This window comes from Xenopus tropicalis, chromosome 6 (assembly GCF_000004195.4).
Source record: "Xenopus tropicalis strain Nigerian chromosome 6, UCB_Xtro_10.0, whole genome shotgun sequence".
Taxonomy (NCBI): Eukaryota; Metazoa; Chordata; class Amphibia; order Anura; family Pipidae; genus Xenopus; species Xenopus tropicalis.
Genome location: NC_030682.2, coordinates 53,846,313 through 53,990,491, shown reverse-complemented (window position 1 = coordinate 53,990,491; position 144,179 = coordinate 53,846,313). Strand labels below are relative to the sequence as shown.

General features: G+C 40.7%; 3 protein-coding genes across 6 annotated transcripts in view; 2 read left to right on the top strand and 1 right to left on the bottom strand.

Annotated features, from left to right (window-relative positions):
• LOC116411705 (prolevitide-like) overlaps positions 1-2,511 on the bottom strand; it is an 18,092-nt gene extending 15,581 nt beyond the window's left edge. The window contains exon 1 of the mRNA XM_031904500.1: positions 2,405-2,511. The gene's annotated coding sequence lies outside the window, so the exon portion shown is untranslated. The remainder of the gene's footprint in view (positions 1-2,404) is intronic.
• A 60,175-nt stretch (positions 2,512-62,686) lies between these two features.
• Positions 62,687-93,247, top strand: LOC100489602 (xenopsin peptides-like). Of its 3 annotated transcripts, XR_004223281.1 has the most exons (5): positions 64,150-64,239; positions 67,055-67,120; positions 69,023-69,086; positions 71,636-73,042; positions 74,005-74,100. XR_004223281.1 is itself a non-coding variant. In XM_031904466.1 (4 exons), the coding sequence occupies exons 2-4, from the start codon at positions 64,083-64,085 to the stop codon at positions 93,230-93,232; spliced, it is 303 nt and encodes a 100-aa protein (XP_031760326.1). In that variant the 5' UTR covers positions 62,687-62,794; position 64,082; the 3' UTR covers positions 93,233-93,247. The 3 variants fall into 3 exon arrangements, 2 of the variants coding, with proteins under 2 accessions (XP_031760326.1, XP_031760327.1); XM_031904466.1 differs by lacking the exons at positions 67,055-67,120; positions 69,023-69,086; positions 71,636-73,042; positions 74,005-74,100 and adding exons at positions 62,687-62,794; positions 92,385-92,453; positions 93,156-93,247 and having other exon boundaries at positions 64,082-64,239; XM_031904467.1 differs by lacking the exons at positions 71,636-73,042; positions 74,005-74,100 and adding an exon at positions 62,687-62,794 and having other exon boundaries at positions 64,082-64,239; positions 69,023-69,091.
• A 37,126-nt stretch (positions 93,248-130,373) lies between these two features.
• pgq (preproprotein pGQ) lies at positions 130,374-143,330 on the top strand. Of its 2 annotated transcripts, XM_031903271.1 has the most exons (5): positions 130,374-130,481; positions 137,300-137,457; positions 139,872-139,940; positions 140,636-140,720; positions 143,207-143,330. In XM_031903271.1, the coding sequence occupies exons 2-4, from the start codon at positions 137,301-137,303 to the stop codon at positions 140,698-140,700; spliced, it is 291 nt and encodes a 96-aa protein (XP_031759131.1). In that variant the 5' UTR covers positions 130,374-130,481; position 137,300; the 3' UTR covers positions 140,701-140,720; positions 143,207-143,330.
• Positions 143,331-144,179: the final 849 nt, after the last annotated feature.

Here is a 144,179-nt window from a genome sequence, read left to right as displayed (position 1 = left end):
GAAAAGTCTTTTCGTAGACGTACGAAAATATTGTACTTACGATCCGAAAGTTACAAAATTTTCGTATCAGATTGTAAACGGCGCAAAACCTTTTCTGACTTTGAAACTTCAATGCATGATTTTGGAAGTATAAATAAATTTAAAGCAACTGGACTTGTTTGGTAATCATTGAAGACGTTTCAGTACTCATCCGAGCAGCTTCTTCAGTTCAACTGACTGGTATGGGAAATCCTTAGCATATATACTCCTCCACTAATCCAATCACAATGGCACTTTGTAACTCTTCAGAAAGGTGACATCTGAAACTCACAGGTGTGAATGCTGTGTAGTTACCAAAATGTAATCCTTTCAAAGTAGGATTTCAAAGTAACTCCACAGCATTCACACCTCTGTGAGTTTCAGATGTCACCTTTCTGAAGAGTTACAAAGTGCCATTGTGATTGGATTAGTGGAGGAGTATATATGCTAAGGATTTCCCATACCAGTCAGTTGAACTGAAGAAGCTGCTCGGATGAGTACTGAAACGTCTTCAATGATTACCAAACAAGTCCAGTTGCTTTAAATTTATTTATACTAGATATACCATGACCTGGATGAATGAAAATCTTCATAGACATGATTTTGGAAGCTTTCCATATGACTCAATGCCACTCTGCAGCTCCAACCTGGCCAAAAGAAAGTCACAATACCAAAGCTTGAATGAATTCCGAAACTTTCATAATAGTTGCGACAAATATGATTTTGTCGCACAAATTAATGTAAAGAACGAAAAAGTTGCGTAATTTAACGAAAATATTGTGGAAAATACGCAAGAGTTCTAAACTTTTTTCTTTATTTTTTGTAATCAGACATGTCATGCTTTAATGAATGGGCCCCTACCTCTTGGACCACTCTCACAGCACTTATACTGCAGTGTCACCCGCTATAACTTACAGCACTTATATTTTCCTGTTTGTGTCTGTAAGTTACACTCCCATCTAGACTGTAAGCTCTACAGGGCAGGGATCTCCATCCTCTATTCTTTTAACTTATTGCAACTGTACCTTGTATTTATTTGTATTCATTGTTATACTTTGTATCTATATATTGTTATTTTAATAACCCACTTTTTGTATTAATCTATTCTACTGTACAGCGCTGCATACATAAGTAGTGCTTTATAAATATAGATATACATACATACAAGTGTCACCCCGGGATTCTTTAGAAAGAAGACAGAAGGAAGAGGAACGCACGCTCACATAAACCCCCGGGCTGGTGCAGTTTTCCCTAACAGGGGTATCAGGTATCAAAAACCATATGCAAATGTATACATAGGGTGGTATAAGAAGGGGTCTGAGCATTATGCTAGGAAGGTTAGTAATTAGAGAAAACACTGCATTACAAAATCTTAAAATAGAGAGGGAAAGGGAATAAGCAAATGGCAGAAAGGGAGAAAAGATGAAGATAGGAAAAGGGGCATCAAAGGTAGGTGTGAAGGAAGTGAATAGAAGGTGTAACAGCATTAAGCAGAAACCTGAAGTAGGAAATGGAAAGGTGAAGAAAGAAAGCAAGAAAAAGGGAGAAAGAAAAAGAGAGAGAGAGGGAGACAGTCAGCAAAAGGTAGGAGGAAGTAAAAACAAGTATTGCTGCTCAGGCAGCAGCAGCCCCTGGAGTGACCCTGCACAGGAAAAGTGGAATAATAAATAATTAAAAGAGAATAATACAGGGCAATGCCGACTTTACTTGATACAGCTACATTTATTATCCACAGGTATCCCCTAATCCAATTCCATTAATAGTTTTCTGATTAAGAGTATGGCTTGCATATTTTTTAATCCAAATATACAATCTTACATTTATAAACACTGAATCTAGTCCATTAGCTGCTCAGATTGCCAGTCTGTCCAATGCTCTCTGAAAGGATGATACATCTGGATAACATAATTGTCTGTGTCCTGCAAAGTTTTGTGTCATCTGCAAACATTGTATCTTTCTACCATAGGGGTCTTTCTACCATACTTAAAGGGGCAGAGTTATCAAAATGTAAGTTTAGAGCTCAATAGTGTACATAAAAACTCACCGACATTCTATTCATACATATGGGATTTTTAGAAGCGTAGTGATCAATGGGTAAATGAGTGAGTAAAATGGACTCACTACTTCATAAATACACTTCTTAAAATCCTATAGGAATGAATACAAAGTGGGAAATTTTTAATATTTTAAGCTCTAAACTCACATTTGTGAGAAGTGTGATTAGAGTTTCCCACAAAAAAACTCACCTTTCACCTATTGATTAATAAGCTTCTAAAAATACCATAGGAATGAATAAAACATGGGTGAGTTTTTATGTATTAAGCTCTAAACTCACATTATGATAAATCTGCCCCTTACAGAAGTTAGAAGGAAAAAGAACACTTACCTTTCCAAATGTAGTGTTTTTCAGTAACAGAAGTAGCAAGGTTCTAAATACAGATGACTGCACTGTTTCTTTTTGTTATTCTGACTCTTATATACGACTCCTATTTACTATTATCTATTTGCACAAAAACTGAATAATCAGTAATGCTTAGCTTGGAACTATGAACTCATGACAAAGTAACTTACATTATTACATATCCTCTAGGCTTTCTCTAGTTGTTTTGTTGACTTATGTTTTCAAAAAGTAATTGTGTGTACACAACAAGGCACATGTCCTCCTTCATATGACACAGTGTCTTACACCTACTGCCACAAAATGCTTAGTCTAATTTGATAACTTGGTTTTTGGGCCTACTGGCTGGCCTGGTAGCTGTTGCTTGGGGCTTGCATGCTGCCACTAGGAGGTATACTCTGAAACCTCTGGCCTTTGGGAACAATGCAGTATTTTTTGTTGGGCAGGTCACATAAAAAGTGGTTGTCAAACAAAAAATAAAATAGTATAAGAGTAGATAAGGTAAGAGTAGATAAGGACCCAGAGAGCAGGCAAGAAAATTGATACTGAGTCGCTTCTTAAAGATTACCATTACTGTACTTTTTCTTTGCATAAGGGAAGGTTGCGCTGCAAGTAGCAAATTACCTGGAAAGCAAGAAAGAAAATGCAGTAGGGAAACTAGAATTAAAGGAAATAAAGGGAAAATGTTAAAGAAAGAGGAATGCGGAGAAGACAGCATGAGAAAACAATAGTGAAGGAATATATGAAAGTAATGTGTGAATGAAAGGGCAGAGGGGAAATGCATGGGAAGGAGGTGAAGGGCACAGCAGAATAGAAAGAATAATATAAACTGTAGAAGAGAAGCTGCAATGAGAAGTAAAAGGAAGGGAAAGGGAGTACAAAACTATAAAAATACATGTGTAAGAAAAGGGGTAATTTATTTTCCTTTCTTGGTACCTCTCCATATCAACAGCCCTACCCTCACCTTGCGGAAGAACCTCTCTTGCCAAGTAATTAAATACCATTTAGAAAACCTACCAAAGTCTCATAAGAAGCTTGAACCAGATAGGCACCCAGGGAGAAAATTTGCTGTAATTGAAAGGTTCCAGGAAAGGAAAATTATGGTTAAGTATATAGCAATTTTCCCTATTTCCCTGGCCCTCTCCATACCAACACTCAACAGGATATAGGAGTATAGGGTGGGACAAAAGTACAACACTAAGGATATGCTAGAACATTAAATGCACATACAGTAGAAAGTACATTGCAACCAAAGTTGATGTATTGACCACTTTAGGTTTGAAGGTAATAACAAAATTCAGGATAAATCTATTATAAAGAAAAACACGGCTATCTTCAGTCAAATGTCAAAATCTGAGGAAGAGCAAAGATGTAGCATAAACCCCTCAGCCACTGTTACATAATTAAGTTGGGTTGAAAAAAGACCAAAGTTAAGTCCAACCCTTCCAAGCGAACCCCAGCGCACACACATATAGACCCATTCCGACCTATCTATACATTCTGTGAGCGACATACAGATTGTTTTTTGGCATAAATAAAGTCCATTCATTATGTACAGTTATAGACTCTGTTGTCAGGCAGGAGCATAAACAAAATAAAAGAAAACAAAACCCTTGCCACACTTGGGTTCTAACTCACTCAAACACAAGGCCCCCAGGCCGAATCCATGTAGCCCCAGTCCCAGTGGCACTCCAAGTGTCCACTAACATTCTGCCTATCTATTACCGTATATACTTGAGTATAAGCGGAGTTTTTCAGCACTTAAAATGTGCTGAAAAAATCACCCTCGGCTTATACTCGAATAACACATAAGTCTGACCTGCAGAAGCAGCTGTTCACTTGCCCGCTTCTCTCCTGCGATTCACGCTCCCACAAACCAGGCTACCTATTAGTGCGCTCTTCTGTGTGCCTGGGCGCGAGTGACGTCATGTGCCCCTGTAGGTACGAACATAAGGCTGCAGGCAAGGTAGGGAAGTACCAGCAAGCATATATGGAGGAAGCACAAACACTGATCAGCGCGCAACAGGAACAAATAGTTTGCGCTTGCCGATCAGTGTCTACTGTCACCATAGCAACCAAAGTCAATGTTTGTGAGCGCTCCTGCTCGCAATAGACAAAGCTCACATGCGCCTATTAGTAATGCACATGCTCCTGGTCTTGGATACCGAGGGGCAGATTTACTAATACACGAATTCAAATCCCGAATAGGAAAAATTCGGATTGGAAACTAAAATTTCTGAAGATCGCAAATATCCCGAAAATGCTTACGAAAAAATTGTATCAGTCACGATAATATCGTATTGGCGATCCGAAAGTCACAAAATTTTCGTACCGAACGATTTTTTCGTGCAAGCGTATGAAAAAGTCGTGCTGCGTACGAAAAAGTTGCGCGGCGTCCAAAAAAGTTGTGCGGTGGGTTAAAGGGGTAGCCTCTTGTGCGCTGATCATTTTTAGGGGAAAAAAAAACACCCCCTATCTGTCTATAATCCCCTCTAACATGACAGTCTGACCTCATAGTTTAAATCTTCCAACCCCTGCATAGAACTTGTAGTTTTGCACAATTTAGTATTGTCCCCACCTCCAGGTCATTAATAAACAAGTTAAAAAGCAAAGGACCAAGGACTGACCCCTGCGGTACACTAACCACACTGGTCCAATTAGAAAATGTTCCATTTACCACCACTCTTTGTACTCTATCCTTCAGCCAGTTCTCTATCCAATTACAAATATTATGTTCTAGGCCAATATTCCTCAATTTTATCATTAACTTTCTGTGCGGTACTGTATCAAACGCTTTTGTAAAGTCCAAGAATATGACATACACAGCAGTCCCAGAATCAAGGTTCCTGCTCACCTCCTCATAAAAGGCAATTCAATTAGTCTGGCAAGATTTGTTACACATAAAACCATGCTGGCACAAACTATTGTATTGTATTATGTCTATGAAGATTCTCATTCATCCAGGTCATGATATACAGTATCTAGTAGAATTGAGTCTAAAACAACTGGACTTTTCTGAGTTTTTTCTTCACCAATCCAAGTGGCTTCTTCAGTTCAAATGAATGGTAGGGAATTCCTCAGCATTTTAACCCTTGAGGGTTGTACATTCGCAGGCATCCAATCGCAATGGTTCCATTGAACTTATTCAGTTACAGTAAGTGTTCGCTGAAACTGACAGGTGTAAGAAGGTATGATCCAGTCACAATGGTACCATGATTCTCATTGATGTTGGTGTTAATCCTTCAAAGTACATGACTGGAAGTGTGAACTGTTGTGAAACCGCCGGGGTAAGGATGTCAAAGCAGCATTGTATGTTGATGACAAGCCGTGTCGCAGGCCCCCTCCTCTGTTCAGGGATGGTTTTTCCAGGCTGGCATAAATGGCTCTTTCATACCTCTTTCAAACCATCTGTCCTCTCGGTCCAAAAAAGGAGCTCTTGAAGACTTGTGTGTACCCAGACTGGGCCTTTATCAAAACTAAATCAAAGACAAGCAAAAAGACCAGACCAACAAACAGAAGGGAGGAACATAACAGGCGAAGCAACATAGTCATCCCATATGTTACTGGAACATCATAAAAACTTTTCAACAAACATCTCATTCCTGTGTTTTTCAAACCCAGCAACACTCTGAGACAAAAGCTGGTACACCCTAAAGACCCTACACCAAAGCACATGAAAAGTAATGTGGTCTATGCTGTCCAGTGTAGTGAAGAGTGCTCTGACATTGGGAAGACAAAACAACCTCTCTGTAAGAGAGTGACCCGATATAGGAGGGCGAACTCCTCAGGACAAGACCCAGCAGTCTATCTACACTTCAAGGAAAAAGGACATCCTTTTGAGGACAGTAACGTGCATAGTACAAACCTGACATAGTTATGAATCCTCCTCCATTTGTAATAGTAGCTGGGCTTTCTCTTCACTTATACGGGGTGGTTTGTGGCATACACCAATGATCATTTTCTTTGTAACCTTTAGCCCTGCTGAAATCTCTACCCAAAGGGATTCTGCGCCCTCCCCATTGCTGTCCCTGGTTATTTCTTTAGCACATGGCTTTAATTCTGGCTTTACATACAAATAAACTCGTCTACCCTTTAGTCTCTCCTAAAAAACATTTAAATTCACAGCCCAGCCACATGTTTCATCCCACCTGGTCTCAGTGATACCAATTATAACTAGGGATGTAGCGAACCTCAAAAAAAAAGTTTGCGAACCCGTTTGCGAACTTACGCCAAAAAGTGTGAATATTCGCGAACTTTGCGAACCCCATAGACTTCAATGGGAAGGCAAACTTTAAAACCTAGAAAAGCCATTTCTGGCCAGAAAACTGATTTTAAAGTTGTTTAAAGGGTGCCACGACCTGGACAGTGGCATGTAGGAGGGGGATCAAGGGCAAAAATTTCTCTGAAAAATACTTTGTTGACACAGCGTTGCGTAAAACCGCAAAGGCAGCTGGCAGACCTAGCGGAACTACGCGGCGTTTTTTGCTATTTCGCACTATTAGCACCAGGGAAACGGGATTTGCTGAAAAACGCCATGTGTGGCTTGTGCTGCGTTTTTAGGCCGAAAAAAAACGCAGCGGAAAAACGCCACGCGAACCCAAATTGCGAACATATGCGAAAAGTTCGTGAACTTGCGAACACCCGATGTTCGCGCGAATTAGTTCGCCGGCGAACAGTTCGCTACTGTTCACTACATCTCTAACTTCATTTTTGGCACAAGCAATAAACTCCAGCTCTCCTACTTTACTGACAAGCTCTACTTTTTTCTTGGCTAATCCCACTGCCAGGTCTACACTAGCTTTTCCATAAAACTCCAGCTCACCCCCCTTGACTTGTTTAAACACTCTTCGAGCCTCTTTGCCCTAGCACAGCAGATCCCCTTCCATTGAGGTGCAATGTATCGCAGTTATATAGATTGTACCACAAGGAAAATCAGCCTAGTTAATTAAACTTGATATGACTTTTTTAAACTAACAAAAAGCATGCCAGGTTTAAGCTGACAGAACCATTGAGTCCTATGAAAGGGTTTTAATATTTTAATTTTTAGAGTTTTGTTGTAAAAAAAACATGAAGAAATAAAATAGTCAGTGACAGCCTGTCCTTGACACATTTCAAGGGAAAGTCAAACACATTACTGTTTTCTATTTCACACATTTTAAAGGGGAAGTTAATCACATCATTATTTTCTATTTCACAAATAGAAAGGGCAACTTAAACACATTATTTCACACACTTCTATCTCAAGTGGAACACATTACTGTTTTCCCAGATGCAAGTGAGGAAAATGAGCTCCTTAAATGTTCGCTGGAGGGATGTTTGGGAAAAAGAGGATTTATGGAAATGAACGTCCATTTAAATTTCACTAAATGGCAATATATACTCAAAAATTTTGTAAAACTTTCACCACGTTGAAAACTACGTAGAAAATTTAGCATAAAAATAACACAACATTTAAGAAACATTTGTACGATCAACTTACAAATCATCGTGACTATTAATAAATACATAATTGTTCAAATTTTTTTAATCAAAAATCTCTCATGAGTTTATGTGAGTTTCTAAAAACAAAAAAAAAACAGATTTTTAGTAAATCTGCCCCCAAGACTTTAGCCACCCATTTAGCCCCCTAAGTTCCTGCTTTCTTCCTAAACTTCTGAAAAAATGACATTTTCTTAATCTTAGAGCCTAGAACCCTGAACGTACTCTTTAAGGTCCTCCACCTACGAAATAATTCATATATATTCAATAATGCCATTAGTACCAATATGTACCAAGACATTTGGGCCATGCTCAGCCCCACCCAATAATTTGTCTACGCAATCAACCACATGCCAAACCCTGGCACCAAGAGACAGCAAACTGGTCAGTTGTAGTAATCCTACCCTGTCCACTGTCCTAATAATTGAATTCCCTATAACCACAATCTGTTTAGGCCTAGTTCTGCTCTCTTCCCCACCACTAATAGAGAAATTAGTCTCCTAGTTAAAGAGATAAGTCCCATCTAGAATCACATAGCCCGAGTTTACACTCTTCTTCACAAAATCTGGCAAAACTGTTGGGATGTTTAAACCCTGAAGCAGCCTCCCTTTTTTCCCCATGCTAGATTTTCTAACTGTTACCCAGCTGATTGCCTCCTCATTCTGCTGTTGTTCTCCTACCCCGCTAGCTCCTGCTCAGTGAGCAAGAGTCAATCAGCCACAGTGTTGCAATCTGTTCCTTTAGGAACATTTCTCAGGTTGCCCAACTTACTTAGAAGGCAGGTAGCAAATTGCAGCTGAGGAGACAGAAGACATGCTGGGAGCCAAAAGCACTCCTTATATGCACTTTTCTGCCCCCAGCACCCTTCTGCACTCTCTTTGGAAAAAACAATTACAGTACTCCTGCTTTGGAGGTATTGCAATTGGAGGTAGGGACTGCTTTGTGCCTGGCCATCAGCAGCATTACCAATATCTGTAAAGACTACCAAATGGGCGACCATGAGATACCACTAGAACATCTCCATAGGCTGGGACCCTGCCAGAGCCGCTTCATAACTGCACAACTCGTCACCATCTCAGGAAGACAGAATATCAGAGGCTACCCCTGTTGTACAGCATCCCATACAAGGAAAAGGCCAAGCGGCCAAAAACCTTGGTTCCAATACCGCATTTCTGCAGACCTCTGCTACCCCTAGGGAAAAACAATTACATTTCTTCCAAAAAAGAGTGAAGTGAAGAAAAACCAAAAAAGACACAGGTAGTTTCCTCTGTTTTCTCTGTGTACATTCCCACAGTTTTGTTCAGGCAAGTTTTCCCTTAGTTTGGACACCTAAGAGTGGTCCTGATTGTGTGCTTATGGAAATTAGACTTCCCATCTTAAAACAGAGCTTTCTCTGCAGTTCAGGAATGTCCACTTGGTGGGGGTGTTCTCCAGTATAAAAGGGAATGACCCACATGTCTTTTGCCTGGGACCTCACCTCTCTTGGAGAGGATTACAGGTCAGAGTGCTTTTCAGTTCAAGATACAGAGAGGGTAGCTTAAAAGGAGTCGCTCTATGAGCAAGAGATAAGTTCAGGGAAGGTAGTTGGGCAGTTGATAACCCCACCAAGGAGATTAGAGGGGTAGCACCCTGGGTGGTAAAGGCTGCCAGAATAGGGACACGAGTGTGTGAGCTCAGGGGCAGGAGATTTGCTAGGGAGCAAGACCTCACTGTGGGTGCACTTATTCTGGAGACAGGGACACCGGGCAGGTGTGTGTAACCTACAGTTGTGTTCAAAATTATTCAACCCCCAATGCTGTAAAGGGTTTTAGGGAATTCAGTGTACATTTGTAATTGTGTTCAGAATGAAATCTTACAAGGACTTTTTAAAGAACCAAATGCAACTAAAATGACATCAATTGTTTTTGTAATACAGTATTAAATGTTTTTTTTTTGTGATTTCTTCATTGACACAATTATTCAACCCCTTAAAGACTACCACTCTTAAGAACAGAGGTTCATTCAAGTGCTTTCGATCAGGTATTGAAAACACTCGTGGATGTCAACAAGCAGCAATCAAGCATAATAAGCACAAAATTAGGCAGATTTAAAATGACTGTGATACTCAGCTCCTTCTAGACATTTACTGGTGTGTTTACAAACATGGTGAAGTCAAGAGAATAGTCCAGGAAGACTAGAGAAGAGGTGATTTCTCTTCACAGGAAGGGCAATGGCTATAAGAGGATTGCAAAGATGTTAAATTTACCAAGAGACACCATAGGAAGCATCATTCGCAAATTCAAGGCAAAGGGCACTGTTGAAACGCTACCTGGTCGTGGCAGAAAGAAGATTCTAACTTCGACTGCTGTGCGCTACCTGAAGCGCAAAGTGGAGAAAAGTCCCCGTTTGACTGCTGAGGAACTGAAAAAAGATTTGTCAGATGCGGGTACTGAAGTTTCAGCTCAGACAATAAGGTGCACACTGCGTAATGAAGGCCTCCATGCCAGAACTCCCAGGCGCACCCCCTTGCTGTCTCCAAAGAATAAGAAGAGTCGACTGCAGTATGCCAAAAGTCATGTGATGAAACAAAATTAGAACTGTTTGGGCCCATGGATCAACGCTATGTTTGGAGGAGGCCTATGAAGAAAAGAACACCTTGTCTACTGTGAAGCATGGCGGGGGGCTCAATCATGCTTTGGGGCTGTTTTGCTTCTGCAGGTACAGGGAAGCTTCAGCGTGTGCAAGGTACCATGAATTCTCTTCAGTACCAGGAGATATTGGAAGAAAATGTGATGCAGTCCGTCACAAACCTGAGGCTTGGGAGACGTTGGGCCTTTCAACAGGACAATGATCCCAAGCATACCTCCAAGTCCACTAGAGCATGGTTGCAGATTAAAGGCTGGAACATTTTGGAGTGGCCATCACAGTCACCAGACTTAAATCCAATTGAGAACCTTTGGTGGGACTTAAAGAAAGCAGTTGCAGCGCGCAAGCCTAAGAATGTGACTGAACTGGAGGCTTTTGCCCATGAAGAATGGGCTAAGATACCCGTAGATCGCTGCAAGACACTTGTGTCAAGCTATGCTTCACGTTTAAAAGCTGTTATAACTGATAAAACTGATAATGATGTGAGCACAGAAAAGACACTTGTGGTTATTTCATTATAAATGTTATGTTATATTTGTCTGACTTACAAGTGCCTCTTTGATTTAATTGTAAACAAGATGACTGAAATGATCAAAATCAATGTCAAACTGGTCAAAACACTCAATTTCAGTGGGGGTTGAATAATTTTGAACACAACTGTACAAGAAAGCTGTGTAGACTATACTGGAGTTGTGATCTGACATTTGCTGGGAATTCATATTGTGCTATTACTGCTACTTGAAGAACCATTGGTGGAAGTTAATATATCAGCTTAATCTGTTTGCATCAAAGCCCAATGGTCCTGGCTATTCATTCGAGGTGCTGGACTCCCCAGTGCAGGAGGTTCCCATCTGGAGAATCAAGGTAAACGGGTGGCACAACTACTGGTAGTAACACACAGTGGTTGGGGTCCGAGGCCTACTCAGGATAGCAGCACACAGCCCTCCCCACACACTCTCACCCAGCATAAGCCAACACCCAGGGGGGCGCTACATTTGTTTTTACCCTCAATAAGGCTCATATCTAAATATAAATATTACTTTAAATCCCATAGGAATGAATAGATAGTGGATAATTTTTCTTTGATGAGCTAATTTCACATTTTGCTAAATCTGCTGATTTAGTGCTGAATCAAATTACATAAGAGAAAGAGAATAATAGAATGCACCACTTGTATGGTTAAAGGCCATATCACTAGTATTTTGGGAACCTGCCAATGTCAGTTTGGTGATAATTAATTGGATCCACAATGCATTTTCATGCATTTTAGTTCATTTGGGCTCAAAGTCTTGATTGTATCATGATCTGCCACTGCATCATAGAAGGCAAAAAATCCCCATAATTCTTGTCAACTCTTTCTCTAGAGAATCAAAATCTTCACTTTCTAAGTAAAATAAGTTCCTGGTTTATCTTTCTCCAGTGCATGAATAACCTGTAAACAAAATCCACATACATGCTGTTTAGCATTGTTTAGCATCAGTTTTCCATGGCCTGCATAAAAGGACTTGTTCTTCTTTAAAGTGGTCATGGGACCTCTAATATCCTTTATATCTTATTTTGAAAGAGGGGGTACCTTATTCCATAAATGTACATGTATATACTGTATGTAATAAATAATTTCCCCTAATCATTTCTAGAAAAAATTATTGTTTGGCCTGATGGTGATACAATAAAAATATGTTCATACTATGGTAGGGGGAAATTGAGTTTCACTGAATGGATAACACCATTTTTTCTCAGTTGACTATAATGAAGAGATTTTAAAATGGGTCTGCTGTTAAAGAATTACAAGTACAGACAAAAATTGGAGAGAATTGCTTAAATATGTGATTCAAGTTGCCCTAAAATGGGTTTGCTGTTAAAGAATTCCAAGTACAGGTATGGGATCCCTTATCCAGAAACCCGTTATCCAGAAAGCACCAAATTACAGAAAGCCTGTCTCCCATAGACTCCATTTTAATCAAATAATTCAGAATTTTAAAACTGATTTCCTTTTTCTCTGTAGTAATTAAACAGAACCTTGTAATTGATCCCAACTAAGATATAAATAATGCTTATTGGATGCAATCCTATTAGGTTTAATTAACGTTTTATTTATTTTTTAGTAGACTTAAGTATGGAGATCCAAATTATGGAAAGACCTCTTATCCGGAATACCCTTGGTCCCGAGTATTGTGGATAACGGGTCCTATACCTGTATAGACATTGAAAAATTGGAGAGAATTGCTTAAATATGTGATTCAAGTTGCCCTTAAAAGAGTGAAGCAACTATGTGTGAGATAAAAACCAACTCGGGAGATTTCCTTTTATGACTCTAAGGGGGAAACAGTTGAAGTTGAAGATATTGGAGAAACTGTTTTTTGTTTTTTTTTGTCATAAAGTTGAGCGTTTCACTCAGCTTGAAGCCAGCTTGTAGGCAGAAGCGTAAGAAGATTGCTTCATGGTGCACTGGTCCAGTGAAGATTTTTGCTAACAGGAACACTGACCTGGGGTGTCAGGTAAGTAAATATAATCACTGGGGAGGGGCTAACATTTTGGCACACTCCCTCACTGATTATAAATTGCCTTCTCCTATAACAACATTTTTTCTGAATTTACCTTTAGCTTTTCGTAAAACCTAAGTCTGTCATCAGGTGATTTTAAACTATACACGTGCATTGTATTAATGATTGTGCATTTCAAAGAAGAGATCCCCCCTCTTTTAAAGGCCAATGTGGGAGAACACACACCTTATTACCTAAAAGTTCAATTAATTTCTCATATTTCAGTTGATTAATGCAGAACTACATGAGTTCTTCCAATTAGGTTTTGTCTTGTGTTAAAGGGAATGTAAAAACCAACTGACATTTTTTCTGCCAGTGCAAAAATTCCTCCTCCCCAACCAATGAGTTACATTTATATATAAAATTTTATAAAATACACATTTTCTTCTTGTTTATAAAAATATTATTGAGGCGTTTTACACCTCCATTTCAGAAAATGTTGGTGGGAAATGTCTGTATACAGTCTTTCTTTCACCAAAAAAATGAAAAGTGTCAGTAACGTCAGAATTTTTTGTAAATTTGTGTTTATGAATATGGAGATTATATTAACACTACTCTTACTCCAAAAAAAGCTTTCCTCTCCTTTTGTGAATTCACCCTATCTAACTTAGATAATCAGGTAGGAGTAATAATAACTGGCACATCTGACCTCACTACATGCCAACAGGATTTAGTTAGAATATACAAACTAAATTTGCGGGATGACGCCTGTAGAGCTAATACTTGTCACAAGTTCATGTTCATAGCATCAAGCTAAGCATGAGTGATTCTGATGCTTCATTTTCATTATTTGTGCAAATAGGTGACAGTAAATTGAATTATGTAAGATTAAGTGTCATTTATACTCCAATGGTTTGAATGCACCAATGGACCTATGTTAAAGCTAAGTTGGAACATTTTTCAAATATGGGAAGATTACTATCTAAGGAGGCCTTAAGTAACAGTCTTGGCTAGTTCGACTTTGCCTTAGCAGCACCACTTTCAGCTTGTGCAGTAGGGCAGAGTTGGGCTGCACTGTTTTCTTTCCCTTTTATCACCTCTACTTGGCTGCATGGTTTGTTTGTATAGTGACCTCTCCCGGTGCTTTTCTGTTCATGCCACGTAGACTCCCATTGATGCAATCACAAGCAAGACTGGGACATGAGTGTCCCCCCAAGTGAGCGGCTTAATCACTCACAGGGGTGATCCTGGGACTACTGTCACTTTTATGGGCAGAGTAAAGGCCACATAATTATTGCACTAAAGGAGAAAAAGAAACAAACATTTAGTTTAAGAAAAAAAAGAGAGAGTTTGGCTCTTTAATATTGATGAGCGAATGTTTTTGCCTGGTACGGATTAGGGACAAATACCCTGACATTCTCACCATGATGAGGAGTTTTCTTTTGGCATGGCATGGGACTTGATGCTGTTTTCAGAAGGCCCTGCAACATAAGAAGCTTAAGATCCGAGACAATTACTTTTATGCCTTACCATTCTGGTTAATACTAATTTTTATTATCCTCCTAAAAGGCTGAGGCTCTACACAGTCACTCTTGAAGTTATTTTTATGTATCTTTTTGCATCACACTTTTTGTTTAACCCTTTCATTAATTTGTAGGTAATTTTCATATCCAGGTGTAGTTGTTGTTGATGATTTAGAGCGGGGATTTGTGGGGGTCTGAAAACCCTTGCCTCTTCAGGTCTTTAGGCTGAGGAAGATTTTTGCAGGATGGACTTTTTTTCATGCCATTGACATTTTAATTTAAAGCATGCTTGAACTTAAGTAAAAAATATGACAATTGAATTTCCTGGACTAAATGGGCTAAAAAATAAGTATAATTAAATTGATAATGTATTCATTTTACTTTTTCTTAGTTGAAGGGTTAATTACTGCATTAAGAGACTGATGTATGAGTCCTGCTTGGTATCTCTAACCACTTGTCAGGCAACAGTATGTAGTTAGAATCTACAAAATACATTTGCGGGAAGATGCATGTAGTGCTAATACTTGTCATAAGTTCATAGCATCAAGCTAAGCATGAGTGATTCTGGTTCCTTGTTTTCATTAATTGTGCAAATAGATGACAGTAAAATGGATTATATAAGATTCAGTGTAACTGGGAGAGTAGGTACCAAGCATTTATACTGAGCACCTTGCCGTTTGTGTGACAGAAAAGGATCTACATTTGGAAAGGTAAATCTTTTCTTGTTTATTATTCCTGAAATATACATTACTCCATCCCACTGTCCTTTGAATTCAAGCATTTTAGGCCTTGTTTTGACACTAGCACATTGTCCTTTTGTAGGGAAATTGTCATGTAAACTAACATCGTTTTAAAAAAATGTAAATCTGTTTTATTTTTTATAATAAATTCTGAATCCTTTATATTTGTCAGTTTTTGCTAGATGAACTTTTATATCATGTAAATCAGTTTGTATTTTAGGTGTAACGTTTCATAGTTTTATTTATTTAAATTAAATTTAAAAAAGTTACAGTCAATAGAACAATAGAAGAGGGTTAAACCCATATGAAGGAGTTTAAAGTCTTGACTGTGCATCGTCAATTGAGTCGGCTTTTTAAACCTGAAGGGTTCCAAACTACCTTTTCCCACCCCCAAAAGGCAATACGGACAACCAGGTTGGGATAAAAACAGGCCACAGCTTTATTAACAAATTACTGTTAAGATTTTACAATAACAATCCACACTGTATCAACATTATATCCCCACACTGAATGCTTGCCCACCGGAAGACCACCCCCAACTGGGCTACCTGCCATGCCAGCCGCCTGTCAAAGGAGCAACAGGTGGGCAAGTGGGAGCAGGTAACAATAAACCCACCATCCTTGGACCCTTGTCCGAGGAAACCATATCCACCCTGGCACACTTGCCCATGCCTGACCTTCCTCACCCAGTCAAGGCCCTTTTAACAAGTCTGAGTCCCATTCTGCACAGAGCACCCAGAGTTCACCAGAGAGACATGAAAGCAGAGATACAGTAGAGTCCGCAAACAGGTTTATGACACATTTAGGGTTATGACATTTTCAACAGAATCCCCCACCACTGGGACTATGTCCATGATCTCAAATGGACATAATACTCACAATAAATTATATCTAGGAATAGTTTTGTTAATTTTTTGTTCTGTACCAATTCTAAATCAGTCTATAATATTGCACCCCCAACGTACCTGAACCAGCTTATTGCACATGCTAGATGCTCATTCACATATAATATCCACTGTCTAGCAATGAAAGAGAAAGATCCACAGCATGGCTAGCTATCACTCCCTGTCTCTAGATTTTTGCCACCAGACTCGCATATATATATATATACAGTATATGTGTGAAACATTAGTGGTGGTTAAGTAACAAACAGGCAAAATGTATGAATGCCAACCATTAAAATTAAAATATTGTTATTCCTATTACATTTGTCCTTTGTCACTATGCACTGATGAGTAGTTCTCCAGTAACATCAAAGCCTGTGATTTTGGAAGAGCAGTACTGCATCTACTGAGCCTGAAGACACAGACCTCACAGGCATCATCCTTGTTAAATCCACCTTTAAACTAGCGGACACTTTATAATGATGTCACATTTCTATATATCTATACACATACTTAACTGCCACTATATAAGAATGCCAGGTTTATATGCAAAAGTGTTGGGATGAACCACCCAATACTCAGCGCTTCTTGGTGGTGATCCTTTAAACACGATCTTTCGTGCCATGGAGTAGTGCGATCATGTGCTGCTTCCTCTTAAAGACAACCCTCCTTTGGATGGGCCTCAAGTATGTGCACAATAAAGTTGATGGAAGTGCATAAAAATAAAACAAAAACAGAATCTGGTGCAAAATGTTGCTGAATAAGCCGAACACCAAAAGTGCTTAGTGATGATCTATATTGCCAGGTGTAAAAAGGTGTAAAATCAACTAAAAAAATCCAATATATATGTTCACCAGACATAATTGGAATGAGTCAAATAAATACCCAAATAAGGCATTGATTGTAGTGGGAGCTCGATCCTCAATGTATATAAAACAGAATGGAAAGTGGAGATAGTGTAAAAACGTTTAATAAAACAAATCCCCTGGACAATGCAGGCTACTTACAGTGTACAGAGGTATAAAAACAATGTCCAAAAGCTCAATGTGTTTCACGTGCTGACGGCACGCTTCCTCAGGAGCCAAGGATTGGTCTGTTTTATATACATTATATACACCTGGCAATATAGATCATCACTAAGCACGTTTGGTGTTCAGCTTATTTAGCAACTTGGAGAGCGCTAAAATAATTAATGAAAGCGCAGAGGGACTGTGGAGCTAGCTGGGGCTCAATTTCCTGCCGGAACACGAAGGGTTAAGTTGGTAGCCTTGGGCGGGAAAGTTAGACCCCAAACTCACCCCTCCCCCTGTTGCCTGTCATATCCCAGCGCAGCGTTGCAGCCTTACCTCCCTGCTACACACGGAGCGGCATCTCCCTCCCCCCCCTCCCTGTTTAAGTGCATTTAGCTTGTGACCGGTAGGTCAGTAATTTCGATTAACCTAAATAACTATGTCTTCTTTTCAGGCTCGGTTCATGTTTTACATAAAAAATTTTTTTTAAAAATTCTCAGAAAGCTACATATATTTGTATAAGTTTTGATTGGTCACAGCATATGGCGGGTGATAGTCCTTGGCCATTTAATCTTTGGTTGTTTGATGGTTTCCACATGCCCACTGCTTTCACAGTGGCTGGCATTCGTTATAAAACAGTCTTTAAGATGTTTGGTAAAAGTTGGAAATACATGGCAAGGACTATTCTGATGTTGGATTCTTTAAAGGAACAGTAACACTAAAAAATAAAAATGTTTTAAAATAATTAAAATATAATGTATATTGCCCTGCACTGGTAAAAGTTGTATGTTTGCTTCAGAAAGACTACTATAGTTAAAAGAAATAGCTGCTGTGTAGTCACGGGGGCAGCCATTTAAATTGAAAAAAGGAGAAAAGGCACAGGTTACATAAGAAGATACCAGATAAACTGTGTAGAATACAATGGGAATCTGCTACTTATCTGTTATCTGCTTAGTAACCTGTGCCTTTTCTCCTTTTTTCAATTTAAATGGCTGCCCCCGGGGCTACACAGCAGGGTATTTATATAAACTGCAGTAGTGTTTATGAAGAAAACACACAACTTTTACCAGTGCAGGGCAATAGTATATAATATATTAATTATTTTTATACACTTTCATTTTTTGGTGTTACTGTTCCTTTAATAAAGCTGTGGCCGAACTCCACCCACCAAAACGGTGTCATTGTGTTTTTCTTATGTCAGTTGAGCTCATTGGGGGGAATTAGGTGGAAGGAAGGGAATAAGTCTCCGCAGTCTAACATTTTGCACTAAATTCTGTTTTTGTTTTATTTTTATGCGCTTCCATCAACTTTATCGTGCACAGGTTTATATGCCCATGTTTACAACCAGTATGTAATAACGGTACAGTGTTACCCAATTTTACACCTGCAGCCAGTATACTAAAGTGCAAATATGTAAATCCAAGTTTACATTGCCAGTAGCCAGTGTTATCCTTGCAGCCAGCTTTGTAATATGTAATAATGCCAAAGCTTAGCTTCAGCTTTGCATTCTGCCATCTTAAAATTACAAATGAAGCTGTAAACCAGGGGTCCCCAACCTTTCTTACTCGTGAGCCACAGTCAAATGTAAAAAAAACTTGGAGAGCAACACAAGCACCATAAAAGTTCATTGAGAAGCCAAATAAGGGCTAAGATTGGCTATTAGGCAGCCTCTATGCACAATATCGGCTTACAGGAGGCTTTATTTGGTAGTAAATATTGTTTTTATTCAACCAAAACTTGCCACCAAGTCAGGAATTCAAATATAACTATCTGGTTTGGGGGCACTGAGAGCAACATCCAAGGGGTTGGGGAGCAACATGTTGCACCTGAGCCACTGGTTGGGGATCACTGCTGTAAACCCTTGAGCCCCTGTTGTAATAACATTGTAGCTATGGCCACATTAATTCTTCTTTTGCATACACCACCATTGCAGACAAAGGGGGTATTTGTAGTGAACTGTATATAATAAACTGGAGGTCCATTTGACCTTGCACTCAGTACAGCCTTATTCTGCTTCTCCTGCTGCTCACTTGCAAAACTGAAGGTGACTGTCCCTGTCACTATGACCCTGACTGGCGACGTAGCCCCGATGTGCTGACCCCTTCCTTACTCCTTGGAGCCTTAGCTTGGGCACTTACTATTTCTAGACTTTCTAGAGCGATTTTACTGCCCTAATAATTGACACCTGCTTCCAGAACCCACCACTAGCTCATAGATACCAGTTTTCTCTTATGTTACCCAGTTTTAGGTACAAAGTGCACATGCACAGAGCCCTCCTGCTAAGCCACACCCCCACAATTTTAAATTTTACAAGTTGATGTCTCTGCTACTTAGTGGGTGAAACTTGTAATAACAACAAAACATTTACCCCTTAAACTTTCTACCTGTTAAACAGCAACACCCTCTTTGCTGGCTACAAATACAATTTCTAATTTAAACCTTCTCACACTTGGTTACCTTGCATCAGAGAGGGACAAGTTATACTTCAGTGCCAGTGCCATCTCTTGTTGGCAAATACACCAGATTCTTTTAGTCAGTGTCGGACTGGTCCACAGGGATACCAGGAAAATTCCCGGTGGGCCCAGGTGTCAGTGGGCCCTCCTGCTTCTAGCCTTTTGGCCTAATTCTTGGTGCCCGCATCTATTTTTTATCGCCCGCACCTTTTTTGATGCACCCTTTTTTGACGTGACTGCGCCCAATTTTACGCGCAACAAAAAAATATCCATGCAACAAATTATTCCACAGCAAATTTTCACTGAACTTTCGCAAAGCAATTCGCCAATGGCAAAAAGCGAAGATTCGCTGCGAATCCATGCCTGGCGAAAAAATTCACTCATCACTAGTGATTACTTTTTTTTCTATGGGAATAAAGCAGATAAATATGTAGAACAAAAGATTATAGTATGTAAAGATGAAAAAAATTAGGAAAATATAGAGACTGAGTAAGAAGTGGATGAAAAATAGTTTGGAGACTGGGCCCATGGTGTCCCAGTCCGACATTGCTTTTAGTCCCCTCATCATCATCACCTTACACAGAGTTTTACCATCATTTATTACAAACACAAGGAGAGTGCCAGATGTGCCTTTACATTGGTTTCAACTGGTTTTCCTACAATACACTAAAATTCCAATTAGTCAACCTTTGCTTTTATTATGCTGATTGAAAAAATGCATAGCAACAATTGGTCTAATCTGTATTTCATTTAGCACTCTGCCTTCCTTGTAATCAGCAATTAACATAAATTAATAATCTTGCGCTATTTTTTTTTTTTTTTTTTTAAGTAATTTATGCTTTAAAGTTGATTTAAACTATATTGCAATGCACAGACAAGAATTTATGACTTGGTGCTTTGAATTTTTCTCTCAGAATGTTGAAAGGAATATTCCTCTGTGTATTACTTGCTGTGCTCTCTGCAAACTCAATGGCACAGCCAGTAGGCTCTGCAGACCCAGATGCGATGATTGAACGAGAAATTCGGGGAGTATGGAGTACTGTTCTGGGTGGTTTAAAAAAATTTGCAAAAGGTAAGGTAATACAATATGTATGTTGTAAACTGCTTAAAGAAACAGTAACACCACAAAATAAAGTGTTTTAAAGAAATTAAAATACAATGTATGCTGACCTGCACAGGTAAATCTGGTGTGTTTAAGAAACACTACTATAGTATATCAATAAGCTGCTGTGTAGCAATTGAAATAGGGCTAAATGACACAGGTTAAATAGTAAATAACAGACAAGCTCTGTAGAACATCATTATATCCTACATAGCTTTTGTAGTGATGAGCAAATCTGTCTCGTTTCGCTTAGCCATAAAATTTGCGAAACGGCAAGAAAATTTGTGAAACAGCAAAAAATTCACGAAACGCATTTGTTTGCGATTTTTTTTTGGCGCCACGTTTTTTTCATGCCACCTCGCCCAATTTTCACGTGACCGCTCCTTTTTTTACGCGACCGTGCCAAATTTGACAAGACCACGCCCTTTTTTGACACTACAGCACCCAATTTGCTATGCGACAGAACAAATTCCCCCGCAACAAATTTTTCCACAGCGAATTTTCACTGAAGTTTCGCCAATGGCGAAATGCGAAAATTCGCTGTGAATCCATGCCTGGCAACAAAAATTCACTTATCACTACTTATTTGCTATCTGCTACGTTAGCTAAATGCTTTCTCCTTTGAATGGCTGCCCCCTCTGTCTACACAGCAGCTTGTTTATATAAACTATAGTAGTGTTACTGAAACAAACACACCAGTTTTACCAGTGCAGGGCAAAAGTACTTTAATTACTTTAAAACACTTTTAATTTTTGGTGTTACTGATTCTTAAATAATATTTATGTCAAGGCATAAGGTAACACACTATTGAGATTGTACTTCTGAAAATATCCAAAATGTATCCAAGTGCATATTTACAAAGTAAATGTAAAATGTAAAATCTGACAAATTTTCACTAAAATGAAAAATTAGCAGAACCACCATGTGGGCGCAATGAGAATATAACAGATTGTGAGGGTACAATTATATACGTGAGCAAACTGCAGTTTGAAGTGCAATCACCATGCAATTTTTCCACAAAGCAGGGTTTTTCCCCAGAATTCCAGTGTCATTGCTGTCAGAAGGAATAATGTGCTTGGCACAACTGAGCTGTTCCGGCTGCAGTTATTTCAGATTTGCCAAAATTTATTCAACTACATCCGTGCTTCCTTGCAAATTGGGCACAATTGCTCTGAATATTTTAAAAGTCTGCCTGGAATAATTTTCAGTATTTGCTGGCGTCATTTCCATTGTTTAGTATGCGAGTGTTGTGTGTGCCCCAATTCTTTCAGCAAAACTGAACTGTATGGATTCAAGCAGGACACCGAAGGAACCACAGGACCTACCACCTGTGTCAAGCCAGGCGAGTCCGACGGGATTGCCACCCACAAGCACCTCACACTAGGCTGGAGGCTTAACCTGAGAGTGAGACAGGAAGCGCAGCAGTGGAGAGAGGCTGGAAGGCCAAATAGCAAGGTACCGAGGAGTAAGCGAAGACAGAGTCAAAACAAGTCCGGGTCAAGGCAGGCAGCAAGGTTCACAAGCGGAGAGTCAGGCTGAAGGTCAAAATCACAAAAGTTTCAGTCAGAAGTAAACGCTGGGCACACAAAAGCAATAACCGAGCAAAGTGTATTGTTTACAATGGGTTTTTAAATCTCCCGCCGGCGTAGCGAGCGTCGTGAAGTCATCGCACATGCGCGCGTCAAAATACAAGTGCCGCGGTGGAGGCAGCAGAGGGAAGCTTGGGAAGGGGAATAAAATGAGCCATCTTGGTTAAACGATCCACTATGACAAAAATGGTTGTTTGTCCTGAAGACGGAGGTAAGTCTGACATAAAGTCCATAGAAATGGAGCCCCATGGTCTGGAAGGAACTTGAAGGGGAAGCAGTGAACCCAAAGGCTTAGTACGTGAGTCCTTGGATCTAGCACAAATTTCACAGGACTTGGTATACTTAGTGCAGTCTGAAGTTAATTTTGGCCACCAAAAGAGTCTTTTGGCTAGAATGATAGTCTTGTTAATACCAGGGTGACCTGCCAACTTAGAGTCGTGAATGGTACGAAGGACCTCTAGACGAAGACTTTCCGGTACAAAAATGTTGTCCTTAAAAAAGAATAGTCCATCCTTAGAGGTCAAATCCAAACCAGAGGGAATGGATACTGAGGCTTGCCTAATCTGGTCAACCAAAGAGCATTGAATGAACAAAAAATTTTGAGGTAAGAGGACCATTTCAGGTGAGGTTGGAGCAGTCTCTTGAGTAGAGTGGATTCTGGATAACGCGTCTGCTTTGGAGTTTTTAGAGCCAGGACGGTAGGTAAGATGAAAATTGAACCTCATGAAGAAAAGTGCCCATCGCGCTTGTCGAGGTCTAAGTCTCTTGGCGACACGGAGATACTCCAGATTCTTATGATCGGTATAAATCAAGATGGGGTGAGGGCCACCCTCCAGGAGATGCCGCTATTCTTCTAAAGCAAGTTTGATGGCTAGGAGTTTCCTATCGGCTACATCATAATTTTGTTCAGACTTATTCATCTTCCGCGAGAAATAGGCGACCGGATGAAGTGCTCCAGAAGCGGGAAACCTCTGAGAGAGAATAGCCCCCACTGCAGATTCTGAAGGTCTTGCTGGATCTGGGTGCTGAAGGATAGATGCAGAGGTAAATAAAAGCGGATAATAAAAGTGGATTGAGCCTGTGGTGTCCAGTGGAATTTCGTACTTAAGCTGGTTAACCGCGTAATAGGCAGCATAATTTGTGAGATGCCTTTAATAAACCTCCTGTAGAAGTTCGCAAATCCAATAAAACGTTGGACGTCTTTTCGGGACATAGGAACCGGCCAGTCCAGGAACCCCACATAGAACACAACAACAAAACAAACTGCCCCCTTTAGATTTCACATGAGGCGAAAAGCACAACCAGACCCTTGGCAGAAGTGCTCTGAGCATGAATACTAAGGGATGTACTTCTGCCCAGGTTCTACATAGATTACCCCAACAGCCTGAACTTGTACATTTGATTTACATTATGAGCCAGTTTTTGCAGTTCTGCTTCTCCTTCTTCTAATATCTAAGGAATATATTTTGGACTGTTTAGACTGTTTCTTTTATTCTTTGTTTGTTGTAACTTGTTTATTGTTACTTATTTACATTTTCATTGATTTTGAACAAACCAGTTTTGCCTATAAAATGTCTGCATTTTTTGTAAAATTTGCTTCATAGTTTTGTCTGAATTAATTATTGGATTTTTTTTTTGTTTGTTTTTTTTTTTTAAATTTAGGTGGTCTTGAGGCTATAGTGAATCCAAAACGAGAAGCAATAAGGCCCATCCCTTTTATACCTCGTGGTAATTATCATTCTATTTTCTGTGGTCAGTAATTCTGAACAGAACAATTGTAGCATAGGACTGCTGTTCTATTAATTTAGAATACACAAAGAATATATTACAAGTTTCCTGTGCTGTGATCAAAATAGGCCCCTAACAGCTGCCTTCTACTGAACTACTTCAGTAATTATACAGTTCAGGTATGGGACCTGTTATCCAGAATGCTCTGGACCTAGGGTTTTCCCGGATAAGGGATCTTTCCGTAATTTTGTTCTCCATAACTTAAATCTACTAAAAATTATTTCAATATGAATAAACCCAAAAGGATTGTTTTGCCTCCAATAAGGATTAATTATATCCTACCTGGGACCAAGTACATGATACTGTTTTATTATTACAGAGAAAAAGGAAATTATTTCTAAAAATGAGAATTATTTGCTTATAATAGAGTCTATGGGAGATGGCCTTTCTGTAATTCAGAGGCAATGGGTTTCGAGATAAGGGATCCCATACCTGTATAGGTATTCCATACTAATGGCATTTTACCAAAAAATGCACAAAAAGAGAACAGAGAAATTTAGGTAGCATGCAAATAGATTGGGAACAAATGTTCTAGCTTGGGCAAAATAAAACATGTGCAATTTCAATAAAGATGTGGGAATATGAAAGATTTTTTTACACTTACACCAAACTAAATAGATGTGATTGAAATATATATATACCATTTCAGCTAACTTGTGCACTGATTCAAATGGGTATATACTTAATTCTGGAGCACCCTCTCCTGTTTAAACTTGCCAGATGAGCTCATATGGGATAGACAGAAAAAAAAAATATATATTATATATATGTAACACAGATTACACCCTCTAATGTGCTTCAAATTTTTGACATTAATTAGTGATCACCACACCAAAATTTTACTTTTAAAGTGATAACACAATATAATACATACCCCCCAACTGTCCAGCTTTCCGCGGGACAGTCCCGGTTTTAATAGCGCATCCCACTGTCCCACATAGTTCAATGAATATTCCGCATTTCCGTAATAGATTACGCAAATGCGGAACATTCATTGAAGTATCCGGGACAGTGGGATGCGCTGGCGCTCCTTCTTCTTCAGCGGCTCTTCTCCATATGCGGCTCCTTGCCCTTTTATAAGGTTGCGCCCCGTGCTTATTGACGTCACACTTATGCACAGGACGCAACCTTATAAAAGGGCCTGTTGCTGCCACGCAAGGAGCCGCATACGGAGAGGAGCCGACGAAGAAAATGAAGGAGGCACTGTGTATGGGGGGGCACTCTCTCAATTGGGGGCACTGTGTATAGGGGGTACTGTCTATGGGGGCAATTGGGGACACTTTCTGTTGGGGGTACTTTGTATGGGGGCAGATGGGGCACTGTGTATGGGGGGTACTGTCTATAAGAGGCACTGTGTATGGGGGGTACTATCTATGGGGGCACTTTCTATGGGGGGGATACTGTCTATGGGGGCGCTTTCTATGGGGGGTACTGTCTATGGGGCAATTGGGGGCACTATGTATGGGGGGCACTATGTATGGGGGGCACTGTGTATGGGGGTACTGTGTATGGAGGTCCTGCCTATGGGAGCACTGTGTATGGGGGTACTGTCTATGGGGGCACTGTGTATGGGGGTACTGTCTATGGGGGCACTGTGTATTGGGGTACTGTCTATGAGGGCACTGTGTATGGGGGTACTGTCTATTAGGCCATTGTAGGCACTGTGTATGGGGGGCAAAACTGGTACATAGTTATAACTCACTTATAACTGACTGCCTTCTCTCTATATTTGTATTTTATATGTAGGAGTTGCTATATTGTTTCCCTTAGGTAGTACAGTGTGAGGGTATAGCACATTTGCTATACCCTCACACTGATCCAGCCATTTCAACTATATAAAAGGAGTATTTTTTGAAAAAAAATGGATGGGGTATGTTAATTGGGGCGTGACCACAAAAGTGGGCATGGTCAAAAAAAATTGCCGCCCTGCGTGCGCCAAATCTTTTTGTCCCTCTTTTCATTTTTCAAATGTTGGGAGGTATGATAATATAGTTTTATAGTAACACTCTCCAATGTGTTTAACAACTGTGTCCTTATCCAAATGGGCATCTACCTACAGACCAAACTTTGGTCATGGGGCATTCAGCAAGATCTTTCTGGTAGAACTGTGACTTCCCACTCCTTCGTTTTTACCTATTACTGCTGTAGGACAAATATATAACGGACATGTTTAAAATCCTTGATATTTATTCTAAAATGAGTTTAAAATTACACCCACACTTTTTAAAACATTGGATCCTTACTTGCTTTTGAGCCCCTATCGTGATCTGCAGTCCTCCATTTCTTGGGATTGCAGGTTCCTCGTTATTTGCTCTCTCTTTGGCGTCTCCTTTCACCCTTAGTCTGTGTATAAAAAACTCCCGCACTTCGAAAAGTCCCAAACTTTATTAGATGCACAGTTTCTTCTCTTCACAAAATCTAGCAAGGAGCTGAACCAATATTACATAGTAAGTCCTAAAATTCACATTTAAATATTATAAAAATGCCCTATGGTTAAAATGGATTTAGAGTTTTCAGTTTCTATATCCACCAACCTTGAAAGGGAGGGATGCAAACCTCTCCCTATGGTGGCGCTACAGAGACAATATTATCATTATTTGGAAAGGAAATAAGAAATATTTTGTTTAACAGCTTAATGTAAATGATATGACTCTAATAAACCTTACCTATTTACCTCAAACTCAGACTTTCAGAATCTGAAATTTCCATAACAGGAGGTACCTGCAAGCCTGAGAAAGCAAGTACTGCAGATTGCGATAGGGGCGGATAAACAAGTAACGATCAGATGGGTGCAAATTTTATGGTGTTTGTGAGTGTAACTTTCAAACTTATTTTAGAATAAATCAAGGATTTATTACAATGTCCATTGTATACTGTATTCCCCATTTGTACTGCAGGAGTAATAGGTAAGGAAGAAGAAATGGGGAGTTCTCAATGCTCCATGACCAAAGTTTAGTCTGTAAATAGATGCACATATGGATAAGCACACAGTCATTAAATACATTGAAGGGTGTTAATTCATTATATTATGTTATCACTTTTAATGTAAAAAAAAAAAAAAAGCTACTAAGAAATGCCCTTCCCTTTAAGCAAAACAGGGACTGTTTGTCCATATACTGCAATATACTTCAAGCTGGCCAACTACGTCAAAGTCATCCCTTCTGGCCAGTCCTACACTGACTTATCATTAAGAATTCTACTGCTTCAATATACATTTAGCCAAGGCACTAAGTATAGGGACTAATGTATATTGAAGCAGTAGAATTCTTAATGAATCGCATAAGTCAGTGTAGGACTGGCCAGAAGGGATGACTTTGACGCAGTTGGCCAGCTTGAAGTATATTGCAATGTATGGACAAACAATCCCTGTTTTGTTGAAAGGGAAGGGCATTTCTTGGTAGCTTAATGCACAGAATGTCTTAATGTCCTATATATATTGATAATGGGTGAGTGCAGAGGATCTCTTGTTGTTGTTTCTATGTATTTTGTGGTCACAACCTCATTGCACCCCCGCCTAATGGTTTAAAACTTAGTGGTTGAGCACAACTTTATATTTATTTTTATTTTTTCTGTCTATTCCATTAGACTCCATCTGGCAAATCTAAACAGGAAAAGGTGCTTTAGAGTTAAGTATATACCCAATGTAAAAGAATCTGTCTATGTTGCTGTATATGAATACCAGGGCCAGTAATATCTGTTCTGCCCAGGTCCCAAGTCACATCTTAATATAGTCTAGAACAGTGATCCCCAAACTTGTGAACCACACAAAAGTTATTTGGGTATGCAAAACAAGCACTGCGATTAGCTATTTGGTAGCTACATGTGGACTGCTGGCCTGCAGGAGGCTCTGCTTGAAGTAAAACTGTGTCTCTGTGCTTAAAAAATTGTCTCCAAGCCAGTAATTTAATAATTGGCACCTACTTTGAGGCCACTTGGAGCAACACAAAAGGGGGTGGTGAGCAACATGTTGCTCACAAGCCACTAGTTGGGGATCACTAGCCTAGAACAGGGGTAGGGAACCTATGGCTCGGGAGCCAGATGTGGCTCTTTTGATGGCTGCATCTGGCTCGCTGCCAAATCTTTAATAAAAAAAATAACGGGGGGTGTGGCCTGCGCTCGGTGGATAGAAGACGTGTTCTAAGCCTTAGAACACGTCTTCTATCCGCCGAGCGCAGGCCACGCCCTCCTCCACATCACATCCGGCATCCTTGGGACCCACCCTACCTTGCCCCGCAGCATTCTTGGCCAAACATATTGTATGGCTCTCATGGAATTACATTTTACAATATGTGGTGTTTATGGCTCTCTCAGCCAAGAAGGTTCCTGACCCCTGGCCTAGAACAATGAAAACATATATATTGTATGGAAAATGAAGCCTCATTTTATGCTAATGTGTTTTCTTTCTTTCCTTTAATATTAAGTACTGTTGTTTCACATATTTATTCTTCCATTACAAAAGGGGACACTGAAGGGGTCATTTAAAATAAGAAAGGCAATGTGCAAAATGCAAACAGTGGGGGTCATTTCTAAAATTTGTGCAGTGCGGAATTATTCGCAGTGAACATATTTGCAAAATTTTTATTTGCAGTGCAAATGTCTTTAAAACTTTTTAAATATGACAAATTCACAAACTGCGAATTGTGATCTGCGTCCAAGTTACGCCACAACTTTGGTGGCAGATAAAATATTTGCTAAACTGATTTCATAAATTGCAAATTTATGTTCGAAAAAAGAAAATCATCGATAAATTCACACATAATAAAGGCACACAGAGGGCATGCTTATGCAAATCACAATCTTATTTGCAAAATTTAGGCCTTTAGGGGAAAACATGGGCAAACAACCAACAACCAATGAGTGCACGGTGCAAATGGACTGCACTTGGACCTGCACAGAGACCTGCATTCCCTCCTGAAAATACAGCATTGCCTGTACTCACCATCATTATATTCATGAGGGGCAGGCAGTGGGTTGGCACATAGGCACCCCACCTCCTACCCTTCCCCTAACTAGTGTATCATTCAAATGCTCAAGTTTAGAGTGTTGGTGGTTATTGGCTGCAACAGAATCATGTACCCTATGGAGGCAGTATGTATATCGCTGCCTTGTGCCTGCCACTATTGTGTTATGCAGAGAGCACAGCCAGACCCAGACACAAGTGATTTTTATAGGAACATGACGGGATGTGATTAAGCGCACTTGTGTCTGGAGTGAAAGTTTAATGATGCCTGATGTGTTTGTGCACAAATGCCAGCAGTTCTATCTGTATGTACGACCAGAGACTGATCTTATATTATGTTTACGCTAATTCACATGATAAGACTAGGTTCATCTTTAGTTTTGTACTTACACTACATAGGGTTTTAGCTCTGCAATGCCTCTAAGGTGACCATACACGTACCGATTACAATCTTTCCTGTGACCATAGTTAGTTCCATCCATTGATGTTCATGGCTGAATCATCAGTTATGAAGCTAGAAACAATAGGAAGATTCAGCCCTAAACGCAGATTTTGCTTGGGCACCACATTGTCCGATCAAAATCTTTTGTCCTGCACGGTCGACAAGACAACCGATATCGAAAGCTTTTGCAATATCGGTTGTCTTGTCGATCCGCCATACACGCACCAAATATCGTACGAAACGAGGTTTCATACAATAATATCAGTGTGTGTATGGCCAGCTTTATGGTCCCAGCTTCTGCTGCTTCTAGCGGAACATACTTTGCATGTTAAACTCTCTGTATCAGATGGGCCCTTGCTGTAGCACTGGGTGAAAGAGTTGTCAGAATGTCAAAATAAAGTACAAAAGGGAATGCAAAATAAGATGATGTAGTGCTCGTTGGCAAAAGGCATATTAGAGGAACATTGCAATACAACTTAGCCTTACTCAGTAGTATAAATAGGTCAAAAGTTTCCACATTTTCAGAGCAGCAAAATTATGTAATTATAGTACATAGGGTTTCTGTCCATAGTGTTAGTACACTGTTGGATGCATTGTAGAGACATTGCTATACTTGAAATCTTAAATAACCAGTAACACCAAAAGTGAAAGCATTTTCAAGTAATTATAATAAAATGTACTGTTTTGTACTGGTAAAAGTTGTTTCTTTGCTTCAGAAAGACTTCTGTAGTTTATATAAATAAGCTGCTGTGTAGCCATGGGGGCAGCCATTTAAGCTGAAAAAAGGAGAGAAGTACAGGTTACATAGCAGATAACAGATAAGCTCTGTAGAAGAGAATATGATACTACAGCACTTTTCTTTTCTTTACTATGTAACCTGTGGCTTTTCTCCTTTTTCCAGCTTGAATGGCTGCCCCCATGGCAACACTGCTGTGTTGCCATGGGGGCAGCCATTCAAGCCTGAAAAAACTATTTATATGAGCTATAGTGGTCTTTCTGAAGCAAACACCCCAGTGTTACTAGTGCAGATCAACATTATATTTCAATTACTTTAAAACACTTTAATTTTTTGGTGTTACTGTTCCTTTAAAGGTCTCACACACACTACTGAATTGAAATGAACAAGCACCACCACGTAGTACTGTACTAAACAGGGCAAGTTGACCAGTATGATTCTATATTAAACCCTTACATTCAATCTCAGGTTGGATACTACAGAATTACCACATAGGCTTTACATAACAACCTCTTAACTACTTCTGCTGTTTAATTTGTGGCTATAAATAGGTTGTTGGTGCTATTATTTTTCTTTACTTATTCATTTAGGTATTTATTTATTTTATAATTATTTTAATTTTTTATTTAAGGGGGTAAGACGGGTTAACAAGAAAATGCGGTGCTGATGAATAAGTACTTTCCAGGTAATTTTGTTTTTCATTTTTGAAATTGGGGCCGGCAATGACTAAAAGGAATATCACTGCACAAGTCTGACTGCTATAATGGATCTCTAGAATTACAGAGCAAACTTGTCAATCAGATGATATAAATCAGTTTCCAAATATTATTAAAATTATACCCCAGATAAAGCAGATAATGACATTTTCTCTGTTTACTACTGTCGGATAAGCAAGGTATTTTAAATTGGATGCTGTAGAAAATGGTCATTTAGCTCTGGATCCATCCATACTACTCAACATCAGTTCAGGTTTAGATTGTCTAAAGAGCAATTTGCCTAAAAAAATTCACCCTGCCCCACCATCAAAATAAAGAATAATCATGCCATCTTTACTAAAAACAGATGCTCGGGCATGTTGTGCAACATAAGAACTGCAAAGAAAGTAGCCAAGAAGAGTGACACTGGAAAAGGTGGAGTGGCGCAAGGTCATGACAAGGAGGGTGAATAGGGACCCAAAGAAAGCCAGTGTTTAGATCGGGGTGTGGGTTAGGAGAAAAAGGGGACCGTGATTGCAACCTCCCCATGTCATGCAATGAATTATTACAGCAGTCCATTTGTACAATATACAGTGTAGTTTATCCGCAAATATGGTATTAAAACTTTTATTTACATGATTAAAATACAAATTAAAATACAATCAGCATCTATAATACCCTCTTGTGTGTAATGAGAGACAGGAATTTCCAGTTCTTGACATTTTTATTGCCATGATTTTTCCTAAAAAGGCTGCAGCAATTAAAACCCCTTCCAGGACATTGCCCTAAGCTGGTGCTACAGATGTGTTCTGGTGGAGTTTCCTAGATATTGGTGTAGCCCACTTTATGACGGTGCTACTTTTGCCTCCAATGGCTTACTTTTGGTGCTACAGGAGCTCTGAGTCCCCACTTACTATGGGGGAACAGGTATACTTTGCTGATTGGCGTGCCTCCACCCAGGGTATATGTGGAACTATAACGCCCCTCCCTGGGAAACTCTGTAATGTCCTCCTTGGACAGGGACTCCCTGCAACTCCTTGTACCTTGCCCCTCCCTTGGGGTAGCTGCTTACCAGGCAGTTGAGGATCCTCTGTATATGAACAGCCAAGACACTAGTTGTGATGGTGAACCAGATGAACTTGCTTTATTACTTGAGTGCAGGCAGCACTTCCAGGTTACAGTGCATGAAAAGCTACGATTACACTTCTCCTTTACTACACTCTTAGAGAACCTCTCTCAAAGGGCTACTCATAGTACTCCCGCTATGTTATCCTATCTAGGAGCACCCCCTTGTTACTCTCGCCAAGAGACCCTCTCTTAGGGCTCTCCCCGGTACTCACGCCAGGCTGACCCTCTACAAGGACTCACCCCGGCCTAAGTACCCTTGATTAGGAATCTCCCCTTATGGTCACCTAACTAGCCACTACATGCCCTAGACTCCAGCCACGAGTGCTGGGGGGATCTTAAGCCCTCTTACGCCTGGTGGGGCAATCTCTGCCCGTCTAAATATCCTGCCTGTCACTCCTAGAGGGACCTATTATCACAATCTCCTAACTAAAGCACAAGCCTGTTGAACACCTCTTAACAGAGGGGAGGTCCCAGGACTAAAACCTGCTGAACATGGGAACCATCCCCTTTTATATCCCAACACACCACCCAGTGGCTGCTGCCTGAACTGCAGGGAAACTCCCTTTTATCACATACACATCTAGGACCACTTTTAGCTGTCCAAATCACATAAGGCCACCCTCTAGTGCCTGTCTAAAGGGAAACCCACCTAAGGGGCCCAAATCTGGGGATCCCTACATTGGTATTTATTCAGTATATTCAGAATAGATACATTTTCTATAGAACTGTTTTAGAGATTTTACAATTTGCTTTTCTGATGCATTTATTTTATTTGCACAATAATTACAATGTGTTCTCATTTCTCTAGGAAATCTCTAGGACATCTCAGGCATCTCCCTAAACCTATAAATATAAATAACAAATGCTGGAAAAAATAAAGTGATATACAGATAATTTTTGTTTTGCTTTATTGCTCCTTAAAATGTGCACTATTCTTGTAATATTTATCAAGGTCTCACTTTTATTATTAAGCATGAGGTACAGTAGTTACAGATCTATCATATACAGGTATGACATCTATTATTAAAAGGATAATTATATTTATAAATATTACTTTATATACAGTGTCTGCATGTAAGTCGTTAGGTGCAGTACTGCTGTGCCTATTGATGCAGCTTGCAGAGGGTACCCTGCTTGTATTGCCAGTTTTAGGGTGAAGACACATGGAGTGACTGTCACGGCTACTAAACACCAGAAAATACCCTGCCATAGACAGTACTGAGAATTACCTCTGCTAAAACACACATAGAGATAATTATCAGTAAATTATCAGCATTGTCTATTTTAGTAGCCATGTCAAGTAGCTGCTACTATTAGCACTATGTGTCTTCACCCTTAAATTGGAAGTATCTCCAGGTTTCCAATGCATCACTTGCAGGTTATAGAAAACAGCAGGTGGGACAGACCCACCAGTGCTGAGAACAACTATATGAAAGTGCAAGAAATGTTTTGGCGCAAGGTAAAGAACCCCCTAGAGAACGAGCACAGGGGGGTAACTAGTGGCCCCTAGGGAGCGATCGGCCAGGGGCCCCATAGGAAAAGCCAGACACGTAGATTCTACGTTCCTGACTTTTCCTGCTCTCCCCCTCCCTTCCTCCGCTCCCCCCTCCCCTCCTGCACCGCCCACTCACCGGATCCGACTGCAGCTGCTGTCCCTGTGTCCCTCCTGCAATCTCCAGCTTCTTGACCCCAGATTAGTGCCACATACACACACACATTTTCCCATTTTGGTTTTGTCAGAATGTGTATTTTCAGAAAATATATGATTTTCTAGGGTCACCGTACTTATGGCACATAATACACATACCTGGTGCAAAAACTGCACGAGCCGGAGAGTCATTTGTGAAAATTCATACGCACTATTTTTATTTGGGTGCCCCTGTACTCCACATAGTTTGGTAAATCTATGCATATAGGGCATCAAACTGTTCAGTAGACCCCTGGCGTTCATATTTAGAGTGTTTCATGTTGATAAGTTACAAATTGTGGGGGTACATAATGAGGTAAAATGCAAGCTTTGTGACGATTTTCAGAAATGTCATAAAAACCATTCTGTTTAGCGTAGCTTTGTAGTTTGGTAGTTTTCAGTATATAGATTTATTTACCCATTTTTGTTTTGTCAGAATATGTACTTTCGGAAAATGTATGGTTTTCTAGGGTCTCCATACTGTTAGGGGGTCTTATGGCACATAATACACATACTGGGTACAACAATTGCACGAGCCGGAGCGTCATATGCGAAAATTCATATGCACTATTTAATTTTGGTGCCCCTGTAAGCCACATAGTTTCATAAATCTATGCATATAGGGCATCAAACTGTTCAGTAGACCCCTGGCATTCATATTTAGAATGTGTTATGTTGATACATTACAAAATGTGGGGGTACATAATGGGGTAAAATGCAAGCTATGTGACGATTTTCAGAAATGTCATAAAAATTGTTATGGTTAGCATAGCTTTGTAGTTTAGTAATTTGCAGTAGAAAGATGTACAGATGAACATAGTAACATAGTAACATAGTAAGTTGGGTTGAAAAAAGACATACGTCCATCACGTTCAACCATAATGCCTATATATAACCTGCCTAACTACTAGTTGATCCAGAGGAAGGCAAAAAACCCCATCTGAAGCCTCTCTAATTTGCCGCAGAGGGGAAAAAAATCCTTCCCGACTCCAAGATGGCAATCGGACCAGTCCCTGGGGCAACTTGTACTAAGAGCTATCTCCCATAACCCTGTATTCCCTCACTTGTACTAAGAGCTCTCCCATAACCCTGTATTCCCTCACTTGCTAAGAATCCATCCTGCCCCTTCTTAAAGCTATATAATGTATCAGCCAGCACGACTGATTCGGAGAGGGAATTCCACAACTTCACAGCTCTCACTGTTAAAAATCCTTTCCGAATATTTAAATGGAACCTCCCTTCTTCTAAACGGAGTGGGTGCCCTCGTGTTTGTTGGAAGAACCTACTGGTAAATAAAACATTAGAAAGATTATTATATGATCCCCTTATATACTTATACATAATTATCATGTCACCCCTTAAGCGCCTCTTCTCCAGTGTAAACAGACCCAACTTGGCCAGTCTTTCTTCATAACTGAGACTTTCCATACCCTTTATCAGCTTAGTTGCCCTTCTCTGGACCCTCTCTAACTCAATCATGTCCCGTTTGAGCCCTGGAGACCAGAACTGAACAGCATATTCTAGATGGGGCCTTACCAGTGCTCTGTAAAGGGGAAGAATAACCCCCTCCTCCCGTGAATCTATACCCCTTTTAATACAGCTCAAAACCTTGTTTGCCCTTGCAGCTGCTGCTTGGCATTGCTTGCTACAGCCAAGTTTATTATCTACAAGGACTCCAATGTCCTTCTCCATTATGGATTGGCCTAGTGCAGTCCCATTAAGGGTATAAGTGGCTTGCATATTTTTACATCCCAGGTGCATGACCTTACATTTATCCACATTAAATCTCATCTGCTACTTAGCCGCCCAGATTGCCAGTTGGCCAAAAAATTGTGTAAGATAAATGTGGCAAATTGCAACATTTTTAGGCTATTTTCTGAAATGTCATAGAAACCACTAACTTTAGGAAGGCTTTGCAGATTGGTACTTTAAAATATATGACTTTCTGGGGTGAGTATATTTTTTACTAGTTTTATCCCATACAAAATGATGTAAATGTTGATTTTGCAGGAGCTGAAATGACAGAAATGACAGATCATATGGGGGTATGTTCACATTGGGGCCCCTACATGCCACATACTTAGGTAAACCTATACATATTCGGCATCAAACGTGCGTTAATTAGCACACGTTGCGCCAAATACCGCACAAAAATAGTTTTCGCGACTTAAATAACACAAACAGCATCACATTTAAATTAAGGCAAGTATCCTTTTAGTGAATCGTGCGTTGTCACGAAAAATAAGATGCATTAAAATTTTTAACGCATGCTATAAATAGTGCTCGTTTTAACGCACCTTAGTGAATCAACCCTATAGTCTGAGGACTGTTCTCCATGTTTTAGGCTATGGGCTACAACAAAAAAAAAGTTCACAAGTTCGCTAAGTAAATATGTTTAGTAAATATGTTCATATTGGAAGCTGAACAGTTATCTTTGTACATAAGGAATTATGGGAAATAAGATGCTGGACATGTGAATTTGTGCATACATTTTCAGAAATCTCATAAAACTCATGAATCATGGCTTTCCAATTGGGTAGGGTGACTTAGCAAGACGTCTTTACCAATTTTGAATATGGATGAATGTGTACTTTAAAAAAAAAATCGATACTTTCCTGCAGTCAACATACTTTTTTTTGTAGCCTATGCATATCAGACCTCAAACTGTTCATAATGCCTCATCAGTTGTTTGCTTTACTTTTCCAAACTCTTATTTATGCCTTGTGAACTTTTTTTTGTTGTTGTAGCCCATAGCCGAAAACATGGAGAACAGTCCTCAGACTATAGGGTTGATTCACTAAGATGCGTTAAAACGAGCGCTATTTATAGCATGCAGTAAAAATTTTAATGTTTTTAAATAGCAACCAGCATTGTAAAAAGTAATAACGCCACAGTACCCTGCAAGATTTCGCTCAACCTTTGCATTCTGCCCTTTATTACTAAGAGTCCTGAATTGCTTGAACTGAAATCTTACTGTGTTCTTTGTGTGCATAATGTCAGATATATCAGTAAGATCACATTGTAGGGCCAACTGGGCAACTGTAAGGACATAAACCAAATTAAACTACAACTCCAAGTGGTGACTGACCGACTGAATGACCTTGAGAACCGACAGCGCAGATCCAATGTCAGAATACTGGGGCTCCCTGAGCATAGTGAAGGCACCCAGCTAGAAATCTTCGCAGAAAAACTACTTAAAGAGCTGTTGGGTCAAGAAATATTCTCTCCACAATATGTAGTGGAACAAGCATACCCGGATCTGAGATTAATTGCGCTCCTCCTGGAGCCCCCCACAGGCATTTCTAATCAAACTGCTCATCTACAAGGATAGAGACATAGCACTGAGAGATGCCAGAAAGAGAGGAGACCTCCAATACATAGGGGCCAAGATTTCACTCTATCCAGATTACTTCACAATGGTGCAAAAAAAGCACAGCTCATATATATGGGAGTTAAACGTCGGTTACGTTATCTTGATCTGGAATATGCCATGCTGTACCCTGCAAAGCTAAAAATTATGGAGGGCGGCAAAGCCATCTTCTTCGAGCAATTTAAGCAGGCACTGGAATGGCTGGAACAGAGGCCTGGCAATGCCCGAAGCCCACCAGGAGCACAACACTAACAGGCAAAGATCAGACCACAAACCCAATTCAGTGACTACTCCGTGCCGTGCCCTATACCCTATGACTACACCTGCCTGCCGGTCAGTATGGTGACACCTCCAGTGTGGCTTTGCATAAGCCTCATTATATTATTGATCGGTGGAACAAATATTCTTCTGTTAATGGAATACAACTGCAGATCCGAATTGGGACTGGGGAGGTGAATCCCATAATATCTATAGACACACGGATTACAAAACATTGGGCAGAGACGGCCTGTTAACTAGTGCAGATCGTATGTACAGTTTGCTCACAGCCCTGCAACACATACCTCGCTCCAAGAGCCAGCACTGAATAATATATGGCTATTAGTACAGCACTTGTGTTTAAGTGCAGCAGACTCACCCCATTTGCTCCTTGTTTGGTCCATCTAGCAGTTGCTACTAGGTCTCATTTTTTGTTTTATTCTCTACATTACCCAGTTGGGAATGCAGATGATACTCATAATCAGCCTGAAAACCATGCTCCTTGGTTTGCAAATTATGTTTAGGAAAATGTATCTTCTAGGTTGGGGGAGGATACCATGGGGGGGATTGATGGAGTTGCTATTTTTGTTCTTTCTCTTTCTCTGTTACCTATCTTTCTTTCTGAGCTGGGGGGAATCAGATTATATTGGGCACTTTGGCTGGGTTGCTGGGAGGGCACCTCAGAGCCTAAAGTACATTTATGGACCCCGGCTGTGCAGTGACTCCCAGGTGGCCTCTCAACAAGGCTATTGCATGATAATGTACCTTGGATGTACAATGTCACATACAGGTTTCACAGTAGTGTCCTGGAAGGTTGAATGACAAAGTCAAGCGGTCTATAGAACTCAACATACTCAGAAAATCCGGTGCAGATATAATAATGTTGCAGGAAACACACTTGACAGGGCAGTGAATTACTGGGTACCAATAATGTACCATGCAGAATACTCTTCATCCTCCAGAGATGTAGCAGTTCTGATACGCAGATGCTTGGGGTTTATGTCTAGCACAATGATCCCCAACAGGTGGCTCGGGGGCAACATGTCGCTCACCAACCCCTTGGATGTTGCTCTCAGTGCCCCAAACCAGGTAGTTATTTTTGAATTCCTGACTTGGTGGCAAGTTTTGGTTGAATAAAAACAAGATTTACTACCAAATAAAGCCCCCTGTAAGCTGATAGTGTGCATAGAGGCTGCCTAATAGCCTATCTTAGCCCTTATTTGGCACCTCCATGAACTTTTATGATGCTTGTGTTGCTCTCCAAGTCTTTTTACATTTGACTGTGGCTCACGAGTAAGAAAGATTGGGGACCCCTGGGCTAGCACAATTAATCTCAGATCCAGTGGGTAGATACCTGCTTGATAAGGGTCAGGTGGAGGGGTTGCCATACCTATTATTAAAGGTATACCTACTGCCCCCAGCAGACATACACATTCTTCACAAGATTACTCAAAAGGTAGCTCACTTTGGACATATACCCACACTCTGGGCAGCAGACTTTGATATGGTAAGGGACCCACATATTGATCTCCTACGCCCTCAAATGGGAGACAATCTGGTGCTAGCTCAATGGGCCTCAGCCCTGAGCCTGACTGATTCCTGGCACTGGCTTAATTCCGTTGCCAGACAATATTCTTGCTACACTAGCACCTCAGCTGACCTCTCATGTATTGAATTAGTTTTAGTAACTCCAGATCTACTGCAGGGCCTGACATCATGTAAGTTTCTTTCCCAAGTCTGTTCGGACCAAGCACAACTACAGGTGGCCTTTAATTGGGACAGAGATACTCGATCTTTGAGATGAATGCTGTCCCCCAAGTGGATACAGCATAATTATGTAGCAGAAAAATACCCCCCCGTTATTAGCCCAGTAATGGATACAAATGTAGGTACAACCCAACATTTTTTGGGACACGGGGAAGGCATATTCTAGAGGCATGTATAAATCATTAATTAAGCAGGCCAGGCAGACATGTGAGGAGTCCTTGGCGAACACACAGAATAAATTGACCCAGGCAGAGGCCACAATAGTAGAGGATGCCACTGATCAAAATGCCCATAGACTTAGTTGAATGCCAGACAGATGTAAATTTACTCCATATGGAAAAATACATTCAAACGGAACTGTATAGAGCTGCCCATTGGTATGAAAAAGGGGAAAAAAATAGCAAGCTACTAGCCATATTGGCCAGAGGCAAAATACCCTATTGAGCCCTTAAGAATTATTACTACCCACAATAAAACCCACAAGATCGAAATGGTAAACCACTTTGCCCACAATACCAAACCCTATATGATTTCCAACGAAACCAGACAAATACTGGGCTAGATGCCCTTTTAAACACTATAGACATTCCAGCTCTTTCAGAACCAAATGCTATTGAATTAGACAGGGACATCTCACTGGAAGAGGTTAAGGAGGCTATAAATAGTCTACCCAAAGGAAAAGCCTCTGGGACTGATGCGCTTCCATCCGAATGGTACAAGCAGCACCTAGAACTTATTGCACCAAAACTATGTTCGCTATACAATGACGTTACACCAAACTCCCTTCTTCCAGACTCCTGCTATGAGACACATATCACACTGATCCTGAAGAAAGGTAAACCCCCTCATAAGCGTGAATCATATAGACCAATATCACTGCTCAACTGTGATAAAAATATATTGGCACTGAGGTTATGGGGAGTAATAAGGGACTTGGTACACCCAAACCAGACAGGGTTCATGCCTCCAGAGCAACTGATATAAATATAAGACGCCTTCTAAATAATCTCTGTGTACACCATCAGAACCCAGGCACAAGGGTAGTAGTAACCCTGGATACATAAAAAGCTTTTGACACTGTATCAGGCCCTACCTATGGGAGGTCCTTAATCGGTTTGGCCTGGGGCCCAGATTCGTAGGCTGGATTAAGGTGCTCTATGCTCGCCCCCAAGCCAAAGTCATGGTTGTGGGTATGCTCTCGTCAGCTATATACATCAAGAGGGGCACCAGGCAGGGTTGCCCACTGTTGCCGCTGCACTTCGCTTTAGTGATCCAAATATAAGAAGACAAAGAAATTGTGGGGCTCCAATTAGGAGATTTAGAGGAGAAAGTGTCCTTATATGCGGACGACATGCTGCTATATTTAGCTGACCCACAAAATTCTCTTCAGGCCTTTAATCAAGTAGCAACTAACTTTGGCAAACAGTATGGCTAAAAGTGAATTATGACAAGTCCCTTATTTTCCCCATAGATAACCTCCCACAAAATATTTTATGTACTATCACACAGCAGGATTTGAAACTATATGAACAACTGTGTTATAGCTCGGTTACGGGAAAGAATGGGAAAGAACACTGGTGTGGCAATATATTCCACTCTCAGTTCCAGGGAAAATCAACATGTTAAAAATGTTTTTTCTACCAAAATTTCTATACGTATTCCATAATGCACCCACAGTGCCCCCCAAAACCTTCTTTAAGGCATTAGATTCTGTTATAAGGGGTTTTATATGGTCTGGTGAAAGACCCAGAATGTCTCTCCAGACACTACAAGCTCCATTAACTGATGGTTGGTTGGTCTCACCCAACTTTGAAAAATACTTCCTCGCCAACCAGCTGGTATGTATACATTGGTGGACAGTCCCGAGAATAGAAAACAGAGCATTAGTATTAGAGGCTGTCATTGTGGGATCCCTAGAGGCACTAGCTAGATTACCATTTAGGGGTATCTCCCCATATTATAAAACAGCATTTCCTATAAAAACAGTAGTGGAGTCTTTTCAGAGAGCACTAAAAATTGCTCAAAATAAACAACCCATTTGGTTAAAATAGACCCCTATATGGGGCAATAAATACCCCTCACATTTCCAATCAGTGCCTGAGGTTGCTGGGTGGGCAGCTGCGGGAATAAAAACACTAAGAGACATTACCATGGGGGGGGGGGGGGGGGCGGCATGTAAACAATTTAATACACTTCAACTAGACTTCCAACTTCCAGTGAACATGTTATTTCAATTTTTACAATTAAAATGTGGTCACAATTCCCCATAAGACCACTAGTAATTACTGAAACTACACTGGAGAGATATCTTCACTGATCTAACTTGGTGAAAGTGCTAACGTACATGTACATTGTAGTAATGCAAACAAACACCACTCAACAACATAGGCTTAAATAACAATGGTGTGAAGACATACCAGATCTAGAGGAAGAGATGTGAAAAGATGTAAAAAGGTGTAAAACCTAAATTTGTATTTTCGGTGTGGTGGGTTTTTTTAATGCTCCAAAACTATGCGTAAAGTGCTCCCATGAGACCTTTTATAGCTTCATTAATTTATCTAGTTTAGTTTTGTTAATGTTGTGTCCTGTACAGAAATCTGCACATGGCAGTGTGCGATGTACTCTCAACCTACCTGAACCACATAGGCGGAGGGTGACTTTTTTGCTTGGGGAGGCTAAGTCAGTCAGTGAACCTCATTTGAAAGCTGGAAAGAGGCAGAAGAGAAAGGCAAATTATTTAAAAACTATGAAAAAATTAATTAGGAAGACCAATTGCAAAGTTGTTAGGAATAGGCCATTCTTTTACATGCTAAAAGTTAACTTAAAAGTGAACCTTCCCTTTAGATGTGTTAAGTTAGTTTTATAGAGAGAGAGGCAGTGGGTACTGACACTCCAGGCACATTATATACAGTGAGATGCAGTCTATATTTACAAAACCAGCACATTATATACAGTGAGAAGCAGTGGGTACAGATGGCAGATATTCAGGCCCTGGCACTATAACACTCCCACTGTAACTAACTAGAGATGAACAAAACAATGACAAAAGTTAAAAAAAAAAAAAGTGCAAACAACAACAAGTATATAAAAGCACAATGAGCTTTTTAAGGGGGAAAGAGTTAACTTACCATCCATGTGTTAGGGGAGGGGATAGGGATATTATAGATGTAAGGTGACAAAAAACTATTTAATTTCAGCTAGTGATTCAGCCTTAAGAACATATGGGATGAAAACTCTTTCAAAAGTTTTAGAGTTGGTTCTCAGGTAAAGTTACAGCTGCAGATTCTTCTTTTCGGTCTTCATTTCTGCACTGCCATCTGTCTGTAATATCTCCCTGAGCCCTGTCTGCATCTGTGCCTTGATTGGTCAATTTTACTGTCTGTCAAGAAAGCTGTGCTCTGATTGGAGAATCCACAAGAAGAAAGATCCAGTTAGAGCACAGCTGATTACAGCAGAACCTGGAGCTTGAAGAAACAGGAGAAGATTTCCAGGACAGTGCAGAAACGGAGCAAGGTTATTTATTTATTTATTTATTTTGAGGTGCCAAAGCAGGTTTGGGGAGGCTTAGCCTAGCCTTAATGAAAATCCGGCTATGCTGAACCACCTCAGCCACATTGGCTGGCTAGCAAGGAAAGAAGAAAATCACTGCATATATTTATATACAGTATATATCTATGTATATGTATATAGAGCCTTCCTTACCATACTGTAGAAAATCAGTGGTAAAATACCAAACTACAAAAATGTATATATGCTAAGCATTAAAATTAAAATATAGTTATTTTTATTACATTTGTCTTTGTCACAACAGTAGTTCTCCCAAACCAGGAAATCATGTAATTTTAGAAGGGCAGATTTAAACCTCCAAAGAACTGGCATAACTATAGAGAAAGAAGACCCTGTGGTCCCAAATATATAATAGATAGTTTTTATGTGTACATTGGGGGGCTAGAGGTTCTCCTTTCAGGGGAGCTCTCTAGTACCCATTGTTAAATTATATAATAGGTCAAACAAAAAACAGAAGAGCATTAGTTATAATAAGGTAAACAATAAAACAAAGAACAATGAACAACAACAGACAGGTCATGTCTTCATAACTCAAGCTCAGGAGGGACCTAAAGCTTTGGTCATTTATTGCTAGCCCATTCTGAGTGCCCTGTATGTGCATTTCTCTAGGCCCAGTTTTACAGTGAGAGGAGAGAAATAGGGTAATCTGCCCCATATCTATATATAAGCCATGGCTCCCAGATCTTTAGGAACTTCTTATGGGAATCTTAAGATACTGGACATCTTTTCCATGGCCATAATTCCATCAATTTTGTTTTTAAAGGAGAATGCAAGTCAAAATTTAAAAAGTATACTGCCCAATAGTCCTCCTATTGTTTAGTAAAAATGCCACACTTTTGGCTCACCTAATCAAATATTTACTCAGTCACACTTACTTCACATTTTCTAGAACAGGCAGCCATCTCTAAAAAGGTATTCTCCCTTCCTTTCCCTGCTTGCTTCATACTGCACATGTGTTTCATCCCTCCCCCTCCCCTCTGGCAGATCCGCTTCTGATTGACTGGTGGGTATGTGTAGCTCAGAACAGCAGACAGGATCAAGATACACACATGCTCAGAGAATAGGAAGGCTGCCGCTGGCACCTACAGGAAGGGGAGAGAGATTTCAGTGATGTCACTGTAGTCTTCACACTGCTGTAGGCTGCCAGCACCATATCTCAGAGAAGCAAGCAGGGATCTGGGAATTTAGATATGCAGTAAGTACTTAAAAAGAATGCCTTTAGACTTACTTTTAATTTATATTAACCTTTCATTGTCCTTTAAGGGAGTCTACACTTCAGAGATAAAGGCGTTATATAGTAAAGATACTGTTTTCCTAAGGTTAGGGCTTTCAGGCACCAGCCCTCAAAGTAGGACTCCGTTTTGCCTGATTGACTGTACAAACGCCATTGTGCAAGATGCAAAAGCTGTAGCATTCAGAACATAGCTGTATGGGGAACCGAGTGCTTATCAATAAAGGATTGAGGTGCTAGGGGTCTAGATCTAGTAAATAAATGTCCTATTGCCCACATTTTATTCGTTGTCCACCATATAAATAAGTTGGGTTTGAGACCAGGAGCGAACTTAGGATTTACCAAAAACGGGGCAGCTGGTTTATGGGCGGAGCGAAGGGTTAAAGAGTTAGCGAACAAGATATTATTACATTACAGGCTCAACTCAAAGAGGCCCTAGATAAAATTGAAGACACAGATAACAGGAACAGACATAACAATGTGAGGATTTGGGGCCTACCTGAGGGTATCACAAATCTACAAGTTACAATCAAAGATCTTTTGCAGTCCCTGAAATACTTGCTTTTTTTTCACAGCTTTTCAAGAAATTTTTTGCCTTAGTTTTACCACGTCACACTTAAATCAAATTTTTACATGTTTCCACTACTTTTTCTTCCCAAAAATTTTGTTTTTTTTCATGATTGTTGTTTCTGAATTCTGCATTCTATTTGGTATGGCATAATTAAGGTAACACGGCACGAGTGTGTGCTGGGCCAATTTTCTTTATGGTACCACAGAGACCTTATCCGCACACCCTAGCGCTCCAAACCTATATGCCCGGTGCACACTGCTGGAGGGATCGGCACCCTCCAAAAATAGTACAACCACAAAAAAAGCAAATGGCACTCAGGGCTGTAAACAAGGGAAAAACCCTTAAAGAATTTTTTATTGCGGAGGTGCCTCCGCAATAAAAAATTCTTTAAGGGTTTTTCCCTTGTTTACAGCCCTGAGTGCCATTTGCTTTTTTTGTGGTTGTACCAATTTTCTTTATGAACACTTGATTATGAACCACTTGAGTTTTATCATATGAAAAACACAGCAAAATGTCATTGTGGGAAAATGTGCAATTGCAAATACATGAAGGTTTAAAACCCAGAAATATTTCCTCCAGTTGAATATGAGGTCTCACAACCTTATTGAAAATAATTACTGAAGGGAGAACAAGCATTGATGATGGATTGTTTAGGCCTACCAGCAAGTCAGGTTGCTGAATTTATATTGGTTAATAAAGAGAAATTGACTTTGGTGGAGAAACTGATTCCTCCTGTTTTGCATCTGTTACAAGAACTTTTTAGACAAAGGCAACACAACTGGGGGGCAGGATGAAAAATCGGACAAAGGAACCCTGTTTTTCAGATTTGGTTTATAGAAAGGCACACTTGTACAATTCCTAGTTTGAGCATCATTCAGATGTTGAGTATACAAAATGAAACCCAGTTTAGCACCCCTTATTGCTCCTGCAGTTCATCTGGGACATTAGTAAATTACTCCTATTAGGTTGAGTAGGGCCCAACACCAAGAGAACCCTATCTTAGAGATGAGCTGGGTTGGATGCAGAGAGGCCTCATATATAGTAATTAAGCCCCTCCGCCATTTGAGTTAAATGCATTGAAATAATTTAAATGTGTTAATAAAGAAAGTATCAAATTGTGCAAGTAAACAATTTTCCAAAATTAAAATATATAAACTGATGTTTGTTCTAGGTTTTGGTGACAAAAAAAGTCCTGCTTGGCACCTCTGACCTCACTTCATGGCAACAGGATTTAGTTAGAATATACAAACTAAATTAGAAGGATGACGCCTGTAGAGCTAATACTTGTCATAAGTTCATGTTCATAGCATCAAGCTAAGCATGAGTGATTCTGACGCTTCATTTTCATTATTTGCAAATAGGTGACAGTAAATTAAACGTGAAAACGTGAAGTCACTGAATGAAATCTGGCTGTTGTTGGTTCAACCCAGTTTTTCTAACCTTGGATCATAATTATATGGTAAAAACCATTGTGCAAAGTTAAGGGACCCTGGTTTTAATAGTGTCTGAATGGCAGCAATTTAAATTTCCCCACTGAAAGTCAATAAGTGACATCTGATTGGCGGTTGGTGGCTCCACCCACTTTTTCTAACCTGAAACTGCAATTACCCAGTGTCTAACTGCAAAGGATTAATAGTTAAAGAATGGCAGCAGTTTAAATTTATACCAATAAAAGTCAATAGGTGAATTGTGATTGGTTGGTGGGTGTGCCCACTTTTTCTAACCTTAAGTTGAAGTCACCCAGTGACAAACTGCAAAGTTTGGGCACCCTGGCATAAATAGTGTGAGGATGACAACATTTTATATTTAAGCCAATGAAATTCAATGGATGAAATCTGATTGGCTGCTAGTGGCCCAACCCACTTTTTCCTATTTTTTGAACTGCAGTCCCCCAGTGACCAACTCTGCAAAGTTTGGGCGTAAAAATTGTTGGACTGACAGCATTTTAAATTTTTACAATTGAAAGTAAATAGGTGAAATGTGATTGGCTGTTGGCGGCTCTGCCCACTATTTCTTACTTTGAACCGCAAATACCCAGTGACTAACTTTTCAAAGTTTAACAACATTAGAATTAATACTTAAATATCAGTTTAAATATAAACCTATGACATTTAATGGGTGGAAATGGATTGGCTGTTGGTGGTAATACATAGTCAGGCAGTGACTGACTGTGCAAAGTTTGGGAATCCTGGCATAAATAGTGTGAGAAAGGCAGCATTTTAAATGTAAACCAAAGAAATTAATTCAATAGGGGAAGTCTGATTGGCTGTTGGTGGCTCCACCCACATTTTTAAATCTAAAAATGCAATAGGAAGAATCTCATTGGCTGTTGGTGGCCCCGCCCACTGCAGTCCCCTAGTGACCAACTGTGAGTAGTTTGGGGACCATGGTGTTAATAGTGGCAAAATGGCAGTAAGTTGAATTTCCCCATTGAAATAGTGTCCTTCTGTAGAATTATTAAAGGGAAATTTCATGTGAACAGGAAAATATAAAAAAAATGTAACTTGTTTTTATGATAAAGCAAAACCCTTTCTGCCTGTACTTTTTGCTAAATGTAGTTTTATATATCAAAAATCAAATTGTGTTTCAGGTGTTGTTTTTCTTTAATTGCTATGAAAAATTCCCTGAGAACTTTTGCAGTTTTATTTTGAGGAAAAATGGCATAGACAATGGTCAGGGGTTAAATCCCCATGCAGAGCACCCACAGTTCACCAGAGAGGCCAGAACTATGTAGGGTTATGATCTTTAATAAAACCTTGCCAACTCGGGAACTGTGCCAGTGGTCTGGCAAGGACAGTTCACCTTTGAGTAAACTAGTGTTAGTGGCCTTTTCAAACTTTTCAATTTGTTTTTTAGTTTTAATTTTCATATATTTTTTTTAAATATCTGTCTTCATCTTCTGCCTCTATTGAGCTTGCAAATGGGAATCACTGACCACTGGTAGTAGCTTCGGCTCCATGGTTACCCTTGCAACCAGCCCTGTAAAACGTAATAAAGCCAAAATACCCACAAGATATAGCTCAACTTTTGGATTCTTACCTTTATTAATAAGAGTTTTGAATTGCTTAAATAATTAATAATTAATTTACTGCCAGATCATCTATGTGGGCATAATGTCAGACATACCAGTAAATGTAGAAAATCAATAATGAGCATTGTATTCAAGAGAAAGCTGTGTGGCAGTGCCTATATCCATAGCAATACTGATAAACCTGAAGGCCCTCATAGCTGTTGTTGGACTAAAACACAACATTTGAATGTGTAGTGTAACAACATCTAAAATGCCAATGGTTTGAATGCACCAATGGACCTACGTTAAAGCTAAGCTGCAACACTTCTTAAATATGGTAAGATTACTATCTAAGACTACCAAGTAATGCCTATATATAACCTGCCTAACTTCTAGTTGATCCAGAGGAAGGCAAAAAACCCCATCTGAAGCCTCTCTAATTTGCCACAGAGGGGAAAAAATTCCTTCCTGACTCCAAGATGGCAATTGGACCAGTCCCTGGATCAACTTGTACTAAGAGCTATCTCTCATACCCCTGTATTCCCTCACTTGTACTGAGAGCTATCTCCCATAAACCTGTATTCCCTCACTTGCTAAGAAGTCATCCAGCCCCTCCTTAAAGCTATATAATGTATCAGCCAGCACGACTGATTCGGGGAGGGAATTCCAGAACTTCACAGCTCTCACTGTAAAAAATCCTTTCCAAATATTTAAACGGAACCTCCCTTCTTCTAAACGGAGTGGGTGCCCTCGTGTCCGTTGGAAGGACCTACTGGTAAATAAAACATTAGAGAGGTTATTATATGATCCCCTTATATATTTATACATAGTTATCATGTCACCTTAAGCGCCTCTTCTCCAGTGTAAACAGACCCAACTTGGCCAGTCTTTCTTCATAACTGAGACTTTCCATACCCTTTACCAGTTTAGTTGCCCTTCTCTGGACCCTCTCTAATTCAATAATGTCCAGTTTGAGCACTGGAGACCAAAACAGAACAGCATATTCTAGATGGGGCCTTACCAGCGCTCTGTAAAAGGGAAGAATAACACCCTTCTCCCGTGAATCTATGCCCCTTTTAATACAGCTCAAAACCTTGTTTGCCCTTGCAGCTGCTGCCTAGCATTGCTTGCTACAGCCACGTTTATTATCTACAAGGACTCCAAGGTCCTTATCCATTATTGATTGGCCTAGTGCAGTCCCATTAAGGGTATACGGGGCTTGCATATGTTTACATCCCAGGTGCATGACCTTACATTTATCCACATTAAATCTCATCTGCCACTTAGCCGCCCAGATTGCCAGTTGGTCAAGATCCTACTGGGAGGATGCCACATCCTGGATAGAATTGACTGGTCTGCAGAGTTTTGTGTCATCTGCAAACACCGATACATTACTTATAATACCCTCCCCCAAGTCATTTATGAACAAGTTAAACAAAAGTGGACCCAGTACAGAACCCTGAGGGACCCCACTGAGAACCTTTCTCCAAGCAGAGAATGTGCCATTAACAACCACCCTCTGTACCCGATCCTGTAGCCAGTTTTCTATCCATGTGCAAAAACTTCTTTAAAGCGGACCTGTCACCTTAAGAAATAATTTCAAATTGTTTTCTATTGTGTTTGGCAAGCAAAATAAACTTTACTTACACTATATAAATTATTTTAATCTTATTTTCTTCAGCCTTGGAATTCACAATTGCAGCAAGCCGACAGGGGCCATTTTGTGGACACTGTTATCAAAGCAGGCATTGCATCCTGCCAATATCTTGTTTCTGTGCCTGTATGGAGGGACCTGATACCCATGTCCATGCACTGGTTACACAATTACATGGTGAGGAGGGAGGGGGAATCTGAGGAGTGCAGCAACATCTAAGAAGTTCTGAATTGAAAGTGAAAGTAACTGTCTGCCCCACCTCTATGCCTAAGGCATAGAGGCGGGGCAGGCAATATATGATTGACAGCTGGGATTTTTAATTGCCTTTATAATGGGTATGGATGTGGTAATAAAAAATTATTTTGGGTTTCATGTTTAATTTGAAAAGGGCTTTTATTATACAGCTTTTTATGTCTGGGTGACAGGTCCACTTTAAGACCAATTGACCTTTGGCAAAATCCAAATAGATTATGTCTACTGCATCCCCACTGTCCAGCTTCTTACTTACCTCATCATAAAAAGCAATTAAATCTGACATGACCTGTCCTTCTTAAAGAAACCTATCACAAATGTCTATTATAGAACATGCCCACAGAATCCCGGTGCTAAAACCTCCCCCAGATGCCCCTCCACACACCATGATAGCAAAAGTCTTCAACTATAGGGAGACAGATGTGCAACAACATCCGCATTGTCGAAATACCAGAGGGCCAAGAAGATACAGCTCTTGAACTCTTTCTCGAAAAACTGATTAAGGACCATCTTGGCACTGGACACCTATCACAAATGTCATTTTTAGAATGTGCCCAGAGAATGCCGATGTGACAACCTCCACAACACCATCCTGAGGGACTGTGACACCATCCTGAAACAAACGTGGATCTGAGCCAACCTGGTTCTGTGAGATGTCAAAATCCTAATTTATCCCAACTATACGGTGGAAGTACAAAAACATACGTGAGCTGCATAAGGATGCTGCACAAACGAGGAATCACCTACTCAACAATTTTTCCAGCAAAGCTTCGGCCTGTCAATGCTAACAATGCTAGGTTCTTCTTAATACCACAGGAGGCAATGGACTGGCTGGAGAGACACTAATGTCCAACGCAACACTCAAGATATAATACCAGTGCCGGAGGCAAAAGGCCAAGCATAGGGCGGATCCTCGCAGACCTAAACCTACAGATGTTACCCCCACCCTGCCCAGGCAGGAGCTGTAAGGTTTGATATAATATCCTATATTCTCATATTCATATAATCATATATTCATATATGCATGTATTTTGATAACTTTGGTACACTTTGATGCTTAGCATATCATACTCCATTTTATAAATGTATCTCCATTTTGTAACAGCAAGGCTTGAACATCCCATAATAGTTGTTTTTCCCAAATAGTACACTTGCACAGCTTGCACCTTATGAAATATAATCTTATCTGTGCACTGACGCAACTTCTACTCCTTGTGTCCTCCTTAAAATTCCTGTCCCTTATTAGCCATCCTTGAAGGCCATCTCTGAAGATAATGAAATAGACCATCTTTGTTCTAAAGCTAATGTTATAATGATTTCTTTGTCTGCACGTACACAAGGGGTATAAATACTATAAGCACGTAAGAATAAACTGGACAAGTTTGAACTTCCATTGGAGTTGTGTCGTTCTTGTCCCCGTATACGTCTTGGTCCTGCCAGGAGGGCTCCCTTTGGATTACTAAATTTACAGTCGGCGGTCAGGAACCTTACAGGAGCTGACTTCCATAAATGGAGCCACATGCTAAATGCAAAATCCTGCTTAGATGCCGTGTCCCAAGTGGATGCTAACACAGCACAGCTAGGGGTACAGGCCCACCCAAGTTCTCAGGTTTGGCAGGGTGGGCTCAGGTTCTTTTGGGGTCCTATTAACTTTCTTACCCCCTCCCTTCCCAACTAACTCCAATAGTATATACATGTACTAAGGCAATATGTCCAATATAAATGTAATCTCATGGAATATCAGGGGCCTTAATGATAAGGTTAAAAGAGCCCTCCTATTCACAGCACTCAAACAATGGTCTCCCTGGACTTCGAAAAAGCTTTTGATTCAGTTGAGTGGCTATACCTATGGGGATTCCTGGAACACTTTTGGTTTACTGTTTGCATTAGGGATAGAGCCCCTTGCAATACAAATTCGGCACTCTAAGCAATTTACAGGGTTGAAATATGGTCCCATTGAAGAAAGGATATCATTATACGCAGATGACGTCCTACTCTACTTGACAGATCCAGGCCCCTCACTACTGGGAATCCTGAGAATATTTTCTCGGTTTACCATATTCTCTGGGCTTCCCATAAACTGGACCAAATCGGCCATTTTCCCCCTGGAACCCACGCTCACACCACAACAAGCAGCTGATCCCTGACTACAGTGGGTCAGCACATTCAAATATTTAGGAATAAATGTACATCTAGACCCCGAGCAATACATTTCTATGTATATCACTCCCATCAATCAGCAGTTGGCAACATCCTTAACTCATTGGACCTCTCTCCCCTTCACTCTGTGGGGAAGGATACATATAATTCAAATGGTATTTCTACTTAAATACTTATATATCTTCCATAACGCACGAACAATAATCCCTAAACAAATTTGTGACTCAATTCACACCCAGATATGCCCCTTCCTCTAGAATAATAAGCTACCAAGGGTCTCATTCACCATGCTGACTGCTCTTTATGACAAAGGAGGGTTGGGGCTTCCAAATTTATATTTTTATTATTTAGCTGGCCAACTTAGCTATATTAATTGGTGGTTCACCCAAGTACTGGAAAACCAAAATGTGGTACTCCAGGCCAACACCCTGGGCTCACTGGAGGCACTGAAAAATTACCTCATTAGGAAGCCTAAAGACAACCTACCCTTCGCACCTTGTATGATGGCTCCGGTAGCCACCTGGCTAGCAAAAATCCCTACCGTTATGGAAAAATTCCAATCTCCAACATTTTTATCATTCTGAAGCCATATGGTTTTGGGCACTCAAAAAAATAAAATATTTAGGGGATTTAGTCACAAACTCCAAATTCATTGACATGGTGGAACTCAGGGATAAAATTAATATGCCACACCTGCCTATGTATACAGTAGATACCTGCAGATGCGACATACCTTTGCACAGTTTGGGGCAACTGAGTTTACCATAGCAGAACCCCCACTCCTCTCAAAGACCCTCCTAAACTGGTCTCTAATTTATATGCGCAATTATTTTCTACCACTCCAGCCCTATTTCAAGCAGCATACAATAGATGGCATGAAGATATTCCCAGACTAGGGACTGACCAATGGAAGAGGCTACTGGAAACCTCTATCAGCTTTTGATTTGCTCCAGAGATAGGTTGATCCAGCATACATTTTTACTTAGGACGTACTATGCCCCAAACAGGCTATTCCGCATGGGTCAAATCTCATCCCTCATCTGTAAATATTGTGGAGAGGTAGATGGGTCCATGGGTCCTACTGGCACATGATCTGGGCCAGTCCCATCATTAGCAGGTATAGGGTTAAAGTTATTAGATGTATGGTAAGAACCTTAGCCCTTAATCCACTGCATCAATTAGAAATATGTCTACTGGGTCTCATTAATGACCTCATCCCCAATAATTATGCAAGAATTTTGGTAAGATTATTAATGTACTATGCTAAGAAAATGCTTGTTATGCACTGGTTGGCTCCTTTGCCCCCTAGAAAGACAGGGTGGATAGAACTGGTCAACGAAATGCTTCCACTAATCAAAATCACATATGAAGCTAGAGGTCAACCAAATAAATTTGAGTATGGGGTGGATGGCTAGAAACCCACCTGCTTAGACTACCTTGAGCGAAGAACTGTACCCAGAATGTATATATTTATATATTATAACTATGCAATGTAGAAACTCAACTATGGCTGTAACCTTTCCCCTTTTTTCTTCTGTAGTCCTATCCCTGTTTAAATACATCAATAAAACTATTTCTTTTTTTAAAAAATAATGGTGCAATGGTGTACCCAATTTTACACCTTTAGCCAGTATATTAAAGTGGCATATATGTATACCCAAGCTTACACTGCCAGTAGCCAGTGTTATCCTTGCAGCCAGCTCTGTAACATGTAATAATGCCAAAGCTTAGCTTCAACTTTGCATTCTGCCATCTTAAAATTACAAATGAAGCTGTAAACCCTTGGACCCTTGCTGTAATAACATTGTAGCAATGGCCACATTAATTCTTCTTTTGCATACACCACCATTGCAGACAAAGGGGGGATTTGTAGTGAACTGTATATAATAAACTGGAGGTCCATTTGACCTTGCACTCAGTACAGCCTTATTCACAGCCACTGCTTAATTTCTCCTGCTGCTCACCTTGCAAAACTGAAGGTGACTGTCCCTGTCACTGTGACCCTGACTGGCGACGTAGCCCCGATGTGCTGACCCATTACTCCTTGGTGGAGCCTTAGCTTGGGCACCTACTTTTTCTAGACTTTCTAGAACAATTTACTTCCCTAATAATTGACAGTGAAGGACACCTGCTTCCAGAACCTAGCACCACTACCTCATAGATACCATTTTTTCCCAATGTTACCCAATTTTAGGTGCAAAGTGCACATGCACAGAGCCCTCCCGCTAAGCCACACCCCCATAATTTTACATTTTACAAGTTGATTTCTGCTACCTAGTCGGTGAAACTTGTAATAACAATAAAACATTTATCCCTTATACTTCCCACCTGTTACACAGCAACACCCTCTTTGCTGGCTACAAATACAATTTCTAATTTAAACCTTCTCACACTTGGTTGCCTTGCATCAGAGAGAGCCAAGGTATGGCCACATTGCTAGTACACTAAAAAAAATGAATTTCTGATTAAGAAAACAGAAAATTGGCTTTTAAAATGAAAGTGCTTTCTATTGCGTGGTTCTTTTCTTGCTACAAAGGCAATGCTCACTGTCATTCAACTGGCAGATAATTGATAGGCAGCTTAGCTTAACAGTGAGCTATCTTGATTATTTGCCAATGCCAATAGTCCACAAATTGGTGGGAGGGATAGATGTTGCTCTCCTCCCCAGACCCAATGGGCATGAGGCCCTGTTGGGGTAACATTGGTAAAACCGACATACAAATGCAGCCAACCTTGTTGTCGTGTTATGTCTCTTACTGGTAACACGGGGAGAAAATACCAAAATTCCCCACCAGGTGGCACATGTCTATGGCATTTTTTATTGTGTATTGTTGGCAAGTCTTTGCATGCAAGCACCATCTAGAGGCAGAATTTAACACTCAAAAAATGGTGTCTACAAATGGTGAGACAAAATGTAAAAACTTGCTGGCTGCATCTGTAAGGTCAGCACTTATTTTCAGTACCACAAAAGGCCATATTGTCTATCTAATATTAAAATTAAGATGGAACAGCACAATCTCATTGTTCTGATTGACAGACCTGTGAGTATAGGTTAATAGTATGGAATAATGAAGATGTTTTGTCCTTTGCCACAATGCCTGCAATCTCATTTGTTATATGGGACGGTAGATCTGGGCTAAAGGAATCGCAGACAGAATCTCAACACCTTTGGTACATGCTTTGTTGCATCAGGTCATACATTATGGAATGTTAAAATCTGATTGTTAACATAAGTTGGAAAGCTGTTGTAGGCAGGGGACAAAGCTTTGTAAAGAAAAAGCAGTAAACAACCTTTTCCCACATGAAAGGACACTCCCTAAAAAGTTATGTTAAAATCTGTGACCAAATTGTGTGGGGCCATTACACCCTGGTTTAATGTTTTTTGCACAAAAAGTTGTTGACATTCTCCGGGATCAAAAGGTTGTTCTATTAATTATTCCATGTCCAAGTGCATAAATAACAAAACAAAGCTGAAAACAATCATCCTATTTATATTCTGTTATATGATATGGTCTGTGAGACATCTTGGCACCCCACTACACTACTACAAAGCAAATGTAAATCTGATACTCGAGTGCCAGTGCCATCTTTTGTTTGCAAATACACCAGATTCTTTTAGTGCTCCGTAAAATTATTGGGTTTACATTGTCATCACCTTTTTACTGTATATAGCACCAGCTTACACAGAGTTTCACAATCATTTATTACAAACACAAGGAGAGTGAGAGATGTGCCTTTACATTGGTTTCCAACTGGTTTTCCTGCAATACAATAAAATTCCAATTAGTCAACCTTTGTTGATTGAAAAAAAATCCAGTGATTGAAAAAACCCAGTGCAACAATTGGTCTAATCTGTATTTCATTTAGCACTCTGCCTTCCTTGTAATAAGCAATTAACACAAGTTAATAATCTTGCGCTGTTTTATTTATTAATTTAGTTTTTTTAAGTAATGTATGCTTTAAAATTGAATTCAACTATATTGCAATGCACAGACAAGAGTTTTGACTTGGTGCTTTGAATTTTTCTCTCAGAATGTTGAAAGGAATATTCCTCTGTGTATTACTTGCTGTGCTCTCTGCAAACTCAATGGCACAGCCAGAAGGCTCTGCAGACCCAGATGCGATGATAGAACGAGAAATTCGGGGAATATGGGCTACTGCTCTGCAGGGTTTAAAAAAATTTGCAAAAGGTAAGGTAATACAATATATATGTAGAAGGAGGAGACACCAGGCTGCAGATAAACTGCTTAGTAAACAGTAACACCAAAAAATTAAAGTGTTTTAAAGAAATGAAAATATAATGTACTCCTGACCTGCACTAGTAAAACAGATCTATTTGCTTAAGAAACACTCCTATAGTTTATATCAATAAGCTGCTGTGTAGGAATTGAAATAGGGCTAAATGGTACAGGGTATACTGTATAATGGATAACAGAAAGCTCTGTAGAACATCATTATATCCTGCATAGCTTATTTGCTATGTATCAGCTATGTAACCTAAACCTTTTCTCCTTTGAATAGCTGCCCCTCTGGCTACACAGCAGCTTGTTTATACAAATTATTCTAGTGTTACTGAAACACCAGTTTTGCCAGTGCAGGGCAACAGTACTTTAATTACTTTAAAACACTTTAGATGATATGATATAGATTACTCGTTTATTATCCTTTTTTGGCACCCCCTCTGCTGTCGCCTGGACATGCTGCCTGAATCTGGAGTCTCCTCTGCGCATCGGTCTCCTTCTGTCTCTCTTGTACTCTTGGCCAAAAAATCAGGTGTATTAGTAGAATCACAATTTACATCAGTCCTTCTGTTAACTTGGCTAGAACGTCTACCCCCATGCTGATTATGGGAGTTTTAACCTTATAAGCAAGTATGTTGCAGGTAAAACTTAGTCCCTTTGCTCAGTACTAATCTTAAATTACTTGTATAGGTCAGTCAGTGTAGGACTGGCCAGAAGGGATGACTTTGACGTAGTTGGCCAGCTTGAAGTATATTGCAATGTACGGACAAACAATCCCTCTTTTTGGGGTGGGGAGGGAAGGCATTTCTTAGTAGCTGAATGCACAGAAATGTCCTAATGTCCTATTTCTACATATTGATAATGACTTTACACATCCACATATGGATCAGAAGGTGCAATTACGGGGACATTTTACCTGTGTAACGAAATATGTGGTTTATGTGTTGACCTGTCCGTGTGGCCTCATCTTTGTAGGTGAGACCACAAAGATGTTGAAATCATGTATTTCCCAACATCGGTCAGCTATTAATCTGGGAAATACTACATTACTGGGTTCTAAGCATATGTATAATGGTTAGCTTGATAAGGGTTTGTTTTGATAAGATTGGCATCAGCCTGTTTCATGGATCCCTGCCACTCATGTTTATAAAGTTTTTTCTTGGAATCTAATAATGTTAGAGATAAGATGCTGCAAAGCATAAGCTTTGAAGTGATTTTGAACTAATTTTAGGTAAGCTTTGGAGTAGTTAAGTATTTTGGATTTGCCTGAATGTGTTCTTTCTAGAATAATATGGTTTTATGGGGTAAACATCTTTTTGTGGCAAATATCAGAGGACTGAAGGCTTTGGGAAAACCAGGTAATAAGATCCGTTATGTGTTTATGGTTCTAGCAGTGAAAAGTTTATGCTGGTGCAAATATCCAACTGGGGGAGGATGCTACAGGTGCAGATACACTGGTGCAAGTGGAAGACACAGTCTGAGTTGCTAATTCTATTTCTGTTTAAGGGGCTGAAACATATATCGACAAACATATACAGGTATGGGACCCGTTATCCAGAATACTCCGGACCTGGGGTTTTCCAGATAAGGGGCCTTTCCGTAATTTGGATCTCCTACCTTAAGTCTGCTAATAAAATTATTTAAACAGTAATTAAACCCAGCAGGATTGTTTTGCCACCAATAAGGATTAAATATATCTTCTTTGGGATCAAGTACAAGGTACTGTTTTATTTTTAGAGAGAAAAATCATTTTTAAAAATGTAAATTATTTGATTAAAATGGAGTCTATGGGAGATGGCCTTTCCGGAACCAATTCAGAACTTTCTGGATAATGGGTTTCCGGATAAGTGGTCTGATGCATGTACATTGAAACATATGTAGAGTGAAACTTTATAACATTGTTTGAATTAACCAGAATAGTTGAGTTCAATACTGTTCTGCGCATAGTAATTATCAACTATTGACACAAGTGTACACCCTGCCCATTGGTGCAAATCAGGCCCCACAGGCCTACAATACATTTACCACAGATGCCATCTGGATCTGGTAATCAATTTGATATATAATGGAGAGGTGGATCGAAATACAAACAATTGTGTTTGTATGGCATAATTAGGCTAACACAACAGGGGTGTGCGCTGGACCCATTTGCTTTATGAATGCTTGATTCCAATAAACCATTTGAGTTTTATCATAAATATGAAAAACACAAAATGTTATTGTTGGAAAAGTTGCAGTGGCATATTGTTGCCATTATGCACCCAAAACTTTGAATTTTAATAAATATGTTCTAAAGTTTCAGGAAGGCAAGCCAGGTTGTAAATTTATATTGCTCAATAAAGAGAAATTGGCCTTGGTGAGGAAACCGATTCCTCCCATTTTGCACCTGTTACAAGCACTTTGTAGGCAAAGGTAACACAACTGGGGGGCAGATTGAAAAATCGGGAAAAAGAACCCTGTTTTTTAAATTTTGATCATAGAGAGGCACTTGGGCATCTCCTTTAACATCTTCTAGTTTGAGCATCATTCAGATGCTGACTATACTGCTCCCATATGACCAAGGTGCAGAGTGTAGTAAAAGCCCCAGATAAAGGTGCTTAGTACATAATCACAATGAAACCCAACTTAGCACCCCTTAGTGCCCTTGCAGTTAATCTGGAACATTAGTAAATGACTCCTGTAAGGTTGAATTACCAGTAGGGCCTGACACCAAGAGGCAGAGAACCCTGTCTTAGACATGAGTGGGGTTGGATGCAGAGAGGCCTTATATACAGTATAGTAATTAAACCCATCAGCCATTTGGGTGCATTTAAATTATTTAAATGTGCTATTAAAGAAAGAATCAAATTGTGCAAGGGATCAATTTTTCCAATCAAAATATATAAACTGATGTGACAAAGAAAGTCCTGCTTGGCACCTCTAACCTCATTACATGGCAACAGGATTTAGTTAGAATATACAAACTAAATCTGCAGGACGCCTGTAGAGCTAATACTTGTCACAAGTTCATAGCATCAAGCTAAGCATGAGTGATTCTGACGCTTCATTTTCATTATTTGTGCAAATAGGTGATAATAAAGGGCACTGTAAGATTTGGTGCAATTTATACTGAGCACCTTGCCATTATTTCTGCAACATGTGTTCAAGTTTTTTAGGTTCTATTTTTGAAAGGAAATGTCATGTGAACAGGAAACGTAAAAAATGTAACTTTTTTTTAGGGATGCACCGAACCCAGTTTTTTGGGTTCGGCTGAACCCCCGAATCCACCCCGACGGATTTGGCAGAATACCAAACCGAATCTGAATCCTAATTAGCATGTGCTAATTATGATCTGTAAGGGGTAAAAAAAAAATTCCTCTAAAATGTCCCCTTTCAAATACGCACATATGCACAGTTATGCTAATTAGGATTCAGATTCAGTTCGGACGAATCCAAACCCTGACAAAAAAGTTTGAATCTTGGCCGAATACTGAACCAAATCCTGGATTCGGTGCATCCCTCACACACTTTCCCTGAACATTGGTTCAACCTAGCACTGTGGCTTGTCCCTAGTTTGTGTTTCCTGTTCTAGCTCCTTTGTCTTGTTTCCTTGCTCCTTTGTCTTTCCCCTCGCAATACTAGTCCCAAGCATGGAGTAACAGCCCGTCGATTTAAAAATACAAAAGTCTTTATTAATATTGTAAAAGCATCAAAGAAACATAATGGGCTCAACTCCCACAACATACCCTGCTCGGCTTGATGCATTTCGTGGCCCTTAGCCACTTCCTCAGAAGCTTTGTCTTCACTCCTGATCTTTGCCTTTACTCCTGGCTTCACCTGTCCTGTCTTGTCAAGTCTATGCCCGTGCCATCCTGTCTTGTCTACACCCACTCCGTCCTGTCCAGTCCTGTCTAGTCTACGTCAGCTAGGTCCTGTCCTGTCTACAGGCGCTCTGTCCTGTAACAGCCCCTGCCTCATGGATGCACCTTCCAATCTCCCACTCGTAACAGAATGTTCAGGCAGCCAACTCCCCAGGCACCCACGAGGGTGGCTCTGCCCACACTTCTGCCTAAAACCTGGACACCTGGCTCTGCCGTACTTCTGCTTGTCTCTGGGGTATTTAAAATATTTGGTCCTTTAGGCACCTGGAAGTTGCCTTGTGAGGAGGGGGATAATGTTAGGCTTTGCTGGGGTTTGATCACAGGACCTCCTGGTTGTTGGCTGCTCTCCCTAACCATTGAGTCAGGAGAGCAGCTGGCAAGAGGTTATTGCTTGGTTATTGCTTTGTTATTCCATTCACCTGTATCCTGGGCTTGGTGACATCACCTCAGCAGCCTTATTGGCTAGGTGTGGTCAGCCAGTCAGGGCTGACTCTGCCCTATTTAAGCCCACCCCTCCTCACACACTTTGCCTGAACATTGGTTTAACACTGAGCACTGTGGCTTGCCCTTATTTTGTGTTCCCTGTTTTGGCTCCTTTGTCTTGCTCCTTGGCTCCTTTGTCTTGCTTCCTTGCTCTTTTGCTCCCTGGATCCTTTGTCTTTGCCCTCGCTCCTGATCTTTGCCCTCGCTCCTGATCTTTGCCCTCACTCCTGATCTTTGCCTTCACTCCTGGCTTCACCTGTCCTGTCTTGTCAAGTCTACGCCCGCTCCATCCTGTCCTGTCTTGTCAAGTCTACACCCACTCCGTCCTGTCCTGTCTAGTCTACACCTGCTCCGTCCTGTCTAGTCTATGCCTGCTCCGTCCTGTCTAGTCTACACCTGCTCCGTCCTGTCTAGTCTATGCCTGCTCCGTCCTGTCTGGCCCTGTCTAGTCTATGTCCTGTCCTGTCTACGCCCGCTCCATCCTGTAACAGCTTCTGCCTCAGGGACTCACCTTCCCATCTTCCACTGGTAACAGGTTTTACAGAATTGTCTAAGATTGCAGAGGGAACAGATGTTTATCCAGGACTGGTTAACAGCTTATGGACTACAGCATTAGAGACAGCCCTAAGTGAGAAGACAACTGAAAACCCTCTTCTTCCACTATTCTTCCATCTATAGAGGGCATTTATTATTGCTTAATTTTTTTTGCTTTAGGTTTTTTTATCGCTGAAAACCCAATTTTGGTGCAGAAAAAAAATAGCTGCGATTTATTATGTGACTATGTTTTTATGGTTTATGGACTCTGGTTTTTGGCCGACAATGTGAAAAAATCCCAGTTTTTGTGCGGTAAATCAAAAAAGTTTTTTGTATTCTTTTCTGCCACTTTTTTTCATTTGTGGTTTTTCAATTCTGATTTTTTGATAAATGACTAACATTTGAGGAAATGAGTTTAGTCGTGGTTTTAAAAAAATATAAAATCCCAATGTTAGTAAATCCGCTCATGTGTCATTGTCTGTAAATAAAGTTTTGGGCCTTTTACCTCTTCCCCACTTACTTCTCCCCCATACATTTCATCTTCGCTATAAAGCTTTATTAATATCTAGATTATTGTTTCTTTGAAATACTTTAAAGAATAAGTATTATCTGATCAGGAGAGAGCTGGTTACTCCTTCCTGGTGTAATGGAGTGGCACCTGTTGTCTTCAAAAGGCCTTGCAACTGAAGAAGCTTGAGACGTTATGCTCCACGCCTTTATAACCTGAGATACCTGAATTCACGTGTTTCCTCATGGCACGGGATGGAGAGCACAGAATTTTACCTCACTTCTGAGGTTGCACTTGCTCTACTGCCCTGGCCTTCTGGTTGAGGCTAAGAAATTTTTATAATCCGCCCAATAGGCTAAAGCTCTACGTGCTCTGGCAATTATTTTTTATGTATCTTTTTCTATCACAATAGGGGGAATGTAATAAAAGTCATAAACAGAAAAAAAACTTGCATTTAGCTGTGTAATATTCTTCATTATACTGCTATTGAATTGTGAATTGTAATCACAAAAACTTTTTAAGCCATGCTTGAAGGGGGTGTAATATTTTGGAGCAAACAACTTTTTTATTCAGAAGTTTTATTACTTACACTGTGCACTGTTGGAAACTATAAAATTTACAAATTGTCCTCCACTTTTGAAAGTGGTCGATATACAGTTTCTGCATTCGGAAAAGCTGGATTAAATTTGTGCAAAGGCAAATTTGTTCGCACAGAGGCATACCTTTTCACATTGTGAATATGTCTTCCATTACTGACTATATTACATTCCTTTATTACATTCCCCTCTTTTTGTTTCATATGTTTACTCTTTCACTCTCTTTTGTATTTTTCATTTGGATCCAGGCAAAGTTTTTTATATGTATTGTTGCTGAAGATTTAGGGTGGACATGTGTGGGTTCAAGACCGGTGCCTGTTCCCTTGAAGACTTTATGGCTACAGGAAAACTTATGGCGAAGGGAGACTAAAGAGCAAAGGGACCCTCCTAAGCCTTGCAGAGATAAAGGACCTGGACACCCTTTCTTGTTTAGGTTATTTAGCTGAGGGCTTGGGGATTTTTGCAGGATGGACTCTTTCTTTATAAAGGAGAGCCTGTTGGGCACCTTGCACACTTTGCAATTTTTCATGCCATGGATATTTGATTTTGAAGTGTGCTTGAGCTTCAAAAAATAAATTTCATTTGAATTTTATGCACTGAAATACTTTAAATGTGCTAAAAAATAAGGAATTAAATTGAAGATGTGTTCAATTTACTTTATATCAATTGAAGGGTTTATTACTCCATTAAGGGACTGATGTATGAGCTGAAATATAAAAAATTCTTGCTTAGCCTCTCTGTCAGGCAACAGGATTTAGTTAGAATATACAAACTAAATTCGCAGGAGGACGCCTGTAGAGCTAATACTTGTCATAAGTTCATAGCATCAAGCTAAGCATGAGTGATTCTGTTTACTCATTTTCATTATTCCTGCAAACAGATTTCAGTACAATGAACTATATAAGACTCAGTGTAACTGGGAGAGTAGGTACAAAGCATTTATACTGAGGACCTTGTCGTTTGTGTGACAGAAAAGCAGCTACATTTGGAAAGGTACATTTGTTGTTGTTTATTATTACTGCAATATGCATTACTTCATCTCACTTTCCTTTGAATTCAAGCATTTTAGACTCTGTTTTAACACTAACTGCATTGTCCTTCTCTACGGGGAAATTGTCCTTCTGATAGGGAATTGTCCTTTGAACCTAAATTCACTATCAAAAATGGAAAGTTTTATTTTTGTATGATAAAGTCTGAAACCTTTATATTTGTCAGTTTTTGCTAGATTTACTTTTAAATAGTATAAATCAGTTAGTATTTTAGGTGTTGTGTTTCTTTAAATGCTCCAAAAAATAACTAAGTGCTCCTATGAGGACTTTCACAGCTCTATTTATTTAAATCAGAAAAGGCAGAGTCAGTAGAACAGAGGTTGAATTAGTGTAGCCACTTTTGCCAGTGGGTAAACCCAAACAAAAGGGATGGGGCTGAAGCTCCCTGGTGGGGCAATGACACTGGGGGTGAGCATGATGATGTTAGGGGCTGGCACGTAGATGTCAGGTGGGGTTATGACGCCGTTGTGTATAATTTTTTTGTCATGTGTCAAATTGGGCACGGTCGCGTAATAAAAAGCGCGGGCAACAAAAAAATAGACGCGGGTGCCAAAAAAATTTCACGACAAATGCGTTTCACAAATGTTTTGCCCTTTCGTGAATTTTCTTGCAGTTTCGCAAATTTTATGGCGAAGTGAAACATAACAGATTCACTCATCACTAGTTGTTGACTTCCTCCAGGACCAAAGGGTTGTATTACTGGTCATACCATATTTAAGTGCATAAAGAACAAACAAAGCTAAAATCAAACTTCATCTTTATATTCTAAGATGTGGTTTGTGAACTTATCTCTCAAGAACAGTTTTTGACTGAAATCCTGGCACACCACTACACTGCTACAATGCAAATATAAATCTGAGTGATACTCCAGTGCCAGTGTCATCTCATTTGCAAATAAACCAGATTCTTTTAGCGTTCAGTAAAATAATGGGTTTTACATCACCTGTCATCACCTTTTTATATAGCACCAACTTACACAGAGCTTTACAGTAATATTTTACAAACATAAGTTTATAAAGCAAACCTTGCTTTAAATATGCTGAAGGTAAAATCCATAGGAACTATTGGTCTTATTTGTATTCTGTATCATTTAGCATTTTGCCTTCCTTGTAATCAGCATTAGTTAATAATTTTTTACTATTTATCTGAAAAAAAACTTTAAAGTTGATTTTAACTATATTGCAATGCACAGACAAGAGTTTTGACTTGGTGCTTTGAATTTTTCTCTCAGAATGTTGAAAGGAATATTCCTCTGTGTGTTACTTGCTGTGCTCTCTGCAAACTCAATGGCACAGCCAGTAGGCTCTGCAGACCCAGATGAGATGATTGAACGAGAAGTTCGGGGAGTATGGAGTACTATTCTGGGTGGTTTAAAAAAATTTGCAAAAGGTAAGGTAATACAATATGTATGTAGAAGGAGGAGACACCAGGCTGCAAATAAACTGCTTAAAGGAACAGTAACACCAAAAAATAAAACTATTTTAAAGAAACTTAAATGCAATGTACTGCTGCCCTGCACTGGTAAATCTGGTGTGTTAGCTTCAGAAACACTACTATAGTTTATATCAATAAGCTGCTGTGTAGCAGTTGGGCTAAATGGCACAGGCTCTGTAGAACATCATTATATCCTACATAGCTTATTTGCTAACTGCTATGTAACCTGAGCCTTTTCTACTTTGGATAGCCCTATGTCTACACAGCAGCTTGTTTATATAAACTATATTGAGAAAATCTTTACCAAAAAGGAAAATTAACAACACCGGCAATCTCCTAAAATCAAAACGTAATTTCAAGTGCAATTACCATGTTTTTTCCCACAATGCAGATTTGTTTCCCCAGAGTTCCAGTGTCATTGCATTTGCAAGGGGAAATGAACTTCGCAAAATTGAGCTTCCCCTACTGCAATTGTGTCTGCATCTGTGCTTATTTGCAAATTGGGTACAATTGCTCTGAATATTTTTAATGTCTGTCTGGTATTGTTTTCTGTTGTAATTTCTGATGTTAAGCATGAGGGAGACATGTGTGCCCCAATTCTTTCAGTACAACTGAACTGTGGTGATTGACACCTGACGCTGAAGGAACTCAAGATCTACCACCTGGTCCAGAGGTGGCGGTGGCTCCAGGGTTCATTGTCAAACGATTTGAACCTACAATTCACATTTACAGTAAATAACTATGTCAAGACTATCTTGACATAAGATTTAAGATTGTTAATAACAAACACTTTATATAGGAGAAAGTGCTCTGGAAACTTACTTTTGACAGCTGATTCTACACAATCACCGAACATGTTTTGTGGGGCCCTGAAGGGACAATTTTTAAGACTGTGCAATAAATGTAGTACTTTGGATGAATATGTCCTGCAGTCTTAGGCACTGACACCCAAGGACAAATGGGTTAAGAACCTATCGGACAGGATACTTACCCAGAAAAGGATGTGCTAGCCAAGGGGCTAAACTATGCAGTGGCACCACAACACATCCCTGTGGTTGACCTTATCACAGCCACATAATCTGCCATCAATAACAATCATATACAAATGGAGGAAGCAGAACAACTATGGATAGAAGTGTCAGCTGCGTTGTCAAGTGCCAGAACACCTCCGTCTTACCTTACTACACAAGAAAGGAGAGCTCTCACATCTCTTAGTAAGGGCCCAAACATCACTATCCTGCCAGCAGATAAAGGGCATATCTAACTCTGAAAAACAAAGAGGTGACCTGGTTTAAACCCCATGGAAGACGTGTCAGTAGACCAGGTCTTTAACCACAAGGCCCTCAGCTAAGGTAGAAAGTGACATTGCTTTAGCATAAAGTTTAAAGGAGTTGTTCACCTTTAAGTTAACTTTTAATATGTTATAGAATGTCCTATTTCTAACAACTTTGAAATTGGTCTTTCTTATTTATTTTTTATAGTCTTTGAATTTTTTGCCTTCTTTCCAGCTTTCAAAAGGGGGTCACTGACCCTGGCAGCTAAAAAACTATTGTTCTGTGAGCTTACATTTTTATTATTATTTGTAAATTTTATTCGTTATCTTTCTACTCATACCCTCACTTTTTTCTATTCCAGTTGCTAAGGTAAACAAGACCCTAGCAACAAGATAGCTGCTGAAATTCCAAACTGGAGAGCTGCTGAACAAAAACCTAAATAAATGAAAAACCACAAATAATAAAAAACAACTGCAAATTGTCTCAGAATTTCGTTGTTACTAAAAGTTAATTTAAAGGTGAGCTACCCCTTTAAGATTATCTACTGAAGAATCACACAGGACATTGGTAACTAATCTGATTCTCAATAAGATTATATCTTGACTTCCCTAGGGATTTTATTTTCAGTATAATTTTCCAATGGTTTTAGCCACTATTCTATGAGTAAGAAACTCCTAAAGATTCTATGTTGGTCTTACACTGACCTGCCACCATATAATAGTCCCTTCTTAATGAAGATTCTATCTTTTTTTTAAATACATATTATATACATATATACATATGTATATATATATATATTTATATTACAAAGTCCGCGAATTGTGATTTCAGCCTGTGAGGGGCTTCCAATTTAGACACTTCATATTTTGAAAGGTTAACACATGTGATCATCTGATGACTTTCAGTATATTAACTTGAAAATCAAGTGTTTTTGAAAGGTAAAATGGAGGAAATCCTTATAAACAATTTCTGTTAAGCTGGAGGGATATTAATATAAGTAGTTCATATACAAAAACTGCCAACATGGTTTTATCACTTAGAAAACCCCAACAGCCTGCACTTGTACATTTGATTCACATTGTAGACCAGTTTTTGCACATTTGCTCCTCCATCTTCTAATCTCTAAGGTATATGTTTTAATACAGAGACATATATTGGATAACTACCTATTTGGGATATAAATATTCTACGTGATTTTCACAGCTTGAATATTTAAGAAAAATGTCATCATAAATTGGGCAAAAATGCAGAAGGATCCATTTTCTATTCATTTTGCTCATGTTGAAAAAAATGTTTATTTTGAAAGCTGCAGGTCTTTGTAGACTGTTTTCTTATTTCTTTGTTTATTGTAAGAGTGTTTACTTAATTAGATTTTCATTGAACCTGAACAAACAAGTTTTTACCTCTGAAATGTATAAGAGTCTGCATTATTTGTAAAATGTGCTTCATAGTTTTAAATTCTGAATCAGATTTACCCTAACACATTTTTTTTTTAGGTGGTCTTGATGCTATAGTGAATCCAAAACGAGAAGCAATAAGGCCCGTCCCTTTTTTCCCGCCTGGTAATTATTGTTCTATTTTTCTGTGGTCGGCAGTTCTAAACAGAGCATTGTAGCATAGGACTGCTGTTCTATCAACATTTTCTTGTTTAGAATAAACAGAGGCATATATTACATGTTTTCTGTGCTGTGATCAGGCCCCTGACAGCTGCTTTGGGCTGAACTACTTTTGAATTATACAGTATATGAATTCCATGTGAATGGCATTTTACCAAGCCGCAACTTAAGATAGTCTAGAAAAAGATATCTTGTATGGAAATGGTGCATAATATTATACTAATGTGTTTCCTTATCTCCTTTATTATTGAGTAATGTTGTTTCACATATTTGTTTTTCCACTACAAAAGTAGACACTGAAGGTGTCATTTAATATAAGAAAGGCAGTGTGAAAAGTGCAAACTATGGGTGCATGGTGCAACTGGACTGCACTTCCCTCCAGAAAATACAGCATTGCCTGTACTCACCATCACTATATTAATGAGGGGCAGGCGGGTGATTCGCACATAGGCACCCCACCTCCTACCCTTAACCTAATGGGTGTGTCATTCAGATGCTCATGTACCCTATGGAGGCAGTATGTATATCGCTGCCTTGTGCCTGCCATTATGGTGCCATGCAGAGAGCACAGCCAGACCCAGACACAAGTGATTTTATAGGAACATGATGGGATGTGATTTAGCGCAAATTTTTTTGCCAGGCATGGATTCGCAAAATTTAGCATTTTGCCATCTGAAAATTTTTTTGCCAAGACAAAAAAAAAATGAATTACCAAAACAAAACGTTGTCAAGAAAAAATGTTGCTGAGACAAAAGATTTACCGCACAAAAATGCTCTTTGACTTTAATGCATTTGGAGTAAGCAAAAAAAGTTGCAGATAAAATTGTTGCACATAAAATCGACACATGGAAAAATTGGCGCACATAAAATAGTTGTCTAATCACTTCAATGCTTTTCACTAATTTTTTAGCAGTTTATTTGTGAAGCAAAATGGGACAGATTCGCTCACCACTACCCCCAGTGATTGCAATCACCTACCTAATACCACGAGCTAGTGCTCCTGTTACCAGAAAAACCGCACCGGCCTGGGGTACCTACGACTGAGCGATCCTCTTCCTTCTTCTGCCTCCATGCAGCTTGTGCATGCATAGTAGGGTGAAAAGTCAAACTTAAACAAGAAAGTTGCCTTTTTTACTCTACTGCACATGTTCTGGCCCAGGGATTCCTAAGATAGACAAGGGAAGGAAGAAGATTACTTGGTTGCATGCAGGTACATCTTTTGTTTGTGCTTCTAGCAGAACATACTTTACATATTTAACTCTCTCTATTGGTTGGGCCCTTGCTGTAACTGTATGAAATGGTTGTCAGAATGTCAAAAGTCAAAATAAAGTACAAAAGGGAATGCAAAATAAAATAATATAGTGCTTGTTGGCACAGGGCATACTATAGGAACATTTTTAGTAAGCCTTAGACTTACTCAGTACTAGGAATAGGTTCAAAGTTTTCACATTTTTCAGAGCAGCATAATTATATACAGTAATTAGTGTACACAGAGTTACTGTCCATAGTGTCACTTCACTGTTGGATGCATTGCAGAGGCATTGCTATACTCTCACACAGGCTACTGACTGAAGAAACACTACCAGTGTACTGTACTGAACAGGGCAAGCTCAACAGTATAATTCTATATTAAACTCTTACTTTTGATCTCAGGTATTACAAAATCACAGAAAAGAATAGATGGAACTGACCATCCCATAGTGGGTTTTTATAGCTAATAACATAATTGAATATACTTTCTACAGAATATTTCATCTTAAAAACAATTTTACTTTTGTTGTTAAACATGTGGCCCAGCTTATTTATATATATGTGTGTGTGTTTTGTTTTGTTTTTTTCTTTAAACAGTTCATGCCAAGAAAGTGTTTCCATTACATTGAAAACGCAGTGCTGATAAATAAAGATTTTCCAGGTAAATTTGTTTTTCATTTTATAAATTGGGGCCAGCAATGAGTAAAAGGAATATCACTGCACAATGTCTAACTGCTGTTTTGAATCTCTAGAATTACAGAGCAATCTCCTATTGCTGAATATCAGTAAAATAATACTCCAAGATAATGCAGATAATGATATATGCTATGTTTACTGCTGTTGTGTCCTGGATAAGCAAGGTATTTAAAATAGGACCCTGTAGAAAATAGAAAAAAAATAAAATAGTTATTAAAATTATTAAACAATTTAAATAGTCATTAAAATAAATAATTGCCTGCTATCTTCACTGAAATGAATGGTCTGACATGTTGTGCTATGGCAGACTTGGGCATCATTTGTGCATTTTGGACTTTAGGATATCAAAGTGCAGGAGAATCCCCTGACAGACTACAATAAAATTGTTTTAGGCGTCATCGCCTGCAGTCCTAGGAATAGTAAAGGACAGAGAGATTCTGTTTTCAATAGCATATACACTGAAGATAAACTTAAAAAAAATAAACTTTTCATATGATGAATAATGGAAAGTTGTTAAAATTTGATTTCATTATGCAAACTTTTATATTTTGGTTTATATCCCCTTTAATTAGAGATTTGTTTCAGCTGAAGGATTTCACAAGTTACTGTACCAGAGGTCCTGAAATCTTGCTTGTTGATCAAAGATGGAATACATTTTGAAGATATGGGGACACAGTGAGGCTCATTTATAAACACTGGGTAAATTTGTACCTTGGCAGCAGCCCATGGCAACTAATCAAATATTTGCTGGCTGAAAAAAAGTCAATTATTGATTGATTGCTATGGATTACTATCAATGTGCAAATTTGTGTTTATAAATGCATGCTCTGATATTCTGGGGCACCACATCACATTTCAATATCTTATAGGCTCCAGCCATGGGTGTATTTATAATTAGCTACCCGAGGGCAAGTGCCTAGGGTGGCACGTTTTAGGGGGTGGCCCTCGGGTACTCTCTTTTTTTATTTAAAAAAAATGGGTTTTTATAATGGGTTATAAAAGAAAATGCTTGATTTTGTGGCTGGAGCCAAGGTCTGGGTCTGCACTAGGCACCGGACCGAAACACACCCCTACATTGTGTGCGTAACGTTATGCGTATGATGTCACATACAGTGGCATCAAGGAATTAACATCACGTGCAGCGTGTGTGCGTTACCTCACTCGCACAAAGCCCACAATCCCCAACCCCCCCAGCTCCACTGCTGGATTTTCTAAAGAATGCAATGAATTATTACAGTACTCTGCAATCCATTTGCACATACAATGTGGCGTATCTGCGAATGTGAGCTATGTATGTATGTATGTATGTATATTTTCATTTATATATCACTACTTTCGTATGCAGCTTTGTATTGCAAACAAAAAATACAACAGCAAAAAGGGTCATTACAATAATAGATAAATAAATACAAAGTATGATAATAAATACAGGTATGGGACCTGTTATCCAGAATGCTCGGGACCTGGGGTTTTCCGGATAATGGATCTTTTCGTAATTTGGCTCTCCATAGCTTAAGTCTGCTAAAAATAATTTAAATATTGAATAAACCCCATAGGATTGTTTTGCCTCCAATAAGGATTAATTATATCTTAGATGGGATCAAGTACAAGGTACTGTTTTATTATTACAGAGAAAAAGAAAATTAATGTTAAAAATTAGACTTATTTGCTTATAATGGAGTCTATGGGAGATGGCCTTTCCGTAATTCAGAACTTTCTGGATAAGGGTTTTCCAGATAAGGGATCCCATACCTGTACAAATAAATACAAAGTACAGTTGCATTAAAGGTTCCACAGAGCTAAGTGTCCAAGAGACAAGAGGATGGGTGTCCCTGCCCCTTAGAGCTTACAATCTAAATGGGAGGTAACGTGCAGGGTATTTAGTGCTGCAGGTTACAATGGGTGACACTGCAAAATACTGTAAGTGCCAGTTCTCAGTTCAGCTGTTATGCAAGTGCTCCAAGTGGTAGTCCTTGAGTTTAGTTCTGAAGAGACTGAGGGAAGATTTTCTCTGGAGAAACCGAGGGAGGGCATTCCAAATAGAAGGAGCAGCAAGGCAGAAGGTTTAAAACAGGAAACAGCAGTAGTAGTGTAGGGGGCAACCAAGCAGTTGTTCTAAGAGGAGCAGAGAAGTCAGCCACGAATATATGGAGACACGAGAAGAGATGCAGTGAGGCCCAAAGGAAACTATGGTATTAGAGTTTATTTGTATAAATATTGTCAGATTAAAACAGCACCAGAATCATCAACACTTTCCCAGTTGTAATGATTCATATGAATTTCCAGTTCTTGATGTTTCTATTACCATTATTTTCCCCTAAAATGTCTACAGCAATTAAAATATGTTATTGCCCTTAGTGCTACAGATGCGTTCTGGTGGAGTTTTGTGTATATATTTTAGCATAAATACATTTTCTATAGAAATGTTTTAGAGATTGCGGGATTTTACATTTTGCTTTTTTTATGGATTTATTGTATTTGCACAAAAATGACAATGTATGCTCTTTTCTCTAGGTGGGTTGGTTGAATGCACTTTGGACATCTCAGGCCATCTCTCCCTAAACCTGTAAAGATAAACAACAAATGCTGAAAAATAAAATGATATGTAGATAACATTTGTCAAACTTTATTGCTCCTTACAATGTAGAGTGCACCTATTTTGCAATATATGTATCTAGGTCTAGGACTTTTTCATAAAGGTACAGTTAAGAGATCTATTATCTGGGGCCATTTCCCACAGAGTCCTTTTTAAGCAAACAATAGTTATTTTTTTGACTGAGTTCTTTTCTCTGTAATAATAAAATAATAGGAATAAACTAATCCTCTCTCAATCTCTGACATGCATTGAAGGAGAGCAGCTTCATGAGCAATGTCACATTCGGGGCAGGACAAAGTTACTAATGTTACTAATATAAATATATGCTAATATGGTAAGATTGTTTAATAGGTCACTTCAGAAGGTAATGTTTTCCTTTAAGCAATAGTATTGCAAAGTATGGAAAACCCATAATCCAGAAAGTACCCACACAAGTCTCATTTTATACCATCCCTTAGTCTTATATAAGATAAGATTTATGGGGGTAATGTAATAAAAGGTGCAAAGTTTGCTACAGGTCTAATCATCTATAGCAACTATCTGCAGGAATAATTTTATAGGTCCGCTGTTTGAAATAAACAGCTTATTTTTTGGTTGCTATGGCGTAATGCCCCTGAGCAAATTTAGTGCTTTTATTACGTTGGGGGTATAGCCTGGTTTAACTGCACTGTTAATAAATATGTTATATTTTTTGACACTTTTTGGTTAAGTATTAGAATCCCCAAGGATTAGTGATGGGCGAAATCATTTGCCAGGCATGGATTCGCGGTGAATTTCCACATTTTTTTCGGGAAACAGATGACAAAATTCGCCACACATTAAAAAATTGATTTATCCCACACCACCAAAGCTGCACAGGAGGGGACACTTACAAAACCAACACCTGCAAGTATTCCTACTTCTATCCCAGCAAATTTATCCAACAGTGACAGTGAGGAAGTGAGACCTGGCCACATTAGCAGCCCATATTTGTCTGATATTGAGGGCACAGATAAGGATTATCAGCTAGAGGAAGCCAGTGAAGTGGAAAATGAGGAACTTCCCCCCCCCCCCCTCACCCAAACCAAGCAAGAAAAAAAAGCAGGACAGCAGGCTCAGAAATCTGAAATTTTCTGAATTTGAAAACTTTTGCCTGTGTTTGACCAAATAATTGGCAAATATGCATCCAAAACAGCTACAGCTGTTAAAAACAGAGCATGGAACGACATAGATGACCATGTGAACAGTGTCAGGGTCTGTCTGAGAAGGGTCCAACATTGTAAAAAAAGATATCAGGATATCAAAAGGGTCCTGAAGAGAAAAGTTGCGGAAGACTCCAGATATAGGTAAATATCTTACATTCATATTTCTATTTAACATTTGCTCATCTGCTTTTGTCCTCAATCTGCTTTTCCTTTTAGCTTACTGTCTTTCCTTCCTTTACTTGTATGTAATGTATGTACGTACGTATGCCTATCCTTATGTGTGCTTATGTACTAAAAGCGGTGGAATACAACAATAAATTAAGACAGTAAATAGAAGTTAATTAAAATAATATTTCCCAAAATAGTTAATGCCCTCTCCTCTGTTTTATGAAGGAGGATTATTGTGGAAGTATTGTTTAATCCAGAATATAAGGGAGAGCCCTGGGAGTTAGCGAGGTCACTTAGTAGCAACTTGCAACATTTTAGTAGGGTTTGTATCAGAGCCTTAGGGGCACATTTACTAACCCACGAACGGGCCTAATGCGTCCGATTGCGTTTTTTTGGTAATGATCGGTAATTTTGCGATTTTTTCGTATTTTTTGCGATTTTTTCGTCGTCTTTACGATTTTTGCGTAAAAACGCGAGTTTTTCGTAGCCATTACGAAAGTTGCGCAAAGTCGCGATTTTTTCGTAGCGTTAAAACTTGCGCGAAACGTCGCGCCTTTTAAGTTTTAACGCTACGAAAAAGGCGCGACTTTGCGTGCAAGTGTTAACGCTACGAAAAAATCGCGACTTTGTGCAACTTTCCTAATGGCTACAAAAAACTCGCGTTTTTACGCAAAAATCGTAAAGACGCCGAAAAAATCGCAAAAAATACGAAAAAATCGCAAAATTACCGAAAAAATCGCAAAATGTTCGTTTCCAATCGGAATTTTTCCAATTCGGATTCGAAATCGTGTCTTAGTAAATCAGCCCCTTAGTATTGATACACTTCAAAGAAAGGGGATTGATTGGGGCAACAATAAGTAACAAAAAGTGACTGCGTTGTTATTGGCTTGCTTATTGTAGGCAACACAATAAAAGCATTCATATATTTTATTTAGTCTGGAACTGGAGGAGGTCCAGCAAAAAAGGTGCACTATACCACCTACGAGGAGCAGCTTCTGCCATTCATCCATGGAGACAGCGTCACTTAGAAAGCATGACACATGCACAACAGGAAATGAATCAAAACTTGCTAACTGTTCTCCAAACAAGTCGAGTAATGCCAACACGCTCTACTACTAAAGATAGTGCTGATAGTTCAGCAACCACTTCTGCAGCTCCAACTAGGCAGCTGCGTAAAAAAAAAAAAATATGCCTGTTTTCTTGATTTTGAAAGCAAAATGTTATTTTACAATTTGTAAGTAATCTTTGAGTTTTAGAATTTTATGGGGCAAATTTGGTATTAAGCAAGAATATTAATACACATTAGTCTTATGTTCTTATAGTGCTTTGTAAATAAACATTTCTCTCTTTTATATTTGTGTTGGGGGGGGGGGTGAATCACCTGTTCAAAACGACATGAGCTTTAGTTGCTACTCACTACTGCTGTGAGAAATAAAAGAAAGGAGCATTTCTTTTGTAAGTGTGCAACTATTTTCACTGTAAATAAAATCATTTTTGTTTGAGAAGTTTCTTTTTTATGGGATTAAAGATTGTAGGTACTTACAGGACAAGTAATTGTTAACGATTTCTGCCCAGACTTGATTCCCTCTTTCATCCGCACCTTGGACAGGATCTATGGGATGAATCGGGTCATCCAGGTCCTCAAAGACAGGCCACAAAGACAGGTAAGCCATGCCAGTTAGCCAGATTGTGCAGTACAGCGCACGCTACAATTATCTGTGCAACTTTAGTGGGGCTGTACATGAGGCTGCCTCCCGACTTGTCCAGGCAGCGGAAGTGGCTTTTAATCCTGGACTGCCTTAGGATGTAAGCATTGTGTGAGGAGCCTGGGAAGCCGAACACGATGCTCCTGATGTTCGCGTCACACACCACTTGTATATTCAGGGAATGATAATTTTCCTGTTCCTGAATACATGCTCCCTGTCTTGGGGGGAATTAAAAAGCCATGTGGGTGCAATCTATGGCACCTAACACTTTGGGAATGCTACTCACACCATAGAACTGCCTTTTGATGGTGTTCCACTCATTTCTATTGGTGGAAAATGAAATGTAATTGGCAGACACCGAGCGTATGGCATCCAGGACCTGGCCAAAGCACCATGAGAAAGTGGGCTGTGACACTCCCCCGTAGACCACTCCAAACTTCTGAAAACTTACTGTGGCCAAAAAATGCAGGGAGCACAGAAGTTTGACCATGCCAGGAACAGCATGGCTTCTGTTAGTTATTGGCTGCAGATAAGGCTCCAGTACCTCATGCACTGATTTCATTTTGGGGCCCCTACATACCAGATACCTGGGTGATCATAGGCATCAAACTGTTTGGTGGACCCCTGGCATTTTATATGAAAGTATTGAGTGTATTGACTTCAATGCAAGCAGCTGCTGCGTAACAGATATTGAGACACAACAAGCTATCAGCTACCAAACCATATACTTTTCTTAACATTATTCTCTTATACAAATGGTGCTGATGAAGTGCTTCACTCTAACACTGCCATAGAATGTTAATTAGCCATTTTTTAGGGTACATACAGAAGCAATAATAGTTACATAGTTACATAGGGTTGAAAAAAGACCAGTGTCCATCAAGTTCAACCCTTCCAAGTAAACCCAGCACACACAACCCACACCTACCAATCTATACACTCACATACATAAACTATATATACCTGTACAACCACTAGTACTAACTGTAGATATTAGTATCACAATAGCCTTGGATATTCTGATTGTTCAAGAACTCATCCAGGCCCCTCTTAAAGGCATTAACAGAATCTGCCATTACCACATCACTAGGAAGGGCATTCCACAACCTCACTGCCCTCACCGTGAAAAACCACCTACGCTGCTTCAAATGGAAGCTCTGTTCCTCTAATCTAAAGGGGTGACCTCTGGTGCGCTGACTGTTTTTATGGGAAAAAAGAACACCCCCTATCTGCGTATAATCCCCTCTAATGTACTTGTACAGAGTAATCATGTCCCCTCGCAAGCGCCTCTTTTCCAGAGAGAACAACCCCAACCTCGACAGTCTCACCTTATAGCTTAAATCTTCCATCCCCTTAACCAGTTTAGTTGCAGTCTCTGCACTTTCTCCAGCTCATTAATATCCTTCTTAAGGACTGGAGCCCAAAACTGCACTGCATACTCAAGGTGAGGCCTTACCAGGGACCTATAAAGGGGCAAAATTATGTTTTCATCCCTTGAGTCAATGCCCTTTTTTATACAAGACAGCACTTTATTTGCTTTAGTAGCCACAGAATGACACTGCCTGGAATTAGACAACTTGTTATCTTCAAAAACCCCTAGATCCTTCTCCATTAAGGAAACCCCCAACACACTACCATTCAGTAGATAGTTTGCGTTTATATTATTTCTACCAAAGTGCATAACTTTGCACTTTTCAACATTGAACCTCATTTTCCAGTTTGCTGCCCAGTTTTCCAATTTTGTCAAATCGCTCTGCAAAGCGGCAACATCCTGCATGGAACTTATAGTTTTGCACAATTTTGTGTCATAAGCAAAAATAGAAACAGTACTGTCTATGCCCACCTCCAGGTCATTAATAAACAAGTTAAAAAGCAAAGGACCAAGGACGGACCCCTGCGGTACTCCACTAACCACACTGGTCCAATTAGAAAATGTTCCATTTACAACCACTCTTTGTACTCTATCCTTCAGTCAGTTCTCTATCCAATTACAAATATTATGTTCTAGGCCAATATTCCTTAATTTGATTATTAACCTTCTGTGAGGTACTGTATCAAACGCTTTAGCAAAGTCCAAGTAGATGACATCAACTGCCATTCCAGCATCGAGGTTCCTGCTCACCTCCTCATAAAAGGCGACTAAATTAGTCTGGCAAGATCTGTTACGCATAAAACCATGCTGGCACAAACTTATAGTATTGTGAACTGCAATGTATTCAAGTACCCTATCCCTTATTACCCCTTCCAAAAGTTTTCCTACTACTGATAGACTAGTGACTACTGACAGACTAACAGGCCTATAGTTTTCAGGCTGAGAACGGGATCCTTTTTAAATAACGGCACCACATTAGCAATCCGCCAGTCTCTTGGCACCATGCCAGACCTCAACGAATCCTGAAAAATTAAGTGAAGAGGCTTGGCAATCTCAGCTCATTTAATACCCTGGGATGAATCCCATCCGGTCCTGGACCTTTGTTTACCTTTACATGTTCAAGTCTCTTTTGAATTTCCTCCCGAGTGACCCATGCGTCAGTAGCTAAATTACTAGCACTGGGTTTATTAAAAGGGAAGCCTTCATTATCTGGCTCCTCAGATGTATAGACAGATGAAAAATAAGAGTTCAAAATTTCTGCTTTTTCCCCGTTCTCATCAACCAACTTACCCCCCCCCCCCCGTGATAATAAGGTTCCCCACCCCTTCTTGCTTAATTTTTTTACTATTCACATAATTAAATAATAATTTTGGATTCTTTTTACTCCTAGCTGCAATATCACTTTCCATCTCTATTTATCGATGTGACTAGTGTGAGGCTTGTTTGGTGATAATCACTTTAAATAAATCTTGGATTACAAAAAACAGAACTTCTTACAGTAGTGTATGTACTGCAGTGCCCACGCAATAAACTATGCAGTTAAAAGAATCAGACTCCTGAAGAAAAGCATATTGTAACAACTTTAGTACTTTAATAATGCACAGAATGACACTGGAAAAATAACATCTCTCAGAAGGCATTTTTGGATCATTACAGCTGTACTGGCTCCTGTGGATAAAATTATGTTTGTTAAAATTGATCATTTATTGAAATTCATGTCACTGGTGGGGACTCAACAAAAGTATAAATGTGGGCCCTTTATATTTGATACAGTAATTTATATATAGATATAAAGGTACATCAAAACAAAGAAATCTTTTATAGATAAGGGGAACTCCTAACAAGTTCTAGAAGGGTGTGGATAAAAGTGTATAAAGCTGGCCATACACCGATAATATCGTACAAAACCTCATTTCATACGATATTCGGTGCTTGTATGGCAAGTCGGCGAGTCGACCGATATAGCAGGAAGCTGCTGATATTGGTCGACTCGACGATCGGGCAGGTTCAAAGATTTTGATCGGGTGCCATAGAAGGCGCCTGAGCAAAATCTGCCTTCAGCGCTGAATCGGCAGAAGGAGGTAGAAATCCTATTGTTTCTACCTCCTTACAGGGCCGGACTTCCAGTCTTGGCGCCCCGAGGCCGCCCCCGCAAGTTGCGCCCCATATCCCCCTGCGAGTGCGCATGCGCGATCAGCGGGTCAACGCGCGCATGCGCAGAAGGCCACACTTGCATACGGAGCAGTGGGGAGAAGTCCCCATTGCTCTGTATGGGAGCAAAATTTTAAGATTTTGGTGCGGCGGGGCGGCATGCCGCCCCCAAATTTGTGCCGCCCTAGGCCCAGGCCTTTGTGGCCTCTCCACAAATCCGGGCCTGCCTCCTTATCTGCCGTTTTAGCCCTGAACAGTGTGTGGCTGATTGCCACGTGTGTGGCCACCTTAAAAGGACACAGCACACAAGTCCAGACATGTGTCATGGAAAGACATCTACTGGACAGAACGTGGGAGGAAAAGCTACTTTAGCACAAGAGTGGATAAGGGAAGATTAGAGTATTGGCAGCTAAAAGCCCCACCAAGGAGTGGGTGGGAGAAGCTTCCTAACAGGTACCCTGCCAGGTACAGGTTTACAATGTGAAAGACCAGGGTAGTATAGGCTCTGGGATTTTTTCAAGAAAGTGTTAGGACCCATCAGAGTGCCTGGCAAGCATGGTGTCGTGGACTCAGAGGGGGAAACATGTTGACAGGTTCCATGGAGCAACACTGGAGGCTGCTGGCAAGGGTGGGAGAGAGAACACTTTAAAAGGTTTTAAGTAATCAGCCAATATTTTGTATCTACAGTATATATCAAGTTACTTCGTGAATGCTGTAAGATCTGCTTGAATGAGCGGTGAAATGTTTTTGAGAAAAAAAGAAAGTCCAGTTGCCTTAGACTTATTTCTGTTACTTTCTGTTGGTATTGATTGTGCCATACTTTTATTTAACTAAACATTTCTTTCAGTTTGGATTTATTTTGTTGAGACACTGAATCATAGTCTTATTTAATTGCCAAAAGGTTTATTAAGTGAGGGATTGATTAATTAGATCTAATGTAAGGGTTATTGAGGTGTGATCAGACCAAGATATAGGCACCGGCTTTCCTGTCCCGGAATGTTTAAATGAAATGTGTACCAAGTATCTGCAGGCTTGACTAATTCACCAGATATCAAATAAAACTGTTTGAGTAATTATTTGTCAAAAATATTTAAATAGTATGAGCTGACTGGTCTGAAGAGGAGTGAAATCTGTCAACATTTTGAGGGTATATTAAAGGAGAATGCAAGTCAAAATGTAAAAAGCATACTGCCCAATAGTCCTCCTATTGTTTAGTAAAAACGCCACACTTTTGGCTCACCTAATCATATATTTACTCAGTCACACTTACTTCACATTTTCTAGAACAGGCAGCCATCTCTAAAAAGGTATTCTCCCTTCCTTTCCCTCCTTGCTTCATACTGCACGTGTGTTTCATTCCCTCCCCTCTGCCAGATCCGCTTCTGATTGGCTGGTGAGCATGTGTAGCTCAGAACAGGAGACAGGATCAAGTTACACACATTCTCAGAGAATAGGAAGGCTGCCGCTGGCAGCCTACAGGAAGGACAGAGAGATTTCAGTGATGTCACTGTAGTTTTCACACTGCTGTAGGCTGCCAGCACCATATCTCAGAGAAGCAAGCAGGGATCTGGGAATTTAGATATGCAGTACAGTGGCTTGCAAAAGTATTCGGCCCCCTTGAACTTTTCCACATTTTGTCACATTACAGCCACAAACATGAATCAATTTTATTGGAATTCCACGTGAAAGACCAATACAAAGTGGTGTACACGTGAGAAGTGGAATGAAAATCATACATGATTCCAAACATTTTTTGCAAATAAATAACTGCAAAGTGGGGTGTGCGTAATTATTCAGCCCCCTTTGGTCTGAGTGCAGTCAGTTGCCCATAGACATTGCCTGATGAGTGCTAATGACTAAATAGAGTGCACCTGTGTTTAATCTAATGTCAGTACAAATACAGCTGCTCTGTGGCGGCCTCAGAGGTTGTCTAAGAGAATATTGGGAGCAACAACACCATGAAGTCCAAAGAACACACCAGACAGGTCAGGGATAAAGTTATTGAGAAATTTAAAGCAGGCTTAGGGTACAAAAAGATTTCCAAAGCCTTGAACATCCCACGGAGCACTGTTCAAGCGATCATTCAGAAATGGAAGGAGTATGGCAGCAACTGTAAACCTACCAAGACAAGGCCGTCCCCCTAAACTCACAGGCCGAACAAGGAGAGCGCTGATCAGAAATGCAGCCAAGAGGCCCATGGTGACTCTGGACGAGCTGCAGAGATCTACAGCTCAGGTGGGGGAATCTGTCCATAGGACAACTATTAGTCGTGCACTGCACAAAGTTGGCCTTTATGGAAGAGTGGCAAGAAGAAAACCATTGTTAACAGAAAACCATAAGAAGTCCCGTTTGCAGTTTGCCACAAGCCATGTGGGGGACACAGCAAACATGTGGAAGAAGGTGCTCTGGTCAGATGAGACCAAAATGGAACTTTTTGGCCAAAATGCAAAACGCTATGTGTGGCGGAAAACTAACACTGCACATCACTCTGAACACACCATCCCCACTGTCAAACATGGTGGGGGCAGCATCATGCTCTGGGGGTGCTTCTCTTCAGCAGGGACAGGGAAGCTGGTCAGAGTTGATGGGAAGATGGATGGAGCCAAATACAGGGCAATCTTGGAAGAAAACCTCTTGGAGTCTGCAAAAGACTTGAGACTGGGGCGGAGGTTCACCTTCCAGCAGGACAACGACCCTAAACATAAAGCCAGGGCAACAATGGAATGGTTTAAAACAAAACATATCCATGTGTTAGAATGGCCCAGTCAAAGTCCAGATCTAAATCCAATGGAGAATCTGTGGCAAGATCTGAAAACTGCTGTTCACAAACGCTGTCCATCTAATCTGACTGAGCTGGAGCTGTTTTGCAAAGAAGAATGGGCAAGGATTTCAGTCTGTAGATGTGCAAAGCTGGTAGAGATATACCCTAAAGCCTGGCAGCTGGAATTGCAGCAAAAGGGGGTTCTACAAAGTATTGACTCAGGGGGCTGAATAATTATGCACACCCCACTTTGCAGTTATTTATTCGTAAAAAATGATTGGAATCATGTATGATTTTCGTTCCACTTCTCACGTGTACACCACTTTGTATTGGTCTTTCACGTGGAATTCCAATAAAATTGATTCATGTTTGTGGCTGTAATGTGACAAAATGTGGAAAAGTTCAAGGGGGCCGAATACTTTTGCAAGCCACTGTAAATACTTAAAAAGAATGCCTTTAGACTTACTTTTAATTTATATTAACCTTTCATTGTCCTTTAATAGCACATCCATCGATTATATAATGGTTGATTTTTGGAGATGCTATTTCTAAAGAATTCAATTTGGTGTCTATTAGAAGATTAAACCTTAAGGAGCAATATGGGAATATCAGCTAATTTACCAGTCAACATTAAAAAACTGACCGTTTTGGTCAGTAGAGACCTGGTTGGCAAATAGAGGGTAATCCTTTGAATTAAAAAGTTACACCTGCTTTTTTTACAGGGGCCTGAAGCATTAAATGCTGTAAGATAAAAGTTTGATTGTAGGGGGCGTGGCTGAACGCCAACTAAGATGGACGCTTAGCTCAGGAGCTGCGACACAGCTCAATCCAATCGTGAGGAAATAACCTACCAAACATGGGGAAACACAGCAAAAACAGAGATCCCCAGAGGGAAGAATCTAAGGGGAACAGACTTACCGAATCACAGAAGTTTCTGAAAAAGTTTCTAACACCAGCGGAGCAAGACAGCGACGCGCACGAGGGTAGCTCAGAGACAGGCAAACCGGATGGCACAGACGCAGACTCTGAATGTGAGTCCATTGATACTGACCAAGGTACTCTTTCATATCTTAAAACTTTGCCTACAAAACAAGATTTCCTTGATTTAGTGACGCAAATTAAAACGACGCTAAAGGAGGAAGTGGGAGACCTAAAGGCCGAGATCACTGCCCTGCATTCCAAGACATAGAACACAGAGCCGAGTCAGTAGAAAACACTCTAGAATCTTTATTAACGGTTACAGAATCACAAAGCAGGGCAATACAACTACTCACCCGCAGAGTCGAGGACCTTGATAATAGAGGGCGACGATGCAATTTAAGAGTGAGAGGCCTTCCAGAGTCGATAGACCAGCCGATTCTGAAACAAACAGTACAAGCAATATTCAATGATATACTAGGCCAACAGCCTGCTAACGATCTGCAAATTGAGAGAATACATAGAGCATTAAGGCCACGAGGTCTCCCCACTGAAAAACCAAGAGACATTATATGCTGCTTATTAACCTATACAAAGAAGGAATAGATACTAACCAAAGCACGCCAACTGAAAGTAGTCAAACATGGAAACACAGAAATTGCTATTTTACAAGACCTGTCCTGGTTTACCCTCCAGCAAAGGAAACTACTGAAGCCACTGACAGATATGCTTAAAGAGAGACAAATCTTATTCCGTTGGGGCTACCCATTCTCCATCCAAGCGACAATAGAAGGGAAAACACATACCCTAACAACCCCAGAAGACATACACCCATTCCTGCAAGCATGCAAAGCAGAAAATCTGGATTAGATTGAATGGGTCAAATTTGTGCAGCTTCCCAAACCTACTTCCCTACAACACAAAGAACCATGGATGGAAGTAACTACGCCCAAATCCAAAAGGAGAAAGATGAAACTAACACCAGAAAAGCTACCTCCCCAGGACTAAACTAAGGATACAGGATGAAAATTGATGTGCTATGTAACAAGGGAAACACACCCTCACGAACTTAAAAACTTAAGTTTAACAAGTACCTGCTGAGCCGAAGCCTAATCTGGTATGGCACACCCACCCCCCCGGTATATGGGCAAGACAAATGATTTGTCAAGGAGAAACTGCCTTAGAGCACAAAGCCCAACTTCTGAAAGGTTACATAATATGTTTTTATTAACAATGCTATGGTTTAAACTAATGAATCAGTTTATTGTTATTTGTTTTATACAAGTTGAATTTTGCTATGAATACTGTCTTATCAAGGTAAAACTATACTGTCTGAAATGCAATAAGTGCAATGGTAAATGTCATAGATGTGAACAAATATACTTACCACAATTTAGTAATGGATTACACGGTTAAAGTAATTTCTTTAAATGTAAACGGTCTCAATATTCCTGAGAAAAGAAGGCAAATAGTAAATATAATGAGGAAAGGAAAGGGTGATATTATTCTATTACAAGAAACACATTTCAAAAATACTCCACAACCAATGCATAAGCTAGGCACCTTTTCACAATGGTATTATAGTAATAACCCAGATCAAAAAACTAAAGGGGTAGCAATAGCAATACGCAAGAACCTAAACTTCCAACTGGAAAATACCCTAAGTGATCCCAATGGTAGATACCTACTCATTAAAGGTCAGCTATACCACACACCCTGTACTATAGGCTGTGTCTATTTCCCAAATAAAAACCAGATTCCCTTCTTGAACAAACTCAAGGAAAAAATTATAGATTTTGCAAATGGGTTATGCATCATAGGGGGCGATCTAAACTTCCCTTTAGACCCACAAAATGACACTTCCAAAGGAAGCTCCGTACTTCCACTTTCTAAACTAAAAACAGCTTCCAAATCCTTGCAGTCCCTACGACTGATTGACACATGGAGATTTCATAATCCAACCACAAAACAATATACACACTATTCAAGCACACAAAACAGTTATGCCCGAACAGATTATGTATTTATTTCACAACATCATCTGCACTGGCTAAAAGAAGCCAGTATAGACAACATATTATGGTCCGACCATGCAGCCGTACAAATAAAACTAAATATCCCCAACAAAACCCCCTCCACCTGGCAATGGAGACTTAATGAAAGCTTACTAGAAGACTTAGACTGCCGCAAAGAAATTATAGATACAATTAAGGATTATAAACAAAACACACAAACAGATGGAACTTCTCATCTTACAAAATGGCAAGCATTAAAATGCGTCTTAAGGGGTATTTTGATCAAACACGGCACACAAATAAAGAAAGATAGACAAAAAAAGACAACCCAGCTAATTAGAGAAATAGGGAAGTTGGAAATTCAACACCAACAAAACTTATCACTAGACACCTACAGACTGCTGACGGAAAAAAGGAGTGAATTAAAACAATTATCCAATAGTGCTACCAAATATGCAATGACTAGACTTAGGCAAAAATACTACGAATACGGGAATAAAACAGGTAAACTGTTAGCTAGAGCACTAAGGCAGAAACAACAAGACACATATATACACAAAGTGAAAAATGAAGAAGGCATTATGCAATTACTACCAAACAGAATTGCAGAAGCCTTCAGACACTACTACAAAAACCTTTACAATATTCCCCAACATTCTAACCACATGAAACTAGAACATAAGATACAAACTTATCTTACTGAAAATGCATTACCAAGAATAGAGAAACACATATTACAAGAACTTGATTCCCCCATCATAGAAGTAATTAAAAACTGAAAGCTCCAGAAGGCACCAGGCCCAGATGGATACTCTGGTAAATTTTATAAAAACCTATCGGATTATCTAGCCCCTATGCTGACAAACTGTTTTAACGAGATTGGGCCCGAAAAACCTCTGAACGAGGAATTCTTGCTAGCATACATTTCAGTCATACCCAAACCTGGGAAGGATCTCACCAATTGTAGCAGTTACAGACCCATCTCTTTATTGAATCTGGACCTTAAAATATACACAAAGATCTTAGCATCTAGACTCAACCCTATTTTACCAGAGTGGATACACGGGGATCAAACAGGCTTTGTCCGAGGCAGGGAGGGTAAAGAGAACACAATGAAGATAATAAACATGATGTGCTGGGCGAAAGAACATCGAACGCACTCTCTGCTTCTTTCAACAGATGCAGAGAAGGCGTTCGATAGAGTTCATTGGACTTTCCTAAAAAAAGTACTTGAAAACTCAGGAATGGGTACAATGTTCATAAATAAAATTATGGCACTCTATACAACACCACGGGCTCAGATTAAAATTAATGGTATACTCTCAGAACCATTTACAATACGAAATGGTACCAGACAAGGGTGCCCACTCTCACCACTCCTCTATGTCCTTTGTATGGAACATTTATTGATTGCATTAAGGCAAAACCCAGATATAACAGGACTTACTATAAAAGGGGAACCGCTCAAAATAGCAGCATTTGCTGATGACCTACTCCTTTTCTTAACGAAACCACTCATCTCCCTACCAATAGCAATGAAGGAACTCAAAAATTATGGAGACTTATCAAACTATAAAATCAATATGACTAAATCGGAGGCACTTCCAGTAGTGCTCCCAGGGAAACTACTTACTCAACTAAAAAACAACTTCAAATTTCATTGGCAAACAGAGAAAATACAATACCTAGGAGTACACATACCGACAGATCTACACAAAATCTTAACCACAAACCATTGCTATCCAACTTATCCACCCAACTACAAAGCTGGAACCATAACCATTTCACCTGGACGGGACGGATTAGCATCATCAAAATGTCAATACTCCCTAAATTGCTCTACCTATTCCAAACACTACCAATCACTTTGCCCAAATCTTTTTTTCGCCAAACAGAACACATGGTGTCACAATTCATATGGACAAAGAAAAAAGCGCGACTCAAAAAAACCATCCTATATAAACCAAAAGAGAAAGGAGGCCTAGAGCTACCAGATTTCTTTTCCTACTACCAAGCAAGTATTGTGTCTAAATTAGTGGAACATACTTATACAGCCAACGATAAACAATGGATAAAAATAGAAAACCAATGGGCAGGCCATCCGTTAGCAAATGTAGTTTGGAACAAAGATAAAAAGAAGGAACTACATATAGGCCAAAACTCACAAATTCAAGCGCTAACAGAAACATGAAAAAATCTTAATAAGGAATCTAATCTTATCCCATTCCCATCTCCACTTATACCACTGGGAGACAATTTAGACTTTCCACCAGGAATCATGGACAAAGGCATGAACAATGCGTTTGGAATACAAAACTTACAGTTACAACATGTCCTAGCAACAGCCACAGAACCACCAGCAATAATGATCAACAAAAACACCTGGACTAAGAAGGATTCATGGAGACATTTACAAATTAAGAACTTTCTCAAAGACCTACATAATCTACAGCAACCTCTTAGACCCCTAACGGACCTTGAATGCCTGTGCAATAGGAACACAAGTCCTAAACATCTAATCTCAACTCTTTATAAAATTATTATCCAAAGTAAATATGCCAACTTACCTCACTTCACACGCACATGGGCACAGGAACTCCAGATCGACCTAGTGGAAGAAGAGTTGGAAAAAATCTTCAGAACTGTAGCGAAATGCTCCATAAGTAACAAATTCCAAGAAAATTCATACAAGATCTTTTTATACTGGTACAGAACTCCAACACAACTTTACAAAATGCGTTTGATACAGAATGATAAATGTTGGAGGTGTAATGGTGAGAGTGGGACAATCTCCCACATCTGGTACACATGTCCAAAGGTGAAAACCTTCTGGGAACAGATTGAACAAATAAGTAGTGAGATCCTGGGTTGCCAGATAAGGTTTTCCCCCCAAATGATACTGCTACTACATACAGATAAAGCCGAAAAAATATTCAAAAGGAGTCTATTGATGCAATTGATATTAGCTGCTAAAATCCTAATTCCTAGGAAATGGAGAAACGATGACCCCCCCCACCGTAGAGGAATGGTTATCGAATGTAAACGAAATTTATCTTATGGAGGAAATCACATCCTCCTTATCACCCACACCACAAAAATTTACTGAAACCTGGCAACCATGGGTCTCATACTTAAACATTCATGACAAATTGTGAAATATGCATTTACCGAATAAGACAAAGCAAAATAATAGTAGATAGTACTAATACAGAATTATCTCATAGCACTAAGTTACTTACCTTGTTGAAACTTATATGTTCTACTGTATACAAATCTTGCAGAATAGATCTAAATGAAGAAATGTACAATATAAAAATTTTTAAGATCACAAGGACAATATGTATAAAACGAGATGTTTGTTTTTGTGCATTAATAAAGATTTGAATAAAACGTTTGATTGTAGCATGTAAGATCCACCAGCTTAATATGTCCACCCTCTTTAAGCTTTAAAGTTTATCAAGGTTAATTTGACCATATAGGTGGTTCAAACAAAAACCTTGAAATAAGAGAGACAGAATAACTAGAGAAATAATTGTCAACAAGTTCAACCAGCTGCCCAGCCTAGAAATAAAAATACTGTATTAAGGTAGACATTCTTCACAATGGTCTATACAACATATTAATACAGTATTGGTATTTAAGACATAGCAGGTGTCCGAGGTATACTTTCACAAAGAGAAAATATAAAAAATAAACATGAGAAATTGGTTTCAACTGTTTCAAGACAATAGTTCATTTTTGAACCAGAGGAGAGCAAGAGCACACAGGGGCCCAAGAGTCCACCCCATAAGGTCTATTCAAAGTTATAGCATCATAATTATCACAATAAGCACAGGTTAACAAAATCAAATTAAGCAGTATATAAAAGTTATATATGTAAACCAAAAGTTTACATCCTACCATACAGTTAGGAACCCAGTCCGTTTAGCAACAAATCCATGTGTCTATCCAGAATTACAGCAGCATAATTAGCACAATAAGCATAGGTTAACAAAATCAACTTAATCAGTATATACGGTTAGGAACCCAGTCCATTTAGCAACAAAGTCCATATTAAATCAGAGTAAATTTAAATAACTAAATCCATCTCTGAAGGAAAAAGTGTATTGTTAAAGAAATACAATTTCACAAGAAACATTTAAGGCTCCAAGCTACATTCATCCCCCTTGGTTCAATTGTATTTAGGTTCAAAATCCACTTGGCCACCTCTCTGAGCATTTGGGTTTTCCTATTACCTCAAAAAGCAATAAACTATAGAGAGAGAAGCCATCTAGTGTTAATATTTCACTGCTAAGGTCCCGAATATACATACATACACAACAAGTTATCATTGAATTATGCGCATATACAGTAGTTAAAGTGATACTAACACCAAAAAAATGTATTTTAAAAATATGAATCTACTTCCAAAACTTACCTATAGGTCACGCTGACTACATCATAAACTGGGAGGGTTCAGATTGCCGTTTGCTTCAAAGAGTTCCCCCTCCCTCCCTCTCTCCCTCGCTCCTCGCTCCTCCCTCCTCCCTCTGCATTGTAAACTAGATAGCAGGCTCTCCCTCCCCATTACACATAGACAATGGAGCTGAGCTTGTCACACACTGGCTGAAAGCAGAAGGGGCATTGCAGGTTTGTGATTGGGCATATTTATTCACTTGGGAGGCATTTAAATTAAAACCTGGAAGAGGGGAAAACATGACTGCTCCGTGGGTCTGTAATTCGTGCTACCATAATTATGAAGCGAAAAAACTGCAGATTTAGTTTATAAGGAATTTAAAGCTGATACAAATTAAAACACAACAGCTGGTGTAAAAAAATTGTAATTAAATAATAGTCAGTATGACTTTAATTACAAAAATCAAAAAATTAAACAAACAACATAAGGGTGCATTCAAGTGCCATATGTGCATCCAAGTCCCCATACTCCACCCTCCTTACAAAAATAAATAATGAAGACCAAGTGAAAAGATTATAAAAGTTAAATTAAAGGTGAACCACACCTTTAAGGTGTAAGTCTACAAGGCTCAGTGGCACAGTTGTATGTAAGTGGTTGGGTAACATACAGTCACAAATTGGAAGGTAAGAGTGCACTTGGTATGGGCACAAGGCAAAATAATGTTTTAGTGCTCCAGAAGGTAGCATCTGAGTTTAATCTTAAAGAGAGTTAGTGAGTTTTCCCTACGGAGGGATTCAGGAATAGAGTTCCAGAGGTAAGGAGCAGCGAGATAGAAAGGTTTAAGACGAGAGAGCGCAGTGGGTGTGGATGGTGTAAAAAGACAGAGGCTCTGAGAGGAGCGGAGGAGACGACCAGGAACATGCAGGGAGACCAGTGAAGAAATGTAGTGAGGAGCAGAGGAGTGAAGGGCTTTGAATGTTAGCAGAATGATTCTGTAAGCTATCATTTGCTTAACAGGCAGCCATGCTAGAGAGCTTAAGTGAGGCTGAACAGGTTCCCTCTTTGGAGAGAGCAGGAGGATCCTGACAGCAGAGTTTAAGATTGATTGCAGGGGACAGAGGTGGGAGTCTGGGAGGCCAGTTAGTAGGAGATTGCAGTAATCTAAGCGGGAAAGGATAACAGCATGTATTAGTGTTTTAGCTGTTACTTGTGAAAGAAAGGGGTGTATCTTGGCAATACTGTGGAAGAAAAAGTGACAGGTTTTGGCAGTGTTATTAATATGGTTAGAGAAGGAGAGCAAATGGTCAAAGACGACCCCAAGGCAGCGTGCTGAATTAACAGGGTTAATGGTCATGTTGTTAATAGTGATGGTGAAAGGAGGAGAAGGGTCAGGTTTAGGTGGAAAGACCATGAGCTCTGTTTTAGCTAGGTTAAGTTTGAGGTGGCGTTGTTATAGACTTTCAGCATAGTGGCCAGACATGCATTCAAGGAACATTAGGCTGATGCCACACCAGGCGTAGGGCTGATTTTTTCGGCAAGCGGAAAAACGCTTGCCGAAAATTCAGCCCTACGCCTGCTACTTGTGCCTGCACCTGAATGAATGGGATACGCTCGGGTGCAGAAACATGTAGCCGATATACGAACGAAAACGCGAGACTTTGCATTCTCTCGCGTTTTCGTTCGTATATCGGCTACATGTTTCTGCACCCGAGCGTATCCCATTCATTCAGGTGCAAGCACAAGTAGCAGGCGTAGGGCTGAATTTTCGGCAAGCGTTTTTCCGCTTGCCGAAAAAATCAGCCCTACGCCAGGTGTGGCATCAGCCTTAGACCCTATCTCACCTAGTCCCTCCTCCACTGGGTCCCCACTGGGCGAGGTACCACTGGGGCACTGATCCCTCTCTCTATGTTGGAATCCTTAACTGCTTGTACACCTATAAGAAAATTTGAAGCAAAGAGCATTTAGAAGAGTTAAGAAACACTGCACAGTCCAATAATTCATACATTATATGTAAGGTCTTTTATAAGCTATCTAAAATATAGGTGGTAAATTAGGGTTTCAAATATCCAGAGGAAAATATCTACCAATCCCCTTTAAGTCACTATGGGGATAAAAACAACTAGAGGTATGGGATCCCTTATCCTTAAACCCATTATCCAGAAACCTCCGAATTACGGAAAGCCTGTCTCCCAAAGACTCCATTTTAATCATATAATCCAGAATTTTAAAACTTAATTTCCTTTTTCTCTGTAGTAATAAAACAGTACCTTGTAATTGTTCCCAACTTAGATATAAGTAATCCTTATTGGATTCAGAACAATCCTATTGGGTTTAATTAATGCTTTATTGATTTTTTAGTAGACAGGTATGGTGATCCAAATTACATAAAGCCCCCTTATCCAGAATACCCTTGGTCCCAAGCATTCTGGATAATGGGTCTTATACCTGTACAAAAATAAAGGATGGAGCCATTAGCTTCATTGTCGAAGGTGAAGGTAAAAAAGAGAGAATTCTTTTGACTGAAACATTGTAAGTAAATTAGCAATATCAGTGATTTCCACACATAAGAGGCGATTCACTAAAGTGCGATAAAACGTGCGTTACTTATAGCATGCGTTAAAGATTTTATCGCATCTAATTTTTCGCGTCTTGACGCACGATTCACTAAAAGCATACTTGCCTGAATTTACACGCAATGCTGCTTGCGTTATTTTAGAGGCGAAGACTAAACGCAAGCATGCCATGTTAGCCATACACGCCATTACTTTCGGAGAATTACTGTACTGAAAATGACTATTTCCCTGCAAACTGGAGGCTGCATCACTCTAGGGCCAACACAGACTTGAATAAATCCCACTGCAAAGTCCATATTTTATTGCCAAAAGCTCATTAACTGTACTTTTCTATAATTACCGCCTGCCTCAAGTACGTGTTAATTTTCGCATAGACTAATGCGATATTTAGCGCGTCTAAGTGTTTGTGAATCATGCGTTAGTGTTATTTTGGCACGCAATTTAATGCATGCGATATGTGACTTAACGCATGCAGTAATACTGTAGCGAATCGCACGTTAATTTTCGCGTCTATTTTAACGCAAAAAAGCGTGTGATAAAACTTATCGACCTTTAGTGAATCAGCCCTATAATCTTTATTTGTATCACTATACATATGTATATCAAGTAGCATTAAACCCACATGTGATCATGAGACGCACATCTCCCAGAGTATGGTATATTAGCAAGCTTTTATTAGCTCAAATAGTAAAAAACACATAAATATACATAAGAGTGCCATGCAGAATAGGCCAATGTATGGCAACTTTAAGAATCAACAAACTTAGGAAAATAAAACAGCTTTTATGACATAGCTGCAATTAAGGCAAGCTCCTTATATAATGGAACCTGGTGGTGCATAAGGCCCCTGGAGCATGGGAATATTTGAGATGCTAGGCAGATTCTAGTGAAAGGGGAATAAGCTGTAAGGCTAAACACAGTAGCACAGGTTGAGATCGGTAGGCAGGATTGACGAAAGGCTAGCAACAGGCAGGGGGAATCCAGGAGGGTATATAAGGAAGGTAATTTTTAGGGACACTTGCCAATCGTCATGGAACTGTATATGTGAAGAAGTTGATGAACATTTATGTCTGGCCCACCCACCCACTTGCTTTAATGTTAATTCAAATAAAATTGATATTGTTGCAGTTGTAATTGGTTGTTTTAGCTAGGAACACTACAGTAAACTAATTTCACTGGTAAGCTCCTGTTATTAGAGGAGGAGAATAAGCCTATACTATAATAGTGTATTCATTTTTGTTGAATTAGAACAAATTTGCTTGTGGCTATAATATGTTTGAGAGTCTTCCTAATTTGTAAATGTTTCAAAGTTTAAATCATTAATTACAACTGCACATAAAGACAAAACCTAGGCCCCCTTTTATTTCTACTTTTGTACATTACAAATTTTCTTTATCGGTTTATTTTTCTCTTCCTTATTTAGGTGGTGTGAATGCTGTATTGAATCCAAAACGAGAAGCAATGTCTTTCAACAACGATGGCTTCTATCCTGGTGATTATAGTTCTGTTTATACCTATGAGAGGTAGCATTGAACAAAGCATGTGCGGCTACACCAGAACGTGCCCTTTTGTCATATATCACTTTTCTTATTCAGCATAAACAGTGGGATAGAGCACAACACTGTGTAACACCCAGGAAGGAAGGGGGTTAAGTGATATCCTTCTAGCCACAGCTGCTTCCAAGTAGAACTCTGTTAAACATGACACTTTAAAGAATCAGGCTTATTGTCGGGAGGTGAAAGACTTAAAGGTTCAGAAGGAGAGATGTATGTTTAGAAGGAAAACATAGAACTGTTTTTATGTTGCACTGCTCCTGAAAGAGAACAGAAGCTTAAGATGTGTATTCCTATTCCCTTCACAGCAAAATCAGAAGACTTCTCTGTTTTGCTTTTAAATATATCTCTCCCTGACTGTACAGTTAGTAGAACTGACAAGCAGGTGGTGCTGTTGTAACAAAATACATTATATTGACCATTATTAAAAACTTAAATAGTTCTGAAACTGAAAACCAAGAAAAATTATTATTAATATAAATCTCAAAAGAGCTTAGAAAAGCACCCTGAGCAACTTTGCATAACATTTTTAAGGTTTAATTACCCTTTAACATTAGGAAACATTATAATATTTTTTTTTTAGTCCCTTATATTTGTTGTTTGTCAGTACCTTGTATTTCAGTATAATCTTTTTTTTACAGTTCATTCCAAGAGATTTCTTGGGGCACTTCTTGGTCCATTGTTGAATTTGGTTACTGGAAAACGCGATATTAACTAATTGAAGACATTCGCTGGTAAGTAGATTACATTTTTTTCTCTAAGGGGCAGAAGAAAAGAGTGCAGGTACATTGTATTCCTGCCTTCTGTTCTGCCTTCTGTGTGTATCTAAAAATACTACTGATCCAGTTAGTTTTCTGCTGAAGAATATATGAAGAAGGACACTCATACAGATAATCACATTTTCTTTTTCCATTGCTTATTGGACATGCAGGATAATTTGATATAGACGACTTTTAGATTGTAAGCTCTTTTGATCAGGGCCCTCTTCACCTGTTATATTGATTATTAGTTGTTCTGTGTGCTCACATTTATTGTGCAGTGCTGTAGAATCTGTTTGTGTTTTACAAATATGTGTTATTAATTATGACTATGAAAAAAAGATTACTTAACACCTGATCTATCCTTACTTACCAGTGTTTACAAATTAAACACACAGTATATGCGCCAGGTTACACACAATTATACTGATATATGCCAGCTCTTACCCTACAGTCAAAGCAGGCAGCTCTTAGGCAACACATTGATATTGATAGGGGGGCTAAAGTTTGGGAGTAAGGTTTTTGAGTAAATGGATGACTTTAGTAAATTACTTTAGTAACCCTGGATGTGTCTGGGCTTTACTTTGCAAACACAATCATAACAAGGGGTTTATGGGCTATTGAATATAATTTGTAATATTTCAGTCAATATACAACACGAAAAGTCATCCTAATTTATTTAGATCTGCAGCCCTTCCTCCTTCCTGCTTTGCTAGCACGTGCGCATGCGCAGTAGAGTGAAAAGCCGAACTTTAACACTAACACTTTTCACACTACTGCGCATGCGCCTGTCGTTTAGTCGTAGTAACACGAAGGCGGAAGGAGGAAGCGCTCCGCTACAGGTACCCCGGGCTGGTGCTGTTTTCTCCTAACAGGGGCACCAGCCCGGGGTACAAGGTAAGCGATTACATTTTGGCACCCCCAAGTGACTTTGCCTTTCCTTCTCCTTTAAAGCAAACACCCTATTGTTTGCTATGGGTAATGGAACTTGTTCAGTTTAGGGCCAAAGTCAGTAAACTGAGTGACCTAAAGTAACATTACACCTGTGATCTACTAAAGCTATTCATATACTGCTGTAGCATAGCACTTTTTCTGTTGAACATTTTAGTCTTCAGCATATTTAAATTGTTCATAATCGTGTATTTTTATGGTGTTATTTTCTGCCCAAAAATGACAATGTATTCCCCTCTCACTAGGTATGGTAAATGAATAAAATGGCCAGATTTATCTTGAAAGTGACAGTGCTGAAGATCCTTTTTTGAGACACTTCAGACCTACAAATATACCCCTCTTCCTGTCCAAAAGAAATAAAATAAATATCAGCCAAACTTGTGGATGCTTTATTGTGTCTTATATGTTACAGTGTGTCTGTTGTTCTATTATCTATTTCATTTTACATCAAAATCACATATCAGATAGCTATCTTACAATTCCTCCTTATCAAGTAAGACACAGAAAGCCGGAGGATCATAATAATTGTTGAGATACCAGCTAATGTCCCCTTTTGATACCGCAGGCATGGTAACTGTAGGAAGATTATGCTTACCAACAAAAACGATATTTCTTTCTGAATACCCCTTTATAAAAATCAGAGGATTAGGCCTTTCAAAAGAAGAGCATTTATCCAAAATAAATTACAAAGACAATGTATACAACCTCAAAAATGGTCTTCATGTCCTGGATAGTGAGAGAGAGAGACAGAGCAATCCTTTAGAATGGTATTCTTCAGTCTTTGGAAAAGTTGTCCCTCTTTATTAATGGTATTCTTTCTCTGTTTGATGTTATTCTCTCTCTTGAAGGGTCAGTTTCTATGTCATTTCAGTTCAATACAGATGCATTGAGACCCTTTAGATCCTCCCATTGTTCAGTCAGGTAATCTTAAATCCATATTAGTTCTCATCCCAAAAAGTTTGTGTTCTTTTCCCAAAAACTTGAAAGCTCTTGGGGGCAGTACAGAGTGACTTTTAATATATACATTGACACTTTAGGTCAGTCTTTAAATGTAGATGATACAACATATGCAACATATAAATAACTCTTTGTCAACCACAGTCAAGATAAAAGTATATCCAAAGCAATAAGTAAGAGACAGTGTAATATAAATTAAATCCTACACATTTCATAAATAAATCAGTCCATAAAATGATGGTTTTGCATTCATCAAGAAACATTTACTGGTTGCGTGTTTAAAAGCAGATATCATATTGGTTGATATGGAGATCTGCACCTGGCCAAATGTTGTGCCTTTTATTAGATAAAGGGGAATTGTAATAAAAGGTTCTATGCTTGCTACTGGTTTAGACACCTATAGCAACCAATCAGCAGGGAGCATTTACTGGTCATTTGAATCCAGCCAATCTTTATGCCTTTTATTACCTATGAGGGGTTTGAGTATGCAACAGGGTCGACCACAGCTGTCAGAATCCTACCGCAAAGATAGAATAGGTAGAATAGCCTAGAATAAATAGGAAGTATTTTTATTGCAGCACTGTTTTGCTTTCACAGCTTGTCCTCAAATGAATTCACTTCACTCACTCTATTCACCAGCAGTGCCTCCCCATGTCCAACCTACTGTAATAAGCCCCTCACAGGCAGAGAAGCGTGTAGCAATTGCGAGGGTGTTCCAGCATCCTAATACAGTACCACACCTACCTGGCATGGCATCTGGATCACCATGCTGCACTCAGTGCCTCAGATTCTCCACTCTGACTTAACCGCTATACAGGGGCATATTTACCAAAGGATAAACATTAGAATGTCCAACAAGTTTGGCTAATTAACTTAAAACAGTGAAACGTCCCTTAAATGGGCTCTCACCTTTGCCCTCCCAGACATTTCCTGGGAAAAAGACATATCCGTATTCAAACCTTAGGGTTTGCTGCTGCCTACTGTCCTTACCTATCAACCCATCAACTATTCCCGAAATATTATTTCATTTCCTTAGGGCTGTTAAACACAGGGCATTTCAACATGTGTTCCGCTGCAGTGGGTTTTTTCTGTGTTCCACTGCAGGGAATGCAGGAGGAAACACCAATTTTCAGGATCTGTCTGTATTCCACCTGCCTCTGGTGCTTGGCTTCAGGGCTACCATCAGTAACTTTGGGACCGCGCACAAGCTATTTATATGGGGTCCCCCATGAACACAAGCACGCAGTTCCAAAATTTTGCGTACCTTTTGGAGTAACTTTATGCGTAACAATTTGCATAACACCTATGCAGAACTGATAATACAATGGCTAAAAATGCAATATAATCACTAAAGATGCACCAAAATCACCAAAAATAAAATATAATCACTAAAATAACATACAAAAGGTATGTTGCAGTTAGGGAATACACTATTCGCGATGGCAATGAAACATATGATGCAATAAAAAAAAACAGGCATAAAAGTGTGTATATGCATGCATACACCCCCAAAAATGTGTGTGTGTTTAAGTGTAAATCTGAGTATGTATTAGTGTAATAAGTGTGTGTGGATGTGTTACACTAACCTGGGGCAGCAGGCAGGAGATCTGTCTGGAGGAGGTTCCAGGGTATGAAGAGGAAGCCATCTTTTGTCTTGATCCGGTGAGTGGTCGCCCTGGGGGGTGTACAGAAAGTGCAAACTACATGCCTGCTGTTGCCTAGGGGCCCCTGGGAGACCATCCCCCCCTGTTTATTGCCTAGGGACTGAGCAGAGCAAAGGAGCAGCTTTAAAAGCCAATCCTCCACTTGCAGACCTGTAAATGCAACAGAATGTAGATTCTACAATCTGTGCTGCTTCAGTACTTATATCCACAGAACATAGATTCTACATTCTGTGGTATTTAAAGTGTTAACAGCAGCCATTTTAGGAAATGTTTATTTTTTGTTCATGTTTATTGCTATGCAGCACTGCTGGCATTAGAGAGCACCCACTATAGTGAGCCAGATATTATTCTAGCCTATTAATACATGTGGAGAACAGCTGGCATCTTTACATCTTGTTAAATAAACTGTACAACCAGGTCCTTCTGGGTGTGTGGGTTAAGACTTTATGCAGACCACTCCTCCTCGGTCTCATTATATTCCGGTTCTCTCCAGCATCAGAGCACATCTTTGACAGGTCTTGGGATACATAGGTTGAAAAAAGACATGTCTGTTGAGCTCAACCTTTTATGTCTAAGTGAAACCTGCCTAACTGTTAGCTGATACAGAGTGTAGGGGTTTACCAAAAATGGGCCCTTAGGACAGGAACCCCTAGGACAGGCCACAGGGTGGTGATAGTTAACAGGGACACTGGGATGACTGGGTTGTTAAACAGTTAATGGGGTGTATACCTGCAGTTCGGGATTTGGCCACAGGGTGGTGCATAGGCCCATATAAGGGGATGCAGCCATGTGCTGAGGGCCAGACATTTTAGCCCAGGGGCTGCTCAGGTAGTGTGCTCCCCTGGCACAGTTTAGATAGAAGTTCTATAATAGGTCGCTCTAGGAGTGACATGTAGGACAACAGGAGTTTAGCATGGGCGGACATTGCCCCTCCAGGAGTGTAAGCGAGGTTAAGACCTCCCGGCATTACATCAGCCGGAGTGCAGGGCCATAAGTGGTTAGGTAGGTGGACAAGGTCACCGCTAGCCCAGGAGGCTGTATCTGAGGGGGCTTAGGCGTGAGTACCGGGGTGGGCTGCCTGTGGTGATGCTGCCTAGCGCGAGTACCGGGAAGGGCCCCAAGAGGGGGTGCCTTCTGGCGTGAGTACCGGGGAGATCACCTAGAAGGAGACACTTGGCGTGAGTACCGTGAGTTGCCCAACAGGAGAAAGCTCTCAATGAGTAGTAAGGAGGTAAAGCCCTGCATTGCTGTGTATCAATAACATGTTCCACTCCTGGAGAGGTCCTGCCCTAATAAACTGGCTCAACTGATTCATTCTACTAAGTGTGTATTTGACTGTTTCCTGCACAAGGATCACCTACCTGCCGGTAAGCTACTACCCCAGGGAGGGGCAAGGTACTGGGGGCTGTGTGTGGATCCCATAGCAGAGGTACTAGAGACTGTTAAGTTCCCAGGGGGTGGATTACAGTTCCCCAAGACTATCCCTGGGTGGAGGCACGCCTTTAAAGGAGAAATCCTCATTAACCCCCATAGTAAGCGGGGGCTCAGGACTCCTGTAGCGCCAAAGAACAGTAATCAGCAGGTAGCAGCACAGAAATACCAAAAGTGGGCTACATTTGGAGGCACTGCTGAGATCGGTTTGGGAACCGTTTAGAAGAAAGGGCCCTAAAGGAATTGAGGCCTAGCGTAACTACAGTACCCTAATTCCGACCAGGCTAGATTTGGGCAACCCCTGATCCGCATCCCAAGAGGGGAGTTGGCGCGAAAGAGGAGCAGGGAAGACTCCTGGCCAATAGGATTGCAGAGAGTTGGCGCCAAGAGAGCCTAGGAAGACTCGCAAGAAAGAGGCGGGCCAGGGGGTGGCGTGTAGTTGACGTGTCCAGTGACCGCCCCGTGAGGGTCTGCGACCAATAAGAGACAATTGAAAGTGCGCCAAGAGCTGAGCAGGGGCGTGACCATGAGCGTCGACGTCATGGCAGCCATCTTGGGAAATTCCCAGACAGCATCTAGTGAGAGACGCGTGTGGGACTGGCTGCTACACTACTTCCCAGCTATGTCTGCTAAGAGTGCAAGTGGTAGCGCGGGCCTAGAGTCCCTACCTGAACCGCAGTTTGCCTATGATGAGGGTTTCCGGTACGTGTGGCTGGGCCTGTTTGCTGAAAAGATCACTCCACAGGGTGACCCAACCATGGTACCGCTGTGTGGGGAATGCGGAGCAGAGGCGTACCTAGCCCTCCACCGGCCCAAGGGGCGATGCGCGCAGTGCGGCTACCAATGCTGGCGTGGCCCACTGAGGGATGAAGTAATGAGCACAGGGCATGGAGTCATCATGGCCCTGATGGCAAAGCTGAACGCGGGTAAACTGGCGGCCGCGCAACAGAGAGTGGCGGCGGAGTGTGTCAGTGCCCAAGAGGCGGCTATCCCAGCACTAGAGGAGCAGCCTGAGGAGGCGGCAGCACCTGCGCCACAGGTTGGCGAATGCTGCGCCATTTATGAAACCGTGAGTGGGGAGCCCCAGGGGGTGACGGTCCAGGGAGAGAGCCCAGGGGAGGTTTCAGCACCTATATCTCCCGCATCTTCCCTAGAGAAACCCGCGCTGCCCATAGAGGGGGTCCCACTACAAAGCAATCCCCAAGGGGAGAGTGACTGTGCTAAAGAGGTGGCCGAGGCTGCCATGCTCCCATACATAGAGGTGAGGGCTGAAGAGATATCAGCGCCCCCTTCATACAGCCAGGTCCTGAGGGAGGGAAGCCTTGCTGAGGCAAGAGCCCCTGGGTCTGCCACAAGTAGTACTCCTGCTGGGGAGGAAGACTTGAGGGAAGCTGAGGAGGATGAGTACAGTCCTGCCTTGTTCAAACTACCTGATCTCTTCTATGCACCTAGAAAGATTCCCAAGGAGGAAGAGAAAGAGTTCTGGGTGCTGCCAGGGAAAGCAGATCCAGACATTTTCTGTAGAGTGTCACGCATACAGAGAGTGATAAATTACAAGATCTTTAGACTGTGGGGGTATTTTATGCCTTACGCACCAATATGGGTGTATGAAAAGATGGAAGAGATGCTGGATGAGTGGGTAGTGAATGAGATATCCACCAAGGAAAAGAGGGTTGGTCATGCCTTAACCCATCCTAACCAAAGCAAAAAGATGGCTGCGTGGAGGTTTGTCCGGGCCATAGAAAAAGAGTGGTGGTGGGGCCGCACAGTGCTGCGTCACACAGTCCACAGTTGTGGCAGGAAAAGTCCGGAGCCAAAACAGTTTTATTTGGAAGTGACTCTGCCAAATGGGAAGTCGGTAAGGAAACCTCATCCCAATTATTATGCTCCCTATGAGGACATAAAAATCCGGTTCAGTCAGATGGTGTGAGCAAGGCCCCGGAGGAAAAAGTTAGCCCCAGGAGGGGATTCTTCAGTTCAGGAGGCAGTACCAATGTTGGGTACCCTTCTCAAGGAGAGACTCACTTTCTCAAGGAGAGACTGTTGGTGGCTAAAGAGAGAGAGCCAAGACCGCAGCCAACCGGCTGGTTGGGAGTGAGGAGTCTGCAGTTTATCCCAGAGTGGGAAAGTTTTAAGTTAGCCCAGGAGGGCTCTTTGTGCTAAAAGTGCCACCGGCTGGTGGAGGAGAGCCCAAGGTGGGAGCACCTTGGGACCTGGACTCCCTCAAGAAGGAGGGGAGGGCCAGGAAAAGAAAAAGTTACCTTTATTTTCTTTGATGTAAAATAAAGAATGTGTTTGATTTTTGGGCATATAAATTGTCCTTTCTTTCCATTTGAGTGTGAAATGTCTAAGGGACAGAGACTCTTGTGGGGACTTTCACAAAGACTTGGAGGGTGGGGATTTTGTTTTCTCTCACTTTTCCTTTCCAGTTTATCCATTGTACCCTGGCAGTCTCCTGGAGGAGCTGTGAAGCGTGATGTTAACAACATGGTAAATGTAATGTATTTGGTAGAATGTGTGTCAGCCAGGAGGTGACAATTTTCTTGTAGGGGGAGAATGTAGGGGTTTACCAAAAATGGGCCCTTAGGACAGGAACCCCTAGGACAGGCCACAGGGTGGTGATAGTTAACAGGGACACTGGGATGACTGGGTTGTTAAACAGTTAATGGGGTGTATACCTGCAGTTCAGGATTTGGCCACAGGGTGGTGCATAGGCCCATATAAGGGGATGCAGCCATGTGCTGAGGGCCAGACATTTTAGCCCAGGGGCTGCTCAGGTAGTGTGCTCCCCTGGCACAGTTTAGATAGAAGTTCTATAATAGGTCGCTCTAGGAGTGACATGTAGGACAACAGGAGTTTAGCATGGGCGGACATTGCCCCTCCAGGAGTGTAAGCGAGGTTAAGACCTCCCGGCATTACATCAGCCGGAGTGCAGGGCCATAAGTGGTTAGGTAGGTGGACAAGGTCACCGCTAGCCCAGGAGGCTGTATCTGAGGGGGCTTAGGCGTGAGTACCGGGGTGGGCTGCCTGTGGTGATGCTGCCTAGCGCGAGTACCGGGAAGGGCCCCAAGAGGGGGTGCCTTCTGGCGTGAGTACCGGGGAGATCACCTAGAAGGAGACACTTGGCGTGAGTACCGTGAGTTGCCCAACAGGAGAAAGCTCTCAATGAGTAGTAAGGAGGTAAAGCCCTGCATTGCTGTGTATCAATAACATGTTCCACTCCTGGAGAGGTCCTGCCCTAATAAACTGGCTCAACTGATTCATTCTACTAAGTGTGTATTTGACTGTTTCCTGCACAAGGATCACCTACCTGCCGGTAAGCTACTACCCCAGGGAGGGGCAAGGTACTGGGGGCTGTGTGTGGATCCCATAGCAGAGGTACTAGAGACTGTTAAGTTCCCAGGGGGTGGATTACAGTTCCCCAAGACTATCCCTGGGTGGAGGCACGCCTTTAAAGGAGAAATCCTCATTAACCCCCATAGTAAGCGGGGGCTCAGGACTCCTGTAGCGCCAAAGAACAGTAATCAGCAGGTAGCAGCACAGAAATACCAAAAGTGGGCTACAAGAGGAAGAAAAAAAAAAACATCTGAAGCCTCTCCAATTGTTATGTGACCCACTTGCAGAATATCAGGGCATTCACTTAAGAGGAAGCATGGCAGGGAAGCTATGGCATATCTAGCAACTTAAGTCCAGCAATTTAAAGTACAGAAATTTTAAGTACAACATTGGTATATTTATCATGCAGTTTAAAAAGTGGAGTAAAGCATTACAGGTGATGTTGCCCAGGGCAACCAATCAGCAATTTGATTTCAACAGCTAGAAAAACAAAGCAAAGCATCTGATTGGCTGCTATGAGCAACATCACCGGTAATGGTTTACTCCACTTTTTACACAGCATGATAAACATACCCCTTAGAGTTAGACAGAGTTGGACAGCAGTTAGACCAGTGGCTTGGAAACTCCTAGCAACATTGAACATCTCACAGTCCACAGCATATGCTTATTTTCCCCAATCTCTCTACATGTTGCAGGTATATATCACCCACTGGTCCCTTTTCTACCTTTCTGGATCACTTTGAAGCTTGACTTCCTCACTTTCTCTCATCTGACACACCAGCTCTCATTATAGGTGACTTCAACATTCCAGTTGACAACTCCTCTTCTCCAGCTACCTCTAAACGCCTCTCACTAACAACTTCATTCGGTGTATTCCAGTGAACTCACAGGGAGGGTCGTGTTCTTTGTAAGATTATTAAAATAGCCAAAGTTCTGCAAAATAGTGTGGCAAAGAGATTACTGAACAATAAATGTAAAATATGATTTTATATTGTTTGGAAACAAATATTTACTTAAATATAAATCATAAAGTAGATAAAACGCATAAAACTAGAGACTACAATAAACACAAAAAGGTCATACAGAACAAATATACTAGAATACACTACAAGTATACACACTAACTTAACTAAACACACTAAAATGAAACCCAGACCTTATAAACACACTCTATGAAACCTTAAAGAGGATCACACAGCCTAAATATACCTCTCCTTAGGTTTGATAAGATGCCTGGTCCGTGATGTCAGGATTCCCTCTGATCTGGTACGGTGGTCACTCCTCTCCTGGCCCTGTGTCTACCTGTGCCCTACTGAAGCCAAACATATACAGGAGAGATGGGTGGCTTCTAGAACTTTCTGGAAGTCTCTCCTGATTAGTCCATTTGAATGATGCTAGCATATACCAGTTAGTTACAGGAAGTTACCTGTCCACCATTATGGGTATTCCATGAGTCTTCATGTCTCCACCCTGACAAACTGATTTTGTATATTCATAGACTCCTTATCAATGCTGGTTCCAGTGAGCCAGACCCTTTGTTAATGTTAATTAAGGATGACTCCTATTGTTTGGACCAGACAACCAGGTGACAACCAATAAGGCTGCTTCCTCTCAAGGTTTTAATTTTTATTAATAAAATGTAGGAAGCCACAATATATGTATATTTTACAATAATCTTACATCTTGATTTTAAATTCTGCCACTCTTCCAATCTTACTATCTCTCCCTTCCCCCTTTCTGACCATCACTTGCTCTCCTTTCAGATAACAGCCAGCTCTAACACCTACACACACGGAAATCTGCCTTTAACCCACAACAACTATTAACAGAAGCAGCAGCTCTCGACACCCTTGCCCCTTCCACCACCCGTCACTTTTGACCATCTAAACCCCAACCCTGGCACACTAACTTAACGCGGTACCTCAGAAGATGTAGCAGATTAGCTGAACTGATCCTGACTTTATCCACTTTAAGTTCATGCTGTCCTGCTACAGTCAAACTCTATCGATAGCTACACAACATTTCTATTCTTTAATCTCCACTCTATTCTCGAAACCACAGCGATTGTTTGCAACATTTAACTCACTACTGTGCCCTCTTTTCTTCTGCCACCTGTTACTGTAAATGCCCAAGACCTTACTCATTTCTTTAAGGACAAAATTTACCTTATTAGACAGAGCATACAATTTGATGACAATCTTAAATTACCTTGCTACTCACATCCGCTTTACACTCTTTCTCCCCTCCAACATTAGATGAAGTTTCCAAACATCTAACCTGCTCAAACCCCTCAATCTGCTCCCTCAACCCCATACCTTTTCAGCTCCTTCAGCCAGTTTCTGAGACACTCTGCCCTGCACTTACCCACCTTTTTAACCTCTCACTTTCCACTTGTACATTTCCTTTGTCATTTAAACAAGCATTAATCACTACCATACCCAAAAATTCCAGCTCCCCCGCCAACTTCTTCCTTCTTCCGTTTGCATCTAAACTGTTATAAAGGCTTGTTACCTGGTCCATCATCTCACTTGCAACTCCATTTTTGACCCCCTGCAATCTGGCTTCCATCCAACAAACTCAACAGAAACTGCTCTCACCAAAGTAACTATTGATCTTCTCTTGGCTAAAGGTTACTATTCCATACTAATCCTTCTATATCTCTCCACAGCCTTTGACATGGTTGACCACCCTCCCCTCCTAGACATTCTGTATTCAATTGGCGTTCATGCCAAGGCTCTTTCTTGGTTTAAATCTTATCTTTCTGACAATTCCTTTAATGTTGCTTTCTCAAACTCTACCTCCACCTCACTTACTCTTTCTGTTGGTGTTCCTCATGGCTCTGCCTTAGGCCCCCTGCTGTTCTCAATCTATTCAACTTATCTAGGGAAACTTAGTCATTTGGACTACAGTACCACCTTTATGCTGATGACACCCAACTCTACCTATCTACTCCTGACCTCTCTCTTTCTGTCCTTTCCCAAGTTACAAACTGCCTGTCTGCCATCTCCTCCTGGATGTCACAGTGCCATCTAAAACTGAATCTCTCTAAAACAGAATTCATTATGTTTCCTCCAACATCATCCCCTGCCCCTCAGGTTTCACTCATAGTCAATAACATCACCTTTCAATCAAGCACTCAGGCACCCTCCCTAGAAATTGTCTTAGACTCCCAACTGTCTTTTATACCACACATCCAATTACTTGCCAAATCTTGTCATTTTCATCTAGGCAACATTGCCTGAATATGCCCTTACCTCAGTTTAGACACAACTCAAACACTTATCTAGAGTCTCAGTATTTCCCGCCTTGATTACTGTAACCTACTCCTTACAGGCATCCCAACACATCACTTTTCCCAATTCCAATCTGTTCTAAACGCTGGTGCCAGACTCTTTCATCTATCTCGTTGTTCCACATCTGTCACTCCCCTATGCATATCTATTCACTGGCTCCAAAACTCCTCTAGAATCAAATTCAAATTAATAACACTTACATATAAGGTCCTTACTAATGAAGCCCTTCCCTATATTTTAGCTCTAATCCAAAAATACACTCCTTCACGCAACCTACGTTCTGCCTCTGACCTTCCCCTCTCTTTTCCTCTCCTCTCATCACCTCTTCCCATTCCCAACTGCAAGACTTCTCCCGGGCTTCTGCCTATCTCTGGAACTCTCTGCCTCGCCCATCAGACTCTCCCCTTCCTTCCAAACTTTCAAATGTTCCCTAATGACCCATCTGATTAGGGAAGCATAAGCATTGTATCTAAACTGATCAGACATCAGACAGGATGACTATCTCCTCCTGCAAATCTATACCTCTTTTAGAAAGTTTAAAACCTTGCTTTCCCTTCCATCTGCTGACTGGCCTTGCTTGCTACAGCCAAGTTTATTACCTACAAGTGTCCCTAGTTACTAGATTTGCCTAAAGCATTCCCATTAAGGGTATAAGTCTCTCTCTAAATCACTCACACTAGATGATACATTAGATAGGTACAAGAAGGGGCTGGATGGCTATTTAGCAAGTGAGAAAATACAGGGTTATGGGAGATAGCTCTTAGTACAAGTTGATCCAGGGACTGGTCCGATTGCCATCTTGGAGTCAGGAAGGAATTTTTCCCCCTCTGTGGCAAATTAGAGAGGCTTCAGATGGGGTTTTTTGCCTTCCTCTGGATCAACTAGTAAGGCAGGTTTTTTCAACCTAACTTACTATGTTACTATGTTGCATGTTTTTTTCCAACCTGGAAAATTAGTAAATAGGTCTCTAAATACATAGTAACATAGTAAGTTGGGTTGAAAAGAGACGCACGTCCATCACGTTCAACCATAATGCCTATATATAACCTGCCTAATTTATAGTTGATCCAGAGGATCAATTTGTACTAAGAGCTATCTCCCATAACCCTGTATTCCCTCACTTGCTACAAAGCCATCCAGCTCCTTCTTCTATATAATGTATCAGCCACCACGACTGATTCGGGGAGGGAATTCCACAACTTCACAGCTCTCAAAGTAAAAAAATACTTTCCAAATATTTAAATGGAACCTCCCTTTTTCTAAACAGAGTGGGTGCCCTTGTGTCTGTTGGAAGGACCTACTGGTAAATAAAACATTAGAGAGGTTATTATATGATCCCCTTATATATTTATACATAGTTATCATGTCACCTCTTAAGCGCCTCTTCTCCAGTGTAAACAGACCCAACTTGGCAGACACACTAAATTCTGTTGAAGACGCTTGTAGTGCAAATAATTTGTTGTGAATTTACAGCATCTAAACATAAATGAAGCTTCATTTTTCATCACGTCTTGCAAACAGGTGATTAGAGTAAACTATATATGATTCAGTGGAACTCAGAGAGGCAGAGCAAAAAATCTGAACAGACAACCTTGCCGCTTCTGTAGTTACATAGTTACATAGGGTTGAAAAAAGACCATAGTCCATCAAGTTCAACCCATCCAAGTAAACCCAGCACACACAACCTATACTAACCAATCTATACACTCCCATACATAAACTATATATACAACCACTAATACTAACTGTAGATATTAGTATCACAATAGCCTTGGATATTCTGATTGTTCAAAAACTTACCAGGCCCCTCTTAAAGGCATTAACAGAATCTGCCATTACCACATCTCTAGGAAGGGCGTTCCACAACCTCACTGCCCTCACCGTGAAAAACCACCTACGCTGCTTCAAATGGAAGCTCCGTTCTGCTAATCTAAAGGGGTGGCCTCTGGTGAGTTGATCATTATGGGGAAAAAAGGACACCCCCATCTGCCTATAATCCCCTCTAATGTACTTGTACAGAGTAATCATGTCCCCTCGCAAGCGCCTCTTTTCCAGAGAAAACAACCTCAACCTCGGCAGTCTAACCTCATAGCTTAAATATTCCATCCCCTTTACCAGTTTAGTTGCACGTCTCTGCACTCTCTCCAGCTCATTAATATCCTTCTTAAGGACTGGAGCCCAAAACTGCACTGCATACTCAAGGTGAGGCCTTACCAGGGACCTATAAAGAGGCAAAATTATGTTTTCATCCCTTGAGTCAATGCTCTTCTTTATACAAGACAGCACTTTATTTGCTTTAGTAGCCACAGAATGACACTGCCTGGAATTAGACAACTTGTTATCAACAAAAACCCCTAGATCCTTCTCCATTAAGGATACCCCCAACACACTACCATTCAATAGATAGTTCGCATTTATATTATTTCTACCAAAGTGCATAACTTTGCACTTCTCAACATTGAACTTCATTTTCCAGTTTGCTGCAGCATCCTGCATGGAACTTATAGTTTTGCACAATTTAGTGTCATCCACAAAAATAAAAACAGTACTCTCTATGCCCACCTCCACCAAGGACTGACCCCTGCGGTACTCCACTAACCACACTGGTCCAATTAGAAAATGTTCCATTTACCACCATTCTTTGTAATCTATCCTTCAGCCAGTTCTCTATCCAATTACAAATATTCTGTTCTAGGCCAATATCCCTCAATTTGATCATTAACCTTCTGTGAGGTACTGTATCAAACGCTTTAGCAAAGTCCAAGTAGATGACATCAACTTCCATTCCAGCATCGAGATTCCAGCTCACCTCCTCATAAAAGGTGACTAAATTAGTCTGGCAAGATCTGTTACACATAAAACCATAATTTAAGTACCCTATCCCTTATTACCCCTTCCAAAAGCTTTCCTACAACTGACGTCAGACTAACAGGCCTATAGTTTTCAGGCTGAGAACGGGATCCCTTTTTAAATAATGGCACCACAACGGCAATTCGCCAGTCTCTCTGCACCATGCCAGACCTCAACGAATCCTGAAAAATTATGTGAAGAGACTTGGCAATCACAGCGCTCAGCTCGTTTAATACCCTGGGATGAATCCCATCCGGTCCTGGACCTTTGTTTACCTTTACATGTTCAAGTCTCTTTTGAATTTCCTCTTGAGTGACCCATGCGTCAGTAGCTAAATTACTAGAACTGGGCATAATTAAAGGGAAGCCTTCAGTAGCTGGCTCCTCAGATGTATAGACAGATGAAAAATAAGAGCTTAAAATTTCTGCTTTTTCCCCGTTCTCATCAACCAACGTACCCCCCCGTGATAATAAGGTTCCCACCCCTTCTTGCTTCATTATTTTACTATTCACATAATTAAAATATAATTTTGGATTCTTTTTGCTCCTAGCTGCAATACCCCTTTCCATCTCTATTTTAGCTTGCCTGATAGCTTTTTTTGCATGCTTTATTTGCTTCCTTGTACCTGATAAAAGCTTCTGCTGCCCCAGCTAACTTGAATGCTTTAAAAGCAAGTTTTTTCTTACCAACCTCGACACTAACACTTTTATTTAGCCAAAAAGGTTTTGCTTTGCGATGCCTCTCCTTGCTTACAAGGGGAATATACTGTTGCGTATACCTGCAAAGCAATGTTTTAAAGATGTTCCATTTTCCTTCTGTGTCTAACCCTATGAAAAGCCTTTCCCAGTTGACACATTGCAGAGATGCCCTTATACTGGCAAAGTCTGCACGTCTAAAATTGAGCGTTTTAGTTAATCCCTTATCTCAAAGGAGACCATGTTGTGATCACTGTTCCCCAAATGCTCACCCACATAAATGTTAGCGATGAGTTCATTATTATTAGATATCACCAGGTCCTAAATAGAGTCATTCCTAGTAGGTTCTTGAACCGCCTGAAATAAAAAGTTATCATTTAGCATATTTACAAACCTACTAGCTTTTTCTGACTTAGCCACCCCATTACTCCAGGCAATGTCCGGATAATTAAAGTACCCCATGATAACAACTTGACCCAGTTGTGAAGCCTCCTCCATTTGCAACATTTGATCATTTTCTTCGTGACCTTCAGCCCTACTGAAATTTCTACCCAAAGAGATTCAACGTTTTCATTGGTAATGTCTGTATGAAATGGCTTTAAATCTGACTTTACATAAAGACAAACCCCTCCACCCTTTTAATCTCTCTGTCCCTCCAAAAAAGTGTATAACAATTTAAATTCACAGCCCAGTCACATTTTTCATCCCACCAGGTTTCAGTGATACCAATTAAATCATAATTTTCAATACATGCAATAGCCTGCAGCTCCGCTAATTTACCCAACAAGCTTTGCGCATTAGCCAGCATGCAGCGGAGATTATTACTTTTCCCTCTGATGTTTACATTAGCTAACGGAGAGTTAGAGCTAAGATGAAAATTAGTCTGTTTCCCTTGTAACAACGGAAGCTCCTTATCTGATAAACTATATGCCCCCCTCACTCCTCCCCCACAACCCTTTGCTAGTCCCACTGCCCTGTCTACACTAGCTTTCCCATAAAACTCTAGCTCACCCCCCTTGTCTAGTTTAAACACTCCTCCAGCCTCTTAACCATTCTCTCCTCTAGCACAGAAGACCCCCTTCCATTGAGGTGCAATCCATCGCGGCTGTATAGATTGTACCCCAAAGAAAAGTCAGCCCAGTGCTCTAGGAACTCAAACCCTTCCTTCCTACACCAAGGGGTATATTTATCATGCTATGTAAAAAGTGGAGTAAAGCATTACCAGTGATGTTGCCCAGGGCAACCAATCAGTAATTAGATTTCAACAGTTCAAAAATCAAAGCAAAGCATCGGATTGGCTGCTATGAGCAACATCACCGGTGATGTTTTACTCCACTTTTTACACAGCATGATAAATATACCCCCAAGACTTTAGCCACGCCTTTAGCTCCCTAAGCTCCCGCTGTCTCCCTAAACTTGCACGCGGCACCGGCAAAATTTCCGAAAAAATTACATTGGAGGACCTCTCCTTAATCTTAGAGCCTAGATCCCTGAATTCACTCTTTAAGGTCCTCTACCTACCGTTCATTTTGTTGTTAGTACCGATATGTACCAAGACTGGTACATGCCCAACCCCTTCAAATAATTTGTCAACCCGATCAACTACATGCCAAACCCTGGCCCCAGGAAGACAGAAAACTGTTCGGTTGAAGCAATCCGCTCGACAGATTACCCTGTCCAATTTCCTAATGATCGAATCCCCTATAACCACCAACTGTTTAGGCCTAGCTCTGCTCTCCTGCCCACCACTACTAGAGAAACTGGTCTCCCGGCTGTTAGAGAGATCAGCCTCATCTAGAACCGCCAGTCCAGAGTTCACACTCCCATCTTCTTCACACAATCTGGCAAATCTGTTGGGATGTGCAAACGCTGGCGCAGCTTTCCTCTTCCTTTTCTCCACACTAGATTGTCCAACTGTCATCATCCTTTCGCTGCTCCCCTCCCTCCAAACTATCTGACCCCGCTAGCTCTTGCTCAGTAAGCAAGAGGCTCCTCTCAAGATTGTCAATCAAACGCAGTGTTGCAACTTGTTCCTCTGGGGCTCTAACGCAAGCCTCTAAAGGGCAATTCGCTCACAACCACAACAGAGGTATGCACTTTGGAACTGTTTTTCCACAACTGCATACATGTGGCAGGCTGTGCACTGTGTTAGACCTTCAATGTTGCTGCCACTCATTCTCCCAGTTACAGAAACAGTTAAACAAAAATAGGTGGAAAGACTTGAAATAAATACAAACATTGTACCTTGTTTAAAACTCCTTTTGTTTGTAACTCCTGTGTTTATAACTCCACTATCAGAGCACCCACTTAAAAAGAAATCACTTACAGAGCACCAACCACTAGAGCAAGCTCCACTAGAGTGCCAGTAGCTCTATTTATACAGTCTGTCCAGGTGAACTAATCAAACCCCACCCACCTCAAACTGAGGGTAATTACAATGGAATGTAACTTCTGGCAAACCTGCTATAAGCCTTATAGTTCACCAAACTTTGTAAATTATCACCAAAAACAGAAAATACTTTTGAAAAAATTAAACCCAACAGTTAAAAAACACAAAGATTTTGAATAAAGTTAATAAAAAATACTTATCCCTTTTTTGTTGAAGTGAAAAGCAAGTTGATTCAACCAGCCACCAGCCTATTAGTAAGTCCAGCCTGTAACAGAAAGAGACCTCCATTTGGAAAGGTAAACTGCTCTTCCTTTTTATTTCTGCAATATGCATTACTGAATCCCATTGCCCTTTGGTTCTATCTATGTAAGGTGCATAGAGAGACTCACTGTGTTGCCTTTACTTAGGTTTATTGATGGAAAGATCATCTGAACAGAAAAATCGTTCATGATAAAAACTATAACTGATTTTCTTATGATTCCCCTCAAATCCTTTATCAGTGTAGCTAGATGCACTTTAGGGAGTTGTGACTTTTTAAAGGTTGTGAGACTCCAAAAACATATGCAAACTCTTTGCAATGCAATTTTTAATCATGTTTTTGTTTTAAAAAAGGATGAAGAAGCCTACAGACAGGTGTTGTTAGTAAGACAGCTATTGCAACAATCTATGTTAACTGCAGGTCCTTGAATAGGATGAAAAGTTTTAAAAATCCCAAAGCCCCATAGGGACATGACAGGAGGGAGATGTAACAGTGTCACTTAATCCGCAGTGATGTGCCAGTTTCCCTAGATGTGTGCCTCCACTGGAATTGTGTCAGTGATATGACAGGTACCGGGTAAAGTTTTTTGTACCACGTTAGCCAGTTATAAAGGTAATGGGTTGAATGTTGGGATCTCTCCCCTTTTATAGACTAGGATCCTCCCTTAACACTCCTGGGTCAATGGAAACACATCTCCCTCTGGGGCATAGGCTCCACTTATACAGTAGGGGAAGGTTAACTCTCCATCCCCTACACTATTTTTTGTTTCAGGCTTAATTTTGCCACCCTTGTTAAACAGGCTCAATGTAAAAGACATATAAACTACTGGTCTAAGTTTTATTTTATTTTGGCTTCTCTTTGTTATCGGTAAGTAACCTATGTTTGCAAAGAAATTATCTATTTATAATGCACAACAGCCCTGAATATCCTGTAAATCATATCTGTTATAAGTTATAGTCACTTTGAGTTCCATAACCTGTATCCAAGCACTTAGCCTTCGGCCTTGTGCTTTTATATAGTCATGGAACTGCTCAGTAACTTATAATATCCTTATATTTTACAATAAAGGGTCCATTATTTACTATATAAATAACATAATTTGGTACTGTTTATAAAAACGTTTTTACTTGTGCTTGAAATATGATTTATAATGAATGCAATAACTTTAAAGCAAGAATTTATGACTTTTATGATTTTTTTCTCTCAGAATGTTGAAAAGAATATTCCTCTGTGAATTACTTGCTGTGCTCTCTGAAAACTCAATGGCACAGCCAGTAGGCTCTTCAGACCCAGATGCGATGATTGAATGAGAAATTCGGGAATTTTTGTCAAGTGCTCTGGAGAATTTAAAAAAATTTGCAAAAGGTAAGTTAACACATAATTAAAATTGTACCATTAAAATCCAAATAGCAAACGTTCACAGACATTCTGCAACATTTAAGATAAATGTAAGCGTGTAGGGGAAACTACATGAAAGTATAGAATACCATATCAAGGAAGGAAAAATAATGAGACATTACTCAGTTCAAAACATCCCTCCTCAGTTCAGCAATTTCCCCCCGGAGCTGGGCCAGCTCGGCCTTCATATTGTCCAGGTCCTCCTGCATGGACCGACGTGATCTTCCCTTGTCGGCAGGAGAACCTGGTGGCCGGGATCCGGGGGGCTGGGGGGGAACCCAAGGGCCGGGGAAACTGGGGTCAAACTGGGGGAGGAGTAAAGGGGGGGCGGGGCCTCCATGGCCTCCGTGGCCTCGGGGGCCTCCTCTGCCTCCTCAGCCTCTGGGGACTCGGGGGCCTGGCTCAGTCCTGGGGCCTCAGGGGCCTTGCTGGGTCCTGGGGCCTTGCTTGGTCCTGGGGTGGGCCTGGGGAGGGCCTGGGGAGGAGGCGCCAGCTGAAGTTCTGTGAAATATTATTGCAAGATGTTATTTTGTGTAATATATTATATATATATAAATATATATATATATATATACATTCATACACCATCATAAATAACGGGGCCCCTCACAACAACATTTTTTGGGCCCCCCTCCTCCCACGCCCCCAATGGCCCCTCCCCCTGTGAACCCTCACATCAATACAAAGGACACACAGACATTGTTAGCCAGGGCCCCCTAAAACATTCGTGGCCCTTCCCCAAATGACTCACACTATGGGCCGCTCCCTGCTGCTTCCCCCCTGCTTTAAACTTATTTATGCATATGTATTTGAAAATAGATGTGTATATATATATATATATACAATAGGAAGTGCTGGGAAGCTGCACACCATAAGGAACAATAATACCTGGGTGCCTGTGGCAAAACAAAATCTAGACAGGCATGGGGTGACAGCACACACAGGATTTTGACAAGGAGTCACAAAGATGTGAAATAATATTCAGAGGTTTATTGTGAGCAACGTTTCAGTTCCTCACTGGCATTATGGTTGAACGTGATTGACGGATGTCTTTTTTCAACCCAACTTACTATGTTACTATGTTACTTTCATCATCCCTGACATTTCTTACATTTGTACCTTTAGTTCAAATTACTTGCTAAATCTTTTACTGAACTATAAAAGCATAATAAAGTACAATAATTACCTTCCGCAATTTTAGCAACCAGTTGTGGACTCCTGCGCTTCAGGTCAGACCACAGACGCTGGAGCTGGCGGGGGTCCACATCAAGGGCAAACCCGGCGAGCAAACCCTCTCTTAGCTCGCCCAGGATTGCCCTCTTCCTCTCGTGGACCGCTAAGTCCCCCAGCGCGGGTCGTCATATCCTGCACACAGGAGCATGCTGATGATATAGCGCCTCTCCCCTGGAAGCAGATCAGAAACCCCAGGCATGGTCCTCTCAGTTTGGTGGCTGCAGGCTCAATGACACAAAATGGCCCCAAGTCGCACATGTCCCGAGATTACAAAATCGCCACAAAATGTCCGCAAGTCGCGAGATTACAAAATCGCGATAAAAAAATCAACATATTCACCGCTATAGTACTATATATTAGTAGCAAAATTCCATACATGCCAAGACTTTAGTAAAATTGAGTAAAAAGACACATACTTGAATAAATAACACTGTAAGTCCATATTTTATTGCAAAAAAATAATTTACTGTACTTTTCTATAATTTTTCACCTCCCTATAGTAGGTGTTAATTTTCGCATAGCCGAATGCGATATTTAGTGCGCCAAAGTTATAGTGAATCATGCGATCGTATTCTTTTCAGCGCGGAAATTAACGCATGCGCTAAAACTAGCTCAAAAAATACCGCATGCGAAAATGGCGACTTATCGCATGCGATAATACTATGGTGAATTGCGCGCTAATTATCGTGACTTATTTAACGTAAAAAAGCGTGCGATAATTTTTATCGCACTTTAGTGAATCAGGCCCATTATCTTCTACATCCCAAATACTAAGACAAAATTCTTTTACTGTTTGAGCAGAACCACGCTTTGTAGTTTTCAGAATTTGATTATAAATGACACAGACTGCTTGTCCTGGTTTAGTCTGCCTTTAAGGAATTGTCCAGTCCCTCACATTGTGTTACTTCTTAAACCAAAAAAAAAATTGACTGGTGAATATTTACTCAGAGTGAAACACCTGAACAGTTTAGATTCCCGAGGTCACTGTGCCCCAGCCTGATGCCTACTGCCCTGCTTCTTCCTTCTTGTCAGGGACACAGTACCTTCTTACAGACTTTCAGCATAGTGGCCAGACATGCATTCAAGGAACAATAAAGTATACGGAGCAGTTTCAACGTCGCTGAATAAAAACACTATTTATTGTAATCAATTAAAAGCATATGCGAGTGCCAAAACAATCAGGGTAATACGCTTGACGCGTTTCGTGGCGTCACGCCACTTTCTCAAAAGCTGCATACAACCCTTTAGAGGAGGTACCTTTTATCTCGAACCGGACTCCACCCCCCATCATAATTAACCCTTCACAGGTATAATAAAAACATTACCACAATCCAAAAAATACAGAATCATATCATAAAATACAAATATAGGAGAAATACATGGACTTCCGAGTATCACATTATTATTCATTCCTATTATTATCATTTAATTATTCCAAAAAATTAGTAATAACATGTCAATTCCCAGTCTCTATTCATACCCCCCTGTGTTTCCATTGTGCCTAACTGATAGATCCAAAATGCTTCATTCCTTAAAAGTCTTTTCTCAAAATCACCCTTTCTCAAGTTTAAGGCTGGAGTATCTATAATCTGAAAGAAGAAATTTAAATTACCATTATGTTGCTCTATACAGTGTTTAGCTAGGGCCGACCGAGTGTCCTTCCTCTCTACGGCTGAGGCATGTTCTAAAATGCGTTCACTTACTCTGTGTATCGTTTTCCCCACGTATTGGGCCCCACACTCACATGTAATCAAATATACGACTCTCTTTGAAATACAGTTAAAGTATCGTTTAATTGTGTATATTTTCCCTGTCAAGGTACTCCTAAACTCTTTAGATATCTTAAGATATTGACACGCTTTGCATACCCTTCTACCACACCGATAGTTCCCTTTATATCTAAGCCAAGATGTATTTACCGATGGTGATTGTGAAACAAATAAGCTTGGGGATAACTGAGATGCTATATCTCTCCCTTTCTACTGCTCTGTATGTAGCTGCTGTGGGCAGCTGTTCTGCTGATCTCATCTGCTGACTGCGTTGGAGACAGGCGTGCTGCTCATAGTAGTGCACCAAACACGTTACACATAGTAGTGACATTGCATTGCAATAAAATCACCTGAGTGATGTTTTTCCACCAGCAATAATATATTCCGTATCCACTACTGTATACGTTGCCCTTGCAGGCCTTGTTGCCTGGTGTCTGCAACCAAGTGCCACCTAGCTGTGTGAGCTTTTTCACAATTTGTCTAAATAACAATAATAATTCCGTGTCCAGAAACATCACCTGAGTGACGGTTTTCCACCAGCAATAAAATATTCCGTATCCACTACTGTATACGTTGCCCTTGCAGGCCTTGTTGCCCGGTGTCTGCAACCAAGTGCCACCTAGCTGTGTGATCTTTTTCACAATTTGTCTAAATAACAATAATAATTCCGTGTCCAGAAACATCACCCAAGTTGTTGTTGTTTTGTAAAAATAAAAAAAATGCCAGGCAAAGGCAGGCCGCCACGCAGAGGCACTAGGGGCCGTGCTGCTATGATATCCTGTCGCCCTAGGAAATTGCCCAGTGTTCCGAAGGCACTTACCCTGAACTCCCAAAATGCTGAAGAGGTAGTTGACTGGCTTACACAGCACACCCCATCCTCTACAGTTTCTAGCTTTGCCACAACATCCTCATCCTCCTCTGCTATGGACACCCCACCTACCACTTCCTCCACCACCGCCGCCCCTTCATCACTAGAGTCAGAGGAGTTATTTACTCATGAGTTTGTTGAAATGAGTGATGCGCAACCATTATTGCCAGAAGAAGATGAAGGAGATGTTACACCAGATATAACTCAGGCAGGCAACACAACAGAGATGGACATAAGGTGTGATGAGGTCCCCGCTGCTGCTGCCTTCTGTGAGCTGTCAGAAGAAATTGATGCATCTGAGGAGAATGATGATGAGGAGATTGATGTTTTGTGGGTGCCCACAAGAAGAGAGCAAGAGGAGGATAGTTCAGATGGAGAGACGGAGAGTCAGAGAGGCAGGAGGAGAATAAGACTTAGAAGAAGCAGGGACAGCTCGCAGGGAACAGTAGGGCAACAACATGAATCGGCACCTGTGGTCAGCCAGCCAACGCACCCGCCAGCTTCTACTGTTACCGCTAGAAAGCCCGCATCAAAAGGCTCAGCAGTGTGGCATTTTTTTAATGTTTGTGCCTCTGACAAAAGCGCTGTAATTTGCAATGAGTGCAGTCAGAAACTGAGTCTTGGGAAGCCCAACACCCACATAGGTACAACTGCTATGCGAAGGCACATGAACGGCAAACACAAAGCACTATGGGAGCAACACCTCAAAGGCAGCAGCCAAACTCAAAGCCACCCTCCTTCTGGTCCAGCATCTTACTGCTCTACCTCTGCTGTCCTTGACCCGTCTCAACCACCCTCCACTCCGCCTTCCACCTTGACCACAAGTTCTTGCTCATCTGCCCCCAGCCAAGTTTCTTTGAGGGCCATGTTTGAGCGTAAAAAGCCAATGCCTCCGAGTCACCCCCTTAGCCTGGCGTCTGACAGCTGGCTTGTCTGCGCTCTTAGCCCGCCAGCTTTTACCATACCAGCTGGTGGACTCTGAGGCCTTCCACAAATTTGTAGCAATTGGGACACCGCAGTGGAAGGTACCCAGCCGCAATTTTTTTTCCCAGAAGGGAATACCACACCTGTACCAGCATGTGCAGAGCCAAGTCACTGAATCTCTGTCATTTAGTGTTGGGGCAAAGGTCCATATGACTACTGACACATGGTCCTCCAAGCATGGTCAGGGCAGGTATGTCACCTACACTGCCCACTGGGTGAATCTGGTTATGGCTGGGAAGCAAGGAATGCGTGGTTCAACAACAGTGGAGTTCGTGTCACCGCCACGGGTTGCATGCGCGTCTGCCACTACCTCTACTCCTCCTTTGCTCTCTAACTCGTCTTCTAACTTGGCTTCTTCCTCGGCTTCTTCCTCCTCTGCTGCTGTGTCCTCCTCCACACCTGTGCACCCCCAGCTCCACATAGGCTATTCGATGTGCCAGGTACGCCGTTGTCATGCTGTCTTGGGCATGACGTGCCTGGAAAGCAAAAACCATACTGGATCTGCACTCCTGTCATCTCTGCACTCACAGGCCGATCGGTGGCTGACCCCACACCAACTGAAAATTGGAAAAGTGGTGTGTGACAACGGAAGCAATCTGTTGGCAGCACTTAGACTGGGCAATTTAACACATGTGCCCTGCATGGCACATGTTCTAAATTTAATAGTCCAACGGTTTGTCTCAAAGTACCCAGGATTGCAGGACATTCTCAGGCAGTCCAGGAAGGTGTCTGGCCAATTCAGACATTCCTACACAGCCATGGCACGCCTTGCTGACATTCAGCGGCGGCGCAACTTGCCAGTCAGGCGTTTAATTTGTGACAGCCAGACTCGCTGGAATTCAACGCTCCTCATGTTTGAACGTCTGCTGCAACAACAAAGAGCCATTAACGAATATCTATTTGAACTGGGTGGTAGGACTGGATCTGCAGAGCTGGGGATTTTTTTCCCCCATTACTGGGTGCTTATGCGTGATGCCTGCAGGCTCATGCGCCCTTTTGACGAGGTCACAAATATGGTTAGTCGCACTGAAGGCACCATCAGCAACCTAGTACCCTTTGTGTTCTTCCTGGAGCGTGCCGTGCGACGAGTGACAGATGAGGCCGTAGACCAGCGTGACCAGGAGCAGGAGTACGATTTGTGGGCGCAATCACCAGAACGAGCCCAGGCACCTGCTGCAATGCAGGGAGAGGTGTCAGAAGTGGAGTCAGAGGAGGAAGGTGGCTTTGTGGAGGAGGAAGACCAACAGGAGCAGGCTTCCCAGGGGGCTTGTGGTCACCTTTTGGGGACCCCTGGTCTTGTACGTGGCTGGGGGGAGGAGACCGTGGTGGATAAGGACGTAATCCTTGATAATGAGGAAGGGGAGATGGATACCTCTGCATCCAACCTTGTGAGAATGGGGTCTTTCATGCTGTCATGCCTGTTGAAGGACCCCCGTATCAAGAGATTTAAGGAGAAGGACCTCCGCCGCCGCCGAGTCCCTCCAGCGCATAGCGCTCGGCGAGTGGAACGCATGCGCCATTTGCGTTCCAGCGCGCGCATGCGCAACGCTTGTACTTGACGCGCGCATGCGCGATGACGTCATGACGCTCGCTACGTCGGCGGGAGATTTAAAAACCCATTTGAAATAGTACACTTTGCTCGGTTATCGCTTTTTGTGTGCCTAGCAATAACTTCGGATTGAAACTTTGTGATTTTGACCCTCTCCCTGACTCTCCGCTTCTGAACCCTGCTGCCTGCCTTGACCCGGACCTGTTTTGACTTCGCCTTCGCTTACTCCTTCGGTACTTCGCTATTTGGACTTCCAGCCTCTCTCCACTGCTGCGCTTCCTGTCTCACTCTCAGGTTAAGCCTCCAGCCTAGTGTGAGGTGCTTGTGGGTGGCAATCCCGTCGGACTCGCTTGGCTTGACACTAGGTCACAAAAGTGTGGATTACCTGACCTTTATTAAAATGAATGAGGCATGGATCTTGGAGGGTTACTGCACGCCGGAAGACTTGTTCTGACTGCCCATGCAGCTGTCCTTCTCTGCAAGTCGCTTGACACCACTCACAGCTGTCCTTTAGCGTCCTCCTCCGCCACCGTACAAACTAGGGTGCAAATCCTACTGGTTTGAGGCATGGATCTCAGAGGGTTACTGCACGCCGGAAGACTTGTTCTGACTCCCCATGCAGCTGACCTTCTCTGCACGCCGCATGACTCCACACACAGCTGTCCTTTAGCATCCTCCTTTTTGAACAGGTAAATCCTGAGTTTTTCTGGCCTCTGTGCTTCAGTGGCTGTGACAACAAAAAAACAAATATTTTCAACATTTATCTAACATATATTTGTCCAAGCTTTTACATTCCCTATCTGATCCCCCATGTCCCTCTATGAGGGGGTGGCCATATTTGTGCAGTAGATGTCTGTTAGCATTAGAAGCTGTAACTGACAGGCTGAGAAGGGACAGTCAGGCTGGCGTTGGAGTTTTACAATGTGCAGCTATCGAAATTCGAGTCGCTGTTAAAACATGGTTGATCAGTGCTTGGTACACTATCTTAGTTTATTTTAAAGGTTCTGCCTGCGGTATGGTTGTGATACCATGTATCTAACATATTTTTTCTGTCCTCTGTGCTTCAGTGCCTGCGACAAAAAAACGATTATTTTCAGCATTTATATGCCATATTTTTTCTGGCCTCTGTGCTTCAGTGGCTGCGACAAAAAAAACATAATTTTTCAGGAATGTACACATGCCTGATTTTTCAGGGTTCTGCAACAGCGGCAAAATTGTATCTTTTATGGTCACCGCAGGTGATCAATAAAGTAGTCCAAAACTGGGCCCACACTGCAGAATCTGTGTTTTTTGGTTCACTTCACTGACATTGAATTACCTCTGCCTGACCGTGCACGTGCGCACAAGCACGGTGACTGCTAAACACACCACTACAGAAATATTCCCACCGAGAGGACGAACGTCCTGGAGGTGACAAGCAACTAGCAAAAGCTATTATTCGCTCACTTGACGGTATCATTAAAGCTTTTTGCATTTTTTTTCGTTGCAGTAAAGGCGGCGTTTTGTCTTTGCGTGTGAACCGGCCCTAACCTTTACACGACTTGATTGGCATGTAGACGCCGGACGTTTTAAAGCAGTTTATTACACAAGTTTAGGAATGTAGTGTGATTTGTGCCCTTTACAGCACAAAACGCAACGCTGTGTCAACAACGTATTTTTTTGCCCTTGATCCCCCTCCGGCATGTCACTGTCCAGGTCGTGGCACCCTTTAAACAACTTTAAAATCAGTTTTCTGGGCAGAAATGGCTTTTCTAGGTTTTAAAGTTCGCCTTCCCATTGAAGTCTATGGGGTTCGCAAAGTTCGCGAACGTTCGAACTTTTTGGCGGAAGTTCGCGAACGGGTTCGAGAACTTTTTTTGCGAGGTTCGCTACATCTCTATATATGAGATGTCTCTTATAAGCTTATTTATTAAGTCAGATATATTCTAAGTGAATTAGCAATATCAGTGCTTAACACAAATAGCGTGTATTTGTATACATATATACAAAATATATATGTATGTGTACTTGTATACATATATCAAACAAAGTGACATTAGCATTAAACTCACGTGTGATAACGAGACGCTGGTTTCCTAGAGTATGGCATATTATTGAGAATTTAAAACATAGCTTTTATTAGCTCAAATAGTAAAAAACACTTAAATACAAGGGTATTCTAAAAAACAAAGAAACATTAAAAGTACTTAAAATTATTATTTATGTATCAAGATCTGAAATATATTATTTCAACAGTGATCTCCTAGCCACAGATTCAAACTCATCATTAGGAGCATATCAAATATTGCCTATAATAATGGGTTAATTACAACTCTTGTGGCATCACACAGAGTTACCCACTAAAACAGTCACAATCCCTCTTGTTAAATTTTGATCCTACATCAGGCCTACTGGCCCATCATGCTTAATGCCCCCTTCTAAGTTCTTGGTGTTTTTCATAATGAAGGGCTAAAAGGGCTAAAATCTGACCCTAAGTTACCCTAAGTCTCAACCCAGCATTCCCTCATTGGACAGAGTGTGGCTCGTGACTTGCTAATGTTGCTCCAAACTAACCCCATGGGTAAAGCTGTGGGTAAAGGCCCATACAACACTACCATGCAAAAAAGGCCAATGTGTGGCAACCTTAAGAATCAACAAACTTAGGAAAATAAAACAGCTTTTACAACATAGCTGCAATTAAGGCAAGCTCCTTATATAATGGAACCTGGTGGTGCATAAGGCCCCTGGAGCATGGGAATATTTGAGATGCTAGGCAGATTCTAGTGAAAGGGGAATAAGCTGTACGGCTAAACAGAGTAGCACAGGTTGAGATCGGTAAGTAGGATTGACAAAAGGCTAGCAACAGGCACTGGGAATCCAGGAGGGTATATAAGGAAGGTAATTTTTAGGGACACTTGCCAGTTGTCATCGAACAGTATATGTGAAGAACTAGAGGAACATTTATGTCTGGCCCACCCACCCACTTGCTTTAATGTTAATTCAAATAAAATTGATATTGTTGCAGTTGTGATTGGTTGTTTTAGCTAGGAACACTACAGTAAACTGATTTCACTGGTAAGCTCCTGTTATTAGAGAAGGAGAAGAAGCCTATACTATAATAGTGTATTCATTTTTGTTGCGTTAGAACAAACTTGTCTGTGCCTATAAAATGTTTGAGAGTTTTCCTAATTTGTAAATGTTCAGAGTTTTAAATCATTAATTACAATTGCACATAAAATCAAAACCTAGGCCCAGGGTCGAACTGGCGGGACACCGGGAAAAATCCTGGTGGGCCCCAGCGGCCCAGACCCGACCCTAGCCGGTGCTCCCCCTGCCCGACTGTTCCTCCCCTGGCGCGTTAAATTTCCACGCTCGGGGGAGGACATCGGGTGGGGGGCCCTGCAAAGTGGGCCCTTCACCCCCCAGTCCCACCCTGCAGGTCTTTACAAGTGTTGCAATCCACATGTAGGGGACTGGTAAATTATGCCCCTTTTTCACTGCCAGTCCCTTAGTTATTTAGACAGCTATAGGGGGTCCTCTGTTAGATCTCCTGGATTCAAGATAGACCTAGACAGGCCAGGCAAGTTCTGTTAAAATTCACACTAGGTGTAACAGATAGGGTTAGCTAGTGAGCATCTTCTGGCTCCGACAAGGATCTTAGAGGGATTATTATCCCAGGTGTACTGTTGCCCAGAGTAGGGTTCCCAGTGTAGAGGCTCAGGGCTAGATAGTGAATTGCCTGGGTTCCACTTGGGTGAAGTATAACCTAAAAGCTGGGAGTAGTTCATTGTTGTCTTGCAGGGATAAAGTCAATGTGACTAAGTATTGTGAGTATAAGCTAACAGGTGATATACTGGAGACCTGCACTGTTGTCTGTTACTGCTCCTATGTAGATCTATTCAATAAATAAGTTCCTACTTAAGTTAATAACCTCTGTTACCCATCCATATTGTGAGTTATAGTTACATAACACCTTGGCCTCCAACCATCCATATATGTTATATAATTATTAAGAAAGAGTTATTAATATGTTGCATATGTTGTATTATCTTAATTTAAAAACTGACCTAAAATGTCAATGTATATTTTCAAAAGTCATCCTGTGTTGCCCCCAAGAGCTTTAAAAAAAACACAAACTATTTTGGGATGAGAAGAAATTTGGATTTGAGATTACCTGACTAGACAATGGGAGGATCTAAAGGGTCTCAATGCATCTGTATTTCAAAGACTGAAGAATACCATTCTAAAGGACTGCTCTCTTTGTCTCCCACTATCCAGCACATGAAGACCATTTTTGAAGATGTGTCTTTGTAATTTATTTTAAATAAATACTCTTTTCTTTTGTAAGTATTAATCCTGTGATTTTTACAAAGGGGTATACAAGAAGAAATATCCTTTTTATTGGTAATCATAATCTTCCTACAGTTGCCATGCCTGTGGTATCAAAAGGGGACATCAGCTGGTACCTCAACAATTATTATGACCAGTGTTGGACAGGGATCCCAGGGTCCCAACAGCAAACCTTAGACCCTAGGCCCACTCTCCAAACTATTTTTCCTCCTTTCCTCACCCAATATATTTATTCTCCTAGTTTCTTTTACTTACATGCTAACGTCTATTCTTCCATCTATTTCTCCTCTTTGTTCCCATTCAAAAATAGGGAATGACCATGAAACCGGCCAAATGGTCAGGAGCAGGAGGGCCCACTTACACCTGGGCCCACCGGGAGTTTTCCTGCAATCCTGGTGGGCCAGTCCGACCCTGAAGACCTGTGCAAATGTCCACAGGTCTCTGTGCTCCACTTCAGACCTGCAGAATGCAGTGTTCCAATTAGGAGTGATGGGTGGGGGGGTACAATTATTCATGGAAGTGCTGCCTCCACACAGGAAAGTTATTTATATGGTTCTCTAAAAGGTGTATACATTACAAAGGGGCACACTCAAGCATTTTTTTTCACTTTAATATAGAAAAATTAACTTGCAGTATGTAAGAACATACAGCTTATCTGATCATTGGTCATGTAAGTCACATATGCAGCCTTAGATACAAAATGAATGCAACCACAGGATCATGATAAAAGTATTTCCAAAGCAATAAACAGGAGACAGTGTAATATGAATTAAATCCTAAACATTACTGTTATGCCTCCAGCATTGTTTTACTGTTTCATTGCACCACCTAGTGGTTTCTTAAGGTATAGGTTGTGATAGCTTAAAAAATGTCCTTTTCAGCTTACTGTACTTTACCATGTGACCATGGGTAATACAGGAAAAGGTTCATTATAGTTCCCATCTTAACCGTGTTAACAGCTCCATTGTCATCCTGCATAAATCCTACTCCATCCATCTTGTGTATGCATCGTTGGTAGGTATTATCATCCCTAGTCCCTAGATAATTAATACAAGCAGATATATATCTTGTTTATGCCTTAGTTCGGGTTTATAACTGTTTATGTGCAGTTACCTCATGGCACATCCGTTCTTGCCCAGGCATCTAGGCCTTACTCCTACTCGGATGCCCCTCATCTCTTATATGTTTGTACATTATATGAACCATAATATTTTGTTTACTGTACTTTATGCTGTATACATACCTCCCAACATTCGAAAACCGAAAAGAGGGACAAAAAGATTTGGCGCGCGCAGTGCGGCAATTTTTTTGACCACGCCCACTTTTGTGGCCACGTCCAATTAACACACCCCACATACTCATACTCCTTTTATATAGTTGAAATGGCGGGATCAGATGCAAATGTGCTATACCCTCATACTGTACTACCTAAGGAAAACAATATAGCAACTCCTACATATAAAATACAAATATAGAGAGAAGGCAGTCAGTTATAAGTGAGTTATAACTATCTATTAGTTTTGCCCCCCCACACAGGGGAGACAGTACCCCCCATAGAAAGTGCCCCCACTTGACCCCATAGACAGTGCCTCCAATTTCCCCCATAGAGAGTACCCCTCATACACAGAGCCCCCCATACACAGTACCCTTTATACACAGTTCCCCCCATACACAGTGCCCTTCATACACAGAGCCCCCCATACACAGTGCCCTTCATACACAGAGCCCCCCATACACAGTACCCTTTATACACAGTGCCCCCCATACACAGTGCCCTTCATACACAGAGCCCCCCATACACAGTGCCCTTCATACACAGAGCCCCCCATACACAGTGCCCTTCATACACAGAGCCCCCCATACACAGAGCCCCCCCATACACAGAGCCCCCCATACACAGTGCCCCCCATACACAGAGCCCCCCATACACAGAGCCCCCCCATACACAGAGCCCCCCATACACAGTACCCTTTATACACAGAGCCCCCCCATACACAGTACCCTTTATACACAGAGCCCCCCCATACACAGTGCCCCCCATACACAGTACCCTTTATACACAGAGCCCCCCCATACACAGAGCCCCCCCATACACAGTGCCCCCCATACACAGTGCCCCCATACACAGAGCCCCCCATACACAGAGCCCCCCATACACGCTCCGACTCCTTGCGCTGCTTCTCTCCTTATGTGGCTCCTTCTCCGGTGGTCCCAGGCCCTTTTATAAGGTTGCGCCCCGTGTGTACGTGTGACGTCATTACACACGGGCGCAACCTTATAAAAGGGCCTGGGACAGCCGGAGAAGGAGCCACAAAAGAGAAGCAGCGCAAGGAGTCGGAGCACTCAGCTTAAGACCTCTCATCCTGCTGTCGAGGATCGTTCTATGAATGTCCCGCATTTTCGTAATCTATTACGGAAATGCGGGACATTCAGGGAACTATCCGGGACAGTGGGATGCGCTATAGAAAGCGGGACTGTCCCGCTCAAAGCGGGACAGTTGGGGGGTATGTTTATAGTAAATGCTGCCATATTTTCATTTCCCTAGTTTCACACCTTCCCCTTTGTTAATAAACTGAAGCCTACCAACCTGTCTCAGTGAATTGATGAAGGGAGGAGTTTATCTGTATGTCAAACTACACACTGCCCCAGGGTAATACGTAGGTAGGACAAAACAAAAAGTGCAACCTGTATAGTCACCTATAACAATCAATCATCAAGAAACATTTACTGGTTGCCTGTTTAAAAGCACATATCATATTGGTTGATATGGAGAGCTGCACCTGGCCAAATGTTGTGTCTTTTATTAGACATAGGGGAATTGTAATAAAAGGTTCTATGGTTGCTACTAGTTTAGTCACCTATAGCAACCAATCAGCAGGGAGCATTTACTGGTCATTTGCATCCAGCCAAACTTTATGCCCTTGATTTTTTGAGTATGTAAAGGGCAGACCACAGCTGTCAGATTCCTACCACAAAGACAGAATAGGTAGAATAGCCTAAAATAAATAGGAAGCATATTGCAGTGATATTGCAGCACTGTTTTGCTTTCACAATTAACTGATACAGCTTGTCCTCAAATTAATTCACTTCACTCACTCTATTCACCAGCAGTGCCTCCCCATGTCCAACCTACTGTAATAAGCCCCTCACAGGCAGAGAAGCGTGTAGCAATGGTGAGGGGGTTCCATGCCTACCTGGCATGACATCTGGATCACCATGCTGCACTCAGTACCTCAGATTCTCCACTCTGACCTGACCACTACAAACACATGGGGGCATATTTACTAAAGGGTACAAGTTAAAATGTGATCTCCAGTTTATTAAAATGAGAGTCCAACAAGTTTGGCAAGTTAACTTAAAACAGTGAAACATTTGGCCCTCCAGATGTTTCTGGGTAAAAGACATATCCAAATTCCAACCTTAGGGTTTGCTGCTGCCTATTGTCCTATTAAGTTTGAGTTCAATTAATTAATGTGCTAATAAGTCATTCAGTTAATAGGGGGTCAGTGGAGTTTCTCCTAAATTTACGTATGATTTTGCATAAGTTACATAAACTGCATAAGTTTAGGGTCCCAATGATATTGCTGTGGGGCCCAATAACTAATCAGTAGTAGTTCATAAACACAGTAAAAATAATTAATGTGCTAATAATTCAGTATTTTAATTGGGGGGGTCAGTGGAGTTTATACGTAAGTTTATTTGAAAGTAACGTGTTTACTTAAGTTATGTAAATTGTGTAAGCTTAAGGGCCCAATGATGTTGCTGGATTCTCCTTCTGGAAAGTTCATATAGAAGATGCTGATATAATTCAGTAAACAGATCCCGATATAAACACCTGATGTTACTTCATATTAATAATTAAAATAAATAATTAATATGCTTATAAGTGGAGTTTGTCTCTGCAAAGCTTCTCTGTGGGGTCTTTTGGTTGATACGCAAGTTTCTAGGAAAGCTACGTAGTTTTCTAAGCAGTTATTGTGAAAGTTACATAAATTGCGTACGTTTTGGAGTAACTTTATGCATAACTTATGCAATTTGTATAACACTTATGCATAACTGAAAATACAATAAAGTGGCTAGAAATGCAATAAAATCACTAAAGATGCACCAAAATCACCCAAAATAAAATATAACATACAAAAGGGATGGTGCAGTTAGCGAATACTCTATTTTTAATGGCAATAAAACATTTTTTTCAGGCAAAAACCCATGATGCAATAAAAAAAAAGCCATACAATTTGCCAAGTGGGTATATGCATGTGTACACTTGGCAAATTGTGGGTTGTGTGTCTGTGTGTGTATGCAAGTATGTGAGAGTGCTGTGAATGTGCTAAAGCCCCCCCGATCCCCCAAAAATGTATGTGTGAGTAAGTGTAAATATGAGTGTGTATTAGTGTAACAAGTGTGTGTTTGTGTGTGTGTGTTACACTAACCTGGGGTAGTGGGCAGACAGATCCATCTGGAAGAGGACGAAGGTCAAAGGGATGAAGAGGAAACTGTCTTCTGTCATCATCCAGTGGGTGGTCGCCCTCCCTCCGCTCATTACTCAGAGGCTGGGGAACAATTAAGGAGCAAAGAAGCGGCTTTAAAAGCCTGGAAGTGCAGCAGAATGTAGAATCTACGATCTGTGCCACTTGGGTACTTTTATCCACAGAATGGAGATTCTACGTTCTGTGGCACTTAAAGCAGCCATTTTAGGAAATGTTTGTTATTTTTTTTCATGTTTACTGCTATGCAGCACTGCTGGCATTACAGGGAACCCACTATAGCGAGCCAGATATTATTCCAGGCACTGCTATTTAGACATGTGGAGAACAGTTGGCATCTTTGCATCTTGTTAAATAAACTGTACAACCAGGTCCTTCTGTGTGTGTGGGTCAAGACTTTATGCATACCACTCCTCCTCTGTCTTATTATATTCCGGTTCTCTCCAGCATCAGAGCACATCTTTGACAGGTCTTGGGATACATAGGTTAAAAAAAAATCTCTATTGAGCTTAACCTGCCTAACTGCTAGTTGATACAGAGGAAGACACACAAGAACCATCTGAAGCCTCTCCAATTTGCCTTGATGGTGAAAATTTCTTCCTGACTTCCAAGGTGGAAATCGGAATACTTTGTACTTATTGCTATTTTCGGTAGCACTGTATTTCCTTTCTTACTAAAAAGGCATCTAACCACTTCTTGAAGATATCTTAAAGATAATCTGCTATTACAACTGATTCAAGAAGAGAATTCCACAACTTCACCGTTCTCACTATAAAAAGCTCTTTATGAATATTGAGATTGAACCTCCATTTAAGGCATAAACAACCCCAACCTGGCCAGCCTTGTATCATAATTAAGATTTATTTTATAGCCTTTAGCAACTTAGTTGCCCTTTTTTGGACTCATATTCAATGATACAGTGCCTTACCAGTACTTGGTAAATTGGAAGAATTACCATCTCCTCCTGCAAATCTGTACCTCTTTTAACACAGCCCCTAGATCCTAGATTTGCCTAAAGCATTCCCATTAAGGGTATAAGTGGCTTCCATATTTTCATACCCAGTGCTTTTAGAAATGTGTGGGTTTTGTTAAATATACGTCAGTTCTCCATCAATTTAAGGGATGTACTTACATGTACAGAATTTTATTCTTCCTTAAGTTTGGTGTAACAACTCTTAGCTTCCTTCTTTTAGTAAGAGTGATGGGTGATAAGCATAAATGTTAAAAATCTCATTTGCAAAACTCAAAAGCTGTACAGCAATCAACACTTTTTACTAATTACTATGTTCCTTGTGACACATACTGCATAGATCCTTAACCTAATCATTTAGCTGCTCAGCATTTATTTAATAAGCAGAAGCGATGGATCAATTTTCTTGTGTTAAAAATTTCAAGTATTTTAGCTTTGTTAAAAATGAATGGAACAATGTCATTCTTGCTCTTGCTAACCACGCATGGGAATATTCTGTCACTTTTTTTTTAAATAAGCTAAAGTTTTGTCACATTTTTTTCTTAACCTTGAAAAATAGTAAATAGGCCTCTAAATCATAGGCATTCTTAAGACTAAGGACCCAGAAGGTCTGAATCGCATCAGGAGCGCCTTCGTGCCTGTGATTGTTCAGCAATGAAAGTTATATTTTTACCCAAGAATTTGAGATGGTGTGGGCAGTTTTGTTTGTTCCCTGTTGCTTTTAAAGATCCCACCCAGCACTCTGGCAACTTTTATGGTTTATGGATCAATGATCAGGCAAATACCGGATACTCTAACTATTCTGAGACTGTTCCTTTGTCATATAGCAAAGTGAAAATATTGAGTTATTATTTTAGCTCACCGATAAGACCCAATACCCAAGCAGAGCTTAGCTTGATAAATCTGCTCTGTGACTTTATCAATGAAACACAGAATGAGAAAGTCACATTATGCAGAAAATCTTTTGTCTTAATTGGCCTCCTGTATAGTAACTTCTAGGCCATGGGCACTCCTGCCCTTTACAGCAGTGTTTCTCATGGTTTTAGAGCATCAAAAACATTAAAAAAAATATATTGAATTAATTTGCAAAAGTACTAAGGACGGCTCTCTATGCAAATTAATATTAACTTTAATGAGGTGTTTGTGAAGTGGGGTGGCATTAGGGCTGCTGCCTTAGGCAGCTGCAACCCCTTAGAGCAGTGGTTCCTAACCTTTTTTGGACCAAGGACCGGTGCAAAATACTAAAACTTTTCCGCGGACCGGGGGGGGGGCACGATGAATTCACGTTCATCTGTGACTTTATATACGTGGTGCATCCATCTGCGCCTTTATACTCCTCCGAGCCTCTATATGTGCAGCGCACCACTTTTATACGTGCCTTCCTTCCGGCAGCGCTTAGTGTACGCCGCACGTTCTCCGCAGCAGGGAACAGAGGCAGCCCACTAGAAAGCCGTCCGCAGCCCGGTACTAGTCCGCGGACTAGTGGCCATTTGGGGACCCCTGCCTTAGAGCATCCCTGGAAAAACAACTTTTGTAGCATCACCAAGCTCTCTGTTGCCAACAGGATTTAGTTTGAATACACACACTAAATTCTGTGGAGGACGCTTTTAGTGCAAATAATTTGTTGTCAATTTATAGCATCTAAACATAAATGAAGCTTCATTTTTCATCACGTCTTGCAAACAGGTGATCAGAGCGAACTATATAAGATTCAGTGGAACTCAGAGAGGCAGAGCAAAAACTCTGAACAGACAACCTTGCCACTTCTGTAACAGAAAGAGACCTCCATTTGGAAAGGTAAACTGCTCTTCCTTGTTATTCCTGCAATATGCATTACTGAATCCCATTGCCCTTTGGTTCTATCTATGTAAGGTACTTAGGTTTATTGATGGGAAGATCATCTGAAGAGAAAAATAATTTATGATACAAACTTTAACTCATTTTGTTATGATTCCCCTCAAATCCTTTATCAATGTAGCTAGATGCACTTTTACACAGTATAAATTAAACTGTCTTTTGAAGTTGTGTATTTTTAAAAGTTTGCAATGGTTTTAAAGGTTTGCAATGTAATTTTTACTCACATTTTGGTTTTAAAAAAGGATGTAAAAAGCCTACAGGTGTTGTCGGTAAGACAGCTACTGCCATAGGTGGATTTTCAATAAGGCTTGGGGAGGCTAAGTCTTTGCAAACCTGCCTTGCACCTAAAAAAATGAAAAATCCTCACCCTGTAACTGACTACTCTGGTACTTTAAAAAGTGGAATGCTTCTTACCTTCATGCAAGCTCTGGTTCTGTTGTGAACAGCTGTGCCCTGATTGGATCTTTGTCTTTGTGGATTCTCCAATCAGAGTGCAGTTCACTTGACAGACAGTAAAATGAACCAACCAAACTACAGATGTTGTGAGGCTGGGTAAAGATTTCCAAAAGCAGAAATGAAGACCAATAAAAAAAGATTTGTAAGTTGTAAGCTTTGCCAAAGCTGCACACTTACTTAGAACGTTTTCTACAGATTTCATCCCACAGGTACTATACTTTTTACTATATTAAGGCTGATGTAGGGACCCATAGGGTTAAGCTCCCTATGGCTTTAAAACCGTACCTCTTCATATCTATGCTGTTGCTGGGCAAAGTCCTTTGTACAAGTTCACAGTTATGTAACTATTACCTATTGCATACCCCCCAACTGTCCCGCATTACAGAAATGCAGAACATTCAATGAACTATCCTGGACAGCGGAATGCGCTGGCTTGAGCCGAGCGCTCTGGCTCCAACTCGTTCTGTGGCTCCTGCTTCTTATTCAGCTCCTCGTACGGCGGCGACAAGCCCTTTTATAAGGTTGCGTCTGTGAGTACGTGTAACGTCACGCACGGGGCGCAACCTTATTAAAGGGCCTGTCGCCGCCGTAGAAGGAGCCACATAAGGAGCAGGAGCCACAAGAAGCAGCGTTTATGGGGGGCACTGGCTATTGGAGGTACTCTCTATGGGGGTAATTGGGGGCTACTGTGTATGGGGGGTACTGTCTATGGGGGCAATTGGATGCTACTGAGTATAGAGGCACTGTGTATGGGGGTACTGTTTATGGGGGCAGTTGGGGGCACTGTCTATGGGGCACTGTGTATGGGGGGTACTGTCTATGGGGGCACTGTATATGGGGGCAATTGGGGGCACTTTCTATGGGGGCATTGTGTATGGGGGTACTTTCTATGGGGGCACTGTGTATGGGGGATACTGTCTGTGGGACAAATGGGGCACTGTGTATAGGGGGCACTGTCTATTGGGCCATTGGGGGCACTATTTCAACTATTTAAAAAATGAATTTAAAAAATGGGGTGTGGTAATTGGGGCGTGGTGACAAAAGTGGGCGTGGTCACACAATTTGCACCGCTGCGCGCGCCAAATCTTTTTGTCCCTTTTCAAATGTTGGGAGGTATGCCTATTGCTTTATTTTGGTTGACCACACCCCTGGCAGCCTCATATAGTGTCTAGCAAGGAGGTGTGGCTTCCTCTTTGGCTGCCTCTGTCTTCCAGTGTAAAGCTCCACTGAGCTTGGGGGCAGATCTAAGCCCCAGTCAAGCCATCCTGCCCCGGAGAGTTACCATGCACTCTGGAGAAGTCGGGGACAGGGCCCCGTGAAGGAGGAGAAGCAAGCATGGCAGACAGGGCCGCCATCAGAAATCACGGGGCCCCTCACAACAAAATTTTCTGGGCCCCACCCACCCAAGCCCCCAATGGCCCCTCCCACACCCCCAATGGCCCCTCCTATCAATACAAGGGACACACAGGCATTGGTAGCGAGGGCCCACTAAAACCTTGGTAGCCAGGGCCCCCCTAAAACATTTGTGGCCAAGGATTACGTTTTGCATTAGTGCCAGTGCCACTAAAACATTGCTAGCCTGCCCAGGGCCCCCTAAAACATTGGTGGTCCTCCCCCAGTGTCCCCCATACAATGGCCCGCTCTCCGCTGCTTCTTGCCACTCCCCCCCCACCCCCCAGAATCCTCCTGCTTCTTCCAGGGACCCCAAGCATCCTGCTGCTTCCTTCAGGGGCCCCCCCAAGCATCCTCCACCTTCCCCCAGGGCCCCCCCAAACATCCTCCACCTTCCCCCAGGCCCCCCCCAAACATCCTCCACCTTCCCCCAGGGCCCCCCAAGCATCTTCCCCCAGGCCCCCCCAAACATCCTCCACCTTCCCCCCAGGCCCCCCCCAAACATCCTCCACCTTCCCCCCAGCCCCCCCCCAAACATCCTCCACCTTCCCCCAGGGCCCCTCCAAGCATCTTCCGCCTTCCCCCAGGGCCCCCCCAAGCATCTTTCACATTCCCCCAGGCCCCCCCCAAACATCCTACACCTTCCCCTAGGGCCACCCCAAGAATCCTCCAGTCCCCCCCACCGCCCCCCCCCCCCCCCCGCTGCCAGCATCTTTTGTCCAGGGCCCGGGCGTTTAAAGGGGGCCCGGCCGGGCTCTGTTACTGTTGGTATCCGCTGTGATGTCCCGAACTCGCCGCTACATGTGCGCTTTTATAGGGTTGCGCCCCGTGCGTGTGACGTCAGTACGCACAGGGCGCAACCTTAGAAAAGCGCACACGCAGCAGGGAGTTCGGGACATCAAAGCGGATACCAACAGTAACAGAGCCCGGCCGGGCCCCCTTTAAACGCCCGGGACAACTGTCCCCCCTGTGCCCCCCTGATGGCGGCCCTGATGGCAGACATTGTCATTGCACTCTCTAGGAGAGTGAGGTAGTCAGACTCAGCTAACAAGAGCAGCTCAGCTCCACCAGGATAATAGTTCTGAAAGTACTCTTTCCATTCGGCAATGTTGCCTCAATGTAGGGCCACGGAGTAGAGATAGGAGACAGGCCAGAATAAACCCTGATCCCTATTCACACGGAGGACTCTCACGCTAGGGGTTATCAACTACACCCTTGCTCCCATGGTTTCTTCCATATAGCGAAGGCTCATCCTGTCTAAGAGAGGCGCATGTACCCCATGCACTAAACCATACTAGCCTGGGTTTTAACTATTTCATGGCCAAATAGGGGTTACACTGACTTACTGGCTATTGTTCATTTTTAAATAGTTAAGGCAGAGCCCTCATGAGACTGGCTAGGATAGAAACCTATGTTTTGTTGACAAACAAACAAAGTTGGAAAAACAGGAGGAACTGATAGGTAGTTGCTGAAAATCTGTTTGAGATTAGTTTTAGTTCGGTCTGTGTATGGCCCATCTTTAGACTCCCCCCCAAAAAACTTACCATCTGCCTATGGCTACTGCAACAATCTATGTTAACTGCAAGCCCCATAGGGATATAACAAGAGAGGGATGCAGCAGTGTCACTTAACCTGCAGTGATGTGACAGTTCCCTAGATGTGTGCCTCCACTGGAATTGTGTCAGTGATATGAAAGGTACCGGGTAAAGTTTTTTGTACCATGTTAGCCATTAATAAGGGTAATGGGTCCACAAAGTTTGAATGTTGGGATCCTTCCCCTCTTATAGAATAGGATTCTAGGGTCAATGGAAACGCATCCGCCCTTGGAGAATAGGCTTCACTTACACAGTAGGGGAAGGTTAATGCTTTTCCATCCCCTTAAAGGAACAGTAACACCAAAAAATGAAAGTGTATAAAAGTAACTAAAATATAATGTGCTGCTGCCCTGCACTGGTAAACGTTGTGTGTTTACTTCAGAAAGTCTACTATAATTTATATAAATAAGCTGCTATGTTGCCATGGGGGCAGCCATTCAAAGGGGAAAAGGCACAGGCACATAGCAGATAACAGATAAAACACTATTGTATTCTACAGAACTTATCTGTTATCTGCTATGTAACTGTAATAAAAAAAGCCTTACCGGCACGGCGGGAACGGCCGCCGCGCTGTCCTCTCCCTGCGCTGGCTTCCTCCTAGTGTGCGCGCAGGGCAAGAGTGCATTATATATTTATTACTTTAAAGCTCTTTCATTTTTTAGTGTTACTGTTCCTTTAACTATTTTTGTTTTTGCTTCATGGAATTTTTAAATAGGCTTAATTTTGCCACCCTTGTTAAACAGACTCAATGTAAAACTCATATGAACTACTGGTCTAAGTTTTATTTCATTGTGACTCTTCTTTGTAATCAGTAAATCCTGTAATATCCTGTAAATTATATCTAATTAATGTCATCAGTTAGAATCAGTGCTTAGTGATGTAATTTCTGTCAAATGACTCAATGAAATTTGTGTATTCTAATAAATAAAGTACCCCCTATTGTAAAATATGAAGGTATTAGAAGTCACTTCAGAGTTCCATGACTTGTATAAACACACTTAGGGGCAGATTTGCTAAAAATTAGGGATGCACCAAATCCAGTATTCTGCTTTCTTTAGCAGGATTCGGATTCACGCTCCTGGCCGAACCAAATCCAAACCAAGTCCGAACACTTAAAATCACATGACTTTTTGTCACAAAACAGACGTTTTTTTTTAGAAACTCACATAAACTCCTGAGAATTTTTTGATTAAAAAAAATGTGATCAGTGGTGAATTTATTCATGTCATGATAATTTTTAAGTTGATCGTACAAAAGATTTTCAAAAAATTACAGCATTTTGGTGAAAGTTTTATGAGGATTTTAAGAATATATTGCCATTTCACAAAAAATCATGAAATTTAAATGGCCGTTCATTTCCATGAATCCTCTTTATTTTTCCCAAACAGGAAGTGCTCCAGCGGCTAGGAGCATTGCCGCTCATTCTTGGAAAACAATAATATGTTTAAGTTTCACTTGAAACTGGGTGAAATAGAAAAAAATGATTGGATTACCTTCCCCTTTAAACTGTGTGAAATAAAAAAACATAGATGGGAATAACTACCCCTTGAAACTGTGTAAAACAGAAAACAATGATGGGATTAATTTCCCCTTGAAACTGTAAATAGAAAACAATGATGGGATTAACTTCCCATTGAAACTATATGAAATAGAAAATAATGGGTTTAACTTCCATTTGAAAGTGTGTGATTAACTTCCCCTTGAAAGTATGTTAAACAGAAAACAATAATGCTTTTTACTTCCCCTTAAAAAATGTGTCAAGGACAGGCTGTAACTGAATATTCTACAATTATAAGCATCCATAGCACTCAATGGTTCTCGGCAGCTTTAAGGTATAAGGGTTGATTAACTAAAGTGCGATAAGTGTTATCGCATGCTTTTTTGTGTTAAAATTGACTTGAAAAAAATGCGCGATTCGCTAAAGTATTATCGCATGCATTAAGTCGCATATTACGTGCGTTAAATAGCGTGCAACCGAATGTGTTAATTTTACCGCATTGCATTAATTCACAAGCAGAAATAACACTAACGCATGATTCACAAACACTTACACGCGCTAAATATCGCATTAGTCTATGCGAAAATTAACCCCTACTTGGGGCAGGCGGTAATTATAGAAAAGTACAGTTAATGAGCTTTTGGCAACACAATATGGACTTTGCAGTGGGATTTATTCAAGTCTGTGTTGGCCCTAGAGTGATGCAGCCGCCAGTTTGCAGGGAAATGGTCATTTTCAAAAAAAGTAGTTTTACGAGCGTAATGGTGTGTATGGCTAATATGGCGCGCGTGAGATAAGTAGCTCTTGTGCATTAATTAGCGCGCATTGCGTTGAATACCGCACGAAAATAGTCTTTGCGACTTAAATAATGCAAACAGCATCGCGTCTAAATTAACGCAAATATACTTTAAGTGAATCGTGTTAAGACGCGAAAAATAAGACGCGATAACATTTTTAACGCATGCTATAAATAGCACTCGTTTTATCGCACTTTAATGAATCAACCCTATAGCGTCTTGGGAAAACATGTTTTTTTCAAAATGCATGAATTAATCTGTTTCTCAAAAATGCTATTTAATTTTAAAATTTTACATTGGGCTAGCCATATTCTTCATTTCCCAGCATGCTACAGCCATGTGACTTGTGCTTCAGTTTTTTACTGCTGAGCTTCAAGTTGGAGTGATATCACCCCCTTCCCAGCAGCCGATCAGCAGAACAATGGGAAGTAGTAAGATTGCAGCTCCCAGTAGGTATCGGCATAGCACTCAATAGTAAATAATCCAAGTCCGGCTTGGGACTCCTCCAGTTACATGGGAGTAGGAGAAACAATAGGTTACCTGAAAGCAGTTCTAATGTGTAGCACTGGCTCCTTCTGAGAGCTCAGAATCAGGCACAATATACTGAGATGGCGCCTACACACCAATATTACAGCTAAAAAAATACATTTATTGGTTAAAGAATAAAATTTTAAATGGCAATGTTTATTTTCAATGTTGTAATACACATACACACAAAATACACATAAGTAAATGTTGAAAAAACTAAACATTAAAACAAAATCGAGCTTTTCACAGAAAACCTTAGTAAATAGGTCCCTTAGGCTTTGGCCTTGTGCTTTTTATACAGTTATGTAACTGCTTGGTGACTTGTAATATCCTTATATTTTACAATAAAGGGTACATTATTCACTATATAAATCAATAATTACAGTATTGTTTATAAAATCCATTTTACTTGTGCTCGAAATGTGATTTATAATAAATGCAACAACTTTACAGCAAGAATTTATGACTTGGTGCTATGATTTTTTCTCTCAGAATGTTGAAAGGAATATTCCTCTGTGTATTACTTGCTGTGCTCTCTGCAAACTCAATGGCACAGCCAGTAGGCTCTGCAGACCCAGATGAGATGATTGAACGAGAAGTTCGGGGACTCCTTTCTAATGTCGCAGGTCTTTTGAAACAATTTGCAAAAGGTAAGGTAACATATGATTAAAATTGTACCCTTACATACCTCCCAACAGTTAAAAAATTAGAAGAGGGAGAAAAAGAAATGGCATGGAAAATTCTTTGGACCACACCCATTTTTGTGACTACACCACTCGCATTTTGCAAAATTTGGCAGGTTATGTAGAGTTTGAACACAATTCTGGAGGTTTTGGGGTCTTGTTTTATGCTTTATTACAGTTTTGCAAATGAAGGTAAAATTGCCCTTTAAGATGCAAGTCTCAGTTCCCCCATGAGACCTGTTTATCTTATTAGTTACAACTGTAGGTGGAGTGTTGAGTATTCTGAGCTCTCTGCCAAAAGCCTTCTGTTCAGTGCAGAATCAAAGGGAAATGAGGGACTTTTCAATAAGAATCTGGGAATGCAGGCTGAGCTGTTAAAATCAGGACTGTTCTGCGAAAATCGGGACAGTTGGGAGGCATGTCCTTATAACTAGTAAAAGGTGCAGACATTCTACAACATTTAAGAAAGAATATTGCTATTATTTTCCAAAAGGTTACAATGCACACAATATATTTTTGGAACTCCTACATCCTAAATACTGAGCCAAAATTGTTTTACTGTTTGAGCAAAACCACACTTTGTAGTTTTTAGCAATTTGATTATAAATGACACAGACTGCTTGTCCTGGTTTAGTCTGCCTTTTAGGAATTATCCGGTGCCTCACATAGTATTACGTCGTAAACTAAAAAAAATTGATTGGTGAAAATTTACTCAGAGTGAAACACCTGAACAGTTTAGATTCCCCAGGTCACTGTGCCCCAGCCTGATGCCTACTGCCCTGCTTCTTCCTTCTTGTCAGGGACACAGTACCTTCTTACAGACTTTCAGCATATTGGCCAGACATGCATTCAAGGAACATTAGGCCCTATCTCACCTAGTCCCTCTTCCACTGGGTCCCACTGGGCGAGGTACCACTGGGGCACGGGTCCCCCTCTCTCCATGTTGGAATCCTTAACTGCTTGTTCACCAAGAAAATTTGAAGCATTAGAAGAGTTAAAAAAGTTACACTGTTACTCACTTATACATTGTATGTAAAGTCTATTACATTCTAAGTGAATTAGCAATATCAGTGATTAGCACACCTAATCTGTATTTGAATCACTATATATATCAAACAAAGTGACATTAGAATTAAACCCACATGTGATCAAGGGACACTCATTTCCCAGAGTATGAAATTGAGTTTAAAACGTAGCTTGTATTAGATAAAATAGTAAAAAAAACACTTAAATATAAGGGTCTTCTCAAAAACAAGAAAAGATACTTAAATGATGAATCTATCAAGATCTGAAATGTATTATAAGGGATTTCAACAGGGGCCTCACAACCATATATTTAACACCATCATTAGGAACATATAATGTATTGCAATGGTGGGTTAATTACAACTCTTGTGGCATCACACAGAGTTACCCACAATCTCTCTTGTTTAATTGTCATCCTACATCAGGCCTACTGGCCCTTAATGTCTAATGCTTCATGGTTTTTGTGTTTTTCATAATAACATACAAGATAAAGTCTGACCCTAACCCACCCTGTCTCAACCCAGCATTCCCTCATTGGACAGAGGGTGGCTTGTGACCTGCTAAAAACTGTTGCTCCAGATTAAACCTGCACCAGACTAAACCGGTGGTGGATCCTGCCGGTTTTTCAAGCCAGCCCATACAAAACTACCATGCAGAATAGGCCAATGTGTGGCAACCTTAATAATCAACAAACTTTGGAAAATAAAACATCTTTTACAACATAGCTGTAATTAAGGCAAGCTTCTTTATATAATGGAACCTGGTGGTGCATAAGGCCCCTGGAGCATGGGAATATTTGAGATGCTAGGCAAATTCTAGTGAAAGGTGAATAAGCTGTAAGGCTAAACACAGTAGCACAGGTTGAGATTGGAAGGCAGGATTGACAAAAGGCTAGCAACAGGCAGGGGGAATCCAGGAGGGTATATAAAGAAGGTAATTTTTAGGGACACTTGCCAGTCATCATGGAACAGTATATGTGAAGAACTAGAGAAGCATTTATGTCTGGCCCACCCACCCACTTGCTTTAATGTTAATTCAAATAAAATTGATATTGTTGCAGTTGTGATTGGTTGTTTTAGCTAGGAACACTACAGTAAACTAATTTCATTGGTAAGCTCCTGTTATTAGAGAAGGAGAAGAAGCCTATACTATAATAGTGTATTCATTTTTGTTGCATTAGAACAAACTTGTCTGTGCCATCAAAATGTTTGAGAGTTTTCCTAATTTGTAAATGTTTCAGAGTTTTAAATCATTAATTACAATTACACATAAAATCTAAACCTAGGCCCCCTTTATTTCTAGTTTTGTTCATTACAATTTTTCTTTATCAGTTTATTTTTCTCTTCCTTATTTAGGTGGTGTAAATGCTGTATTGAACCCAAAACGAGAAGCAATGTCTGTCAACAATGATGGCTTCAATTCTGGTGATTATAGTTCTGTTTATACCTATGAGAGGTAGCGTTGAACAAAAGCATGTGCGGCTACATCAGAACATGCCCTTATGTCATATATCACTTTTCTTATTTAGCATAAACAGTGGGATAGAGCACAACACTGTGTAACACCCAGGAAGGAAGGGGGGTTAAGTGATATCCTTCTAGCCACAGCTGCTTCCAAGTAGAACTTTGTTTAACATGACATTTAAAGAGGCAGGCTTATTGTTGTGAGGAGAAAGACTTAAAAGTTCAGAAGGAGAGATGTATGTTTAGAAGGAAAACATAGAACTGTTTTTATGTTGCACGGCTCCTGAAAGAGAACAGAAGCCTAAGATGTGTATTCCTATTCCCTTCACTGAAAAAATCAGAAGACTTCTATGTTTTGCTTCTAAATGTACCTCTCCCTGACTGTACAGTTAATAGAACTGACAAGCAGGTGGTGCTGTTGTTACAAAATACATTATATTGACCATTAATAAAAACTTAAATAGCTCTGAAACTGAAAACAAAAACAAAAAATAATGTAAATCACAAAAGAGCTTAGCAAAGCACCCTGAGCAATTTTGCATAACATTTTTAAGGTTTACTTACCCTTTAACATTTGGAAATATTATATTTTTTTTAGTCCCTTATGTTTGTTGTTTGTCAGTACCTTGTATTTCAGTATAGTCTTTTTTTAACAGTTCATTCCAAGAGATTTATTGGGGCACTTCTTGGTCCATTGTTGAATTTGCTTAAGGGAAGATAACTAATTGAAGACATTCGCTGGTAAGTAGATTCAGTTTTTTTCTCTAAGGGGCAGAAGAAAAGAGTGCAGGTACATCGTATTCCTGCCTTCTGTTGTATATCTAAAAATACTACTGATCCAGTCAGTTTTCTACTTAAGAATATATGCAGAAGGACACCCATATAGATAATCACATTTTCTTTTTCCATTGCTTCTTGGACAAGCAGGATAATTTGAAATAGACTTCTTTTAGATTGTAAGCTCTTTTGAGCAGGGCCCTCTTCACCTCTTATATTGATTATTAGTTGTTCTGTCTGCTCATTGTATGCACACATTTATTGTGCAGTGCTGTGCAATCTGTTTGTGTTTTACAAATTTGTGTTAATATAATGACTATGAAAAAAAGATTACTTAACACCTGATCTATCCATACTTACCAGTGTTTAGGATTTAAACACACAGTATATGCATCATATAACCATATTGAATGTATAAAAGGAATTGTTATAGAATCAATCCAGTTTCAAAGTTACATACTGCGGAAATTCGCTGCAAATCCATGCCTGGAGAAAAAATTCGCTCATCACTACTGATGATTAAATAACTGCATATTATGCCATTTGGCCACTCATGTATATGGCTAAATGCACCAACCAGGCAGGCCAAAGTGCTGGAAGAATTATTGACTAGTCATGGGACAGGCTCACAGTGAGCAGTTAAAAAAAATAGCTTTTTTGCCCATTTTGGAAATTTACAGTGCAGCACTATACATTCTGATCTGTTGGATGAAGCGGTTACAGTCATAAAAGTGTGCTAAAATGTACTTATTCTCCTTTGTGTGCATATTGATCATTATGTCCCAAAAAATCCCATACAAGTGAATACAGAGATGACTGTAGTGAACTTTCATTTCATACATAAGTTTGGAAAAACAAGGGATCAGTAAGGAGAGCAGCACATACAGTATAATATCTAGAAGCAAAGCTTAAAGGAACAGTAACACCAAAAAATTAAAGAGTTTTAAAGAAAATGAAATATAATGTACTGTTGCCCTGCACTGGTAAAAGTTGTGTGTTTGCTACAGTAACTCTACTATAGTTTATATATAATAAGCTGCTGTGTAGCCCCGGGGGCAGCCATACGAGCAGGAAAAAAGGAGAAAAGGCACAGGTTACATAGCAGATAACGAATAAGCTCTGTAGAATACAATAGTGTTTTATCTGTTATTTGCTATGTTCCTGTGCCTTTTCTCCTTTGAATGGCTGCCCCCATGGCTACATAGCTGCATTCTTTATATAAACTATAGTAGTGTTTCTGAGGAAAACACACCAGTTGTACCAGTGCAGGGCAACAGTACATTATATTGTAATTTCTTTTATACACTTGAATTTTTTGGTGTTACTGTTCCTTTAACAAAGAAGCTGTTTAAAGCCACCGGTGACACTTGTATTTATCACCTTGCATTCATGCCAGGTTTGTCATCCTAATCTATTTAGATCTGACAAACTGTACCAGAAACACAGTTTCTCTAGGTTAAACTTCCTTTTGTGTCATTTAACGTGGCCATACACGCACCGATATTATCGTACGAAACCTCGTTTCGTACGATAATTGGTGCGTGTATGGTATGTCAGCGAGCCGACCGATGTCGCAGGAAGCTGCTGAAATCGGTCGGCTCGTCGATCGGCCAGGTTAGAAAATTTTGATCGGGCGCCATAGAAGGCGCCTGACCAAAATTCTCCCTTCAGAGCTGAATCGGCAGAAGGAGGTAGAAATCCTATTGTTTCTACCTCCTTACCTGCCAATTCAGCCCTGAATGGTGTGTGGCGGATCTGACGATGTTTCGTGCGACCGATGGTCGTACGAAACATCGTCAGATCGCCACGTGTATGGCCAGCTTTACTGCTAGACATTTTTGTGTATATTTCCATATTATACCCTAGGTGCATAAATATAATATTAACTTTAATTTAACAGGTTACAGTTTTACTAAAGAAGGTGAAATTTCCCTTTAAGCTGAGTCTCAGTTCCCCAAGACTCTTGCTTATCTTATTAGTTGCAATTGTATCTAAGTGCAGGGGTTGTATATTTTGGGCTCTGCCAAATGTCTCCTTATCTCATTCAGTTTGTGATACTTTTTAACTTTTTCTGGCCTAAGCTTTCACTGTGGGACATTTCAATAAGGATCCTGGACAGTGGCTGAGCTGTAAAAATCAGGACTGTCCCGCAAGAAGAGGGACAGTTAGGAGGGTATGCAGTTACCTCACCTACAGCATACAATTAGTAATTCCTTTGGTTCAGTCTGCTAGGAGTATAGACATTAAAGCAAACACCCTATTGTTGGCTATGGGTAATGGAACATGTTCAGTTTAGGGCCAAAGTCAGTAAACTGAGTGACCTAAAGTAACATTACACCTGTGATCTACTAAAGCTATTCATATATTGCTGTAGCATAGCACTTTTTCTGTTGAACATTTTATGGTGTTATTTTCTGCCAAAAAATGACAATGTATTCCCCTCTCACTAGGTATGGTAAATGAATAAAATGGCCAGATTTATCTTGAAAGTGACAGTGCTGAAGATTCTTCAGACCTAAAAAATATACCCCTCTTCCTGTCCAGAGAAAATAAAATAAATATCAGCCAAACTTGTGGATGCTTTATTGTGTCTTAGATGTTACAGTGTGTCTGTTGTTCTATTATCTATTTCATTTTACATCAAAATCACATATCAGATAGCTATCTTACAATTCCTCCTTATCAAGTAAGACACAGAAAGCCGGAGGGTCATAATAATTGTTGAGATACCAGCTAATGTCCCCTTTTCATACCGCAGGCATGGCAACTGTAGGAAGATTATGCTTACCAACAAAAAGGATATTTCTTCCTAAATACCCCTTTGTAAAAATTAGAGGATTAGGTCTTTCAAAAGAAGAGCAATTATCCAAAATAAATTACAAAGACAATGTATCTAACCTCGAAAATGGCCTTCATGTGCTGGATAGTGAGAGAGAGAGACAGAGCAATCCTTTAGAATGGTATTCTGCAGTCTTTGGAAAAGCTGTCCCTCTTTATTAATTGTATTCTTTCTCTGTGTGATGGTATTCTCTCTCTTGAAGGATCAGTTTCTATGTCATTTCAGTTCAATACAGATGCATTGAGACCCTTTAGATCCTCCCACTGTCCAGTTAGGTAATCTCAAATCCAAATTAGTTTTCATCCCAAAATAGTTGTGTTCTTTTCCCAAAACTTTTAAAGCTCTTGGGGGCAGTACAGGATGACTTTTGAAATATACATTGACACTTTAGGTCAGTCTTTAAATTTAGATGATACAACATATGCAACATATAAATAACTCTTTGTTAATTATTATATAATAATAAAAAGTATATATGTGGAATGAAACACGTATAAAGACTAATACATAAAATATCTACCTATATTTTAAACGTAAAATGTTAAAGACATGAAAAAAGCTGTCAAACTATTTTTGAGTCGCAT

Bases quoted from the DNA above. Each gene is read 5' to 3' on its own strand.
- LOC100489602 (XM_031904466.1), top strand. From the start codon at position 64,083: ATGTTGAAAGGAATATTCCTCTGTGTGTTACTTGCTGTGCTCTCTGCA. The intron at 64,240-92,384 runs GTAAGGTAATAC...TTCCTTATTTAG, and splicing joins TTTAAAAAAATTTGCAAAAG to GTGGTGTGAATGCTGTATTG. The intron at 92,454-93,155 runs GTGATTATAGTT...TTTTTTTTACAG, and splicing joins CAACGATGGCTTCTATCCTG to TTCATTCCAAGAGATTTCTT.
- pgq (XM_031903271.1), top strand. From the start codon at position 137,301: ATGTTGAAAGGAATATTCCTCTGTGTATTACTTGCTGTGCTCTCTGCA. The intron at 137,458-139,871 runs GTAAGGTAACAT...TTCCTTATTTAG, and splicing joins TTTGAAACAATTTGCAAAAG to GTGGTGTAAATGCTGTATTG. The intron at 139,941-140,635 runs GTGATTATAGTT...TTTTTTTAACAG, and splicing joins CAATGATGGCTTCAATTCTG to TTCATTCCAAGAGATTTATT.